The 144,179-nt window shown below is 35.7% G+C and overlaps 1 long non-coding RNA gene and 1 pseudogene across 1 annotated transcript; one reads left to right on the plus strand and one right to left on the minus strand.

The window, feature by feature from the left end:
* Positions 1–7,453: 7,453 nt before the first annotated feature.
* On the plus strand, positions 7,454–58,921 carry LOC120613478 (uncharacterized). The gene is made up of 3 exons (XR_005655715.1): positions 7,454–7,818; positions 42,690–42,794; positions 56,860–58,921. It is a non-coding gene; the product is annotated as an uncharacterized LOC120613478 (long non-coding RNA).
* Positions 58,922–143,957: 85,036 nt separating this feature from the next.
* Positions 143,958–144,179, minus strand: part of LOC120613205 (40S ribosomal protein S7-like) — a 13,418-nt pseudogene continuing 13,196 nt past the window's right edge.

A 144,179-nucleotide genomic window follows, 5' to 3' on the forward strand; every position in this document is an offset into this window, starting at 1 on the left:
TGAGGAAAGCTGAGAAGAGGGGAGTAGGAAGGGAGTGGTCGCAAACACGAAGACTCATTAGGGGTTCATTGCAAGTTACATACAACTTGACTACCGTCTGTCCTGGCGTGGTAGCAGTGGGAATAAAAACGAAGACATCGAATCAAGAGTGAAGGAAGGAGAGGAAGAATCTGTGACTTTTGCAGAGGACGTTTGCAAAAGAAGAGGACTTTTGCAAAGGGCCCTGGGTCACACCTGCCAAGCTGCTACAGCAGGATAAATGAGAGTCAGCATCCAGTCCAGGCCAAAAGGCATGCCTACCACCATGTTTGCACATAGATATTTTCTGTACGGAGTGAAAAACAAAGCATTCAGTAAAGTTAGAACTTGAGAGTCAAATTTCTAGGCTGGCATCAGAAATGAATTTATGATATTTCATAGCAAGCTGTAGCCAAGGTAACATATTAAAAGCACACTTAGAGATCTGGCAGAGTTAAGTTAGCTTAGAAAGCTAAAGTCAGGACCTGAGGAGCCAGGATGGGTAATAAAAGTCTGAGTACAGACTCAGAAATCAAAATAACAGGGCTGTAAAGGCATCTCATTAATTTGGTGTCAAGCATTTGGGTTCGTTTGTCAATGCTTACACTATCTGATAGTATTTCCTTCCCCTTCTGTGCCTAAGAAGGTGATCGGTCAAGGGAAGCCCATCAGCGTGTGTTTTATATGACGGCTTGCACTCCTCCCTCCAGAGTGTGAGTTTATGGTAATAAAGCCCCTCCACACATGTGCCTGCTCCAACCACTAGCTGCTTCCATGTTCTTTGCCCTATTGGCTCTATTATCATGTTATTGATAAATACAGGAAAAGGGGAGATAAAGATGACCTTTAATTGCATCATTTGTGGTAAATATTTGATGCAAAGACCTTTAGTCATGTAAGTTTTGGTCATGAGGTGTGTGTGGGGTAAGGAACAGAAAATACCTCACAAAGGCAGCAGAATGGGTCTGTAAAGTCTTCATCACCTGTGACCTTAAAAAAATCGAACTTTTGATTCAGTCAAAACGGGAAGGCATCTTAGCTTTTTCCTCTTGTCAGTACAAAGATTTCGGCAGCAAAGCGGTGGTATTAGACAGCGGAGGAAGGAGGCTAGACATCCGTGAATCAGCCATCCAGTTTAGGAGCCCTCAAATGCATGAGGAGTATGGACGTGTTCTGGAGAATATAAAACCCTACAAAAGGTAGTAGTTATCCTAGAGAACGGATGGGAGCGCAAGAGTCAGGAAGCACTGTACTTAAGTTCCTGTTCTGCTTCATGTCTTGCTTTGTTCCATGAGGCGCTGGTGACTCTCGGCGTGGCCAGGCCTCATCTTTAGTCATTCTCCCGGCTTGCTGCGCTGAAGTCACTCTATCCTGTCATAAGTTCAGTTTCTAGAGCGGGCCAGGCTCCTTCCCATCTAAAGGCATTCAGGGTTGTTTCTCGTGGCTGGAAACGGGCTCTCCCCTCCCTCACTAGCCACTTTTGTCTTTGCGTCGTGGTTTTCCCTCCTCCTTTCACGTTCACCTTTATGTTACTTCCTCAGAGATGCCATGTCCGGCCCCAAATATAGGCATCTGATACAGTTTTATAAAATGAATAAATGATTTGTTGTGGCTGAAAGAGGTAAGATATATGAACAGTATAACAGACTGTCTGACAAGTCGTAGGGCCTCCTGAATTGTTCGTCTCCTTACTCTGATATTCACGGTGATTCTGAAACGGTCTTTAACCACATGTGCAAAACTAGCTTTGGTTGTAATCCCAACAATATCCATAAATCATTGAAAAGTTTCTCTCTCTATATATAAATATATTATGTTTCAAAATGAGAAAGAGAGCAGTTTACTATCCTTTTTAATAGAGATTTTCTTTGTATTATCTTGTTTAGAGTTCTCTGAATTTCTTTTGTGGATTGTTATATTAATTTCAGAAAATCGTTGGCCTCGATTTTCTTTCTTCCTCTTATGGAACTCCAATTACCCATGTTTTAGACCATTTAATATTTTCTCAAAAACCATAGATGCTCTTTTCCTTTTAACTTTCTCTTTATTCTCATTCTGTTTCAGTTTGGGTCATTTTCACTAACCTATCATCAAGTTAATTTCTTTTCCCTCTGTCTTGTTCAGCTCATTTAAGAAATTCTTTATCTTTGCAATAGTGTTTTTCACTTGATGCATTTCCATTTGGCTCTTTTTTTTTTTAAAGGGTTTCTAAACCTCTGCTGAAATATTCCTCATCTGTTTACGCATTTTAATATAGTGTTTCCCAAACTTATCTGATCTTTTACTATTTTTTCACATAACACCTATTAACATCTGCAGAACTCTTTGAGAAATGTTAATCTGGGATAATGAATTGACATTCTCCTCTGGGATCATGATTTTTGTGTGTGTGTGTATCTGTGTCTGCGTGTACCGAAATATTCATGCTAGGCACTGATGACTCTGTGTGTGCATTTTTGCTTCAGTGAACAAGTGCATGTAGATACAAACATCTTTTTAAATCAGAGGCCATATATTCAGGTGTGCAAACATTTCTACCTATATGTATTTGTACACATTGGTGATTGGGAGCATATGTGTGTGTATGTGGCCATTTTTGCAACTATCACAGCATATTCATCAAAGATTCTAGGAACCAGTGTCAGATATCAGCTGATAGATTTCAAACTAAAGATGAGGCTTGAACACCCACCCCCTCTTCCTACACAATAGTAGATTTTTCTCTGAGAAAAAGGTCAATTCAGGATTCTCAGAAATACCTAATAGCTTGTTGGTAAATTCAAGGTTAAAAGATCCTATCTCTGAAGAATTGCCAGTTTCTAAAGAAATTTCTTATCACTGATGATTTTTAAGAGGAATTTAGGTATTTTCCATATAACTGATTATAGTTAGTACTTATTTATTATGTATTAATTCAGCAACAGATTTTTTTGGATACTTTATCAGTTATCTATTGCTGCATAACAAATTACCCCCAAAATGAGTGACTTAAAACAGCACATTATTATCTCAGAGTTTTTGTGGGTCAAAAATTTGGCCACAGCTTAACTGGGTCCTCTAAGTCAGCATCTCTTGAGGCTGCAGTAAGTTGTCAGCAGGGCTGTGGCCTTATCTGGATGCTCGGTGGAGGAGGATCCGCCTTATGTTCACTCACCTAGTTGCCAGCAGGGTTTAGTTTCTTGGGAGTTGTTGGATTGAGGGTCTCAGTTCCTTGCTGGCTATTTGGTAATGTCTCATCATTTTTGCTGTATTCTATTCATGAAATACAAGTTACTAAGTCCAACACTAACCACCCCCTGCACCGCATACACACAGCCGTGAACACCAGGAGGTGGAGAACTTTGGGGTCCATTAGTGTTCATCAGGAAAATAAACATCAAAACCAAAAATCAATTCTTTCTAAAGATATCACATTTATTTTTTCCCATTAACTACCACTACTCTGGCCTTGCTATTTGGCCCTTAATATATAAACTCTTTCAATGGTCCCCAATTAGTCTCCCCGACTTCAGTCTCATCTTTCTTATTGCAGCTAAACTAATTTTCCTAAAACATGTCTTTTTAAAATCTAAAGTGGCTGCTTATTCCTGAGTCTGTACTGTTTCTCAACTTAACATTCTCTTTGAAAAATGTAAAAGTCTTATATTTTTCTTTAATAATAATTGAAAATTTAAAATAAATACCATGGTAAAAAGAAATAAAAAGTATTACATGTTGTTCTGATTAGCCATGGAGTTGAAAGTCACCTGCTTAGAGGATCAAGGTCATGCTATGTAGCCTGCAAAGCCTTCACGGTTTCTGTTGTTCCTTCCTTTTTAATACAAGCCTTCCCTTCCAGTCCACTGGTTTTGCATTATTTTTAGAGTGTATTTTGTGCTTTTAAATCTATATTCCTTTATTGCAAAATATTTATGATTGCATATGGAAATGGAAAAAAGACACTTATAGTTAGTTCCATTTGATGAGGATGATCTTTCTCAGGTTCAAGGACACACGATGGGTAGAGAGAAGATGCTCTGAGGTGCAAACGATTTCAGGCCCATAGGAGAGATCTCCTTACTGTTTAAGTCATAGCAGGAGTAAAACATGGAGGAAAAAATTTAAAAACACTACAAGAAGGGCATGAATGCTAATGATATAGCAATAATATCCTTAGTAAATATTAAGATCAACTTTATTTGAATATTTCGCTATCAACACAAGGCAAATAATAATCAGTTAATTACTTATAAATTACTAATAAATTATTTCTTTAGAGAAGATTTAATCTCCGCTTTTAAAATTTCTGTAAATACCTCGCTCACCATTTCTTCTTATAAAAGTATCTTATGCACGTGTACTACAGACACATGTTTGTCTCTAAAATTTAATGTTAAATTCTAATGCCCAATGTGATGATATTAAGAAGTTAGGCCTTTGGAGGTGATTAGATCACGAGTGTGGAGCCCTCATGACCTAATCACTAATGGGATTTGTGTCCTTATAAAAGCATTCCCAGAGAGCTCCGTTGTCCCTTCTGCCATGTGAGGACACAGAAGACGGCCCTCTATGAACCAGAAAGTGAGCGGTCACTAGATGTTGAATTTGCTGGTGTTTTGACCTTGGATTTCCCAGACTTTAAGACTGTGAGAAATAAGTATCTGTTCTTTGTAAGTCACCTGGTTCATGGTGTTTCTTTATAGCAGCGTGAAGGGACTGAGACGGTGTGCAGCATCCATCATTCTAATGATCCTGCTCATGAGAAACACACATTGCATTTCGTTGAATAAAAATAAAAGAAGCCCTTGCTTCTTTGAGGGCGATGGATTACTTGAGTAGAAGGCTGGCACTGCCTTCTCTGTTTCATCCCGTGAATATCTTCCGTCCTTCGGGAGAGGTTTCCCTTGCAGGTTTAAAGATGAAGATCTTAATTGTCCAGATAGAACCATGCCAAGTGTTAACCAGACAAGATGATCTTACAGGTTCACACCCTTTTTCTGTTTCTATGAAAAACAACTAAGTGAATGTATTCCAACTTCTGTATCATGTGTACTTTTTCTTTCTGTTATTTTTAGAAATTAGTGCGAAAATTATTGACAAAAGATAAACTGATCAGACAAGTCACCTTTATTATACAAAGAAAGCGTGGTGAGAAATGAAAGGCAAATAAACTAGCAGTTTGGGCTTATTTGCCAGAAAAATAGTTCTCTATAAATTTCATAGTCTTGTGAGTGTGCTATTGCATATTGTACACTTGAAGACTATTTTTTTTATTATCCACAAAAGCTAGATATTTCCAGGAACTTAAGTGTAAGTTGAGTGCAATAACATAAATTTATTAGAAGATAAATAATTTTATATAACTCGAACATTTTATGATTTTAGTTGATGCCAAAAAATATGCAGAAGGATTTGCGTTCAGACATCTAAATGGATAGAGATTGCCGTATGCCTGTCTTTTACCACAGTGGTCTTAAGTTTCTCTGTATTGAAGTGAATGAAAAACATCTTCTCATGGCTATGAAGTCAGAAGTAGAAGAAATATTAATGGATTACACCCCCAAATAGGGCATTTACTTCATGAGTCTAATTAATTTATAAAGCACATAAAAGTTGCCTGTTTGGTACAAGGAAGATAAATATATGTGACAGGTAAGGAACAACTATTAATCTAGGGGGCACTCTACTAAAGCAGATTGTCTGGGAAGGGATGTCTAAAGAAAGGGACATTGACAGGCTGTGTTAGCTACTTCGCGATTTTTGCCTTGGGCAGCTTGTTACTTACCAGAGTTGTGCAAGTGAGTCATATATACTGTGGTCACTAGATGGCAGTATAACATCAATAAAAAACTAGGAAAACCCATTCTCTCCACTTCAAGGCAAGTTTAATGTATTTTTATGTTATGAAAGTTTAAAGAAAACTCTCTAGAGGGGGTAACTGTATACTAGGAGTAAAAGTAATAGACACCTAATTAAAAAATATAAGTGCAAAAGCAGATTATTCCTGAGTAAAAATTGTCTTAGTTCTCTCTTTTTTGTTCCTCAAATAATTCAGGTTTGTAATGTGATTTTTCTATTTGGAATAAGCTGAAATAACCTTGTAAAATCTCCTTTCTTATTCTCAGAAGAAGTTTTAGTACCTCTCAGATGCAAGCAAGCCTTTGAAGAAAGATGACACTGTTTTTGTCATGAGAAAGAGAGAAAGAAAGAAAGAAAGAAAGAAAGAAAGAAAGAAAGAAAGAAAGAAAGAAAGAAAGAAAGAAAGAAAGAAAGAAAAATAATAACAGCCCAAACAACTCTGCCCAGAAGTACTGAGGTATAACCATCTGTATACTTGCCTAGGTCCCTGTCACCTACTTGGTTCTCATCTAGGTTTTTTTCTGTCTCTTCCCAATGTACATAGAATTCCTCTATTGCCTCATCAGGGCACTTCTTGGAGCAGGCAATCTGTTTGTAATACTATCAGGAACGGAGCCCGCGTTAGAACCTAATGTTAGCTGCTCCTTTGTCTAGTTCATTCATTTAACAAATGTAAGTGAGCATATACTAAGTAGTGGGCATTCCGCTAGTTGCTGGGAGTGAAGACACAGTCTCAGTTTTCATGTTACTTATTACCCAGCAGAAGAGAGAGCAATTAGTAAACAATTTCACAATTAACAAAAGCGATCAATTATAATTATGAAAAAGCCTACAAAAAGATACAACACCATGTGATTATATAATGGATGGGCTGACTCCATTCATTCGATGCATACGTATTGACTGCCTACGCGATGCCAGGTACCATTCTAGGTTCTAAGGATTTGTGAGTGAACTAAACAGAAAAAGATTTCTGTCTATATGGAAACTTTTTTTGAGGGACACAGACAGCAAACAAAATGAGTTAATTTTATAGTACTTTGGAGGTTAAGTACTATGGAGAAATATAAAGCAGGGAAGGGAGAAAGCCACGTTGAGGAAGGATCTGTGATTTAAACAGTGCAATCCCAGCGGGCCTCACTGAGGGAGTGACATATGCCTGAAAGCTTGAAAGAAATGAAGGACAGAGCTTCAGGCAGAGAGTAGCAAGAACAAAAGCTCTGGAGCAGAAGTATATCTGGTGAGTTTTTTTTCAAGGAACTGCATGGAGGCGAACGCGGTGGGACAGGAATGAACAGAGGTTTAGGGTATTGTTCAGAGCGGTAATGAGCAGGGATCACGTCAGGCCCTGTAGGCCATTGAAACGTCAACTTGGATGAAGCCAGGGAGCCACAGAGGGTCCTGAGCGGAGAGGAGACATCACCTTATTTAGAAGAGGATCACTATAGCTGTTTAACTCAAGAATCTTTTAAGGGGTCCAAGAGGGAAGCCAGGAGACCGACCATCCAGGAGATAACAGGAGCTCGGACCTGGCTGGTAGCGGTAGAGGTACCGAGATGTGGCAGAATTCAGGCTGGATTTTGAAGGTAGAGGCAACAGGATTTCCTGGTGTCTCGGACGGGACTAATGAGATGGAGAGAGGAGTCGTGGACGACTGCCAGGCTCGGGCCTGACCAAGCGACAGGGAGAGGAGCCAATATTGATATGGGGAGGGCCGAGGGTGAGGTGGGTTTGGGGGCAAAGATCAGGAGTTCAGTTCAGTATATGTCAAGCTGAAGAGTCTGTTAGTCCTCCAAAGATAAATATTTTGTTTCACTTGGTGTGGGTCGGAGATATAAATTTGAGAATTGACATCATTTAGATGGTACTGAAAGCTACAAAGCTGGACGAGTGAGTGACTTAGTCAGGGGTTGTGCGAGGGGGATCGGGGAGTCTTCTCTGAAGATGTGATGTTCCCGCAGGGTGAGTAAGTTAGCTGCGTGGAGAGGAGGAAGAAACTCTCTCCTCTCTCCACTAATATATTGATCCACTGATAAAGTGAAAAATGGAGGAACGGTCTAATCATAGTTTCTGAAGGTGAGAAAGTAGCTTTTCTTAAATAGTTCTATGAGTTTTCAAATGCAATGTTAAAGTGGGTGGAAGCAGAGAATATTTCCAGAGAGTTCCTAAAGAATCTCATATAAAAATGAGGTTTGATCTCTGTCATTGAAAAATGACTTTGTGATATTTATGTGTTGGAGCAGCAAAAGTGTGAGGGCAGTTGTCACCAACTGGTGACAGCGTACATTGCTCCCTCACCGGGAACAAAGCATTCTGGGAACTTAGTGCGTGCTCATCACAGCAGGTAGGCAGGGAGGGAAGAGTTGCTGAAATCATGGGCTCTTGAGTCGCGCTGCTTGCGGTTGAGTCCCAGGCCTGTCACTTATAAGCCGTGTAACTTTAAGCAGGTTGTTTAAGCTTTTCTGTGCTTTAGTTTCTGCCTCAGTAAAACAAGCATAAAGCTAATTTTGCCACGAGGATCAAATGAGAATATGGTAAGTTACTCCAAGTGCTTGGAACATAGTGAGGCTTCAATAATAGTAGTAATTACACTTTTATTGCTGTGAATCACCACAGAATTAGTTTTTAAAGATGAAGAAGACAGAGGCATCAGATAAATTTCTGGCTGAGCAAAATAGACCATGTTGGATAATAAAATACCCATTTGCCATTTATCATGGCTTTCAAATAGTAAGACCGAAAATAACGGCAGATCTTTATTGAGCACTTTCTGCAAGTGAAGCACTGTATGTGTATTATCTTACTTTACCTTTACCATTCTGTATGGTAGGTAGCATTTACCCTAATTTATAGGTCAGGAAACTGAGGTTTGAAGTCATAACTAAGGGTACAAAGTTAATGAGTGGCAGATACAGGATCTGAAAGAAGTTCTGAAACTTTCAAGTTCTTCAAACCACCTTCTTATCTTCCTCCTACTACAGAGCATTTTTTATTTCAGTAGATCACATCTGAAGCATACTGCTCATAACTGAAAGCTTTAACAGTAATTCGGCAAAAGAAAATCATGTAAGAACATACCTGTTATTTCAAATGTTAATATAGATACTCTCTTTTTCCCTTCCTTCCTCCCTCCCCCTCTCCCACCCTTCCTTCCTTCCTTCCTTCGCTATTCCTTCCTTCCCCCTAACTTCCTTCCTTCCTTCCTTCCTTCAGCTATTCCTTCCCCATTATTCTTTCCTTCTATATCCTTCCCTCCTTCCTCCTTCCCTCCTTCTTTTCTTTTTCTCCCCTTCCTTCCTTCTTCCTTCCCCCTTCCTTCTTTCCTTCCCTTTTTATGCAGAAAACAAGGTAATTATGTTTTCATATTTGCTTCCATAAAAATCTGGGCCATTCTCTCATATCTACCTAGATTTCTAAACACAGCCAAACCTCTAAGACATGTGACCTTGGCCGACAACACACTGTTTGGCTGGAGCCATTGATTAGCTCAATGACGGCTGGAGAGGCTGAGCCAGATCCTTTCTCTGCTTGTTTCCACAGTCAGTCCAGCCATTTACACACCACGGTTGCATTGAACAACGACAATGGGACTCTTTTTAAAGGCTTTATGTTCCATAAATATTGGCTTGGGATCCAATCTATAGAGCCTCATTGGACTTTAGTGCTACTATTTTCTACACATGCCATTAGCACCCTTCTGAAACTAGCCTGAAGCCACATCTCTGACCCCTCCCAAGCATTGCTAGAAACTGGCTTAAAGTAGGCTCTGCTGATGTCATTACCACGTGGGAGTGCAATGTTGTCTGTACACTATTTTGCTGTTTTTCTCTCTTTTAGAAGCACTCCCAATGCTAAAGCTTACAGATCCTACAAAGGTACTTTTTTTTTTTTTTTTTTTGGTAGAGCATCTTGGTTCAATGTAAAGGCAAAATGTCACATTGCTTATTGCCTGTGAGATTATAAATTCTAGGTAAATACTTATTGGTTAACTCTGTGTGTTCTTCAGACATGTGTCCAGGAAACAGGTCTGGGGCAAAGGGGTACATCACTCTGCTCACATTTTTCTCCTAGAATTACATGTTTTGGGGTCCAAAAAGGCCTCATTTTGGAGTATATCCAAATCACTATGTGCATGTTTCTTTCTTGACCACAATTTCTCCAACATGAATCAAATTTAGAAGCTTCCTATAGTTCCAGATGGTCAGAATCTGACGCGTCTAATTACCATTTCCCACTGGAATTCATGCCAACTAGGGGCCAAGCTTCTGCCCAAATGACATCTACTTTCTCCCTGCTAAATTCCGATTCCCCCATCTTCCCTATTGCCAATTACTAAAATGAAACAAAAATGTTCAGTTTGTTTACAGAATTCTTGTCTTCAACTAGTTTGTAGCATTCAACAGAAGGAGTGGAAAAGATTCTACAAATTTAAATTGTTCAAAATGAAAGAATCTTTAAATAGAGAGAATGCAGGTCTTTAAGGTATCCATTATTTCTGAAGTTACTCTTCCTTCTCTACTTCTTTTTTCCTAGTCTGAATCAAAGGTGTTGCGAGCACAGATCTCATATAGTTAATACCGCCCTGCACATTTATGTGGCAAGTACTATGTTTGTCAAGCTCTCTTAGCTATTATGAGAAATATAAAAATGAATACAATTTATTTCTACCCTCTAGGAATGTATAGTTTTTTACAGAAACAGATATATTCAGAACATAATATAATACTACCAGTTTGTGTCACGAGGACTAAACAGTGCTTTCAAGGGAGGGATTAAGATTAGCGGTGGACAAAAGATTTCCTCTTTAATGTGAATGTGCTTTTCTTTTTATGTGGTTACAAATAATCCAAATCAATTACTTCATTAAATTAAAAAAAAACAAACCCATGACATAAGACAGAATGTTATGTGTTTTCATAGAATGTTATAGTATTTTAAACAAAATACTCAGGGGGAGTAAGGGTGGAAAAATTAACTCTGCCAGAGGGCGTCTGGGTGGTCTTAACAGAGGCAGCACCCTCGAGGCTGGGTTGGTAGGTGGAGATGGGAGGAAATGCTCTCCGGTGGAGAGCAAAGCGTTCACGGGAAGATTAAGGGTATTTTGGGCGGTAGTGGGTTTAAAGTTTGGCTGAAGAGCAGAGCAAGTGAAAGCAGGGGACCGAGAGGTTGACAGGTGGGTAGAACGTTGTCAGGAAAGCTCTTCAAAGTCAATAATAATGTAATGGACAGGTATGGTGCTGGGTGGATGCTGGATTTGTCAGGAAGAGGGGAAAGGATCACCTTGTATGTTATATAGGTGTCTACTTACTATGCAACACACTTGAAACTAATATATTGAATGTCAACTGTAATGGAAAAGAAAATCAAGCAAAGGAATTTAGATTTTTCTCTAGGTCAGCAGTTCCCTAAGTCGGAGCTGCAAAGTACTGGTCCCATGAGATGTGCTGAATGTGAGATCTATATATTTGAAGATTCATTATGGACATTAGAATACTTAATATTCTAATGAAAATTCCTACAGTAAAGATTCTTGCTTCACTAAATTTAACCTGGCATTTTCTAAGGGCTTCTGACCACGGAATCCTTTAAATAATAATAATATGGAAAGAAGTAGCTTTAATCTATGCAGAGCTGACACTTACACAGCCTATGTGCTAGGCATTGCTCTATGTGTTAACGTATTTTGCCCAGTTAATTCTTATCACTCTCGGTGAGGTAGGCACTGTTATTATTATCCTCATTTCACATATGTAAAAGCTGAGGCACAGGGAGGTTAAGAAACATGTCCGGGTTGCAAGCTGATAAGCAGTAATGCTAGGAGCCGACTCACGTTCTCTGACTGCAGGGTCCATGTTTGTGATCAGTGTAACAGACAACACCACCAGTGTTGGGGGGCAAGTGGGGAGCTCTTGAGGGTTTTTGAAAAGGAAAATGACAAGCTCATCATTAGCTTTAAAGAAGACAATGCTGATTACTTTATAAAACCTTAGAGGAAGAATAGGTTGAATCTACAAAGAAGTTGTTTTTCCTTACTTTACTGTGAAAAATTTCAAACACACGGAAACGTTGAAAGAACAGTACAATGCAAACTTGTATACTCAGCCCCTAGATTCAGCTGTTAACATTTTACTGTGTTGGTTTTATGTATTTTTTTCTCCTGAACCACTGAAGGTAAGTTTTAAGCATTATGACTTGTCACTGTCAAATATTTCATGTGACTCTTAAAAATAAAGACATTTTAGGAGGTTCTGTTAAAATAAAATTGCGAGGCAATGAGTATCTAAGCTAGGGCAGCAGCAATGTGAAGGAGGGGTGAAGAATTTCCATTTGAAAATTACGTTCAGAAGATATTTCACTTAAAGAGAGTTTCCTTATATCTTGATAAGGTTCTGGTACACTCTGCCTGATGTCAATCAGTGTGAACTCTGAGAAGGCAAGTTAATTATATTACAGGCTTAATTAAGCAAAGTAAAACTTGAATGATGATGTTAGTGTCAAAATATAATCTCATAATCTGTGTCAATATCTAATACAATTTATTGTATCAATTCATTGATTTCTTCTTCTTCTTCTTCTTCTTCTTCTTCTTCTTCTTCTTCTTCTTCTTCTTCTTCTTATTCTTCTTATTATTATTATGTTAAGGTATAAAATTGACATATTACATTAATTTCAGGTGTACAGCACAATGATTCAACACCTATATATATTGTGAAACAATTCATTATATGTCCAGCAATATCCGTCACCAGACAGTTACAGAATTTTTTTCTTGTGATAAGAATTTTTAAGATCTACTCTCTCAGCTAGTTTATATTATTTGTGCTTCTTTTTATTCACAAGAATGTCGTATAGTTTTAAATTATTGGGCAGGTACAATGTCCTAAACATTGTCGTGGGCATGTTCTACTTATTAGGAGTAGAAATAAAGGGAATTTGTTGTTAATTTTGTTCCTTCAAAAATTTGGGCCAGAATCAACCTTCTTTTGAATTTTGACATTGTTTGACATCCTAGTGGGATTCTATCTTTCGAGCTTTTAATTCAAACTAGATATCTCTTCAATGTAAGCACATGTATTGCCCATTACTCACTAAAATGAATTTGGGTTTCCTTGAAGAAATGGCTAATTTCAGGTCTGGGGCAGAAAAAGTCCAGGTTTAACCTGGAATATTTTATTGGCTAGAGAACAATGGAGACATGTCAAAAGACTCATGAGCTGATTAGAAAGGGATCCTATTAACCAAAATTGGGACAATCTGAGCTTCAAAAACAGAAACAATAATAATAAAGCATAGCCAATATAAAAATATTTGATTACATAATAATATTAGAAAGAAAGAAATAGGAAGAAAGAGAAAATAAAAGCATCTTTTTAAAGCAGAATGTCAGCTAATAAATGCAGAAAGAATGACAGAGTAAGAAAATTTCTGTTTTGTAGGCTTCCCAGGTTAGTAATTGATTTAAGTGAGGAACATCTCTGAGTGGCAAACCACAGGATACCAACCAGGCTGTTGAGGGGCAGAGTATTGACACGGGTTCTGAGTATCACACCAGACATTACTTGTTAATTATAATGGAACAAAACACACCTTTACAATGGAGACACCTGGCAATGACCACTGTACCAAACACTTTAGCCTGGCATTGCAGCAACAGCCTGGCCGGGCAGTGGGTGCCTCCCAACGTGACACAGTAGGAGGTACCCAGCTTTGCCTCCATGGGGCTCTTGCCGGAAATGTTTTGTGTAAATCTACTACTGAGGAAGCCATCAAACAAATTCAGGTGGAATATTTTATAGAACAATTGGCTTGGATTCATCAAAAGATTCAATGTCATGAAGATCAGAGGGAGACGATAGGAGATGACACAGACATGACATCCAAATGTAATGGGAGTTTGGTTAGATCTTGAACTTTAAAAAAGCTATAAAAGACATTTTATGGACAAGTAGGCAATTTGAGTATGGTCTAAATGTTGGAGGATGTCATTAAATTTATTTTTTAAAGGCTGAGTGATGGTATTGGAGAATGACCTTGTTTGTGGGAGATGTGTGATACAGTATTGAGGGGTGAAATGTCTTGTTTATAACCTACTTTTGGATGGCTTGGCAGGAAGAAGTATATGTAGGTACCTCCATAGAGAGATAAAGAAGGTGCAATGAGATTATTAGTAGTTGGTACATCAATGTTCATTATATCATTCTTTAAGTTTTGTGGGGACTTCAACTTTTTCAAAATAAAAAAGATACTAGCTATGGAAATCGTTGGGAGAAAATATTTTCCCCACCCACTTTTTATTCCTCTTGTCTTCCTACACTCAGTTATCATTCCAGAAAATGAAAGTTCTTTGACTTGTTTGTTTTGTCTCTTGTGTGGAGTTTACCTCTGAGGACTTAGACTCGCCCTATTTCTCAGCAGTGATGAGAATGTTGCAGAGACAACAAATTAGATTTTTAGGATACCCTTTTTTTCAAGACTCTTCTTTGATTAATATGTGAAGTGACAGCAAGAGACTTTGAGAAGACCTTGGTTCTTGTTTTTCTCTGCAGCTGCAAGTGTAGGTTCCAGAAGGCCAGTGAAGAAATGCGATGCAATACATGGCACGTTCCTTATGGTTCAGGGGAAGGCTTAAAGGTCCCTGGAAAGGGGAGGGGAGAAATACCTTGAGACTTTTCACATGCATGTCTGTTAGATCCATCACTTCGGAACATTTTATAGCATTTTGTCTGCCTCTTTTCGTTGACAGATTTTGGCAGCCTTCACAAGGTAGTCATGTGGTTTGAACTGCTTGCAAAGGATATTCTTGGGTGCTTCTACACAAGAAAAGATGGTAGAGAGGAATGAAAGGGGAATTTGTTTTCACAAATTTTATTTCTCCAAAGATAAGATAGAGATCAAGTCTCAACTTTGCTGTTGTCATGGAGCGTTTGAAAAACTGATTGGTAAATAACAAATTTCCTTAAACAATTGTTGGGTGAAGGAGGAGAAAATGTGTCACTATGGGAATTTTTGCAAAATGGAGTTTTTGTATTAAAGTGACAGATATAAATAATGGGTGACCTTAATTGAATACCTGCTATGTACTTCCTTTTAATCTAATAATCTGGCATTTCTTCACTATCTTTTCTTCAGAAACTCAAGAATACTTTAATGACTATCTTAACCTTTTTCATTGTATAAAGAGCGAATGTCTAATATGTTTTTACTGAGTTTAAGAAGTATTTGGGGGGATACAATTCTGATACGGGTTTTTGGCTTTCAGTTTTTCTTCTCCCTAAGAGCAACGACATAGCATACTGAAATTAATGATGGCTTAGAGGGAGCTGGGATATACAGATTGGATATGACTGTAATTGAGTGAATACGCATTGAGTAGTCACCGTGGACTGGGCACCATATCAGTACAGGTGAAAACGTAAGAGATGGCATTGCCTGGAGTCTATTTGGTGACTAACAGTGATGCAAGAACACATGTTTGGAAGAGCTTAGCTGTTTCCTGCTCTGATGGTGTTCACGGACTAACATTACTATTTCTTTCTGTAATATATTAAATCCATGAACGAAAGAGCTCTAACCAATCCCTTCTTGGACTATTCCAATTTTGTCTCACACAATTTATTGGGGGAAATGAATTCCATATGTTTAGTAAAGTTGTTCCAGAACTACCTTCTTTATGGCTCATTTTTAGTATTTTGGGATTTGGTGGTTTGTGTTTATGGTCAACAAATGCTTGCTCTTTCTGACTTTAATGTCTTCTTTAACACACACACACACACACACACACACACACACACACACACACACACACACCTCTTCAACTAGTCTGTCTTTCAAATGTAGAAATCTTGGCCTTCTTAGTCCATCATAATTTTCTCTTTACACATGTGTAAGACGGGTTGACAATCCTGAATATCATTAGCTTTCTATCCCAATCCTGTTTTCTGTGGAAAAGAATGTGTAAACTTTCATTAGGAACTAGGTGAGAGAAATCTTTCTTTCCCTTAAATAAAAATAAATAAATATTTTGAATATTTATGGATCGATCACCCAGCACTGCTATATCACTTATGGAGATTGGCTAGCGATGTTCTCATGAATAATCACCTGCGATTACAGAGTTGCAGCCATCCCAGGAGTTTGCTCTTCCTGTGGGATCCAACGCCATCGATCATTTTGGCTTCTTTACATCAGCCATGCTCAGAAAGTCTCAGTGGCACAGTATGCAAACTGCATTCTCATTAAATTTGTTCTCTTTCCTTTATCAATAACCCAAGGTCATTTAACTATGCTTAATCTTTTCTTCCTCAATAGTATACACTTTATAGGGATATAGTTTACTTTTTATTTTAGAAAAAGAAATTAGGCTTTATTTTGAGCATTCCATCACTGTTGGACTTAGGCAATTGGTGAGGCTTTCATTCTTCTTTGCCAACCATGTTTACATCTGTTTTCCCTTTCACTTCCTTCAAACCTTTATTTTAAGCCAACTATTCAACAAAAGAGTTGTATGTATAGATTTTAAAAAGTATCTATTTTCCCACTTAACATATGTTAATTTTTGAAGCTATTTTCTATTCTTCGCTATTATTTAACATAGTATTATTCCACTCAATAAATGTGCCACCATTTAATGCTATGTAGTTGGGCCATTCCTTTCCATCGCTCACTTACATAATAGCATTGAAATAAATATTCTTGTAGCTAAAACTTTCAACATATTCATGACAATTTCCTTAGGTCAAATTCTTGGGTTTGGAATTATTAGATCAAAAGTAAGAACACAATTAACACTTCTCATACACGTTGTCAAGCATTATGTGAGAATGCACATTTCTTCTCACCCCCTACAAAACTGGTTGTTAAAAAAGTCTCTGCTTGAATAAGATGTATTAAAATGAAATTTCATGATTGTTTGTAGTTCTCTGAATATCATCAGTTTGAGAATTTTCATAGATTTTTGGTTCTTATTGTTTTATCTTGAAAAATACTCAGCACAGTGATAAATCAGGGCCTGAAATATGATTTATAAGCTCGCTTGTTGGTGTCCAAAAATACCTTTCTCAGTAAGAGTGTTTTAAGGAAACAAGATGTTCTAATACATGCTAAGTGCACACTAATTTCTGTTTCCCTCCCAGAGTGAGATTGCTTGATTTCTTGAATTTAATATCAGTATAAACATCTATTTAAACCCATTCCTTCATTTCTTTGAATTTTATTTTTGCATCTGATGTCAAATAACTATATTTAAATATCAGTGAATGGTGACTATGATGGCTAATGAAAGTTAAGGTAGAAATTGATCATTTAGTGTTCATCGTAGACCACTGGATCACTGTACATATGGTAGGCCATGCAAAGACAGCTGACCTTTCTTGAGGTTCTAGGGGCATAAAGTGGATTCCTTCCAGCTTCTTATATGTAAGCCATGCAACTCGCTTAGAGAAACACTGGCCGACCTTTCTTTTCTCTTCTTTCCTTTTCCTCTCTTCTATATCATTTTATTTCTATCTCTTTCACTTCTACCCTTTCTCTTTTACTTTACCTATTTTTTCCTCTTTTACATTTCTTTCCTCTATGACGGTGTAATGTTTTTTGAAATATTGACTAATCTTCTCTTCATATTTTTTTCTTTTTGTTTTCTCTTCTCTATTCCCATTTATGCACGAGGTAATTCTGACTCGATTTAGTAGGGAAGAATATGATGTGAAGAGTCTCCTCCTGGCTTTGAGGTTCAAAGATAGGTGCTAAGGAGAAATCTTGCTTAAATGTGAGATAAAAGTAGATGAGTAAGAGGAAATCATATCAATCATAGCATGGAGTGTGCACACACACACACACACACACACACACACACACACACCTATTTGCAATAAAATGAAGAACCATATCCTATTATTTAGCTTAAAAAAAAAACTTCTAGTAATTTTAGAATGCCCCTCCTTCAACTGCAGCCAGAGGAATAATGTTATTTGACTCACTCCCATGTATCCCCTCATATCATAAGAAACATGTATCTGTGTATTCCCAAAGGTGGTACTTAGTTATGTCAATTTTTTTAACATACCTAACTTTATCCAGTAGACTGCATTCATATTCCTTGGGCTTGAAATCCTGCTTTACCTGCTCACTGGGTATCTGGGGCAGAATTTCTGTACAGGTCTTGTTGCACAAGGGCAAACATCGCTGTAGGATTTTAGGTTATATTCCTAAGAGAATCACGAGGTCATAAGATATGCGTGCGTTCAACTTTACTAGGTAAAGTAAAATCATTTTCTAATGTGATTATACCAATTTACCCTCCCACTAGAGTGTGTAAGCGTTGCTCCATATCCTTACCGATACTTGGTATTATCTTACCAATCCTGTGGGTGTGAAATGCTATCTCTATATGGTATTCATTTCATTGATTATAAGTGAGGTTGATTCATAGAAATTATTTACGTATTCTAGATATTCATCTTAATGTGGTCACTTAGGTTGCAATTGCCATTTCTAAATTTGTGGCTCGTGTTTCAAAAAATTTGTGATATCTTTTAATGAGCAGAAATTCTTCATATGATTGAGTTTATCAAGAATTCTCCTTTATGGTTAATTTTATGTGCCATCTTGACTGGGCCATGGGGTACACTAACTAAAACAGATTTTGGGTACCAAAAGTGCTTCTAGAGAAACAATTTTAAGAATGTTTTCTGAATTGGTTTTAGTAAAAGTTCAAGTTTTCCCAAATTGGTTTCTGGAATTGACTCTCTAATCTGATTAGATTTAAAGATGCTAATGGCTCCATGTCCAGCAGTAAGGAGGGTACTAACAACCCATGGCAGGGTCTGGCAATAGAGATGCAAAATATCACCATCAGATACTCCTGATTAACCACTTATAAAAAGTAAGAATCTGGGTGAATGTGTATATAATGCTTTGAAACATTTTTGTCAAACTAATGAACATAATGAGATCGACTGGTTGTTCCAGATGTCACTGGACAAAGCAGCTAAAGAAAAGAGTGAGCTCAAATATTGGAATTCCCAGCTCTCAAACGCCACATAAATGACTTGAAAGCTTTGATGTGTGCCCTGAGGAGACTCTTATTTCCTGTAGCCGTAGGGCTGGCACTGCTGAAAATCAAACCTAGAATCTCATGCTGCAGCTGGCTGAATTATAACACAAGATAGAGTCCTAGCTTTGTAGGGTGTTTACTGTTAAAAGTGGGGCAAATTCTCCAACGGGCTGTATGTGCTCTGAATCAACATGCAGTGTACGATGGTTTCTGCCACAGCCAGGATTCATAGGTTCTGGAATGGTAAAAATGGGAGTGGCCCCACTCATTATGACCCCTAGTGACTCAAACTAAGCAAAATTTTTGCTTCCTGTTCCCACGACCTTATGCTCTGTTGGGCTAGAGGAAGAGTATGTGACAGGAGATTCCTCAGGGTGTTACCTTGCCCTGTGATGAAAGTCAATGGAAAAGTACAATAACCAATCCAGGTAGGACTGCTAATGGCCTGGACCCTTCAAGAATGCAAGTTTGAGACAGTCTACCAGGTAAAGAACCATAACTAGCTGAGATGCTTGCTGAGGTCAAAGGAAACATGGATGGATAGTGGGAGAAGGTAGTTATAAATATCAGCTTCAAACATGTGTTTAGTTACAGACATGAAGGCTATAAGAGTAATTCCTCTTTATTCTATTCTGAATATGTTTGTGTGTGTATGTGTACATATATTAGATATTATTTTATATATAATACATTTATATATATGTATACAGTTGACCTATGTATACATATATATAATACATTTATACAAATGTATACAGTTGAGCAACATGGGTTTAAATAGAAAGGTACATAGTGAAATTTTTTCAATGAATACTGTAAATGTATTTTCTCTTCCTTATGATTTTCTTAACATTTTCTTTTCTCCAGCTTACTTTATTGTAAGAATACAGAATAATACATATGATATATAAAAGCTGTGTTAATTGACTGGACAAAGCAGCTAAAGAAAAGAGTTTTGCTATCAGTAAGGCTTATAGTCAAGAGTAGGCTCTTACATTAGTAGGTAACTTTTTGGAGAGTCAAAAGTTATATGTAAATTTTGACTGTGTGAGGAGTCAGTGCCTCTCACCTCCACATTTTTCTTCCCTCTTTTCTTTCCTTATCATGTAATATAAGATGTATTGACTCTATATCATAGTATGTAAGCATATTTGATTTTACATCATAATATTTAAGTTATAAGATATCAAGGAGAAGAGTAAACATCACTCAAGGACTTTATCTCTTTTTCTGGGAAAGGGGTTAGTGCATTTTTGGTTGTAGGTGGGATAGTTACAGTATGTTAAGTTGAATTATGAATACCTTGAAATTATGAAACCTTGCTATTGCCTTTACTTGGAGATTAACTATGGTTTAATGTGTATATGGCTGCCAAGTTGACAAGGGGTGGACTTGTAATGGTTAAGTCTATGTGTCAACTTAACTGGCAACAGCATGCTCAGACATTTGGCTAAGCATTATTCTGGGGGTATCTGTGGGGTGTTTCTAGATGATATAAACATTTGAATCAGTAGACTGAGTAAAGCAGATTGCCCTCCCTGATGTGAGTGGGACTCATCCAATTAGTTGAAAGCATAAATAGAGCAAAAACAGACTCTCCCACAGTACGAGGGGAACTCTTCCTGCCTGATTGTCTTGAGCTGGCACACTGGTTCTTTCCTGCTTATGATCTTGAACTGAAACATTGGCTCTTTCTGGGTCTCAAGCCTACTGACATTCAGACTGGAACTATACCATTAGTGCTCGGGGTTCTCACGTTTTTTAACTCAGACTGGAATTTACACCAGTGGCTCTTCTGGGCCTTCAGTTTGGTGATTGCATATCTTGGGACTTGTTCACCTCCTTAATTGGGTGAGACAATTCTTTACAATAAATCTCTTTCTCTTTCTATATGTACATATCCTGCTGATCTTGTTTCTCTGGAGAATATTGTATTCCATGAATTGTTTTTCTCTATAAATGTTTAAGATTTCCTTTTGTTTTTCAAAAGTTTGACTATTCGATATCTTAGTGTGTTATTCTTCACAATGACCCTGATTAAAGGTTTCTCATATTCATGGTTCTATTAATTTGTCTTTCACCAAATTGGGGAAAATTTCAACCATTTTTTTCCAAATATTTTTTCAGCTCCCTTGTTTCCCTTGTCTTTTTTGGGGACTCCAATTAGATGTAGTCTAGACCTTTTGATAATCTTCCACAGGTCCATGAGGCTTTGTTAAATTTTATATATAAAAAAAGTTTAAAAAAATGGAACTGAGGTAATACAAATAAAGTAATGGAAAAACATTGTCCCACCCTAGGTTTGGGGAAAACAAGGAAAGAAAAATAAATTTATCAGAAACCATAAGGGACCAAATGAAGCTGGCACCAAAACCTCTGAGTTTCTGGAATAAAGGGTGTGTTAGGCTCCGTATTGATGATTCAAACCATACAGTTGGGAATGACAGAACAATAGTCTTAATCCCCCTGGTAAAAACTGAATTAGAAATTAAAGCCAAGAGCAAATGTCTATTTTTAGTTAGGTCAAATAAATAGAATTGCTTTTGATACTGCTTGGGTGTCTCACAAGCTGAAGCAGAAGAGCCTGCTGATGCAGTAACTTTTCATCCCCGAACTAAAGCGCAGCTGCCCTGAACCCAGAGTGACCACGGTCCTTCCCAACCTTAAGGAAAAAGTGAGACACAGTACTGTTCTCATACCAGTGAACTAAACCCAGAGGAAAACTAAGCAGTGCTTGATGTTAGGTGTGGCTTAGAGTAGGACATTGCAAATTTCTGAAAATTAAAATAATTACTGTTTCTTTAATTTTACCTTTACCAAAAAAAATTTTTTTTCCCATGGGTTCTATAACTGTGCAGAGTGCTTGAAAATATCAATTCTTTCTGTTTCTTTCAAATAGAAGTGCTTTTTTTAGTTGTTCTAGTTTTGCATTGTTTTCTTCATAAGCTACTTTAATGTGTGTGTGTGTGTGTGTGTTATTATTAGTGTGTGTGTGTGTGTGTAGGTACAGCCTATAAAATTAAGTACAATAATATTGGAGATTTTCTTTACTATTTTAAGCTCACACAATATAGAGGTATACAGCTAAAATGTTAAACCTTCTTCCTACTCTCAACCTCTAGTACTTTTTAAGATATGTGGAGCTTAAAACTTAAATAAAGACAGAATTAAAAGAGAAAATCTATGCATAATTTTTACATCTTTAAATCTGGTTCTATGTCATTTACTTAGTTTGTGAAACAAAGGTAAAAACTTAAAAAATATTATTTATATTATTTTCAAATAAAGCATTAAATATTCAATGGATATCTGTATATATGTCTTATCTCATGCATCAATGTTATTTTCATGTGATTGTACAGCAGTCTTGGAATTAAATATAAACTGAGGCACCATAATTTACATGGTAAAAGCCATAGAATGAACTTAAACTTTATATTCAAGAAATAGTAAGGAGCCAAGTGTGACTAGATGGAAGGAATGAGGACAGTAGTAGGAGACAATATCAGAGAGGGGATGAGGGCTAAACTCATTAAGAATTTGTAAGTCATGATAAGATTTTGGCTTTCCTCTGGCTGAGATGGGAGGCCTTGAAGGATTTGGAGCAGAGGAGTGAAATGATCTTTATGAACTTTCTGGTAAGAATATACTTCATGGGTCAAAGGCAAGAAGCAGGGAGACCAGTTAGATATTACGATAATCTAGGTGAGAAGTGATGGGAGCTTGGATCATGATGGTACAGTACGTTGGTGAGAAGTGCTTAGATCCTGGCTTCTCCAACTTCTTTTCTCTCACCTCGTCAAAATGCACTTAATTTGTTCTTAATGTGAACATGGCACTCAGCTGGGCACCGTAGAATTAAATTCCCACTTTTGCCTTCATTGAACAGGTCTGCAATCTGAATAAATGACAAAACTTTAATGATACTAGTCTGAATCTAACATAACAATAGCTTTGGAGCCTTAAAATCAGTATTTGCAAATTTGACAGATCTTTTAAATTGCGGTTATTCTCCTGTCTTATTTTTTTTTCTGTCTACACATTGCTCTAGGAGCTCAAAGAATGAATGATCATTGTTTTACTTTCTCAAGAATGTTTTTTAGTTATTATCCAACCTTACACACGTAATTTCTTGGTTTCAAACTTTTTGCATAAAAATATCTCTCTCTTTTTAAAATTGTGGTAAAATATGCATAACATAAAACTTACTATCTTAACCATTTTAAGTGTACAGTTCAATAAGATAAAGTATATTCACAACGTTGTGCAACCAATCTCCAGAAAGTTTTCATCTTGCAAAATCGAGACTCTGCTCATTAAACAACTCTCCCCTTCCCTCTAGCCCTTGGCAACTATAATTTTTCTTTCTATTTCTATAAGTTTGACCACTCTAGACACCTCATATAAGTGAAATCATATAGTATTTATCTTTTTTGTGACTGGCTTATTTCACTTGGCATAATGTCCTCAAGATTCATTCATGTTGTAGCATGTGACAGGATTTTCTTTTTAATGTTGAATAACAATCTCTTTTTAAATGAAACTCGTTTTTAAATAATTCTATAAAATTGGCCCCTGATATTCAAAGAACAAGTGATCAGGTTGCATTCTAAGTTAGCTATGTGAGTTAAGATTTCCCACTGCTCTTGCTTTCCAGGATTCCATTGGTATTCAGATTTATAGAAAATAATATTAAGAAAACACCCTGGAAAGGCCTATCATTTTGATATATCAAGGGTGCAAATGAAAAGAACCTGTTTAAACTAAGACCTTAATAGACATTCGTTGCTTTTTGGCTGTTCAGCAAGCATCCCTCTTCTGAATAGTACTCTGATTTTCCTTTGGGAGAACCACCTTTCCCATTCTCAGCTATATGGTTTGTGTGACGCTAACTCACCATTCCAGGGTTCTTTTCTTAAAAAAATTAATTTTATTATTAGTTTCAAGTATATAGTACATTGGTTAGACACATATATTTTATAAAATGATTCCCCTAATTGCTCCTTCTCTCCTCTGGTTTTCCACCTGGCCAATATGTTAATGCTAATTACATTCCCTATGCCGAGCTCCTCATCCCCATGACTATCTATCAACTACTAATTTTTACTTCTTTAATCCTTTACCCCGTTCTTCCAGCCTCCAAACTCCCTTCCCTCTGTCTGTCACCAAATTGTCTTCTATATTTGTGAGTCTTTTTTTGATTAGTTTGTTCTTTTTGTTCTTCAGATTCTGCATATAAGTGAAATCATATCGTATTTATCTTTCTGACTTATTTCACTGAGCATAATAACCTCTAAGTCCACCCGTGTCATTGCAAATGGTAGGATTTCATTTTTTCTAATGGCTGAGTAATATTCCATTGTATATAAGAACCATAACTTCTTTATCCAATCATCTGTTGGTGGGCATTTAGGTTGCTTCCATATCTTGGCTATTGTAAATTGTGCTGCCATGAACACAGGGGTGCATAGATCTTTATGAATTATTGTTTTGGTTTTCTTTGGATAAATACCCAGAAGTGTAATTGCTGGGTCAAAAGGTAGATCCATTTTTAATTTTTTGAGAAACCTTCAGACTGTTTTCCATACTGTCCAGGGTTCTTACCACCTTTAGTCAATCAGCATTTTCCATGTTTTTTTACCACAGTATTTTATTTGTTCAGAGATAGGCCTAGAGCACAACCAGAGTTAAAGAGATGCAAGGAGATATTTGTTGAAAAGATCAACATTCTCTTGGATGGTCTTGTTTCAGAATGTGAGTTCCGGAATAGGAGGTCATTGTGCTGTTGCAGGAGCCAGTCTGGCTGTGGATGTAGAGAAAAGCCTTGCATAAAACTTACAATCATGCCCACATGGCAGGAAAAAGAGAGTAGGGAGACAGAGAAAACTTGTGTCCTCACTGACATGATCTGAACCATTGTGTCAGGACTCACTTAAAGACAATTACCTCAGGAGAACTTAGTCACCTGAGCCAATATATTTTCCTTATTACTTGAACATTGTGGCTCTAAAACTAGAGTTTATTCCTCGATTTCACAGAAAAGACAACTATGGGATGAAAGAGAATTATAATATTGATGTGAAAGAAGAAAAGTTTGGTTAATTATAGAAGATACAACACTGCTATTAAAACATTTGGAAGGAATATACAAAAAGCTGTGATGACATTTTACTCTAAAAGAAGACAATGCAGCACAAACTTGAGGAAAGCAAACTGTTACTTATTCTTTTTTTAAACAATAAGCTTTATGCTTCCAATATTTTGAGACAGCAGCAATTAAAAGGGGCTACTGATAAGCCATTATAATTCTTCTTTTCTTTGAGTTGCCAAACCTTACAGTGGCTCCTAACAGGGTTTGTTAAGTTTGTATCTTAAAAACTAATGGTCTGAATAGCTCACAGGATGACCCAATGTCAGAAATAATCATTGCTTAAATAAAAACAGGGTAAATAAGAAGCTATTTTCCTTTCCTTATAAATTATCCCAGTTTCCTGAAATAAAATATACAGACTCACATGTGGAACTTCCAGTTCAACATGGTGGACTGTATATGTACTTATTTACCTCTTCTCCCTTCTAAACTGATAGTACAGCAACAGAAACGATGTAGAAATTCACCAAGGGTGAAAATACCACACAACGTATGAGAGATGTCAACCAAATTTAAGAAATTGAAAAGCAGATGGAACAACACCAAAAACTGGATAAGATGGGGGTACACTGGGAAGTGACATACATGGTGGGGTACAACATATATTGTAAATTGGCACAACTGCTTTAAAAACAATTGGAATTGCCCTGTAAAACTGAGAGTTCGTATCCACACAACTCAGTAATTCTACTTCTATGTCTAATTCCTTGGAAAGATTTTTGCACATGTGCTCCAGAAGACAAGCTGAGAATGTCTATAGCAACAAAGACCAGATCAACTCAATTGCCCATCAACAGTAGAAAGAATAAATAAAATTTCGGGATATTTATACAAGGAAAATTATATAGCAGTAAAAAAATGAATAGTCTAATCTAAGAGCATAAACATAGGTAAACAGCAAAAAATTACTATCGAATGAAGAAAGCATATTAGAAAAGAATATTCAAAATATAATTCCATTTATATAGTGCTAAAAGTCAAGCACAATTAAAGAGTATATTATTTACCGATGCACTTGTATATAGTATGTATAGTAAATCTATAAGGAAAAGCAAGGTAATACTTAACACACAAAAATAAAAATGCTGGTCACCTTCGGAGTGTAAGAGGGAAATGGAGCTGGGGAGAAATTTTCTAAGGGAACTTCAAAAAGAGTTAGTAATGCTTGTTTATTAAACCGAGTGGCATTTAAAAAAATAGCAACTACATGTATGTTTTTCTGTATGTGAGCGTTCTCTCTCTCTCTCTCTCTCTCACACACACACACACGCAGAGAAATGAACAGAAAGACATGTGGTAATTGACATGGGGATGCCCACAAGGAACAGAATGATTTATCTATCAGGATCCCAGAAAAAGCTCTGGAATTTGAGGCAACAAATTTCCCCGGAACATGAGTTTGATGGGTAGAAATAAAAATAAGAAGATTGACTAAGAGTCTATAAGGAACATTTTGACCCTTAGATTCTTTCCCATACCTGGTACAGCCAGGAATCACCACTCCCAACAAAACTCTACTTGCCCCCATGACCTCTCTACATGCATATATTTTCCTGGCAGAGAGAGATTTATTCTCCAGAAAAAGTGAATAGACAAGTCCAGAATTAGAAATAGGGGACAGCATAGCTGAGAACAGGGTATTGGAAGGGCCTAAAATAAAAGAAAAAGAATTGGAGAAACAGTATACAGAGATTCCAGCTAACCTTGGTCAAGAGATTGGATAATTTCCCCTGGAGAATTATATTGGCCTAAGAGAAAATGCTGGGTGATACCGATATTTGTGAGCCCTCTGCTAAGAGTGGGATTTTAGCCCTATAATCCTTTAGTGACATCTACCTATGGACAAGCCAAAGAGCTTCACACTGTACGTTAGCATCTCATTGCTAAATGCAAATTCCGAAGACAGTCAGTGGTCTCAGGAATCTGAGTAAAAGGCTCTTATGAAAAGATAGGAATCAAAGCAATCAGAAAAACAAGACTTAAAGAAAAGAGAGAGAATGCAGGTAACAGAATGGAACGAAAACTGAAACAACACAGACAAGCCATTTTCAGAGCAACAAAAGAATATGACATGAGAACAGAACAATAAATATAAAGTTTGAAAGCAAAACTCGAGGAAATCTTCTGTAATATAGAGTACAACAGCAAAGAGTTGAGAAACAGCAGGGAAAAGATCAGAATATTAGAGAATCAGTCCATGAGGCTGAACATCTCAATGAGGGCAGTTCCAAAATGAAATAGGGGAGAAAACAGAAAGGAGGAAATTATCAAAGAAATAAGAAAATTTCCTAGAATGGAAGAACATGTTTTTTTTATTTTTGAAATGGCCCATAGAGGGCCATTTCAAAAACAAACGAAACAAAACAAAACAACCCCCCCACCCCCGCCTCCAAAAAATATTCCACCCAAAGTGACATCATTAAAACATTTTGGAATCCTGGGGAAAAAGGAGAACAGCCTAAAAGCTGTTGGAGAGAGAGAAAAAGAGACACATAGAGAAAGGTCAAATACGAAGTACCAGGAATCAGAATGAGTTTGGACCGCTCAAGAGCAATGCTGGATGCTTGCAGACTATGAAGACGTGTATTACATAGTAGAAAGTCAGTTGATAATATTTTCTAAAGAATAGAAAATATAATAAAATAGCATTAGAAACGGAATTAAGCAATGTAAACATAGAATGATTAAATGATTTGCAAGTGGTTGCCTGAGAATGGACTCAGACATAGGAAAAGAGGACAGCTCTGAGAACTGTCTTGTTTTGTACAACATCGTTCAAACTATAAATATATGTTACTGTGACAAATATTAAAAAAATAATGACATGAGAAATTTCTGCTCAAATTGATTCCTATCTACTTTATTAAATGTAAACTTTCGGACCCATCAAAAATGTTTTCTTCCCTACCTCCCTTATTTATTAAGCATCACATCATCCATCAGACCATCTATTAGAATGCTGTGAAATTATTACATAATAATTTGGATAAAGAGTTTAGTTTCTCCTCAAAAATTATGTTTTTCTCTTTTAGGATATTTTAGTGTAGTACTCAAGTGGGAATGCTGGAGTCAGACTGGCTGGGTTAGATGCTCACCTTGCACATATTACCTGTGACTTGGGCAAGTTACCTGATCTCTTGTATTGCTTCTTCATCTATGAAGTGAAGATGTAAATGGCACCTAACTCATTGGGTCGTTGTAGTACCCTGAATTAATGCATGCAGAGTTTTAGAACAGTTCCTGGCATGCAGTGCACTCTCTATAAATACTAATCTTGATTGTTATTACCAGTCTACTTTTTAACTCAAGCTAGTGATTTCTCTGTCTTCATGAATCGCAGGCATACATTTAAAGTAGGAACACTAATCTCGTGCGCGCACGCTCTCTCTCTCTCTCTCTCTCTCTCTCTCTCACTCACACACACACACACACACACACACACACACACACACAGAGTCCTGGGATGTATCTATTAGGAGCTCAATGTAGTTTTCTTGGCATAAGTGGGTAGGCATCAGGATACTGCCCAAACAGGGCTCCAGTGTGTGTGCATATGTGCATATGGCAGTTGATTTTAGCAGCGTATTCAAACTACATAAACATTAAAACGATTATGCATTTCATATCCTCTCCCCTAAAATATTTGGTCAATATATTTAGGGGACCCTTTAAGACCCTTTTTGAGACACCAAGAACTCACCAGCCTATAAACACAGTCTTTTAGGCCTCTAGGTGTTGCATGGGCTATTTCCTTACCCTGAAATTTTCAGCCTTATATTCTTCTTAATCTTCTGGGCTGGAGTTAGACGTCAGTTCCTTTAATTCTCATAGCAACCATTACTTGGCTTTGTTAGAACAATTAATTGCTCTCTTTTAATTGTCTTTTTACCTAGCTATATGTTCCCTCCAGACTTATCTAGTTAGGTATCATGTCCTGTTGAGTCATTTCGATACATTTGATAAACTTATCTAAATAATAAAGGACCCATCAGTCATCATGCAGTGGTTCACCTAATAGGTTCTATACTAATATCCTCAATTTAGGAAATTTTCATGTCTTATATATGCATTTTACATTTATGGATTGTGTTAATCTGATGAATACTCAGAATCTTCTCACTGTTTCTTTCTTTACTATTTCATTTTACATAGCACTGTGGAGACCTTGAATTTGTGTCATGTTAGCCATGTCAGTGTAAAAGGTATATTCTCTTAACTCAAATCTCTGAGAAGATAGAAAATCAACCAGCAATAATCACAAGTTGGGGACATGATTAGTAAAAAAAAAATTCTGGGTACAAACCTCAAGGTTTTCTACACGTCTGGAGGCAATCGTGCTGTCATCCAGTAAAACAACCTTGCAACTAATTTCCCCATTCCTACAGCTTGTTTAGGGCCAGAGGTTAAAAAAAAAAAAGAATCTCAATGGTTCTTGGTAAGTTGGCCATGAATGTACCTGCAGGACATTTGCAGCCTCTGAGTCATGTCTAAGGACCCAGAAAAGTCTGACCATGATGTCCAAACAGCGAGAATTAAACTCAGCAATCTACTAGCTCGGCTTTGTTAGGTGGCTGACTAACCCACTGTTTTTCCTAGAACAGTCTGGCATGCATGTTGTAACAGGCACTAATTAAAAGTATGATTAATCAAGTTTGGGTGGAAAATGCTCACGATATTCTGTTTGCAAAGTGAAATGACTCAAGGCTGACTTTTTAGGGTGAGTAAAATCAGTGACACTGCCCTAGTAATGTACTAACCCAGTGGTAGACTCACCCATAGCTAGATTAAGTTGTTAAGAATTTAAGCCTGGAGTCAGTGACAGCAGCATGATCTATGATTAGCTTCAAGATGACATGTTTCACAAACCCATGTTCCAAGACAGGGGAACATTATTCATGGGTGTTTGTAATAATGAAATTTTAAAAGTGCAGAAAAATTATCAACAGCTACTCAAGTTAATGAAATGTAAAACCGTCGCACATAAAAACTGGCTTTGGCAAGTATGCCCTGCTCACATATGATAAAGGCAGTGATAACTATGGTCAGTTTTTCTTGATTAGCAGTCACTAAAAGCAAAAACAATTATGAAACAAATCGTGAAAAATGCAATTATTTACTTTCCTTTGAACTTTCTGTTATAAACAAATATAATTTTTTAGATTATAAATTTTCAAAATGCATTTTTTAGATTATAAATTTTCAAAATGCATTTGAAAAATCATTATTGTTATTTATTATTTGAAGACAAAGGGAAAACCATTAAGATAACTGGTCTGACCCACTTAATTTTGTTCCCCAAAATATATCGTAAGCTTCTTTAAGTCAGCATAGCACCTTTCACTTTGTTTTGTGTCCCTCTACGCTACCTCATTCTGCTATCTTTTGTATTTTAAAGATATATGTGGCATAAAGTAAACACTTTATCCATTAGTTTACATAACGGCAGTTATTGTACACCCGCTATATGCAAACATCATGATAAGTGGAAGTGACTCACTGGTCAGCAAGATGTGGTAGGTGGAGGGGACATACATTCCAGGTAAAGAGGCAATGACGACAGCAAGTGTGAAGGTCCTAACAGAGCTAGGAAAGGAGTGCTGTGAGAATTATGGCTGGGGGTGGAAGAGATTGGGAAAGGCTCTATGAAGTGATATCTAACTTGTGGTCACAAGTTTAAAAGGACAATGAAAACGAAATCGATTTCAGGGAAACGGGACTGCCATGCAATGCTTAGGGGCTGGAGTGATCGTGTTTGGCGCTTGGAGAGCTTCATGATGAGTACAGTGTGACATGAGACCTGAGAGGTAATTTGCTAGATTTCACTGACAACAGAGAAGGTAACATTGACATGACATAAAGGAAATCATCACTTCATTTGACCACTGTTTCTTTTAAAATATCATAATTTGAATGTAAATGTGTATTTGAAGTGCTCAAAGATCTTTATTCATATTAGGTAGGGTGGATGGCGATGGTGAAATTAAGTTTTATCTCGATTGCTTATATTGTTTTTCTGCTTAAACCTCCTAATAAGTCAGGCGGGTAAATCTTAGTGTTCTGGAAAGGGTGCAGTATGGCTAAGACATGGGGCATGTCAACAGAAGAGATTAGACATGAGTTTTGGGCTGGAGAGTTAGGCAAGGGGCAGATAATGGAAGCTGTTACCCTGAGGAGTTTAGACTTTACCCAGGAAGGGTGTGACGCTGATTTTTTTTTGTTGCTGTTTTTTGTGTTAGAAAAATCACCTTAATAGCAGTTGGCAAATGGAAAGGAGGGAGAAAGATTTGTGTCAGGGTGAAAGTGTAGGAGATTGTTATATATGAGGAATGAGAAGAGTCCAAATTAAGGGTATGGAAGGTTAAATGAGGAGCAAAGGAAGACTATGGATATATAAGGGAGACAGAATTGAACACGTGAAGTGAGCAAAGGAACAGTGTCAGTGAACACTCAGGATTTTAGCTCAGGAGACAAAGTGTTACAAAGACATCAAGGTTGGGAGTAAGTTGAAGCATGGCCAGAGCAAAGATATGAATTCAGCTGTGGACAGTGTTTGAAGTGCTAGGGCAGATCTGTCCCAGAAGTGGACATGCAATTGTGTCATTAGAAGAGAGATGATATTTGAAGGAGAGGATCATATATGCAGGAGAAAGGATGGAATTTGGGTGCAAGTGAATGCTGCGGCCATAGGCAATCAATGTATAATACTCCTCTTTGCCTGCAGAGTTTGAAACCGATGGGGAGCTGGACACAGGAGCTGGACAGAGATGGAAACATTACCTTGATTACTGGTAAAGCTGATTGGAGAACATCGTTCTATTTCTGAGGCCAAAAGGATGCTGGTAGAATTTCACCCAAAAGTTAGTCAGCCAGCTGTTCCTATCCCCAGGTTTCCTCGCATCTGTGGATTCAACCAACCATGGTTTGAAAACAGTATTTTTGCATTGTCAACCATGGATTTCAAACTGCGAATTACTAACTGGATCGAAAATGGTTTTCAATTTGTGGTTTGTTGAATCCCTATATTCAAAAGACAGGCTCAGTTGACCCTTGAACAACAGTGGGTTAGGAGCACTGAACCCATTGCAGTCGAAAATCCGTGTATAACTTTTGATGCTGCAGTCAGCCCTTCACAGCTCCAGACTGAACCAACCAAAAACAGTATTTTCTATGGGGATGAGGGTAGGGAGTTGGGAGCTCAAGGTTGGGAATCTGCAGTTAGGAATGAAAAGTACTGTTTTTGATTTGTAGTTAGTTGAATCAGCAGATGAGAAACTGATGTGAAGTCCGACTGTATTGAAAATATCTGCTCCTAAGTGGACTGCACAATTCAAACCTGTGTTCAAGGGTCAACTGTATAAGTAAAAACTAAAATAAAACAGTTGTTTATCCTAAGATTTGAACATGGAAAATAAGCTAATGGGAGCCTTAAAGTAAACACCCTTAAGATCTTGAATCAATTTTCTATGTTTTAGGTTTGTTTTTTATTATTAGGACTAAGTACAGTGGTTTCTTCTGTGTAGATATAGGCTTTTATGCTCAATTTAATCTAGATGGTATTAAATAGACTGAACAAGTTTTAAAAAATCTAATTTAATTGCCTACAAAGATCAAATTAATTGTACAATCCTGATATTTCCATCACACTTTGTATAAGCAATGTGAGTTGAGACTTAGATATCAAGAGATCAGGATTTGAGTCTTGCCTTCGCCTTACAGAATTAAATAACATTTGTAACCCTAGTCCTTCCATAATGGAGTTAATATATACATTCTACATGGTACCCTGCTGTGATATTAGAAGGATGCTATGAATCATGAACATTTGAAAGAAGGTTGGAGGTTCTCTGAATCTCATCGTTAACTGTCATTACCAATTGCAGATGCCAGTAAAAACATCATTTCTTGGATCTTTCTGCAGTGAAAAATTGGGAAATCAGTCAGACGCCCTTATTACTTGTGTGAAATATCTGTTTTGAAGAACCCCGCCACTTAAATTACGGGGCTGCAGTACACGATCCAGACATCTTTACATTGAACTATGTGCTAGGGCAAACATGTTGAAATCTTTTGACTTATTGAAAACACAGCTCCACATTGTGCTCGGTGAGGTAATAGTTTCCTTCGCTGTGACGCAGTGCGCACTGCTCTTTAGGGTCCTGCACCTGGGCCATCTGTCTGCAGTTTCCTCTGCTAGTCTCACTTGGAAATCTCAAGATGGCATATATCTCCTTAACTTTTTCTTGACAGACAAGTTAAGAATACCACCGTGGGCTCTGGTCTCCCAGAACAAGTAGAAAACGGTCTTGCAGGCATTCGAAATTTACAGCATCCTGTGCCTCTGGATATCTTTGATACAAATAACTGTTCATTTTGAAATTTCCGCAAATTATTTTACCTGTCAGAGTTTAATTCACAGACAGTAGATGCTACTAACTGTATAGAAAACTAGCAATAATATAGGTTCAAGAATATGCTTGAAAAAATGTCAATGGCTGTGGTAATAAAATCAGAGTGAAAAACTTCTTACTCGTTGTATGTGGCCTCTATCACTGTGCTCCCAAGTAAACACAACAGAGCACCCAGCTTCTACTAGATGCTATTTGGTTTGCCGTTAATTATATAGTGTCTTAAGCATTCACTAGTCAATACAACCCAAATGCAACAGCCCTTGTGCCCAAGCCGTAGCGCTCAACCACATGTATGTTTACAAAAACAGGTTGTTTCTGAATATGAATGTCAAGTTTTAAATGACTTCATGTAAGAAAAATGCTAGTTATCATCACGATAATGATAGGCCCGGTCCTGGCTCCCGAACCTCAGAGAATATTCTCATGCACGTGTATATCTCTTACTTCCCACTCTTATAAAGTCTGCCACCACCACAGTCATTTAAGTTGGCCCAGAGGCAGCTTTCTGGAGAGCAAGGCCAAAGATCACAAAGTTTTGTCCCTATCCGAAGCTTGGCAATAAAATAAGCCATTGCTTTTTCCCATGGAGAAGAATGAGGAGGGGCTGGAGAGAAACTGGAAGAATTGCTCTAGGTGAAGTCCCTTTACATGGAAATATGAGCCTGAATCAGTATTCCCTCCAAAAACCGACCGTTAAGATCAGGGCGGAGGAAGAAAAGGCAGAGCAGTGATATGGCGATGACCTTATTTGCCTTTGGGTTCCTTCATTATCACCTTCCAGAATCCCAGAATAGGTGCCGCAGCTATATGTTCTCATTGTCATGTATGTATCTTCATAGTTTCTGGTCATTTAGAGGTATTTGTCTCACGCTTGTCCTCTCCTTTAGTTCGTGAACATCAGGAGGAGGCACCTCGGTATCCCCGGTCCCTAGCCCCGTGCCTGGCACCCTGTGCACATGGTGCTGAGAAGGTAACGGGGCTTTTCCTCCGTTCATCCTCCGTAACACTCTTGGAAATGATCCCTTACTGCAACTCACAATAATTGTATATTAAAATTTCATCTTTCTTTTTTCGCTTTGAGAATTTTTATGTTTATCCGAGCCAAACTGCTGACATATGCCAACGAGCAAGATCTCAAATGCTCTGGAGAATAAAAGTTTTGCAGGTTTTTTTTTTTTTTTTTTGCATTTGAAATTGAAGAGAGGACAGAGAAAGATTGGAGAAAGCAAGGCGGGGATTGGATTTCAGGATAGTTAACAAGATTCTGTGCTCTCTTGAGGGGGGTTAATACCCCCCTTTGACGGGTATTACTTCTAGCACAAAATTTCATCTTTCTACCTAACTAGATATGACCTTGGGTTGTCATTTAGCCTTTGTTTCTTAACCTGTAAGAACATTTTTGATAACTCCTGGCTTTCAAAACCTGATAGTCTAAACATCTAACATATCCTTCCATGTATCCTAATATTAGGCAATTGGAAGTTATTAGCCAGTGAGTTTAATAGGCCCAAACCACATTTTCCTTCACATTCCTTTAGGAGGAAAGAAATAAGCATCCTCTCTTAGTACTTACGCCCTTAGGAAACAAAAGAAGTGACAGTTTACTCCTTGGCTCAGCAGTTTATAATTATCAATAATGTTAATGATTATAGCAGGAACACTCTCCAAAGTCCTCTAGCAGAACATATTCTTCTAGAATTCTCTGTTGGCATCTCGGAGAATTATCCTCTCAAATCATAGAGCCTGGATCTTATTTTGCTGAATTCCTTCCTGGATAGTTATTATCTCTTCTCGCCTTCATCTTCATCTCCTTGTTCTCTTCTGCCTTCCCCTTCTCTTTTTGCCTCTCCTTCTCTTTTCCTATTATCATTAAATCTGAGGGCCCTTATTCCCTTCACTCATTGCAAAGTCACACGTTAGTTACTTCTTGGCACACCTCTGCATCACACTCGCGGGCCGCTTGCAGCCTTGTTAATGTTTCCATTTTTTCCTTTGTAAGCATGATTATCCCTTGTCCTTTACAGAGGGCTTCATTGCCTGCAGAAATCTCATCCCCGTAATTCTAGAAGACTTTTACTTCCCTGGGTATTTCTGCCCTGAATTTTGGCCAACTGCGTCTTACAAAGTCAGCAGGTTTCTTCCAAATATTATCATTAAGTGTTTCCTGTGTGAAACCCTGTCCTTTCCAATGCACTTGGAAGAAGGAAATAGAAAAAAACAACGTGGGTATTTGTATAGTATCTTTTCTTCTTACAGCCAACTGCCTGTGGATCCTTACACAATTCCAGCAAGAGTAAAGTAAACTGCCGATGGTGCTGGGCAAATAGAGGTTAAGACGTTAGAAGTCTGTCCTAATGTTCCATAAAGAGTGATCAGGCTTGCATGACCTCCACAAAGCTGTTTGAGTTTAATTCCCTGATGCCAGGGAACCTGAATACATTTCAAGAATCTGAGGCATTACTATGCCATCTGCAGTGAAGTACAAAGCTTGCAGACTACCACCTAGGTCTTTAGGTCGTTAGGCGGTTATTGGCAAGGAGCCAATGGTTCTGTAGAGTAGCTCAGGCCTGGGAAGAGTTGAAGTAGGGGTGGGGACTGACCACTGATGCTTACTTTTCAGGTCCTAAGTGTCTGAAATGGGAGGGTGGAGCAGTTCTGGAAGACAAAACAATACTTTGTAAGTGGGCATGATGGGTCGAGAAAGGACTAGAAAAAATTTGAAAAGGAACTTTGGATTCAAGCTGTTATTAGAAAGAAGAATTGTTGATGTAAAAGTAATGCTGTCTTGTTGAAACTTAAATAATTCTCAGAGGCCTCGAGAGAAAAAAATTGGGGGTTCATATTTCCATGAAAATATTATATAATTGTCTTTTGTTTTTTTATATTAGTCAAGAAGATATAGGATATGTTTATTAAGATATATTTATCAGGTAATTTTTTTTTGCCTTCTCTCTGAGATTCTATTTAAATTTAAAATAATTTTGAAAATTATTAACATGCTTGACTTTATTTCTATTCCGAGTGCATTATTTTTGCTCTAATTGTCTTCAGCTATCTATTCACCTAAGAGTAGATTTGGATTTATTATGGTAGAAATGTAAATAGAATGACTGCGAAATCATTAAGCTTTTGACATGCAAAATATCATTATGCAGTAAGACAATTTCCTTTCCAATGAGATCATTTTCTTGAGGGTTTCTAAAATGTATTTTCCCCTTTTAGAATAACAACCTCCAATCCTTGAAAAATTATTTCATAGAGTTCTCCAACTGTGTAGAGAAAATACCCCTAGGGGCTGGAAGGTTGGCTTTGATAAAAGAGCATAATAGAGGGGAAAGTACATTCCTTCTAGGCCTGAGTATGGTGAGATGAGGGAGAGGAGGTAATGAAGAATGCACAGCTTTTAGGGTCGCGTGTCCTGATTTTCCTACCCATGTGTAGCATGTTATGAGAAACTCCGAGGAAAAAGAGCTGCTGCAGTCATACCACATTAAGACTCTGGAAAAGAGGCTGCTTCTTGTGGGATATCCACCTACAAACTGGTTCTTGAGGACATGGTAGGTCTTGGAAGTAGCTGAGGCTATAAATGGGGTGTTGCTCTTTCTGGGTGAGGTAGCTCTAAGTTAGGGCTGCAGAGCAGACTGCCTAACCCTGGTCTCAGTGAGAGTCTCAGACAGCCTTTGAAGAGGCCTGATGAATCAGTGGGAGGGAGCTAAGGTGTGTCTCAATGCAAAAGCTCTTCAGGAGCGTTTCATGAACAAAAAGAGTCAATCTCACAATCTCCATGACCGAGCTCCTTAGAGACCACAGAAGCAAGAAGATACTGATGCCCAAACTTCAGCCCTTCCCCAACCATGAGGTCCTGTGAATACCCCTCCAGCTTACACATTCAGACACCGGCTACTTAAAAGTCTGTGTGTGTGTGTATGTGTGTGTGTGTGTGCATTTTCTGAAGAGACAATGGGCACTACCAAGGGTCTATTAAAATAATTAGTTGGACTAAGTTTAAATTATATTGAATCTCCCTCACATCTTCCCTCATTCTTTCCCTCCCTCTCTCTATGCTTCCCTTCCTTCCTTCCTTCCTTCCTTCCTTCCCTTCCTTCCTTCCCTTCCTTCCTTCCTTCCTTCCTTCCTTCCTTCCTTCCTTCCTTTTTTTGCTTCTTTCCTCCAATTAACCAGTGGTGAACTTGGGAGGAAGACCAGATTTATTTTTTGTGTCCATATTTCTCTCTTCTGGGCCAGCACTTCCATCTCTTTTCAGTCACAATTTTCTCTTTCTTAAGGTGTCCTAATGCCACATTTATGCCTTCTATGAAAACATCCGGTAGTAGGCAATAAAGTGATATTAATACTAATTTACTTCTTTCAGAAATATTTATGTTTAAAATAAGTCCAGGAAAGGTCCAATGCTTAAATCAAAGAAAGAGAGGCAGTAGTAAACTTTTAGGATACTTAGGTCAATTGAGCGAGAATTTCGGCAGTGATTTTTTCTTTCAGAGCTCAACACATATACATATGCTGAGTTGGGGCTTGAAGTACCTGTAAAACGACTGTTATCCATTCCAGACCACAGGAATCCCCATTATTTCTAAAGTTTTCTTTTCTATAAAATGCAAAGTATTTGTCTGGGCAGTTGTACTCAGGAGCTAGCTAGCCTTCCAGGGAACAAGTGCCAAGTGCGAAGCAGGGAAGGAAGGGATCTGATCAGAAGCGACAGAACTGGCCTGATCTTCATGGCGGGGGTTTGCAGTGCATCTCAGATGAGGCGTCAGCAACATTGTCTACTGCTGCCTCCCTGCTGAGAAGCAAAAACCAATGTTGGCAATCTGGGAGTGAGTGAATGGAGATGAGGGGGTTGAAATTTTGGGGGGACACAGCTTTAAATATCTTTAGTTATTTCTCAAATAAAGGCTGGAGAAATTTTTAATGGTGTGAATCACAGTTCATTTTCACAAAGTGCAAGTCTGCATCTGTTATTTGGCCTTGGATGAATGTGAAAAATGAATCTCAGCCTCAATTAATAGAATGACAATTATGAATGTAATAAGCAGAGTAGAAAGAGTAACGTAGGTTGATAAAGTAAATAAATATTTGTTGTACTGAAGGTGTAAACAGGTGTTCTGTCTAGAATGAAAGAAATTTCCAGATTATAGTCACAAGGAATTACATATTATGAAAAAAGAACAAATAGGTCATAGCATGCATTAAAGCAATTTTAGAAAAAATAACTTTTAAGCAATTAGCTTGTTGCAAAAGAAAATGCCTTTCATGGAAGTTAAGTATAACATAATTAACCCAGTTTAGGATAGTTGGACTGGAAGAGTGATTCTGTGTGAGCTTTGGGGTCAGAAAGTCCTGGATTTAAATTTTGGCTCAGCCTCTTACTGACTGAATGACTTTAGGCAAGTCACTTAAAATCTCTGTGAGACACTCTCATTTGCAAAAAAATATTGCTAACACTTATTACAAAGTATTGCTTAGACTCTCAGATTTTAATTTATACCATTGACTAGGGAATCATAAGAGACCAGGCTTAGATCTTTTACTCTACTTCGATTGCATTTGGGTTAGCAGAGCAGGTTCAGTATTGTCTGTTTCCTTATCACACACACAGAGCTATAAAGGAGTTGAAGATGTATCAGAGAAGTGAATTCAGAAATGGTTAAAGTTGATAAAGGCTATGGGGAAGATTAGAGCAGCAAAGACAAACAGAAGTATTGGTGGAGAAGAGAGGTTATAATTTTAAATAGTGGCATTTAAGAAAATTTGTGAAGGAAATAAAGGATTGAGTCATGTGAATATGCGGGGAAAGAGTGATGTGGAAAAAGGAATTGCAAGTGTAAAGGTTCTGGGGTGGAAGCACACCTGGGCATGTTCCAGGAACAATAAGGAGGAGACCCAGGTGTTGGCATGAAGAGAATAAGGTAGACTTTGGGTATAAGAAAGATATGAGATCAGAGTGGTAGAGGGGGCCAGATCATCTAAGGCCTTGTGGGCCATTCTAAGGATTTTGGCTTTTCCTATCACTGAAAGAGGATGTTGTTACAAGGTTTTGATGGAATCACTTCTTTTTTAACAGGGGCACTTTGGCTACTACATTGAGGTAAGATGTAAAGGAGCAAAGATAAGGGCAAGAAGACCTGTTATGAGGCTATTGCAATAATCTATACAAGAGATGACAGTAGTCCATAGAGAAACAGGAAGCCTAGTAGTTTGCACTCAGGTGGTAGCACCACCTGTGCTGACATATTGAACGCATGGTCAGAAAATGAAGGATTTTGGCTGAGGCCTCTGGAAGAATGGAGCTGATATGCACTGGGATGGGGAAGATATTAGGAGGAGAACGTTTGAGAGAGAAGGTTAAGAGCTCAGGTTTGAACATGTTAAGTTCTAAATGACTATTAGACGTCTAAGTGAAGTTATTGAGTAGGTGTTTGGGTGTGTGAATCTGAAGCTCAGGGGAGATGTCCAGGCTAGGGTTATAAATTTGAGAATTATCAGCATATAAATGATATTTAAAGCCATAAAGCTGGATGAGATCATCCAAAGACCAAGGGTAGAAAGAGAAGAGAAATGGTCTGAAGGCTCAACACAAGAGTAAATCAATGTTAATATATTGGGGAGAAGAGGCAGAACCAGTAAGAGACAGGAAAAAAAATGGCCAGTGAGATAAGAGGAAAAGCAGGTGAATGTGGTTTGCCAGACGTTAAGTGAATAACACGGTAATATGGGGGATGGAAGTCAACTAAAAGACATCTGGGAATTGAGCATTGGGCTTTAACAGCTTGGAGGTAATCTGTGAATTAGGTAAGAGCAGTTTTGTGGGAATGGTAGTTGTGAAATAATGGAAAAAATATGTGTTGGTCTCTGCCTCTGATTCTTGGCACAGAGCTCCTAAAGCCATCATATTTCCTAGGTGATAAGAACATTAGGAACATCCTTTGTTCTAATATTTGGGCTTTGACTCCAGTTCCTGACACAGAATTGATAAGTCCCTTGGAATTTCCTGGGTGATAGGAGTGTTTTTGTTCTAATGAGGTGACTCTGGGTGGGCTTCTGGATGGCCCCTAGTTTGGAGAGGTTCTGGGTTGGTGAAAACATTCAAATGTCAGGAGAGTGGCACACCCCAACTCCATGGGGACAGAAATTTCTGCACTTGGGACCCTTCCCAACCTCACCCTGTGTATCTCTTCATCTGGCTGTTCATCTATATTCTTTATCTTATCTTTTAATAGACTGGGAAACATAAGTAAGTGATTCCTTGAGTTGTGTGAGCTGTTCTAGCAAATGATTGAACCCAAGGAGGAGGTTATGAGAACCTCGATTTATAGCTGGCCATCAGATGTACAGGTGACAACCTGATCTTGCAATTAGCATCTGAAGTGGAGGGAGCACTCTTGTGAGACTGAGTCCTTAACCTGTGGGATCAGATGCTACCTCCAAGTGGGTAGTGTCAGAATTGAGTTAAATTGTAGGACACCCAGCTGGTATCAAGAGTATTGTTTGGTGGGAGAAAAACCCCACACATTTGGTGACCAGAAGTGCTGTGAATGTGGTAGCAGTGTGAGAGTAAAGGGGACACAGGAGTAGTGTTTTTCCTACTCAATATTTAAAAAGGATAATTAGACCACTGAAATGAAAAGAGGACTACTGAAGACAGCAAACTTTTTCAGATATTTTGTTGTAAAAGGAAGGAGAGAAATGGAGTAGTAACTAGGCGAGTATGTGAGATCAAGCAAAGTGTTTTTTTTTTTAAGATGGGAGAAATAATAGCATGCTTTACATGCTGTTGGAAAAGATCCAGAATAGAAGGAAGATTTGATGGTACTGGAAAGAAGTGGGAGGGTCATGAAACAATGTTTTCAAGCAGATGAGAGGAAATGGAATCTAATGCATAAATGGAGTGTTTTGGCTTTGCAAGGATAATGAGCAGTTTATCCAAAGTTATAAGAGAAGACAGAGCATATGGACTTAGATGCAGGTAGCTTGGTGGATATAATGGTGGAAGCTTATGAAAATTCCCTTCTGACTGCTTTTGTTTTCTCAGAGAAACAAGAAGCCTGGTTCTTACTTGAGAAGTTGAAGGAGCGGAAAAGGGAATGCGTCAGGTGACCAGTGGAACCATCATTTTGGACATTTGCTTTTCGCTGGCCCCATTCATTTGTGTGGATATAGGTGTGGTATATGGTTGAGGTGAATTTCACTGAGAGTAGAAGTTTGTAAAGTAAATATGAAATAGGAAGAAAGAAAGAAAAGGAATTTGAAAGTATATGCAATAGACTGATTATAATTATTGATCATAGATTTCAAACTTCAAAGAAGTGAATGAGTAGATGATGGAGGTGAAAGGTAGTAGAAAATGGTAGGATCTATTGATTGTAGATTATGGCGAATCAAAAATTTGCAGAGCTGGGAACTAGAAGGAGTTAGCAAGAGAGAGAGAGAGAGAGAGAGTGGTGGTTGGTGACTTAAATGCTTGCTATGGAGATTAGAATAAGGATTTTAGATTTTATTATTAATTGAAAAAAGAAGGAATGATAACACAAGATCTTTTTTCCTTCCTTCCTTCCTCCCTCCCTCCCTCTCTCTCTCTCTTTCTTTCTCTCTTTATTTCTTTCTTAAAAAAAACCTCACTCTAGCTTCTCTTTTGAGAATGGGCTATAGGCGGGGCCAAAGAACATGAACAACAGTAGGAGGTCATGAGAACTGGAGAGATTTGGGGCATATTTTAGAATGAAGCTAACAGAAATTGCTGATGAATTGGATGTGGGGTGAGCAAAAAGAGAGAATCAAATATTATTCCTAAATTTTTGGTTGAACCACTGGTGACAACTGGTGCTGTGATGCTGGGGTTAGAAAGGAGGATTTCCTCTAGGAGGGAGGCAAGAGCTCTCTTTTGAGGATATTCAGCCTGAGATGCTTATTAAGTGCCCAAGAAGAAATATCGAATAGTTCATGAGTATATGAATCTAGAGCTCAAGAGAGGGGTCGGGACTGCAGTGTGATGATGAACAGGAGAATGATGTTTAAACGAGTGGATCTGCATGAACTCATTCAGGGAGTGAGACTCGAAAGAGGAAAAGTGTACTTTTGTTCATCCATTAGCCCAAGGGCAAACATAGGAAAAAATGAATATCTTTAAACAAATAAAAAGCAAGGTTAGTAAACAATTAATTTGACTTTCAAGGAAGACAGATGATCTCTTTTTTAATTCCTCCAGGAAGAGAAGACAAAACCACCTTCCAGATGTTGGGCAGCTGGAATAAACTGTCTTTGTACCTCCACGAGCTTCACCAATCCTCTGTGCAACACCTCCGTTCACCAGGTCAGACCATTACCACAATCTCTAATGAACCTATTTCCCGCTCCCCCAATTTTTGGTAATAGAACAGTTACTAAATTGCTCCAACATGTTCTAATATTTAATGAGTCAATTGATATTTCTTTTCATATTGATGCATTTAATATTTTAATATTTAGGCCAATCATGTAGAACCATGAAGACAATGGTTAAAGTCTCAGGTCCTCAAAAGATTATAAATAATCCATAAATAGTACTGTTAGGATAGTAAAGAAATTTTGAATTTTTGGTTATGATCGAAGAATATCTCATGAATAAACTCTATTTCACATGAAAACTAAAAAACTTTTAGCTTGTCAAGAATTATTTACTGAGAAGTTTTTCATATAAATACATTGCTCTTTTGCCACATAGAAAATTTAAAACTTTAAATTTTTTAAATTTTCCTTTGCTAACCTACAAGTATACTAATCAAATATGTTTTCGTGGTTAGATAATGATTTTACCAGGATCTCTAAGTATTTTAGTGATGGATCAGCATTCGATCCCCCGTTTTGTGCACAACAAAGAGAGGGGTACTGAGAGAAAAGATAGATTTTGTAACATTCCAAAATGAATTAAAGGCAGAGTCAAGGAAAAAAAATCTCAGAACCCAAACAGCTATCGCTAAAATCTGAAAAATGTGTATTTACCGTAGTTATTTGCTTTGATATTGTTTTCTCTTTTTCTCTCTTCCGTTCTTCCCCTCTCCTCCCCTCCCATGCCTTCTTCTTCTCTCTTCTTCCTTTATCTTTTCCCTTTTTCCTTTTTTGCCAGAACTTTTTCTGATCAATGTTCGGATTCAGTAGTGGTTGTATCCTCTGTTCTTTCACAAGAGGTTCCCTTTAGCTTCACCATTTAACTATGCAGAGAATCCAACTCAACAGATACGCGCTGTGCACTTACTAAATATTAGGTATTATGCATGTTCTATCATGGTGAAAACATATAATAATATATGTCTTTTTTGGTACAGTAAGTTCTATAATAGAGGAAGAAAGGAGTTATAACACAGCTTCTTGAGTATGGACTTTGGAGTCAGTCTGCGTGGTCCTAGTGTATGATGTTGGGGAAGCTGCTCAACCTCTGTATACCTCAGTGTTATGGGATGAATTGTGTCCCCTCAAAATTTGTATGTTGAAGTCTTGACCCCCAATACCTCAGAATGTGTCTGTATTTGGCGATGGAGCCTTTAAAGAGGCAGTTATGGTAAAATGCAGTCAAATGGGTAGGTGCTAATCCAAAGTGACTGATGTCCTTGTAAGAAGAGAAAATTTGGACATGGATGTGTGCACACAGAGGGATGATCATGTGGAGACACCCGGAGAATACTGCCATCTGCAAGTCAAGGAGAGAGGGCTTGAAAGGAAGCAAGCCCATCCACACCTTAATCTTGGACTTATAGCCTCCATAGCTGTGAGAAAATGAATTTCTGTTTTTAAAACCACTGTCTGTGGTATGTAGCCTGTGATGAAACTCATGTCAAAATTTTTAACATACCATGCTGTTAGTATTCCTTAAAGATTAATTAGGATGCTTTTAGCTGAAAATTAAAAAAATAAATAAATTCAATAACAACATGTTAGAAAGTAGGTGTTTTGGAGTTTGGTTAATTTGACAATGTCATCAAGCACCCATGTGTTTTCTAGGTTTCCATTGTGCCATCCCCACTTAGTTGGCTCTCAAGGTCATAAGAGGTTCTCCTAGGCATTGCATCCTGACTGAACACTGTTGAACAATGGAAGAGGTTATATTATTTTCTGGTGTCATAATTTAGATATTTCATCCTCTCACTTCTTGTCTCTATTTCAAATTCAAGTCTCTCTAGGTAACAGTCCTTCCTATAATCAAATTCAAATATGGCTATGCAATTCTTCCCCTAAATGCATTTTTCTACTGGTATTCTCCCAAGAAACAATTCCCTCTGTGTGCATTGGAATCCATGCTCCTTGACACTGTCAGTGCTTTGCACAACACTCTATCTAGGTCCTTGTCTTAAGTGATGCCTAACTCTGGCTTCCCCAGGAAGCTCTCTTTAATAAAGGATTCTCCTGCCCCTATTTCTAATGTATCATGAGTCAGGAAGTGGGAGTAGCCAGTTTCTCAGTTGCCTAGTGTTGTTCCTAGGACATTACATTTGACTCTTGTCTAAACTACTCCTTTTTAAGACTGGAGTATTACAGCTAGATACACTTCTACTTTCCCTTCCGATAAACTGGACAATGACATACTTATCAGGAACATTAATTTCCACGTTGCATGCCTCCTTTCGATCCTTATTCTTGCCGTGGTCCTGGGGACTTATCATCATAAATGGTTGTTCTTAAAACTAACCTCAAAGCTTCTTTCTTTCATCCTCTCATCCTCTCTTTCTCTCTCCCTGCCTGTCTCCCTTCCTCTTTATCTGTTCCTCCCTTCATCTATCTCTCCCTCTCACTTCCCCCTTTCCTTTCCCTTTTCCTCCCTTGTCCCTCCCTTCTTTTCTCATTTTTTTTTCTTTCTTTTCAGCTTTATCGAGGTTCACTTGATGGGCAATAAAGTGATTATATATATAATGGTCCGATACGATAAGTGTATGAGTTATCTATTGCTTCAGAACAAATTGTCCCCAAAGCTTAGTGATTTAAAACAATAAACATTTCTTATCTCAAAGTTGTTGGCAATCGGAAATCTGGAAGCAGCTTAGCTGAGTGCTCTGGCTCATGGTTCCTCACGAGGCTGAAATTAAAGTGTCAGCCAGTTACTGTTGTCTCAGTGTACAGCAGAGGATGGTTCCACTTGAAACTCGAGCACAGGCCTGTTGACGGTTTCAGAGATCCACTTCCAAGTTCACTCATGTGAGCCGGTGGCTGAAGATGCCAGTCCTTTGTCATGTGAACCTCTCCATGGCAGTTTGCTTTCTTCAGAGCAAGGTTTGCGAGAGAGAGAGAGAGAAAGAGAGGAGGAGGAGGAGGAAGAAGAGGAGGAGGAAGGGAGGGAGGGAAGGAAAGAGAAAGACAGAGGGAGAAAGTGGGGGTAGAGAGAAAGAAAGAGAGAGGAAGGATAGTTCTCAGGCTGAAGCCATACTTGTTTTTTGGAAACTAATATTGGAAGTGGCAACATCGCTTCTATCATGTTTTATTCACTAAAAGTGAGTCACTAAATGCAACCTATATTTAAGCAGAGGGGATTCAACAAGAGCGTGAGTACCAGGAGGCAAGGATTATTAAGGGTCCTTCTTAGAGGCTGCCAGCCACAGTGAATTGTGACATGTGTACTCCATGAAACCATCACCACAATCAAAAGAACTGCCATTTGCATCACCTCCCTCAAACTTTTGTCCTGATCCTTTATAATTCATTCTTCTTTTCATCTCCTTTCCCTGGCGAGCACTGCTGTATTTTTTTGTTTTTCTGTCACCATAGATTAGTTTGGATTTTCTGGAATTTCATTTAAATGGAATTCTTCTTTTTTGAAGGGGTGAGGGGTAGGGTTGGCTTTTTATTCAGCATAATGATTTTGAGATTCATCTATGTTGCTTCAATAGTTTGTTCTTATTATTACTTATTTTATGGATATACCACATCTGTTTATCCATCTACCTGCTGATAAACACACTTTGAGTTGTTTCTAGTTTGTAACTATTATGAATAAAGTTGATATGAACATTCACATATAAGTGATAGTTAATTTTATATGTCAGCTTAGCTGGGCTATAGTGCCCCATTGTTTGGTCAAATGACAGTCTAGGTGTTGCTGTGAAGATAATTTTTTAGATGTGATTAACATGTAAATCAGTAGATTTTAAGTAAAGCAGATTACATTCCATACTGAGGCAGGCCTCATCCAATCAGCTGAAGGCCTTAGGAGCAAAGTCTGAAGTCTGTAGTACAAGAAGGAATTCTCCTCAGAACTGCAGCCTAGAAACTACCTGAGTTTCCAGCCCTTTGCCCTGTGGGAGTCAGAGTCAAGAAATAAACATCGACTGAACAAGAAATTCATCTTACCTAAATTTCCAGCCTGCCATACAGATTTCAGACTTGTCAGCTCCCACAGTTGTATGAGACAGTTCCTTAAAATAAATCTCTTCCTCTGTCTTTCTCTCTCTGCCCCTCTCTCGTTTTGGTACTGCGAGTGGTTCTTACGAAGCAGAATCATAAGGACGAGTTTTCTGAATTGGTTCTCAAGGTTCTAGAATTGCTTCTCTAATCTTATTAGATTTAAAGGCACTAATAAGTTTGCTTCTAAAGAGATGTGATTAACATTTAAATTCATCCACTGGCATGATATGATAATAGAGATATGCAAAAATATCACCATTGGATACTGCTAGTCAAATACTTATAGGAAGTAAGGTCTGGTGACACATATATTGGACACTTATCTTAGTCACCTAGAGCTGCCATTCCAAGATACCACCATAGGCTATGTATCTTAAACAAGAGGAATTCCTTTCTCAGAGTTCTGGGGATTGGAGACAAGATCAGACTGCCAGCAAGGCTGATGTCTGGTGAGAATTTTCTTCTCGGGTTGCAGATGGCTGTCTTCTTGCTGTGTCTTCACATGGTCTTTCCTTGGTACGTGTAGGTGGAGACAGAGAACATGCTCTCTGTTTCTTCATTATCGGAGCACTAATCCCATCAGATCAGGGCCCTGCCTTTGTGACCTCATCTAATCCTAATTATTTCCCAAAGGCCCCATCTCCAAACACCATCATATTAGGGGTTAGAGCTTCAACATATGAATTTTGAGAGATCACAAACATTCAGCCTATAATACTTTAAACATTTTTTTTTATCAAACTAATGAGTAAAATGAGACTGGATGGTTTTCCTAATTATGCTGGACAAAGTCTTAAGGGTCTTAAAAATGTTATTAGGAAGCTTGCCTTTTTATTATTTTCCCCCTCCCCCCTTTTTATTGACTCTTTATTTCTCTCGATTGAGTTCATTATCAGACAGGCTCTTCTCGTGCTGGCAAAGAGAATCCCTGCAGCCAAGGCTCACTCAGTTCTGGCATATGACATCTTTAAAAGAGAAAATGACTATTTGGTACACCTGAAACTAATATAAAATAATATTGAATGTCAACTGTAATTGAAAAATCAAAAAAGTAGGGGCGGGGGAGGAGAAAGGAGATAAGAAATTCAAACTTCTAGGTGTAAAACAAATAAGTTATGGGGATGCGTTGTACGGCACAGGAAACATAATCAATAATATTGTGATAGCATTGTACGGCATCGCGTGGTTGCCGAACTTATCACGGTGACCACGTTCTTAGGTAGGTAAATGTTGAAGATCTATGGTGTACTCCTAAAACTAATACAATATTGTATGTTAGTTATATTTTAATAAAAATCTTTAACAAAAGAAGAAACACAAAATTTAAAAAAATATTTAAAGCAAAATGATATCATGATAAGATTTTATAAAGCTGATTAAATAGACATTTTATTATTTTCTATTAAATTTATTTCAAAATAAATAATACCTATCCAAACAATTATAAAACATGTTCTTGCCAGACATGGACACTGGATTTGCCAATCACTGTGGATATTAGCTTGCTGTAATTAGCCAAGGTAAACTTGCTGGAATACCCATGTGAGATAAATATATATAAAACAATATAAAGAATATCGAGATGAGCATTATTATTTTGAAGACTTACATATCAAAATGATTTCCTGTAATTACTGTCTTTATTCTTTGATTGACGTTTTCTTAATCTTAATGGAGAGAATGAACAAAAATACCTTAGAAATCTAAACGGAGGGAGAGAGAGAGAGAGAGAGAGAGAGAGAGAGAGAGAGAGAGAGAGAAAGTGGCTCTTTCTTGATAATTGACAGACAATGTTCTGGGGATGATTTTGATTGGCCTAGACTGGGTCACATGCGTATCCTAGAGCAGAGAGCTAGGTCAATCTTATCAAGCCATATGGACTTGGGTGGGATCGAAATTCTGTAAAACCATTGTAAGAATTTAACAGAAAAAAGAGAAATTAGATCCACAGCACCTTCTATAACCCCTCCACTCTTTGTTTCCTCCTCCGCTCCACTTACGATTGGTACATGCCTTAGTTAAAGTCAGTATTGCATTAAAATTGTGTTAGTCCTATCTGATTCTCCTTGTGCTTATAAATTCTGCAAGGGCAACTGTTTATTTTCATCTTCCTATCTCCATTGCTTAGCATAGTTCTCAGTTCATAGCAATGCTTAACAAATATTCATATCTATTTAATTTTATTTAGTTAATTGCTCTCTTACTGTGGGCTTAATAGTTCCTGAATACTATGTTTTCTCCCTTCAAGTAAGTCATTCTCAGGTATCTTTTTTGAAAGATAAAGTCTTTTAAAAAATATATAATTATTTATCTCTTACCAAAGACTCTTTTTCCTTTTCCTTTCAAGTTTCTTGAAGTAGTAGTTAAGACTTCCTGCCTTGCTCTTTCTGCCACCCACTGATAAAATCCTAGCTTTTCTCCTCCTTGTCACCAGTTACCTTCTTGTAAAATCCATCAGCCACTTACCGGCCTTGGTCCTTCTTAACCGTACCATCGCACCTGACATTTATTGCCCTTTGGCTCTCATTGGTCTCTGCACATTTGTGATTCACCTCCTTAACCTTTGCTTATTAGCGAAATATTTTGTGTCTTTGTATAATGTACTGGGTACCATAAAGAGTAATGATCTTACCATCAGTAGCTTTGAATTAGTACTTCACTTCTCATTTCCAATAAAATTTATGCCTAGAATATTAGGACACTCTACTAACTGAATTCTGTATCTTCAGATGTCCTTGCCAGTCCATTCAAAACTGTTAAAAATTTAACAGGAGTTAAAGGAGTTAATTGCTCCTTTCCTCGGGAGCCTTCACTGAATCTCTATTGCCTACTAAACAGGATTCAAACTCTACTGGGGAGGGCGTGGCCTCCTTCGCTAGGCCATGCCCGCTTTGACAGTATTATCTCTTTTGCTTTCCTCACAATATCCGGGCTTCCAAGTGACCTTGAATGGCTCCTATATAAACATTTGATTTCTAAATATTGCACTTCTGATTATTCCGTTTATTATAAATGTAATATGCAGTAAGTGTTTTCTTCACATTTCTGCATTTTGAGGCACTTTCAACCAATTCCAACTCTAGTTCTTCCACGATACCTTCCTGGACTTCCCATTTAGAAGTGATTACTCTTGCTTCTAAATGTCAATTTAGCTTATGCTAATCTGTAACTTTAGGAACCTAGAGGACCTACATCTAGAATTTAGTTCTGTTCCCAAGTGGATGAGAGAAACTGCTCAGGATCTGCCAGATCACAGGTTTTCACTCAACAAATATGAGACAAGTGAATAAATAAATAACTGCTGTAAAATCAGCCCTGCAGGAGTATGAAATATTCACCCAAGCATGTGTCCATTGGCTGTTAGAATCCAGCGTAGAACTTTTCCATGTTGTTCTCAGTGTTGTGCCAGAAATAACATGCAGGCCGTCAGCTACCACTGATCAATTCTTGACTGACTTTAACAGACAAGATAAGGAATATCTGTGGTAGGGCAAAACGGGATAAGCAGATCGGCTCCATCTCTCTGAATGTTCGCAAATTCGGCTCCCACGGAAGGAAGGTTATCAAGCGAAGAAAACAATCTTGCCAGGTAACCATCCATTTGGGAGTGCTGGTTATTTAATCATCTGTCCTTTTATCTCTAATAATTAGCTTAGAGTGCAAACAAAATGAATCAAAGTAGTGTGGTTATGTGCTGGCATCACTTCCATCAGTAGGGTTCATTCAAGGACTTCTACCTTAGATGCTAAATTGACTAGAGATTTTAAATGAAAGCTTTAATTAAAAGGGATAATTTGGCAGTAATCAAATTGATGGAGACTTTTAAATAAAATATAACAATAAATCAGAAGCATATTATAGAGGTGTCAGTTTTAAGTCAATCCCTTCCCATTAGGGAATTTATAGTTCTCTAGCTCCCATTATTAATGGAATAAATCCTATTGGCCAAGCCAATATTTCAAAGTTGCTTTTGTGACCTTATCTATTGTTGTTGCCTTCTCTGTGTTTGAGGGTGCTTTTAGACTCCTTTTGAGGTTCATTCAATATTTATTCAATCTCAGTTCCTTTAGCAAGGCCTTGCTGTCTTTGCTGTGACTCCTCATACATTCACGATCCCTTTGTCCTGTACTTTTTATTTCTGCTTGACATTTTTTCTATGGAAGTCTCCCTTTCTCACTGTCCCTTCATGCTCTGTGTCCTGCAATACAATCCAATCTCTGCACAGTTCTTTTCCCCATGGGCAGCCCTCTCCAATCTTTATACTACATACTGTTGTCTTTTCATTTTCTCATCTGCTTTTCAGTTTTAAGCCCATGAATAACTGTCTTTCTGGGCTATTTGTGTATTACTAATACACTTAATTTTTGATGACAGTATTCATATTGAAACATACACACTTTACAAATCACTGTCATTCTTCAGTTTATTCCTAGCTCTCTTCTGGTGAAAGGATTTACTTCTTTTCCCTAAGGAAATCCTGATTTTTTTTTAGAAGCAAGATTAGTATTTGACAGAAGACTGCAGGGATCTTGTGTTCCCAGGAGACAAGCAAACAAGTAAATAAACAACACACATCAAACATTTTCTTAGGTGGCATATAAAATCTCTCCCTTTTCTTTGATTTATAACATTCCAAGGTTGCAACGAAACCATTATAAACATGTACAATAAAAAGATGTGGACCACCTACCTCTGGGGGCTACATGCTTTATTCATTCCCTTTAAACTCTTCACATGGCTTATACCATTCAATGCAATAATATTCAAGTGAGAATGTGACATTAAGTTGTAAGGTTGTAATATCTTAAGTTTATACCCAGTTTTGCTGTGCTTAACATAGGCAATGCTTATTCCTCGATTATGTCTTTACATGCACACAACTTCTTTTGTCTTCAACAAACCATCACCTGTGAAGTTTTATGTTTAAACCCATTAATTCAGAGTTAGTGTGAATCAGGTCAATGGATTTAAAACATGTGGAAAAAATACAGCCCCCTTTCATCAACAGCACAAACTGTTCAGATTCCTCCTAGTCAAACACCATAGGAAACTATTCTAAGGAATGGTGAATAAATGAATAAATGAGTAAATACTAATGTTCACGGAGTAAAGCTGCCAAAACATTTCATTTTAATCATGGGGTAATTTAGAACCTGTTATTTTTTCCTTTTTAAGAAAAATTGTCTATCAAATTCAAATATGCATTGGTTAATGTGAATAAAAGACCATCATGCATTTATATGAAACAAGACATCTTTTTACTAACCATCTCAATTTGGGACTTGAATCCAAATGCAACAAAAGAAAAAAAAATCCTATTAACACATTAGAGATCCTTTAAAGAAAAAAAAATCAGTATTTTACTTTTTTGACAGTTGAATAAAAGGATCCAGACATATTTCAAATGGGGGAAAAAAGGCTTTAATCCCTTTGTGGAATAGGAAGACAGACGTACTATACTGGGAAGACTGCACAGAAGACCAAGAGAGAAACCACGGAATATGTGGCCTCAGTCCCATCAGATCAGAACATAGCAGCAGTTTGTCTATTAATTTCTTTTCTCTCAGCGTGGGTCACCTCCCACAAGCTTTGCAATAATGGGGATTCTAAAACCAGCTTCTGAGCAGTGGTTTCCTTCAGATGTGCTAATTTATTAGAGATGATTTAGAAGGTATAGCTTAGAGGGAGTAATACATTACTTGAACCAGATCGCAAAACAGAATAACGAACCTCCCTTTAGTTAAATAAACAGGATGGCAGTAAATAGATAGGGATGTGACACTGAGAGAAGAGTCACTTTTTGTCGTATGTGGTATGCCACATTGCACTTGCTGTTCATGATACTAAACAAATACATTTTAATAAATATCCTTTTATATGCACATGAAATATAGTAGGCATTTGATTATTTTTTGACTGAAAATAACATTATAATATGTATTTAAAAAATGGTCTAATATCATCAGAAATAGTTTATCTAGCAGTACTTTTGACCTTTAGGGCCAGATGAATCTTTGTTGTGAGGGGCTGTGTCGTGTATTGTAAGGAGTTTAGCAGTATCCTTGTCCTCTAGACTCACTAGACGCCAGCAGCAACTTCCCCTGTTATGACAACCAAAAATGTCTTCGGATATTGCCAAATGTCCCTTGGATGGCATAGCTCCTCTCGTTGAGAACCACTGATGGAAAAGGATGCTACAATTAGCATGACTGAATTTTACCAACATAGCTTTCTGCTCTTTGTATTTTTAATGCTAATTTGTAGTTGGGTAGAAATGTTGGGTTTATTTTCATTTTAACTGTTAGTAAGTTAGTGTGCATAAATTAGTTTCATAGGGCTGCTGTAACAAAATGCTAAAATTGGGTGGCTTAAATAACAGGAATTTATTATTTAACAGTTCTGGAAGTTAGAAGGTTGAAATTAAGGTGTTGGCAGAGTTGGTTTCTTTCGAGGGCTCGGAGGGAGAATCTGCTCCAGGCCTCTCTCTCAGATTCTGGTGGCCTCAAGCGTCCCTTGGCTCATAGATGACATTATCTTCTCTTTTTGTATCCAAATTTCCCCTTTGTATAAGGATGCTAGTCATATTGGACTGGGGCCCACCTTAATGACCTCATTTTTAACTTGATGACTCTGTAAAGACCCTATCTCCTAATTAAGGTCTCATTCTAAGGTATTGGAGTTTAGGACTGCGATATATCTCTTTTGATGGGGGGACACATTTCAAGTCATAACAGTATGATTTCAACCATTGTATATTTAGTCCCAGAAATTAGTCTGACATTTAACCATAAACTGCTTTAACTTCTCTTTAGTTCAAGTGTCTGTCACATCTGCTTCCTGGGGGACAAAAATGATGTGCTGTATTTTGTGTGAGTCTTTACGGCACTCAGAAAAGTGCTTGGCAAGATTTTATTTTAGTGAAGAAAAAATGCTCCTTTCTACAGAAGGGGAGGTGATTTGTCACTTTAGCTCTAATTGATATAGATTCACATCAGTGAACTAATTGTCTAATCTCTTAAACCATCACTGAACTCCTTTTGAGTTTTTATTAATTTTTAGTTTCATTTTAATTTTTAATTGAAAATTTTAAGCACAAATATTTATAAAATGAATGAATAAAACACATTTAGATAGAATGAGATTGCGAATAATGAATAATCTCTTCAATTCTCTGGTCTTCTTCTCCAAAGGCAACAATTGATAATTTCTTGAATATCTTTCCAGAATATTCTTATGTATGGAAAATATGCTTATATTATTTTCTATGTCTTCTGACTTATCCTTTTTAAATTCTAAACATGAACCACAAATAACCCCATCTAATCTTCCCTCCACCTTCTGTAGGCACTAAAATAAAAAATCAAGAAATTGAATGTGGACAGTACATTCTCAAAGATTCAGAATCTCTGATTTGTATAGGTATGAAATAAAAGACATCTATTCAGGATTAGCATTGAACCAAACACTTTACAGGAGAAATCTGAAGGCATTTTTTTTTTTGATCTGCCATCACCCAAAGAGCCACAGACATTAAAGAATGCTAAGAACAGAGAAAGAGCAGTGAGACGGGCTGCAGAAATCCCCCTGAGGTCCAAACAGGCTTGAATGCTGCTAGAGATGGCTGAACACTGTTGCATTCCGGAAGAGCCAAGAACCAGGCCAGCAAGACAGGCTCTTAGAGCCAGCATCATCTCTGGCTCATGAGTCCCTGCAGACCTTGACTGGAATGAGGTGTTTGACAGGGACAGATCCCATGGTGCAGAAAGAGCCTCCAAAACCTAAGCTGAAGAGGAGCAAACTGCCAGAATTCTTAATTCTAACTGAATTGGCACAAACTGCATAAATTGGAAAATACCAAAGAGAAGAAACCTGTAGCGTTTGATTTAAGGTTCAAACATGAACATGATGCCTTTATTTTCAAAGATGAAGTGACTGCTCCAGTATCTACTGAATAGATATACTGAGTTATTTCTCGGTGGTACTTGGTGGATTTGTGCTGATTCAGCCTCTTGCTGTCATGTTCCTGTGCATGTAATAGTAGGCATAGACTGGCAGTTGGCAGAATGAGAATTTGGGTGGGTATCCTGGTGAAGGCTGATTACTGATTGACAGTATACGACTTCACAGTCTAGGGGGACAATGTTAGCTGGCTGCTGTAATTGACTTAGCTAGCACTATCAAAATCACTCATATTTTAGGTTCAAAACACACATACTGTGAAAAGAAAATGTCTTTTAATCTGGTAGGATTTGTGGAAAGGTTTCTTCAATAATTAAAAAAAATTAAACAGAAAAAATACTATATTTTACTTAATACGAAGTTAGCATTGCAATTGGGTCTAGTTCCCTGGCACATTTTTATTAATTTTTGTCTAAATGTGCAGTCATAGACTGAGTAGTTGTGAGCTTTGCTAGCCTGCACTTTTAAAATACTAATGAGGAAGACTATTATTATTTTGCTTTCTTTCGAACACCATAATTTCTCATGCTAAGCCTAAAATTTTACTAAAGTGATTATGATAAGCTATTGATAATTTATGCCTTTAACAGCCTTAAAAGTATTAGACTATTTGGAGGCTTATCTTCTGAATTTTCTCCCCGAAACTTAGCTAGATTTACCAGCATGAAGAATCCTCCATGCTCAAAAGCTTTAAAATGAAAATATTTAGTGCTCATTTATAAGTTATTGAATTTTCTATTTCTTGTAGACTTCCAAAATGGCGTTAGATTTGTGAACAACAATTTCTATAGGCCCCTCACAGACAATTAAACATCCTACTAGGCTTTCAGTGTTGGGAAAATGTCAATTGACAACAATAATTGCTGCATTTGTGATATGCCCAGTCCAATTGTCATCTGTGATAACTTTAAGAAAAATGAATGACTCATGTGTTTATCTGGAAGCAATTCCTGTCTGAACCATTTGGTAGGCAAAATTCTAAGATGGCCTCCAAATTCTAAGACATCCTCCCCTTCTCCCCCATACTGGACAGGTATATGCTTCCTGTATCAACTCTGCTTGATTATGGGTGGGACCTGTGAATATAATGGACCAGTCACTCCCATGATTATGTTACATTATATAAGACTTTGTCTTTGTAGACTGGAGGCAGAGATTCAAAGCAAGAGAAGTGCTGTTCTACTGACCTTGAAGAAGCAAACTGCCATATTATAGGGAGGGCCACATAACAGGAAACTATGGGTAGCCTCCAGGAGCTGAGAAGGGGCCTCAGGTAGCAGGCAGGGAGAAATATGGCATCTCAGACCTGTAACCACAAGGAGCCGAATTCTGCCAACAACCAAGGAGCCTAAAAGAAGATCCTAAATCTCAGATGAAATTACAACCCTGACTGACACTTTACACCTTTGTGAGATTGTAAACAGAGGACCCAGCAAATAAATATGTGCTAGAGTCCTGACTGTTGGAATCTGTGTTAATAAACGTCTTGTTTTAAGCTTCTAAGTTTGCGATTATTTGTTATGCAGTAATGGAAAGTCAATACAAGTATTCTTACCTAGGAATCTATATTCTATCATGGATCCTAAAAGTTGCTCAGGTTACATAGGGACTTTGCAGTACACTATCAGATAGAATATGTTATATTAAATCTTGTTTAAGAAAAATGTTATTGCATAATATACATCATTTTATCTAAAGAAATATGAAGTTAAATATTTAAAGCACAGCAGTATTAGCATGGCTCAGCATTTTGCAAAGCAAGACACTGACAGGCTCCGTTTATTTGAGAGTTCTCTATGTGAAATACTAGGTTTTATTTCTGACTTTGCTATAAGTTTTTTTATTTTTATTTTCTATTTATTTTTTATTTTTAAGCTTTGCAAATTTAATGACCATAAAAAATAGACCGTGACTTCTTCAAAGTTTGCACATTATTTTTAATGGGAAAGGGATAAGTGGAGATTAAGAGAGGAAGACTTCCTGTTGAGAATGAAATAATAGGAAAGATGTATCTGTCACGTAATTCTAAGATGATTATTCTCATTCACCAGGACCTGGGGACTGGCTGGATGCCTGAACTCTGGGGAAGGAGAATGTGTCCTTGAGTTTTTATCCTGCTCTGGCCTGAGCTCTTCGGGATGGGACTAAAGCTGTATAAACACCCGTGCTCAGATGGGGAGGGACCAGTGGAGAATCAGGCAAGTGTTTGTTAAATTCTTGATAAAATACATTACGAGGTATTATCCAACAGTTTCTGTTTTCAAAACATCAGTATTACTTTCATGACTGCAGTGAGTCACCACCACCGAGAGCATATTAATGTGTGCCTAGTCTACAATCTTAGGTAGTTTAACTATCTGTCAAGGCCCCAGCTTTCTTACCTGTGAAGTGTGGGATGATCATGCTTACTTATGTTGCTTCTAGAGATACTAGAGAAAGTAGTAAAGGAGTGAGTGAGTGAGTGAGTTGGTGGGAAAAGAGTGTTGATCTGATAGATGACCAACAGGAAGTTGAAGGAAGCACCTATGATACAAAAGTTCAACTTTGTATTTTGGCTGAGGAAGGCATAAAGAGCTGAATGAAGAGACACATTATTTGTAGGATATGGTGCAAACAGGAAAAATAGAGGTAGATGATCATAGCAGAGTAACTCGTGATGGTAAAGATGTGAGTCAACAAATTGCAGACAGGAAACCGGTTTCCTCCAGGTGACAATGTCTTCATCTGGTGGAAGATAGTGTTGGCAGAAGAGAAGAAGGCTCACTGGAAATTTAAGGAAGGAATCGCTGCAGTCGGTAAATATTTTGGTGACAGGGTCCTTATGTGGTTATTTGTAAGGAAGGAAAGGTGAAGAAGTCTGGGTCACAGCCTAATCATTAGAGAAGTGCTCACTGTTTCAGCAAAAATAAAAGTTATAATGATAAATGGAGATCTGCAAAGAGGACTAGCAATGTGGAAAAAAGGTGCTGTGAAAATTCAAGTTCGAGACTCCAGTGCTGGACCTGTTTTCCAAAGAGAAGATGGAGATAATCTAAGGAGAAAATTAAGAAGATAAATGAAAAGAATTTGGTCAGTGTGTTGAAGGTTGCTTAATTAAGATAGCCAGCTGACTTTCTGAAGAGCAAAGAAAGTGGGTGAAGCTTTCATGAGCGTTAAGAAAGCAGGGCACAGGGGAGTCCAGAGAGCACTTTCCCTGGAGATAGACTGTGTGGCTGACTCTCTACACTTTGCCTTCCTCTACTCCTGGCTGCTTGCCTTTTTGGGAAGCAGATGAGAATGAAAGCCAAATAACTTTGCTAGCGTTAGAAACTCATATAGAGATTTGTTGAAGAGGTTAAATTAATTGTCTAAAATGAGGTTTATGGATAGAATTTATCCATATTAGTATCATTCTCCATTGTCATCAATTATTGGGAATTAGCTGTACTTCTTTTAGTAAGAAAGATTATATGGAAAAACTGGAAACAGTTTAGGTATACAAACCAAATATAGGATAAATGCAATACCCAACTTTAGTCATTCTGTTGACATTTTATTGATGTTTGAACAGGAAATAAAGAAGATTTTCCAAATACAGAATTATTAAAAAGTAGGATAAAAAGTTAAGACACCCCGTGAAGAGTAAGATCATAGAAGTAATTTCAGGCCAGAGCCACTATTTAAGATACTTTGAAACCCAGGACTGATTAAAAAAAGAAGAGTAGAGAAAAGGAAAAAAGAATATATATTGCATGCATCAATTGATGTAAATGGTTATGGGCATATTCCAACTTCCTAAAATGCATTTTGTTTTTGAACAAACTTATTCATTTACTCTCTATTCTATTTCTCTCAGTGTGACCAATTCATTAGTCTTTTTCTGGCTTTACTTATTTCTTTCCCAAGATGTACCTCATGACCAAAATTCCACCATTATGTTACATTAAAGTTTCATGGCCTCCACCTTGCCCAGAGTCAGACCTGGGTCACTCACACAATATGCTTTCCTCTCTCTTTCTGCTCCGTAGAACCTAAGTAGAGAAAGTCCCTAATCTGTGAGATGTTAGTTGACCTAATTCCATACTTTTAAATGGAATCATGGATGCACATTATCTTCTTTTTAATTACTTTTAAAGTTCCCTAGCTCAGTTCTGAGAAAGGCTATTCCAAAAGTTTTCATGTCTCTAAAGTCCTCAGCCCCATCTCCTCAGCCCTAATCTCAGCAGAAGAATTTGTTCCTTAAAGGCGTTATTTATTCACTAAATGAAAGTTAGTTATAAGGTTACAAGAATAATTTCAAAGCTGTCAGAAACTTTGAAGATAATCTTGTCTACCTCCTCAATTTACAGATAAAGAAACTAAGGGTTAGAGGGTAATTCCCCAGATAAAATGAAACACTTTTATTGAGAAATATTATGGCTGCTCCTCCAGTACAGAATTTATAGTACACCATCTTGTACTGACTTAATAATACATTTTCTGTAACATTCCTTAAATTGGGGAAGTGACGATTGTCTGGATTTCTTTCTGTTTCCCAGTTCCACCTCCTAATGCCAAATTGTAATATTATCTCTACCACCTGTGAGTCTGAAGTCTTGTCTCCCAAATTTACTTCTCTGGTAGCTTGCTGTGAGATGATAAAATCGCATTTTAAAATCATGCTCTTGAAAATACTCGCCACTGCCTGACATACTATCATTCTTAAAGAACAAGATTTGAGAGTTGTTTTCAGATATCTGAATGTCAGCTGTTATACAGAAGAAGCTTTGCTCTTATTTGATTCCAAAAAGCAGGATTTGGGTCAATAGGTAAAAGTTATAGGGATGCCCATTTAAGCTTCATATTCAATCAATCAGCAACTATTTTTAGCACCTTCTATACAGCTGGCATTATTATAGGGGATGGGGATACAATGGTAATAAAATAGTGCCTGCTTTCTTGGAGCTTATATTCTGTGCTGTCTCAGATAATCAACTAATAAACAAATGAATCTATAGTATAATGTAAAGTAACAATAAGTATTATGAAGAAAAATAGACAGATAAGAGAATTGAGTGATGGGCAAGCGTCTCTGAGCAAAAGACATTAAAGCAGACACTAGAATGTACTTAAGGAGCAAGCCATGCAAAGGCCTGAAGGAATGTTGTTCTCTCGAGCATTGAGAAGAGCAGGTAAGGTCTTCATTTGGGAATACCAGAAGGTGGCTTCTTTGTGATCTAGTGGGCTCAGAGTCTGAATTACCTGCCAGGGAGTTTAAGAAGATATTCCTGCATTATTAGGAGGTCAAAACTAGTCAATCTCGAGATCTCTTTCCAGATTTACGATTTTGTATTTTATCTGGCAAAACCATATTGTTTAGAACTTAAAATAAGATAAATTTTGGGTGAGAAAAGATGCAAAAAATCTCTTTGGGGTAAGCAAACAGTAAAGCTATAGGTTGGAGACTATGCATGACCTTGCTCCATGTTGACATTCAAATTTGGGGACAAAATAGTGCTAAATATAAAAATAAGATGGGGGCGTGATGAATCAGAAGTTAAAGTAATTTGGGTCATTTACTTACGCACAGATGCATAACTACTCTCCAAATGATTCAGAAATCATAGGAAATGACTTATAAGAGCTGATACTAAACTTTGTACGGGAAGTACTTTTATAAGAAACAATCGTTTGTAACTCTGGCATGATGCATCACTTTAAATTAGAAAACCAGAAATGGTTGAAGGAATATTTATAGATTTCTTTGAGCTCTTCTGAAGAAAAGCATTGCCACAGATTTTTATTTCTATTAAAACTTTTACTTTTATTTTTAAAAGTCAGGCTGCACACAGAAAAATTAGAATCAATTTATTTACAGTCAGAACTTAAAAAAAGGACTGATCTATGTTTTTGTATTTGGAGCCTTCAAAAAAGGAAATATATTAAAACATTAAATTAAAAGATGTTGATATTTTCTAGCAAAAGTTCTAGAATGATGACGTGGTATTTTGTCTTTTAGAGTAGAAAATAAATTCCATGAGAGATAGGTAAAAGTGTGGGTATATTTCGGCATCAGAACTTGACAATGAAAATGGACTTACATGGTTAATATTTGTACTTCTTTTCCTGACTTTAGTCAAGCAGTTTTGCAAACTAGAAAGAGCTCTTTTTTTTTTTTAATGCATCTGTATCTCCTTTCTTCCTCTAAACTGAACACCTATTAAAATCAGTAAAAACTATATACAGAATTGGGAAGTACACATAGTAGGAGAATAAAGACCAATAGACATTGTTGCTACTTAAAAGAAGAGGAAAATTGAGTACCAAAAGGGTGAAATATTTGTGGAGAATCATGTTGTGAGTCAAAAGAAAGTGCCAGAAAGGAACACACCGAGTTTCTAGTCTCTGGGTCAACTCCAAGCTAATTCTCCTTCTTAACCGATGGTTATAGAGACCAGATGTGGTGCCGTTGTGGTATATGTGAAATTAGTCCCGCCTACTTCTTTTCTGAACACATATGTTTACTACACATGTATATTTAGCTAAAGAAGGACCATATTTTTCCAAGTTCTCACCCAACATATTTTTCTAGTAGGATAGGGGATGACTAGTAGAAGAACTTGGGAATAAGGGATGATAAATGAGAGGAGTTAGGCCAAAATGGAGGTGGGGGGATGTCATGCTTTTAGCACGCATGGTTGATAAAATTGTTCCTGCTTTGCTTTTGTGTTTTTGAATGAAGATATTGTCAGGGAGACCAATGAACCTGAATTGTATGAAATATAAAAGATTACAGAAGAGAAACAGCTGCTTAAAGCAAAGTTTGCTTTCAGGATTTGTCTTTCTTGGAGACTACAGGCCTTCAGTCTAATGAAGACTGAGAACTGTGAACAGTGAGTAAAAGAAAGCAATTAACAGAGCCACATGGGGCCAGGCATTATAGTTTAAGGAAGAATACTATACTTAAGGGATAGCGATTCACAAAAACGATACATATATCATTTCAATCTTAATTTTGTAGGCTTGTTTCTTATTTTCCTATAACTAGTTTGAGCATAGTAAACTTGTGAATACTTAGGAGAATCTAGGGGGAAAAACTCATACTGAGAACTCATCGCAAATTTGCCCTCAGTAATTGGCACTTACATATCCTGGACAAATTGAAACCATTGATAAGCTAAAGAATGTTTGTAATGTTTGTAAGGAACCTACAAACCTCCAAGCATTTGCACAGGCTTTTTCCTCTGTAAAAAATACTTGTGCACACAACCTCAATTGCCTAGCCCTTAGTTGCTTTTCAGCTGTTGCTCTAGATATTTTCTCTGGAAAATCTTCTATAACCTCCAGACCAGGTTAGGTGTCTTGTGCTTATACATATGAGGCTCTTATTGTACTTTACAAGTCTCGTTGCTTTCTTTGAAGACAGGAATGACTGTCACTTAACACCCAGTACAGTGCATCCTACACTGGAGGTCCTTCAGGTTTGCTGCAGCCCAGAGTCAAGGGGAGGAGTTGGGAAAGAACTGAAGCTATATGAAGGGGTCAGATTATAAAGGATCTTAAAAACACACCAGGGAGTTTGGTTATAGTCCAAATATCTAGTCAGGGTAAAGCAGAGCTCATTAACCTCTTAAAACATAGCAGTAACTTAATTGCTAATAAGTCGTAGAAGAAAAAAATAAAAATCAATTGATTAAAATATATATTTTATACTAGATATCAGGAACCCAAGGGGTACCATTTAATTCCACTGACTCTTCATCTTTTCAGGCATATATTTTGACAGTTTACGGGACAGGGACCAGCTGTCGTTACTACTGAAAAATGGACTCTCAGATGCTTGGGAAATGGAGACTGTGGAGCTGAGGTGTGCACTTATTCTGCATAACATCCCGTCATCTCATTTTGGTTCTATACTGCGTGTTCTTGGAACCCAAGGCAGGGAGTGCTATTTATCTTAAGGCTTCCCTTGCCCTTGCCCTTAGCCTTACCAACACGTTCATTTGGACTCACTAATCTGCACCCACAGGCTCACTGGTAAAACACCTACTTCCCTGGGGTGATGACAACTCTCCCTGACCTCATGCTGGAAGAAATGACAATTAAAAGTTGTCCTTTTTTGTTTTAGACTCTCGTATGAGAGTAACAATATGCTTATCTTCTGAAAACTTTGACATTTCTGTTGTAAAGAACAAAGACATTTCTGTACCTTCCAATAGTCTAAGCCATGTATAGCTCTTTTGTTTATATCATTCTAAAATGATTGGTAGACAGTGTCACTTTGGTTTTGATTTTCACAGGATTTGTAATCTAGTCTGATAGGTTTTGTAGGAAGCAAATTATGACCAGCTTTATAATTTCCTTAAAAGGATAGGATTCTCTCTCTTAACAGGTTCCTGCTACTGACCATTGAATTAGCCATAAATCTTACGTGCCCTTTAGATGACAGACTAAAACAACAATACAGTTGGTGGGAACAATAGCCCATAAAGGGTAAGTGATCCTGGAACCCTGCTGGCCTTGACATTCTGGCAGTGCAGGAGACCCTGAGGAAGCTCAGATGGAGCCAACCTCTACTGATCTTTAAGCAGGAAAAGAATGCAGGAATGGCAAAGTCTGAGTGAGTCATTTCATACACGACAGGAAATATTAGGGAGGAATAAATAAAGTTACTCTTGGGTACAACCTGTAAAGTGACAGTGGAGATCACTTCATCTATGGCAAGTGTAAGGTTGAATTTGCTCTTTACTCTTTGATGGTTTTCAAGAGAAGACAAAATACTACTTATGTAAATTTTTAAAAAAGCAATTTAATCATTACACGTGAAGGCTAAATTGAGATTAATAAATATAATATTTTTTTAAAAGTTAATATAAAGTCTGCAACTTTGACAAATTAACTTTAAACTTTAACTTTAAAATAACTTTAAAGTTAATTTTAACTTTGAAAAATATTTAAAAGGGAAAACATCTGAGGAAAAAGAGGTAGATAAAGATATCTGCTATACATTTTATTATTGAACTTTTTCCCAAATTAAGGACCTAGGAGAATTAACTTTTTAGCATCATTGTTATACAATCAATTTAGTAATGTGTTAAGTTGATATCCAATAAGTAAAGAGAATAAATTTGCCCATAGGTTAAACTTATACCAAGGAAGGACTTAAGCATCATTTCCATTGTATTAGTTTCTTGTGGCTGCTGTAACAAACTGGCACAAATGTAACAGGAATTTATTTTCTTGGTTTTGGAGTCCAAAAGTCTGAAATCAAGGTATTGGCAGAGCCACACTCCCTCTGAAAGTTCTGGGAAAGCATCCTTCCTTGCCTCTTCTAGTTCTTGGTAGCTCCTGGTGTTCCTTGGTTTATGGCAACATAACTCTAATGTCTGCCTCTGTCTTCACATGACCTTTGCTCTGCCTGTCAGTGTCCTTTTCTGACTCTTGAGAGGACACTCTCATTGGATTTCGGGCAATCCCTAATCTAGTATGGTTTTGTCTACATCCTTAACTTATTACATCTGTAAAAATCCCATTTCCAGATAAGGTCACACTTTGAGGTTCTAAATGGACAAGAATTTAGAGGGGAGGGGGACACAATTCAACCCACTACAATAATTATAAATTAAATCTGTGAACAGATAAATTAAAATCCTTTTTTAAAATTTTTAATTAATTATTTTTTTATGGTGATATTGATTAACGAAATCCAATAAGTCTTTTGGAGTGCTCCAGACTTTTGAGCCTGTAAATCACTGTTTAATATGTGTTTATCCCATAACAGTTGAGGGAGTCTCAGGATGAGGAAAAAAATAAATTTCGAAGTATAAATATTAAAAACATTAGAAACAAACATCCTCTAAAGTAACAGATGCCCCAAATTTCTTAAATTAGACCAGAATTTATTTCTAAAAAAATCACATATACATATTTTTCTTTCTATTGACTTTTTGCTGAATCTTCATGGGAAGTTTCAATTTTAATTTTAGGGAGAATTTGCAGCAGACGTTTGTAGCCTTTTCTTGTATTAAAGTAGATGTAATAAAAGGAATGACCCACTGCAAATTTTAGCTTCTTATATCTAGTTCTGACTGACCGAATGTTTTCAACACAATTGTCAAAGTAGTTACAACTATTTATACAGTCCTTATATGTTATATTTTATTCATTAATACAGTTTGAATAGCACACCAATATTTTCTTATGTTGATATTTGAAAAATGTTGTATAATTGTTATAAAAGTAATACACAGCATACAAAGCCATGAATATATTTTTCAAAGAGGAGTGTTGGTAATTTCAGTCCTGTAGTTTATTAGTGCATCTATATGTGTCATCTAGACCTTTATTAGATAAAGAATGTCTGACCTGAGTCTTTTCTTTCTCACCCATTTTATCTTTTTCACTTACCTGTTGCTCTCACTTTGTTTCATTAAACTAGTGTTGACCCACATGGATGATCTTTAGAAAATTGATCATTGTGCAATTAACAGAACAGAAGCATTTTTAAAAGTTCTATTTTGATGAAGTCTTATGTATTTTGGGGGGTGAAAAGGTATACAAGAATGGATCACTATCTATATTTTATTTCTCAGATTGTCAGAGTATTTCTTAGATGTCAGAATTGAATACATTAATTATTCCTAAATATTGAATTCCATAAGTCTGTATCTAAAATAAATCTTTGTATTTCTATAAAACTTCCAAACTGCTTTGGGACTATTCTTATATCTGTGAATAGAAGGAGATGGTAGGCTCTGTATCTTTATGTATCTTGGTGCCCCACACAGTGCTTAGCGTAAGCAGATCTTTATGACAAATGTATATCCTTTTATTACCTGATGAATGGATAATTTCAGGGCTACTGTTTAGAAATAGCATTTTAGACAATGCAAGCATACAGACATCAATGGGTAGTGATGACTTTAAATATTCTGAGAAAGGAAGCCTCTCAATCAGTTTCCTAAATTTAAGCAGTGAGGAGAAAGCCAACCATCTGATCAAAGTCCCATTTTAGGAATACAGTTATTAGAACCTAGATCTAGCTTGAGGACATTTCAGACTCCTAGAAAAAGCACCAATACTCTAGGGTGAGGCATTTCTGGCTATAGATGAACTTTCTCTTGACATTTTCTTTAGGGGGGAGATCACTTGAGAGACATGAGCACACTCCTGCTACTTATTCAGAACTTGAGCAAGACACATACCAATCCCCCAATCCCCGTATTTCTGCAGTGTGGCAGATCGTATCCACCCTGGGTACAGCCAAAATGTCTCATGCTCTGGGCTATGGAGAGAAAGCCATGGTGAGTCTTAGATGCTAAATATGTTCCTTAAAAATGGCACAATCTTTGCTTTTTAGGGCTTGAGGGTCTTGTCCATCAGGGCACGTTCAGAGGTTAGAGGTGTCAGTGTGTGTGTGACATGGTGGAGGCTATGATCCAAGCAACTTATCTCATGGCTATTACCAAAGAGGCTTTTTTTTTTTTTACTTTAAAGCCCTGGGTAGGGCTTTAACGGCTGCTATTGCCCTGATCCTTCTAGTTTATAGCTGCGATTTTTGGCCATATGTGAACATTCTAGGCTTCAGGTTCCTGCTCTGAAAGTCAAATTTTGTAGCATTAGGTTTCTTCCCGTGCTAACGAGATGGGTTCTGCATTTCTGAGATACTACATTTAGACTATTAAAGACGCTGTGTTGCCTCAAAGCAAGGGATAGCTAATGATAGACTTTCTTGTGTAATAGAAATAGACGTAGGCATTGTTCAAATTACATTGTGTAATAGATTTTCTTGCCTAATCTCTGACTCCAGAATCTAGATTCAATACTTCAGGGTCAATTCAGCATTGGAAAGGGATCTGTGTTGGTCACCTCTTTTGTACCACTTGGGATCCTTTGACCTCCTCTGTTTCTGGAATCTTTGGTACTAGTTTTGTTCCAGCTGCCATTGTGGCAACCAACTCTGCACGAACTTGTTGAACTCACAGAACTCAGTCAATATTGTCCTCTTGCTGCCCGATAAGGTTTAGCTCTTCCAAATCCATGGTTGTATGGGACTAGTTTTCGTCTATTCGAGCACACTATTCTTTCCTGTTTTATTATCAGTATATCAGAGGATCCTAAGTAGAAATGGCCACTGAACAAAGCTAAAGTCTCTAGGCATTATGATGTTAAGCCATGAAGAAACAGATTCTAACTTCACCATTTCTAACGGTATAGTCGCTTAGCTTTATTTAGTGACATGTCTCCTTAATCACAACATTTATTTTTATATAGTTAGAATAATGTAAGGATAAAGCAACTTGATTTTATTTTAAGTTTGTATATTGGATGTTAATACTATTATGTTATTAAAATAATATAATAATTTTATTTAAGATAGTTGTGTTTGTAATGGGGCTTCATACACATTTGAGGGAAGGTGTAATTGATGAAGACAAGGCTTAGCAGTGACCCTGCAAGCAGGTCAGTGAACACAGCAGTCACTGCCAGAATAGATAGCATCAGTGTATGGACAAAGGGCAAATGCAAATCTAGAGATAAAACTAGTGACAAGAAAGGATTTCTTTATGCAGAGATAAAGAAATCAGAAGAATATATTACATTGAAATAAACTTGCATATAACATTAAGACAATTAAAAATGTCTTACCTGTGATCTATACACTGTCACAGGACACAAACTATTACTGAACTCATGTAATGTAGTCTAACAAAAATACCTAAAGTCTTGGAAAGGATCAAGTTAGGCTGAGAGTAGATCTCTGCCCACTCATGCTTCAGCATAATTCAAGAAAAACTTATTGAGCTCCTAGCACATACAACATGCCAAGCTATGTTAAAAAAGGTGATGCAGATTAAAGAAATAATTTCATTCCTCAAAGAATTTACGCTTTGAACATAAGACAAGCGCAAAAATATTTCAAACACTAAGTAGAGTATGAAAAGTGCAAAAGAGGGGTGAATAACTTCCAAATAAGATTAAATCACTTCGGGTTAGTGATCAAAAAAGACTTTGTGATAGATGACACACACACACACAAATAATAATGTCCGATAAATATATAAAGAAAAGTAATTTCACTAATAATTGAAGAAATATGAAATTAAAACAACTGTGGCAGGAAGAAGTGATCCTAAATTCATTCCTCTTTATGTCCAGTTTATGTCTCTTCCTAACTCCTTCCTAACTCTTCTCCTTTAAGGGAGTAAAAGTAGCTTAATTTATTGGTCAAATCCAAAGACACTAGGCTATATGGACCAGAGGGGAGGACAACTATACATTAAAATATCGTGCATCCTGTCAACTCATATAAAATTCTGCTCACTAAGGCCTACTTGACCACCCATCCAAGATTAGAGCCTACGTTACTCTCTATTCCCTCACTCTGCCTACTTTCTCCATAATCCTAACAGCATAGGAAAATAAGGAAAACTTAACATGTTGCTGAGAGGTCAAGAGGGATGAACAATGAGAAAAGGTAATTAGATTTGGAGTTTGGGATTTATCCATGAATTCAGTAAGTTGGTGGCAAACAAGTTGTTAACTGTTAACACTTGAATGAATGCGAATCGAGGTTAAGATCAAGTTTATGCACGAACATTTCAGTTAGTGAATATTTTCAAGGAGAAGAATAGTTTGCTCTGAGGTTATCTGACAAAGTTTAAAAAGAAGTGATTTTAGTTTTGTTTATATTGGGTTTAAGGTTTCAGGATGACATAGAGTTATGGGGACAGTAGTTTTTGATAAAGAGGAACACTGAAGTTATTGCTGAAATATGGTGAGTAAGTGTAATGTCTATGAGTAAGATACTGCAGATATTTTATCATATATGAAATCATTATATTTAGTAAAATTTATTTTAAAGCTTTGAAATATTGTGAAAAGACCTTTTAATTTAAATATTGTGAAAAGAACTTTTAATTTAATATATAAAGACCTAGTATTTCTGGCTCCTCTTTGATCAAATAAATTATATCTATAGCTGTATCTTTATCTGAATATATCTATGTTTATAGTTACATTTATATCTATCTATCTATCTATCTATCTATCTATCTATCTATCTATCATCTATCTATTTTTGATTTGCCTTGCATTAAAGCTATACATTAACTTAAGATAATTGATATTTTATTAGATAAAGCTTTCATATCTAGAAATAATATTTATTTTTCCAAATAAAAATGAGTAATTCTTTAATATTTTAGGTAATATTAATCATGTTTGACTTGTGTTTATTTTTATCTGGATGCTTTATTAAATTCTTAAAATAATTTAAATAATTTATTTTAGTTGAGTTTTAAAATTTTATAATAATAGAAAATGGTTGTTTTTCTCCTCATATTTCCAATGTTTTTATTTATTTTCTTTACTTTATAACCAGACTTTCATTTTTTTATTTATTGTAGAACTAGAATTTTAAAAACAATATTAATAAATTTGCATTTATGTATTTATTTAAAGGAAATGCCTTTAAAACTTGCTTTTAAAATGCCTTTAAAAGATTTGAGTATTTAAAATAGGTATTCTTTATCGTGTTAATGAATACTGGGAATGATGTATTGGAATTTATTAGATAACTCTTTTGGCATAATTCACTAATTTTAGGAAACCTCTCCTAGCCAAGTAAAGCCCAGGGGACTACATGAAAGAAAAACACTGAGTGACCTAGCCCTGTGTCTGTAGATCTCGCTCCTATCAGTCTGCCCACCCTTACTTTGTTTCCATTCTGTCCATCTCATAAATAATAATTCCTATTCTCTGGTTCCTCTTGGTACCAAGTCCCTTTAGCACAATCTGTGGTTGTCCATTCTCTCAGCTCTAATCAACTGCCTTTATTCACAAACTCTGCAAGTGTTTCTTCTTGCTTCCCTACTTTCAGAAATCAGCATGTCAGCAACCTCTTTTTTAATGGCCCTAAGGAACCCTCTCATGAGTTTACTGCTCTCCAGGGCTTCTTGATGGAGCATGATCGAGTCTCATAGTTTCAGCATCAACTAAATTTATTATATTTTTTCTTATTTAGTTAAAAGGCTATTTAAAATGATTTTTACGTGGAAAATTATTGCTTTTCTGAGGTAGCCATACTTTGTTATAGTGAGTTATTTTATGTGTATAACTAAATTCTATATATTAGTACATTGTTTTTAAAATAGATTTTTCACATTGATGTTCATAAATGAGATAGACTACTTTCATATTAAACAGATTGGAGTGGGAAAGACCACATTTGTTAAATAAAGTAAGTAATTTCAGATTTTTTTCTAGGCTTTTAAATATGAATTACAAGGAAATCATCAATTTGAAAGCTTGAAAGATTTCTCTAAAGGGCTTGTCAGGTATAACTGACCTCCTTCCCCAACTGTGGTTGAGAGTAGTTCTTGGATGACTTTTCCAATTTGTTACTGAAATAGTTCTCTGTAAGTTTTTCCAGCTTAATTCTGTCACTTTCACATTAAAGCTCACTAAAAACTTATCATTCTCATTTTGATTTTCAAATTTATTACATTTATGTACATATTTTTAAAAATTTAAACCATAACATTTTTTTCTATAAGTCTGGCTAATTTTGTCTATTAAATAATAAAATAATCTAGATGTAAAAATTTTATTTTCTAGTAAAATGTTTACCTGTAGATCTCGTATTTATATTTAGTATTTTTACCTCTTTCTAGATGTTCTGGATATTTTTTAATTCAATTACTTTATTAGGAAATATTTCTGAGCATTTATAATTGTTATACTTTTAATTTATAAATTAATATATTGTAGCCAATATATTAATAGTATAGATACATATATTTATATATTTAGTTAGATTTTTTGTGGCTTAGGAAATAGTCATATCATGAATATTGATGTACACTTGACATTTAATATGCCAACTTATTTTAAGTAATTTTAATAATTCTAGTTCTCCATTATGGGCAAATCTTTTGCTAAAATTGTATTTCTATAAGTTCTCCTTGTATTTTAACAGATTTTGATTACTGTAGTTTCTATTCTGTTTACCAGATATTATTTTCACGTATTTATTATTTTCTTCATTATTTACTATACCTTCTACAATTATATAAGGATTCTATATTTTATAACATTATTGATAATTGTCTTATCATGTCTGCTTTCCTATTACTCAAGACTAATTTAGCCTTTCATTAACTCTTACTTGTGGTTTTTATTTGTCTTGTCTGTCATCAGAATAATGTTGGATTTTTTTTGTCACTCTGATATCCTTGGTCTTAAAGTGTTAGAATTTAGAAATTTGTAGTTATAATCATCATGCTTGGTTTAATGTGTGACATTCTAAAAATAAGGGAGTCTAAGTGTACAAAAGAAATAGTATTTGTAATCTAAAAAAGCCAGAAAGCTACATAGTGAAAGAGTCCTCCAAACGTGAGACATGGAAATTGTCAGTGGAAAATAAGTTCCTATTGATGTCTAGTAAAAAAAGGAAGTTTTCTTCTGACAGGATTATATAATGTAACAGAAATGTACAGTATAACAAAGCATATTATATATAATAAAATAAAATACAAAGTATATTATTTTATAAGTATATAAAGTATACATTTAAAAAGTATAAAATAATAAAATAATATTTCTACAAACACTATACATTTAATTCTTCTTTGATGGGAATTGTTTAAAAATGGTATGAATCTCTTTTAGAAAATTCAAGAGAATCACCTCATTTTATGAGCTCAGTGTAACCTTGATTCCAAAACTAAAGATGTTACAAGAAAAGAAAAACTAAAAATCACTCTTTCATGATCATCATAAATGCAAACATCTTTAGCAAAATATTAGCAAATCAAATTCAACAATATAAAATATAATAATATAGCATGACCAGTGGGTTTATCTTGAGAAGGCAGGACTAGTTAAAAATTAAAAAATTGATTAATACAATTTATATTAACAAATTGAAGAAGAAAAATTATATAATCATTTCAAAAGAATGCAGAACAGCATTTGACAAAATTTCTTGTGCATTCATGAAAAAATCATGAAGACATTTTCTTAACCTGATAAAGAACCTTATTATAGGGAGAGGAAATTCGGACACACCAGGAGACACCAGGAATATGCACACACAGAGAAAATGCAGCGAGAGGGCACAGTGAGAAGGTGACCATCTGCAAGCTAAGCAAAGAGGCCTCAGAAGAAATCAAACCTGCCAACACCTGATCTTGGACTTCTACCCTTTAGAGCTGTGAGAAATAAATTTCTGTTGCTTACCTATCTAGCCTGTGGTACGTTTTAGATGGTGCCTTAGCAACAGCTAACATATTTAATGGTAAAAGACTAAATTTCCTAGTAAGATTGGAAATAAACCAAGCATGTCCTCTTTTACCACAGCTATTCAAAATCATAGTGAAAGTTCTATGATATAATATAAGAAAAATAAATAAGTAGTATATGTATTGGACAGGAAGAATCGACACTGTCCCATTTACATATTATGTAATCCCAAGGAATATATATAAAAAAACTCCTATAACTAACAAGTGAGTTTAGCAAGGTCAAAGGATACATGGTCAATATACAAAAATAAATTATATTTCTATATATTAGCAATGAACAATTGAAAATTGAAATAAAAATAGTACCATTTACAACACCAAAATACTTTGGTATTAATCTATGAAAATATGTACAGAGTATATATGCTGAAAATCCAATAGACTTGTGAAAAGTATCAAAGACCTAAATAAATAGAAAGAAACTATGTTCATGGACTGAAGATGCAATATTGTTAACATGCCAGTTTTCTTTAAGTGATGTATTTAATGCACTCCCAATCAAAACCTAAAACAATTTTTTTTTTTTTGTAGATAGTGACAAAGTGATTCTGAAATTTATACAGAAAGAGAAAAGCACTAGAATAGCCAGAATAGCTTTAAATGTGAAGAAAAATTCTGGGTAAACTCACCCAGTTTTGAGACTTATTATAATGTTACAGAAATCAAACTGTGGTATTGGTGAAAGGATAGACACGTAGATCAATCTAGAATAGAGAGTCCAGAAACAGATGCATTCTGATATGATCAAATGGTTTTTTAGCAAAGGTACAAAGACAATTCAATAGAAAAAAGATAGTATTTTTAACAAATAATGCTGAAATAATTAGACATCCATAGGCAAAAAAAAAAAAAAAAAAAAAGAAAGAAAGAAAAGAAAAGCAAAAACAAAAACAAAACCTTTTGACTCATATCTTAACACTTTATACAAAAAATAATCCAAATGGATCACAGACTTAAATATGAAATCTAAAATTATAAAACGTCTAGGACAAAATATGAGGAAAAAATCTTTCCAACCTTGGATTATGTAAAGAGTTCTTAGAATTAACTCTTTGGTGTCTTTGTGATGACAAAATCACAATTTAAAAAAATTGATGAACTGAACTTCATCAAAATTAAAAATTTCTTCCAAAAGTCACTTTTAGGAAAACAAAAAGAAAAACCACAAACAGGGAGAAAATATTTCAAATCACACATCTGATAAAGACGTATATCTGAACACTTTCAAAAGTGATATCAGATAAAAATTAGGAAATAGAATGGTAGAGGTAATCTTTTGTTATTGAAACAGATGAACAGTAACTTGCCTATATTCAATCAATATGAATAATAAATTATCCCTAGAGGTTTCTGAAACTGACTCTCACTGTTTTCTGTTATTATTTATTTCTGAAAATTCCTTGGTTTCTACTGAACAAATGTATGATTTTACTGCTTGAAACTTAAATCATTTTACTTTTTATTTAAGTTCACTATTTCTTATGACATGCTTGGTTTCAGTGTTCTTATTACTCAATGATCTTATTCATTCTGATGTGGATTTTATCCCATTCGTTTTAATATCTTTGAGAATTTCTATTATTGGCAAAGTGGATACAGTCTTGTTTTGTTTTGTATTTTTTAACCCATCCTGCCATTCTGTGTCTTTTGATTTGAGGATTCAGTCAATTCACATATAGAGTAATTATTGATGGTAAGGGCATAATAATGCCATCTTATTAATTGCTTTCTGGCTGTTTTGTAGTCTTTTTGTTCCTTTTTCTCTTATTGCCAAAGTCTCTTAAGTGGACTCTCGAGGTGAGTCCCAGTGCTGTTTTTGTTTGTGGTTAACTCTTTAATTATTGATCTCCATGAGGGTAGGTATAGACCCGGGTCTCCTACATTGCCGTTTTGGTAATGTTCAGCTATCTCCCCCTTCATGGTATACTTAATGTATCAAGTCTTTTTTCATCTAGAAATGCTTCTTATTTTCATATTGTTTTTTATTGCTGAAAAATATTTTCATAGATCCATGATTAGTTTTGTTCAATGATATATATTTGAATAATATTTGTTAATCTTTTGAATAACAAATATTTTCAATTTAAATTATTTTACATGAATTTAGTGGAAGACAACTTTTGTAACTGCTATTCATTCAACCATCACTGTTAAAGCTGCAAAATCATGAGTATTGAATATTATTAATTTTTCGTATTAAAGTTATAATAATGAATATTATTTATAATTTTGAGCCAGAAGATAATGAAAATTTCAAGGTTTGTTGACTCGTTGGCACTTACTAAGTGGCCATAAGCTGGAAGGCTTTGAGAAGTGGTGCTTCTGCTTGTCATTTGTCTGTTTTTCCCTTGCTCTGAATATGCATGTTATTAAAACCATCTACCTCCTTCCCTAAACAATTCATCCACTCTGACGGGAGTTTCATCTGTTATAAACCAAAAACAAGTTAACTAAATTTATTTTAATAATGTTTAAAATGTAAGTATTGGGCTCTGAGTAAGACCTTGAAGGAAGGCCTATTCTAAGAGTGATGTATGTAACTTTATCAAATGGACATTGTGACATTTAGTGCTTTTGTTCAAGAAATTTATTTTCTTATGTACCTTTTCTTTGCTATACCTTAGATGAATGAGAGTTCCAGATAAAAATAGCATTACTATAATATTTTTCAAATGTGTCCTCTCTGGCCTCTATGTGACTCCTCGATTTCACTACACGAAAAGACAAATATTTTTTGACAGAGAAACTGAATCTTCCTTCTCACCTCTTAAAAGTTGAAAGAGTAATGAATATTGCATTGAATGCTAATTCATCCTGACAGTCTTACTCAAATATTGGAGATGAGCATTTCCCAAGGAGCAAGGTTCTGTGCCCCATGAAATATGCTGAGACTTCTGGAAGTTCATGTGATGTATCAAAATGACTTGGCCAAGTCTTTACAAGGACTATTTGCTGTCCTTTAAATAAAAAAGCAAAAGTCCCACACTCAAAGTTGAAGAAAGTTATGTAAAGCTCAAGAGAAACTGATAATGAATCACCAGCTGGTTTTACATGGAAAAAAAAAAGGGTGAAGAAACGCAAGGTCACTTAGAAAAGATTCCAGTGCCAACGCAAAGACTATCCCATACGGTTTCTCCTAAGGGAGTGACTTCCTGTGGAGGCATTTTCCCTCTGGGCTATGATTAATATATGAAAAGAGACCAGCTGAATAAGATGACAGTTGTTCTAGTAACTTAGTTAATGAGGTCCTTAAGAATCAATGATGTACTTTGTCTAAGATAAAATGAAAAGAAAAATATAAATGAAGATGTTAATAAAGGAAAAATGATGGCTGGTTATGGATATTATATATCCTGTTGGTTTAACTGATTTTACCTAGCATCATTAATATAAAATTTTTGAAGGAATGAAAGATAGGTAAAGGAAAAAGGGGTGATGAGATCACTAGCTATGCTAAGAGGTTGACGATGGTGGGAAAACAGTAAGACACAAATGAAGGTGAGAGCATAGCCTATTCAGGCAAGTCAAAAGACCCACTTATAGGAACCAAGAAAGATGAAAACATTTGAACTGTAAGTATCAAATGTATTAGTAACAAATCAATTTAATATAATACTTAAAAATATGAATTTTGGAGTTAGACAAAATTGGATTTGAATCAAACTCTACAACTTACCTGTTTTGTAATGTTAGGGGCGTTGAGAAGATTAAATAGAGTCTTTTTTTTATTGTACCAATCAAGATTTTTTAAAAAATTGTATACAGAAAATTCCACCATATAAGTGCTTTAAACATTCAGCAAAATTTTATATAACAAGAATATTGGAAATAGGATCATTCCAAGGTTGATTAATTCAGTGGCTTAACACAGTCATCGAATGCTCTGTGTTTTTCCAACTTTCTGCTCTGCCATTCTCATCCTTTTGGCTTATTTCCATAAACTGACTGAAATCACAATCCCAAGAGGCTACTGTAGATTTAAGAGTGTATGAAGGTGAAACATGTCTAGAAAAAGGAGTGGTTTTCACTAAGCTTTTATTGCCCTTGAGGGCAATCTTTCCCAGAATCCCCACAGCAGATCCCCTCTATCTCATTGGCCAGGACTGTGTCAAATGTCAGTTCTTGGCAAGGTGAATGAGATTGCCTCAATGAGCTGTGACCAGCCATGATTTTACCCCTGTGTTTAGAGCAGAGCCCAGCACCATATGCACATGGTGATGGTGGACCCGTATTCAAATAGGTCCTGTTTCAGTGGAAAAAAGTGGCTGTAAGTTGGCAACAAAGACTTTCTGTCACAGTATGTAATAATCTGCTAAAGTGCCTGACATAATCAGCATAAAATAATTACTAGATACTAATGAAACTTTAGAAAACATATGTTTAATGAATGTTTGGTATATTATTTACAAATATTCAAATACACTGTAGAGGATAATAGAAACAAAAAATTAAGGAAGATAAATGAAACTCACTATTAATAAGTAAGGAAGTAGTTTCTGAGGCATGGTACACATAGATTAAACCAAAGGAATTAATAAAGAGAACATACATGTACTGTACATAGGTACAAGAAAAAAGAAGGGCCCAATAAAGTCACCGAATATTTATAACTTACAGTTTATATCACCTTGAGCACCCATTCTGGTCTCATATCCTTTACTGAAACATATCAAAGTGTTTGTGCACGTGTGTGTGTTTGTGTGTGTGTGTGTGTGTGTGTGTGTGTATTGTGTGTTTATTGAGTACAATTGACATTATATCAGCTTTAGGTATACCACATAATTATTTGATATTCATACATATAGTGAAATGATTACCACAGAAAGTCTAGTTACCATGAAGTCCTACGTGTTTTAACCTACCCCATCTCTTTCTCCTTGCTTCTCACTATGTGTTTTAAATTGATTTAATAAGGTGTGATTTGAGCATCTTAATTTGGTCAGTGAATCTTTCTAGAACAGTTTGCCTAGCAGTAATAAACTCAGAGTTTACAATAACATTGTGTTATATTCTGTGGAGACAGCAGGTTCATACAGAGAACAAAGAAGTAAAAGGGACTGTAGAAATTACCTACTTCGCCTCTAGTATTTCATACCTGAGGACTATGTAGCAGAGGAGAGATTTTAAAATTTTTGCCTATCCGTGTTGAAGCTTAAATCATATGATAATAATTCTAACTAATACTTCATTTTTCACTGATATGAGTAAACTGTAAGTACAGAAAAGGAGACAATTTTAATAAAGTGGAAGTGATAAGAGTTTTGGGGTTTATAATTTACATAATGATGATTCTGTTCTTTGTTTTATTTCATTGAGTTGGAAAAAAAATAGAGGATTTAAAAAAAATCTGAAAACTATTCATGGCTGTGAAGCTAGGTAAGAAAACCTGCAAGAAAAATCATAAGAATTAAGGTTTAGAGATAATATGTAGATATTTAAGTAACTATAATAGCAAGATGGGCATGATGAATGAAGTACGTCAACTGGATTAATTTATGTGAAACACTAGTAGTTTAGGTGAGAAAAAAGCATATTCTTCAGATCTTTGCCGATTGGAAACATGTGCTGTGGCAGAATTAGAAGAGAATGAACATGATTCAGTTGTTTTTGTGGGTTCAGATGCCCAGATGAGCAAAAACTTGGGTCTACAATGTTATAGGAGAGGTGAGATTCAGTCATTTGGGCCTCGCTGTTTTGTCATGCTTACCATGTGAAATCACTTCCCCTTTTTACAATTTTTTGTTTTGTTTTGCTCTGCTTTGTTTACATGTTCAGTCAGCGATGCTGTGCATTATTGCTTCATTTGGCACTAACAGCTACCGTCAACTGAAAGCTGAATATGACGCTGCCCTTTTGTGAGTGGGTTTCGACTGCCCTTATTTTGTGAATAGAAAGAGAGTATTGACTTCTAATACAACTTAGGAAGTCCTTAGTAAGGGTTTTATCGTCTCATTAAAACTCGAGTAATTAGGGAAATCGGTCAGCCATCATCTCATTTTTGTGTGTGTGCTCTCTCACTATGCCAATTTGTCCATTCACTCATGCATTTGACATGTTCACAGGAATTTCTGCCTAAAGCAGTAGAAAGTTGAAGCATGGACTCTTATTAGACTGATAAAATTAGACAGGACAAACCACTTAGAAAAATTCATTAGGAAACAACACTGAGTAAGAAAAATAGCGGGTAGTTATTCTATAGTCATTCTGCTTTTCAAAAGAAGGCTTTTAAGAAAACTTAGCTGACTTGTTTAGGTGTTAAAGCATTTGTTTTCAAATAAATTATTTTTTCTGCTAAGTTAATTTAGTCATATATTAATGTAAATATGGACATCTTTTTAAAGCAAAGGATAATACTCAAGTTGCACTATAATCTTTCTAGCACTGTTACAGTGGTAATCAAACTCATACTTACACACTTGTAAGTGATCTACAGTTCTCAAAGCAATCTCAAAGAGCCCAAACAGCTAATAAGAACTTTAACAAATTAAAATTATGGTGTATCCAGCTAAAATTGTTCCTAAAGAATTTTTTTAAGGAAAAAATGTTTCTTATATAATTGTAATTAAAAATGAGTATACACCTCTAAATATAGCATGATACTAATTATGTGTATGAATATATATAGCAATTACTGTCTTATCCTAGTTCTTATATATATATATAAATATATATATATATTTATTCGGTTAATACATCTATTATAGTCTAGAAGAATATACACCAAAATGTTAAAGAATAATTCTTAGTGCAGATTTATTGTACTTTTATACTTTTCTAAATTTTTTACTTTCTACAATCGATGAATATTTATTTTATAAGAGAGTGTTATTTAGAACTAACTCTTATCTAGCTAATTTAATGGTCGAAAACAGTAAGAGAGTCTTTAGACATCTCTCACCAAGTCAGGAGAGTGGGCGCCTGAGAGGGACTGCTACTGATTTAGGCAATAAGACATGTGAATGAGACATATTCACACTCCTCACGCATGGAGTATCAGAGAGTGGACACTATAAAATCTCACTGCAAAAGTAAAGAAAATGGGTGTTGTCATTAAGATGGTGCCAGAGGTCATTTCCACTTTTAGTCTCCCTCACAAGAAGCCAGGTAGCAACTATCCATATACATGACACCATTGTGAAAATCCCAGAACCTGAATGTAAGGCTGATACACCCTCCTGGAGCACAGACTGATGGTAACCTTATTAAGAGGGTAAGAGGGGCAATTTCATTCATAATGTGCTCACACCAGTTAAGAACTGTGTACCTGCACTACACTTTTTTTTGATATACTAAAAAGTTACTTCTATTAAGCTGTGATTTGATATTATAAGCCTATGTTGGCCTATGCTACGATTTATGACAATAAATGGTCCTGTGAAATTCATCATTTCATGGATCCAAAGAAGTAGTTGGAAGGATGTTAATGATTTTTATTTATACAGTGCACACTCTTTTGAGGTCTCATTAGAGAAATTTCTCTAATATTTCAGTGTCATAAAAAATCTGGTCTCGCCTCAGTAACTGATTGTTTTTATAGATACCATGAATCCTGCAGTTTCTCCTGGTTCTCTCTCTCTTGGCTTTGGTGTCTTGGAATCTTACCATCTTTCCACCAACTGTGCAGCTCCCTTTTGGACACTGTTTTGCATATGTTTTGCCATGCATTTCCACATGCTGATCATCTGGGCTTTTCTGACTTCAGTATTCTCATTTTGTCCCAATTTCTACATTTACTTCCCCCACCCATATGCACACAAATCCTTTCAAGGCAAGGAGTACCTGCATATGCACACAAATATGTGTCCATGTAGACATTTTGGATTTGATTCTCACAATTTTGTGAGAGAAATGTGGTTGGTATTGTTCCTGATTTGCTGATGAAGAAACTGAGCGTTGGTTGATTTAACCACAGTCACCTGGCTGGTAAAAATAGCCAGGGTGACACTAGATTCCAGATCGTCTAACTTCAATTCCACATTCTTAAAACTACCACACTGACTTTTTCTGTATCTACTTTTGAAGAAACCATCCAATGATGCCCCTTAACTCTAAAATGATTGACAGGCTTCTCTGATGTGAAATGGACTCTACTGGCTCAAAAATGTTAATTCAGCTTGTAAATTGCCAAAAATTATAGGAATGAGAAATTCTAACATTTTTGTGGTTCACATTATATTTGTGTATATTCAGCATTAGAAAAATCCTAAATTTAAAAATTTATTTTATAGTTATATAAATGATGGCATAAAAATTGAAAAAATATTTCTTGAAGACTTTAATTCTCTAGTAGCATAGTTACTGTTACTAAAAGTAAATTACTTTCATGATGTCGATATTTCCAATATCAATTTATCTCTTCCTCTCTGGCTGATTGAAATAGAGAGTCTAAGACATGTTTCATGACTAAAAAATGTAAAGTGGGAAATTCATAGCTTTCTTTTATTTAGGATAAACATTTAGTTAAGGTAGATAAATCATTTCTTTTCCAATTAGTTTTTTTCTGTGACATGAGGTAGCATACCTGCTAAAAAGACTATTTTTTCCTAATCTATAACCTATTAAGCACATAAATAATTTGTTGTAAATAATATTAAAACTCTTCCCTATTGAATGAAGAAGTATAAATTAGCAGCTACAGAACAGTCATAGGGATGTAGGGTCCAGCATAGGAAATATAGTCAATATTATTGTAATGGCTGTATATGTTGCTGAGTGGGTACTAGAGTAATCGGGGGGATCACTTTATAAATTATACAAATGTCTAACCATTGTACTATATACCTGAAACTAATATGAAATAAAATAAAATAAAATAAAATAAAATAAAATAAAATAAAATAAAATAAAATAAAATAAAATAAAATAAATTTAAAAAACCAGAAAAACCTCTTCTCTGTTGGTAGCAACAAATGGAAAAAAGAGAAGAGCGAAGCATTGAAATTGAATTAGCAAAGAGAAGGAAAGTGAGCTCACTGCAGAAAACCATGTGGTAGGCTTTTCTACCACCACGTTGGCAGATGGTCTGATAGCTTTCTTAAAATAGTAATACATCATGGTTTTCCCTAGAACTCCTAGGCAACGTTCATTGAGCAAATAGTTTATTTGGTTTTTGGTGGAGTTTGAGCCATCTCAAACTTTCACAAGGAATTCATAATTTCTTTTACACAGTGCCCCCGATGCCTTCTATTGAATTTGGATACCCACTGACAAGTTTGTGTCTGAGGAATCAGCAAAATATATCAAAGTCTGATGGTATTGGGTTAAATTGTAGAAACCTTTCCATGAAGTTTGGAGACTAATCACCAGAAGGTCAGTCGGGGCTGCCCAGCAGATAACATTTTCCGTATTTGCATTGCTTTGGCGTTGTCACTTTGAACATTGGCATAGGGACCTGTTCTTTGTGGTTACAGTTTTTTTTAGTTGCTTATTTCTCAACGTAAGTAATAATCCTCTTTTGCTGACAGCTTTTTAGTTACTGTAGAAATGATCGGGTTGTCAAAAACACAGCTTTAAGATTTCAGGTTGGGGTGGGGGAGGATCAGAGGGTGTTCAAAAAAGAAAAAGCTCATGTTTCCACCCAAACACACCCACCTAAATGCTTACAGAAGGCTCAGGGAAACAGAAGCAGAATTATTTTCTCTGTTCTATTTTTCAAAGTTTCTTATGTGGAATCAGATGCTTTTAATACATGTTTCAAAAGAGTATTCCAGTTAACCTCTAAAAATAAACAAACCACAATTCTGCTCCCCATTTTTTTCTCAATTTAATCATTTGTTCCAATTTTCCTACCTTTGAAATCAGATGATTCAGCTCTCCTTTCTGTTTTAAAAGTTTGGCTTGATTCAAATTTCAGAAGCTAATGCTTGATTCTTCAATCTCCCTTATTTTTATATCTTAATAGCCTACATATGTTTTCTATCGATTAATTTTTTTTTTTTCTGATTTGAATCTCTTCTCTTTAAATTTCCACTGGACCTCTTCTCTCTTTTGTCTCTTTTCTTTTTTTGTATAAATCTCACTCTTCATTCTTGCTCTGAGGAAGGGAACCTTCTCTCCCATGAGTTCACACTCCCTTTTTAACATTTACCACCTGTGTTCCATTTTATACTTTTAAGTCAGTAATAAGATCTTATTTAAAGCATGACTGAGATAGCTTTTCAAAGCATTTCTCCACCTAAGCTGGCTTTTAACTGACTCTATTCTAGTGATATCTCCAGTTCTTCCAATACTAATCTGCCTCTTGAGTTGCTTTCTTACTCTGTCTGATTTTTATGGTTTCCCAGTGTAGGAATGACAGGAGAACAGGCTTTGGGTCTACATCTAAATGGGTTTAAGTCTCAGCTCTGCGATAGCTGTATGATCTTGTGCAAATTACTTTGCATCTGAATTTTCTTCCGCCCAAAATGGAGGTATTGATAACTATATCATGAAAGTTTGGGAATAATTAAGAGAGAGAACATAGAGTATAGAATTGGAATCAGACTAAGTGTTCAATATTATATAATTTTTTCAATCTTCAGAAAAATATGGCATTGTTTTGATGATAAAAAGATTGCTAGAAAACCAGAATGATGTGTAATAAATTGCTAGTTTCCAAGATAAATGCCTTAGGTAGCAGGCTTTCTTCCTTTGTCTTTTTTCTCCTATCATGCACATATCCAATCATTTTTAAATTAAAATTATGAAATAGTCCAACATAAAAGTATAACAATTAATAAAACAAATATATGCATATGATCATCCACACTTAGTGTGAACAAATCTTAATATTTTGCTGTAATTACATAAATCAGATCTTCATTTTAAAGAAATAAAATAGCTTAGATTGGTTAGAACCCTCTGTTTTTCTTTCATGATGTCATTCATCTCCTTTTCCTGAGATACAGACATGCTGAATTTGCTCTTGATTGTTCTTATTTATATTTTTACTACACATTTATATATTCATATAAAATGTTGTTCTGCATAATTTAAATGACATGTACATAATATACTATATATATTCTGCAATTTGATTTTGTTCAACATTTTTTGTTGGATTTATCACATGTCTGGCATCACGTTGCTCTGTTCTGTTTATTTCTATTGCTTTTCTATTCAGACTATGCTATTGTATGAATGTGCCACAGTAATAGCACAATTGTAAAACTAAGTGGAGTAGGTGATTCTGATCTTATCTGAGGATAAAATCTGACTCAACTCCCATCCATGATGGACACAGCCCAGTTGCTTGTTCTAGAGCTACTTTGGGACCTTAGAGGAATTTGGGTCTCTTCTTTTCTAGAGAGGCAAATTATTTCAAGTAGTAACAACAGCCTAGGAAAGTCACAAAGTATCCTCTGATGTCTGGACCTAGGACTTCTCTTAATAAGGGATAATTTGATCTATCAATAACTCTGGAGTTCAGGATGATGCTTATACCTCTTTAAGGACTTTCTCCTTAAGAGTTGCTAGGAGAGTAAAATAAGATAACACATGCTAAATAACCTGTATCTAGCTGTTTAGAAAAATGATTAATAAATGGCTCTCGTGGATTTTTAATTAAAGAATTTTAAGATGAATCTACCATAGTTCACTACCTATGAAAATGTATAGATGTGATTCTCTACATCAATTTTTTGTTTTCTCTCCTAATTTGTGATAGCTTAAGAGCGAATAATGTTACCATTTTATGTTGTTTAACAGGTCGCACAACCCTTTACCTATCTTTATTGGGCAAGTAGTAGTTAGTGAAATTAAATGTTCATTGAAATTGAATTGTACCCACACAGTAACTCTAGGACGTAAGAGTCATTCATTATCTCCAATTTAATGAGTATTATATTCAAAATAGGCAATATTAGTTATAAATGCAAAAAAAATTCATGTTAGTCTTTTAATTAGATCTCAACAAAGTTATTACAACAGTTGACCAACTTGGAAAAATTATGAAACCACTTTCAGTAAAAGGGTCTCTTCTGTTTAGAAGTTAGAACCGAATTTAGAGAGAGCCTGGAGTATGATTAATTGCTATTATGTTAAAAGGCATAGCTAGCATGTTGCCCCAAACGTGTTTTTTTTGTTTTTTGTTTTTTTGTGTTTCTTTTTTTGTACAGATTTGGGCTACACACACATAACTTTCTTATGGAATTAGTGGGGAATGCTTTGAAGATTTTCATCTCTTGAATGTAAATATTATTTAATAAAAATTTAGGTTTTTTATTTAGATATAATTGACATATAACATTACACTGGTTTCAGATACACAGCATGATTATTCAGTATTTGTACATATTGTGAAATGATCACCACAATAAGTCATCTAGTGAACATCCATAACAACACATAATGACAATTTTTTTCCTGTGGTAAAAACTTTTAAGATCTACTCTCTCAACAACTTTCCAATAAATAATACAGTATTATAAGCTGTAGTCTCTATGCTGTTTATATTTATATATATTTAATTTTATATATTTAGTTAATAGTTAAATATATTTACATATATTTAAAATGTTATTCAATAGAGATTTTTGATGAATACTCTTTGGATAAGCATAGGGTTTTACCCTAGTTCTTTTTTTGTAAATCAGCCCTTTTTAAAATTAGAAATTAGATTGTAAATATTATTTTTTTAGAGGGAGGAGAAATTTCTTGGAAAATGTCAAAGTGAGGCTTAAATATGTATTGTTTAGTTATTTATTTTAAGAATAGTTTAACTATGAAGAATCTGCCAGAGTTTTTCATTATTCTTGTTATAAGTGGTGATCAGAAAAATATTTGGTAATTAAAATTATGGCAACAATAAAAGTAACACAATTAAAATGGCTGCCATTTGTTAATTTAACTCAATTATTGACTTTTTAAATGTATGGGCGATAACTGCTGAGTATGGCTATAGAAGGCAATGATTTTTGTTTCTGGTGATAAACAATTTACGCAACAATAAAAAGTAATGTGTTTAGGACTCTTACTGGTCCCTGGTCCCGGGAAAGGAATTGCATTTTATGTAAATGCTATTCTTGGCAAATTATCACATCATGTAGAATTGAGCTTTATAAATAAAATGCTCTGGATATTTATTTGTTGGAAGACAGAGAAAAAGGAAAGAAGGAAAAAAGGGATGAACACATTATCGTCTTAAGTTCCAAATTGGATAATAATAATAATAATAATAATAATAATAAAAATAATAATAAAATATAACAATTTAAAAACATATGCTTAATGCTTACTATATGCCAGATACTGTGCTAGGTGTCTAAATGCCCTACATATACAGGACTGCAATTTCTTGTCTATGATTCTGAAATTCAAAAAACTTTTTAAAGTTTTTTGAATTTTAGAATTCAAACTATTTTAAGCTCAATTAGCAGCAAGACCAGATGTGACATGAACTCATTTGGTGGCAAGAACTGTCCTAAGTGAACAGTTTGTAATTTATAATTTTTATCCCATTTAAGATAAATACTATAGTTTCTGCAGAAATATTGTGTTCGATTGCAGTGTTACATAACACGTGGTATATGTACTCTGTTATCACTCTAGAAGAAAGCTAATTACTCTAAATTCTGAGATACATCTCTACGACAATTTGTGGTCATGTACTAACTCATTTAGTCTTCACTTACTTTACTTTAGTATTCACTATTATCTGTTTTACAGAGAAAGACATTGAAGCAGAGAGGTTAACAAAGGAATATTTACCAATATTGGCTGTTTTAAAGTCTGCAATTCTCTGGTTAGAAAATTCTTTGAAAACATATATATTTTTAAGTGTCATCAGTCTTTATGATACTTTTTAGATTTACCAGAGGAAAAAGAGATTACCATGAATACTTACAAAGTTAAAATTTCTGGGATATAGAAATCTGTTTCTTTTGGGTGGTTCCTGCTGGCAAAGTGTAATAGTCCTCTGCCATGTGGAGTGCCATGATATAGTAATAGGGAAATGACAGGGAAGAGACAGACAGCTCACACTGGGATCATTTCACGGACGTCTGGCTTTATTTTTGCTGGTACATCTTCCAGACCCCACCATCAGTCACTTTATGTAATATATGTTACACATATCTTGCTATACTGTGAGAAGTTTCAGAAAAATTGCTTTTGACAACTAATTAGCATTTCCTAAATGCATAATAAAATATTAGCATTTACTCATTGCATGGTGCAATATTAATCTCATTTAGTTTAAGGCTATACTACACATCTAATCATTATTATGGGCTTTTAAATATACGTATTTACTGAAATTGAATTTCAGTTGCAATCTAACCACCTTTTTATATCAATTTCAAACCTCTTTCTACATGTAATAAATACCATATTTAACTGTTTTATCGAGTTTCTTTCAGATTATATGTATTAGTAAACATTAATTCTGCATAAATTCTCATGATTGTTGATCTTTGCGCGCTGATATGTTTCCCAGATGGTGATTGCGTACTCACAACTGCACTGAAAGAAAAACTATCAATACTAACTTATGCTGTTCTGTGGTCTTTGTCAAAGCTGTTGCCTTTGGCACTTCTGCTAATTGTGAATGCAATAGGATCCTGTCTTTGCCTTCAGAGGATATCAGTGCCAAAGTTAATGCAGAACATCTTACCCATTGTTGGAGCCAAGGGCAGTTTTAAATCCTATCTCTGTATGGGAAGAAGTGAATTGCCGACTTGAAGGTCAACACTGTTTTTAATGCATGTGGGTGCTGTTGTGATAAGCCTCCCAGGAATGAGTGGAGGAAGGATAATGTAGTTTAATTCAGAGTGCTGTAGAATGTTGCAATTTGCCTTGGTTGTCTTTGATATTTAACATGTTTTGATGGAATCACTTTAGATCTAAAACTACATGATCTGAGAAAATCTTTTGGTTTACTACAATTGTTTGTCCACCCTTTGAGCATAGACTCCTACTTCCTCCCTGCTTGCCTACGTTCATTCTATTATTTTCACATTGTTACAAGTTCACATTCACATACCTGTAAGGAATATGAATCTCTCTCTCTCTTTCTCCTGTCTCTCTCTCTCAGTCTCTCTCTTGTGCATGCATGCACACAAGCATGTATAAACACACACACACATACACACACACACACACACACGCACACACACTCTTTTAGATTTTCTTTGTAGGGACACAAGATTCTTCTCTAGTTAAATGATATTATTTGATGTTTCTACTTATATTCTGTGGAGAACCATTATTATTTAAAAATAGTCTGTTAAAATTTTTTTCAAGAGTCTAACTTGATGAGAAACATAAGGCTAGAGGAAACCATTATTTCTGGATGCTAGTCAGGGTTGAAATCTTACATGTGTTAATACATATGATGAAACCACATGTGAATGACAAGCCACTTGTGTGGTGAATTTTATTAATTTAGAAATTTCTTGATCACAAGCTAGTGATTACAAGCACTCAGTTGACTGTGTCATTTCTTGGCTCTCTAGGATTCTCTATTAAGACATTGGACAAGTGTATAGGTCTTCATCTCAAATAATTATCTCCTAAAATAACCTACACACAATTTCTATGGCATCTGTGCCTGTGATCTTAATGCACATATAATCCTAAATGGAAAATAGGACTAGATGTGACTTATACTAATAATTTAGAGCAGTGGATTTTCAGTCTTTCCAAGTGGAATCTTCTTTAAAATGAAATTTTGCACAACTCAAATATATAGACTAGACAAAAGCAGAGTTGGTCTGCTTCAAATCAGAGCATGGCCAATCATCCTATTTTCTTAAAAAATATTCTCTTTCCTTCTTCACCAAAGAAACCTAAGCCTTAGGAGAACAACTTTTAGGAAGAATAGATTAAAACATGTTATTGATAAATTTGGACAGATAATTCATCTGATTTTAAGGAAAAATTTCTATTTATTAAATGTATAAATCATCCTACTTTTAGCAGCTTACATAATTTAGATTTTGGCATAGAGCAGGAGTGGCAAACTACAACATGTGGGCTATATATGGCCCACCACCTGATTATGTAGATAAAGTTGTATTGGAACATATACATTTATTTGTGTATTGTCTGTGGATGCTCTCATGTTACATCGCAGAGTTTGGAAAAGACTAAATGGCCCACAGAACCTAAAATATTTAAATAAAAAGTTTGCCAGGAAATTGTCCCTTGGGAGCCACGTGCTTAGCACTCTACGAGTAAACAGTATATATTAACCTACAACTTATGAATTACAAATAAGTATTCAAAGATGCTCAAATAATGATATGGTTTAAATCCAGTTTTTCACTATTTGCACTTTAGAATGCATTGGCATTTAAAGTTGACAATACACTTTATTTTTATTTTATTCTTTTTTTGTTCTGATGAAACTTCACCTTCACATTTCCAGTTTACACCTCAAAAAATATGAAAATTTCCTACTGACATTCTCAATTTAAAAAGAGCTTTGCAGATTTGCAATGTATTGATATGATATGAAAGTTTCTCTGTAATGAGGAAGGAAATTCTCTCTTCCCCAACCCAGTCTTTGAATAACTCCCGATCAATGTGTATATGCGGTGTCCTTGCTTTTATCTAATACGAAGAAAGCCAGTGTGCTGATGGCTTCTGAAAAGCTTTCCAAGTTGGCCCAAGATAAAATAAACTCTCCTTAAAGTAAAATAAATGGTATCCCACAATGCCATTGATAGCATACATGCCATCAACAATGTCTTCCCATTGTTAATAATACATCATAGCAGAGAGAAAGAGGTTAATAGAAGAATTCGTTTTACCACTGAGAAAGATCTGAAAGAGATTTTACTCCATCTTTTTCACTTTTAAAGGAAGGATCCCCTTAGACACTATTCTTTAAGAAGTGTCAGTAACACAGAGTCTAAGATCAGGTGAAATTATTTGCTGTCCTTCTTCAAAGAAAACTGCTTATTTAGTTGACTTAGCAAAATATTTCAAATTGTCTAAGGGCTTAAACAAATGTTTGATTTTTTTTTGGATCAATGATAATTTCCATTCTGTGAGCTTCAGCATAGAGAAGCTGTCAAGTCACAAAATATTGTGAAAATTTGGATTCATTGTTTTTTTAATATTGTATGATCTAGGAGAAGTGATATTAGACAATAAAAAATTAGAAGGGGAGAAAATAAAAAAAATAACGATGTAGAAATAAACAAGTTACCCAATGGTTAGTATTATTGGAGGAAATTCAAACATTATGTTGTTGGACAGTCAGTTTTGCTTGTTGGATAAACAACTCTATGTAGTACTTTCTGCTAAGGTGCTAAGGTGATGGTTACGTGTCTGACACACTCAATGAGTATAGCCACAGCGATGTGATTGATTCCAGGCTATTTGGAAATTTACCTTTATCCACTTAAGAAAATATATCTAGAAAGTAGGAGTGATATTATTACGATATTAACCTGAATACATTCTAGTACATCATGCTTTGCGTTAACAGAACTTTTTCAGTTGCAACTGACAGAAATCCAACCTCAAATTAGACTTTATTGTCCCCAAGTCAAGGAAAAGTACAAGGGTAAAATTGGACATTCTCTTTCCATCAGCTCTTTCTTCCTGTGTCAATTTACTTTCAAGCATATTTTTCTCCCTGGTGGCAAAAATGGTTCTGGAAGCACCAGGCTTATAAAAGTCCTTAGCACCGATGGTCCTGGAATGAAAAGAACTACTTCTTCTCTCCCTAGCATTTATTTCAGTCCTGCAAATGGCTCTTATTGACCCTGTTTGGCTAATTGTCCATACCTGCACTAATTAGTGTGTCTAGGCATTTGGAGTACTCTGAACAGCTCAAGTTGTACATTCACCTCTGTAGAAGAGGAGGACAAATTCTTTTACGGACAGTGGACCTAAGAAAAGCAGGAGGTAGTTTATAAGAAAAGAAGGATTTTGTTCTAGAGGAATGAGGAGGGAAATAGAAAAGACAGATTATTTCTGTCTGGCAAATAGAAAGCACAGATTATTTCTTCAACTTCTGTACTCAAACTACTGTTAGAAATAAAATATTTGTGGCACTCCTAGTGTTGTGACTATGACACATCAATTTGTCTTGATGCTTCTGCTGAGAATAGTTTTTTTTAGTGAGGTTTAAAACAGTGAAAAATAGTTCTTGCCCATAAGAGTCATTGACTAATTCTTAGAATAAGTCTCTAGGTCATACACATGCTTCTCTAGTGAATTAGAAATGTCAAGAAGGAAAAAAGAATTTAGGTCATACATGGAATCAAATATCTCCTGTGTTTTAGATGGCAGTGTTTAAATTGCAGGATGTCATATGTGTAATCTTAGTAAATATTGACTATTTATGAAGGCTGAAGAAATCACTGAATTTGACCTCATTACTTTTTCTTTTCTCTGCACTTTCTAAAATACTAAAAAGTTAGAGTATGATGTAATTGTTGATATTGTTGGAAGATATTTTTCTAGAGATGTTACATGTTGGAAGTTTATATGTAAATATCATATTATTGAATTCTTTGCTTCTTGAGAATGTATACCAGAATTAGCCTACGATACTCCCCCAAAACATCCCAAGATCTATCACACTTTATACCTATTTTGAAGTGTGTATAATATACATTATATAATTTATATCATATATCATTTAGATACCTGAAAATTATAAACTTAAAAGATCTGTGCTTTTATAAGAAAAAAAGGTGATAAAATTATTTTCAGTTTGCTTAAATCAAGGGCTTCTCTAGAATGAGTCTTTCAGAACACATGGGAACTTTTCAAACTTTGTATTGGGGATAAGGGAGAGAGTTGGCATAGAGATAGAAAAGATAAAATATCTACTCTAAAACTTTAACGCCTGTTATGTCTTTAAAATTTTTTAACTGCCTAGGTCTGACCTGTATAACACAAGTGCTTTGAGAAGATTGATACTAAATAAATATTAACTCAGCCTATAATTTGGCCTTTCTTTGAGATTTATATCATTTAATAAATTCCTGGATATTAAAAAATTTTTCATCAGTCAAAAGTTAGTATGAAAATATATTGTCAACCTTAAGAATAAAACATTTTTTGTGAATTTAAATCAATTGAAAATAGAATACCTTGTATCTACTTACTCATGGTTTGCCTAGAATTTCTTCTCTTAAACTACGGTCTTGGAAACCCAAACTCTGACATAATTATAAAATTATAGAATTAATTTAGAATAGCCTTGAAGAGTAATTTAATCTACTCCACTTCAGGCAAGACTATACTCAAATCATTTCATACAGGCGAAAATCTACTGTTTTTAAATTCTATCACCTCTGTAGTGGATAAATTGATGGCCCTCAAAAGGATATGTCCGTGTCTTAATCCCCAGAATCTGTAAATGTAACCGCATTTGGAAACAGGATCTTTGCAATTTTAATCAAAATAGGAAGAGGTCATCCTGCATTGGCATGGACCCAAATGCAATGATTGGTGTCCTTATAAGAAAAAGGCATTTTGGACTCACATAGAAGAAAATGCCATGTGAAGACCGAGACACATGAGAGAATGGCATGTGAAGATAGAGGCAGGAATTGAAACAAAGTATCACCAAGCCAAGGAACACCAAGAATTGCTGGCAACTACCCAAAGCTAGGCATGAAGTGTGGAATGAACTCTTCTTCGGAGCTTTGGAGAAGGCACTGCCCTGAAACACTTTGACTTTAAAGGTGAGAGAATAAATCTTGGTTATCTTAAACCACTCATTTTGTGGCAATTTGTTAGAGCAGCCACAGGAAACTAATACAACCTTCCAATTATGTATTTAGGAAAATGTTTCCTATTTCACAGTTTTGCCTAAGATTAGCTCTGGATTATTGTCAATTTTACACATGTCCCAACACACAAAGACAAAAAGGACAGTCAGCTTAATGTTCTGTAAATGAACTAGTTGACTTTTCTTTATTAGTGTAATGCCTTTCCTTTTTGTTCAAAGAACAAAGAAAGGGAAATAAGAAAAGAGAAACTTATTTTTAGCTCTCTTCTTTATTTTCCAACAAAGTTTTTTTTTTTTTCTAAGATTGCTTTCCATTTTCTTAAAGCTAAGCTGATTCTTTCTTGTTCTCAAAACTAATCATGGCTTTTTGCTCCAGATTTCTCTAAAAAATACTTACCCAAAAATATTATTCAAAGTCCCAAAGATTTTCAAATTATAGCATAAATAACAATCGCTGGTATATTATTATACAATGTAGATGTTTGAGCCTTCCCTCCAAGAGTGTTTATTAGCTGAGTCTATATGAGGCTCAGAAACTGGCATTTATTATTATTATTATTATTATTATTATTAATTTTTTTATCACCCCCTCCCCATAAGTCTAATGCTAGGAATCCATGGGCCACATTTTGAGAGACATGCTCTAGTCCATCCATCCTGGCTCGTCTGATGGCAGCCAGCTCTAGTGAAAAACCAAAGTATCCATGCTTTATGTCTCAGTTTATAATTCAGATTCTGTTTTCCCTCCAACTAATCTCTGTGAGAGTCAATCTAATTTTTTTCTATGATTCTGAGAACAAATGCTTATTTCTAAAGCTTTAAGTTTCCTTGGCACATCTGTTTCCTTGACAGTTTTATTAATTTTCCCTTTTAGGGAGTGGAGTGGCTAGTGGGTACAGGATCCCTCTCTCTATCCCTGGCTCTCCCCACGATCTGTACCATTCCTCTCTCACCATCCATCTCTCGTCTCCACCTCCTCTTTCGCACCTCCCGGTTCTGGAGCATATGATCTCATTCTTCCAAGTAACCTAGATTAGGATTTAGCATGTGAAAATCACAAATAATTAACCAAATAAATATAAAGCATCCTTCTTCTTATTAGCTCAAAGCACAGAAATCAGAAAGTAAGCTATAGTATCTAGCATTTTATTTGTTTTTATTCTCAGTGTTCTAGGAAGTATGTGGATACCTCTGGCAAAGAGCAGAATCAGAGATTCATTAGTACTCACAGTTTCTTGATTCTTAATGGGAATCCTGAACTCCATTTTGATTTCCAATTTTCAAATGAAGATAAATTTTTTATTTAGATGCACTGGGATATATTGTTTCAGCTGGCTAACATCTGGATGCTTTCTCAGCACATGCTGAAGCAGGCGTTTGTAGCATTGGGTAGCTTGTTCCAGGAACACAAAGTGCTCGTTATTTACCATTGTTATTTTCTCTGACTCTGGAGAAAATTCAGTGCTACAAAAGTGCCAACTTAAAGGAAAAAATGAATTAAAGCTGATAGAGTTCAAAATGTTGATATTCTGATTGTTATCTCCTGGGTTCGTCCAAAAATGGTTCTTTCTTTTTCAAAAGAGCATAAAAGAAAGACCAAGTTAGATTCATTTTACTTTTTATATAGATTACAGCCAGTTATTCATAATTCTAAAATTTTCACTTTAGAGGAACCTCTTGAAATCATAGAATGCATCACTTGATCTTGAAGAGACCTTGGAGGTTATGGAATTAGGTCTCCCATGCAGTCAGAAATATCCTCTGCTAAATCTTTGGCAAAGATTTAGGCTCTGTCTGCTTAACGGGCTCTATTCATCTGGTGCTCTTGCTGGGTGAAAACCAGCCCTTCCATTGATTTAACTTGAAAGTAGGTCATTAAACACCATTAATAAGACAGAAAATATATACATTCATTCATTCATTCATTCATTCATTCATTTCCTCACCTGGTTCCAAAAGAGATTTAATACACTTTATGGTGGACGTAATATAGGGTGGTGAGCTTTGAAGTCAGACAGATCTGATTACTGACTCACAACTTGTTCGATAACATTAAGCTAGTTATATTTCTAAACCTAATTTTCTTGATCTGTTAATGAGAATTTAATAACAGTACCTACTTCACTGAATTGTTGTAAGGACTGAATGTGTATTGGGAAGTTAGTAAATAATTGATGTTAATCACTATCATGAGTTACTAGTTTTTAATCATTTATTCTAGCAGGAAGAAAAATGTCAGACATTAACAATATACAGGGATAATAGCAAGATTTAGTTGCTTATTTGGGGAGGTTCTATTAAATTTTCTTTCGTTCATGAAAGTGAAATCTGAAAGGCTAGTCCACCTTTTCTAAGGAAGAGATTTAAGAGAGTGAGAATGAATGAGGGTTGTAGCTGATACGACCATGATAAGCCAGAGGTTATTGGAGGGAAACCTGCAGCAGCGATTTGATGCAAGAAAAGAAAACAACTCAAAAGAAGCGAAGTAACTCCTCCCTCCTCCCATGCATTAATTTTTTGGATTTTGTAAAAATATTCAGCAGATACTCACATTTGTGCTACAATCAGAGAAAAGAAATGATCTCAGAATTTTGGAAAACACAAGAATATTAAACTTTATTTTTTAAGATGAAGTACATAATAACAAAATGAGACATTATTTATGTATTCAGTCAACAAATATTTATTGAGCTCCTATTATGTTGCAATTTCTGGAGATAATTCAGAAAAGAAAGATTTAAACAGAAAGAAAATCATTTTTTCAAAGTTTGCATTCTAGTGAGTGGGGTGCTGAAAGAGTAAATATGTAAATACATTAGAGTTGGGCAGTAAGTACAATGTCAGGGGATGGACAGTGACAGAGAATGAGACAGAGGCCTGTTTGGTAAGGTGGGCAGAAACCTGAAAATTGTAAGAGGAAGCTATGAGAAGATTAAGGGATAGTGCATTTCAGGCAGGGGGAAGAATAAGTACACGGTCCTGAGGTAGAATTGTGCCGATGAGGCTATAGTGGAGCAAGATACTGGGAGTATGGAGGAAAAGAGTTCAAGAGGCAGCCTAGGGCAGCTGAGAAAGAAAAATAAGGATACGTACAAAAATTGAAATCAGGAATTGTGCTCTGTAATATTCAAGTAAATGAGTGAACTAAAACTATGCAGCTTCTCTAGGGAACTCTTGTGCAGTAGTTTCTAGATGTTAGAAGATGAGAGTCAGCATGGGGATGTCATCAGTGGGAGTGAAGAAAAGTAAAGGATCTGAAACTATTCAGGAAAAAAAATGGAGAGCTTGTTAAATTGGACTTAGAGGATGAAAGTGAGAGCTGAACCAAAGACTATCCTAAAGACTTGAGCTTTGCTGATCGAGAGAACTCTGTCACGGTACCACTGATTGATAGAGAAGAGATCTAGAGAACAACCAGAAGGTAATAGCATCAGGAGTGAGTATGCTTGAAGTGAGCTTGTGGCAACATATTCCAGTGGAAAGTTCCAGTTAAAAGTTCGGCTATTTATTCAAAAAGTCTGGCAATGAGAGAAAGAGCATAGTACTGAAAGGAGGCAGTATGATTAAGCAAATACACTTCTCAGGTTGGGATGGAGTCAATGGAGGATCATAAAAGGAGATAGAAAAAAGTGCCATTGCAGATGAATAAATGCAGGGCAATGTCTTTTGGAAGTTGAAGAATAAAATCCAGGTTTCTGTGCTGTGAATGGGTGGATTATAGGATTTTAAATAAGGTTAATTTTGCTAATAGGATCTGGGTTTTCTAGATGTGTTCATCCTTTTGAATAGTTGATGAATATTAATCCCCAAACACAAACTCCTTTGAGTTTAATTTCAAGAACTCAGGAAGGTAGAAATAAAGTTTATTGATGATCAGCTATATTCTCACAAACACAAGTCAGAGGTCAAATAATTTTATAAAACCAAACCCAAAGAGGGTTTGGTGAGAGGCCTGGGGTGATATAGAGAAGATAAAGGGGATTGTAGGTTACATGATGCTCTGTGAGTTTCTGAGATCCAACTTCATTTATTTTTTTTACTCAATATGTTAATCATCTATTATGTGATGTTTACTGTGCTTGCCCAAAGGACAGTGGGAAGAAGCAGACAAACATGGCTTTGCTGCCATAAAGCTTCAGTCTAAAGTAGAAATCAAGGAACCCTAATACACTGCTGGTGGGACTGCACATTGGTACAGCCACTATGAAAAACAGTATAGAGGTTCCTCAAAAAACTAAGACTTGATCTACTATATGATCCAGCAATCTCTCTACTGGGTATTTATCCCAAAGACTTGAAAACCCATATCCGAAAAGATATTTGCACATCGATGTTCATAGCAGCACTATTCACAGTGGCCAGGACATGGAAGTAACCGAAGTGTCCTATGATAGATGATTGGCTAAAGAAACTGTGGTACATATATACAATGGAATATTACTCAGCCTTATGAAGAGATGAAATACTGCCATTTGCGACAACATGGATGGACCTTGAAATAATCATACTAAGCGAAATAAGCCAGACAGAAAAGGTTGAAAATCACATGATATCACTTATATGTGAGATATAAACCTAAAAGCAACAAATGAACAGGACAAACAGAGACTCAGGGACATGGACAATGGACTAGTGGTTACCAGAGGGTAGTGGGTGGGGGAGGAAGAAAGAGGTAGACAGGGTAAAGGGAGTCAAATATAGGGGGGTTGGGATTGGATGAAGTGGGTAAAGGGGATCAAATATATGGTAGCTGAAGGAAACTGGACTTTGGGTGGAAATCACACAATGGAATATTTAGACGTCAAATTATAATGTACACCTGAAAATTATATAATTGTATTAACCAATAAACTTAAAAAAAAATTGGTGACAGATAAAGAAAGAAAAAAAAAAAAGGAAAAAAAATCTTATTTCCATAATACAAATGTACTTTTATTTTCATGTGTTTCTAGATGATATCAACCAAAGAATAGAGTTATTATCTGATATAGTACATAATTTGAGCAATTTCATCAAAAGCAGTACTGGTAATATTTTTACACAACAATAAAATAGTTAACATAGATAAGAAAATAATAAAGTAGAGATCAGCTATTAAACAGTTACATAATTAATACTAAACGTATTAGCACTGAGATGAATGTGATGAAGTAGAACATAAAAGGAGTGACCATTATGTTCAGTTTCATAACCTTTTCTATACGATTGTGAGAGTGATCTCTTAAAGTAGGGTATCAGCCTAATTAGTGTTTTAAAATTAACATAACTGTATTATTTATCATTCAAACCAGTTCCCTGGTGTTAGTTATGCTGGGATAACAGGCACAAAACAGAACCAATGATAACTGTCTTTGAAAGGGCAGTGGGGACAGAATTCTAAGTAGATAGTGTTGAGAAGGACAATGACAAATTTGTCTGGCAAGTAAACAGTCTTTTTCCTGTGACAAATCAAGGAGTAAAGAAAATAATTGTTTAGAGAAGTCTAATGGGATGTAATTAAGACTAATAGCATGAATCTAAATAAAGGAAAAATTGAGCTAAGTACCAGTAAAAAATTTCTAACATCCAAGACTGATTATAAAAGATATTCCCAGGGGAAGGTATTTTAGCCAATGTGAGCTGAAATATTGAAAATTAAAATGGAGAACAGGTATGATATATATATTGTAAGAAATATGCTTTCCCCATGAAAAGATAACTGAACTAAGAGATCTTTTCTACCTCTAATTCTTAATGTCCTTGAAAAGTTCCAAAGTGTATCTTTTTCTTTCTTTCTTTCTTTTTTTTTTTTAAAGGCAAGGAGTCACTGTGGTCACTAGTCTCATTTGAAGCATAGAAATCCTGACATCAAACATTGGCACAGCTCAGATCATGTTCTTGTTTTAATCTGTTCACTTTGTTTCTGCCTGAAAAAAGCAGAGTCTATGGCTAAAGGCCCAAGAGTTCTTGCTTAAAAGACTAACTTACAAAAGACATAATTTAAATGAATGTCTTCACTGGGCGCCATAGAAAGAACAATATGAGATATCCTATCTCTAAGTGTATACTTTAACGAGCAAGAAAAACTTGTTTTGTCTGGAATAGGAATGAGGGCAAGGCAGAATTCTAGCTTCTATAAATATAATCCTTTAAATTTGGAAAGAATCAAAATTCATTTACCTTAAAATATTTGGATACTTGTCTCAGTTACTCTGTTAGCATAAACTTGGCCTCCTCTGTGCTTGCAAGAATTGGCAAATGAATTAAGTGATGCTGGGTACTCAGTGTTAGGTGTTCTGTCCACCTGGGGGAGGAGGAGACAGACAGCAGAGAAAGCTGGAGCCAGAGGCACTGACCTAAAATAGAGCATCTGATTCTTAAAGATCCCCTGGTCTTCGTTGTCAGAGACATCAGCTGGATTTCAGTTCAGATAATTACATTCTGCTTGTCTGATGCCCCTAGCAGTTTCAAGTGGGGTCTTCATTTCCCATCAGAAATTGCTCTGCATGTGATGCTGTGCTTAATTAAACAACTGCCATGTGGTGGTCCACAGGTGGTGTTTGCTTCAGTGGTCAGTGAAGTGATCTCTCTACAGGTCCAGGTCAGCCGTATTGCTCAGGCTTGAATTCTTTCCAGGGAGTTTCTAATCCAAGATCCTTGGTAAAAACAAACAAATAAAATAAAACTATTTTTAAGAAGAAAGATGAGTTTAGAAATGAAAGAAGACATGGTGGGTTTCATTGGGTTTTATGTATTTGTTTTAGTAGGCTGAATTTCAAGATAGCTGCTTGGTATGTATTCCAGTGAATCCATTTAGTTTGGACTTTCTATGCTTGCTCCTTTTTACAAGAATCTTGGGATCAATTAGTCTTGGTAGAAAATGTGAATGATGGGAAGGTCTCAAGCAATTCGCTGACCTTTACTCCAAGGACTTGGGAGAACTCGGATGATTAAATGGTCAGAGAATCTTGACACGTTTATTTTATATTTACTGAAAATGTTCTCAGTTGAACTATTTTATTATATGGAAATAAGGTTTAGAATCCAAATGTAAACCACCAAAGGCAAGTATTGTACTGAACTAAAGGCCAATATCTCACCTCAGAACATTTATTGTTCTTTTAATTGGATTCGATTATGATTTTTTTCTATGCATATATCATAATTCTATCTTAGAAAATTTCTAACTTTTTAAAATATAAACATCACTTTAATATTTTTTATCTAATATAAATAGAATGAGCTTTTTTCTTTTTTTATTATAATTTTTTAATTTGTTATTTTATTACGGCGACATTGATTAATGAAATCCAGTGTTTCAAGTGTACAATTTGCCAGTAAGGCAGTGTGTTCACTGCCCATAGTTAGATTTCTTTCTGTCACCACATACTTGACCCCTTGTACTCCATCTACCGCCTTCCTCCCCTCTCCTCTCTGGTAATCACTAGTTTATTGTCCATGTAGTTTTTTTCCTTGAGATATATTCTGATTAACACAATAAATTGCTCAACAATATGTTAAAATGCTAACGTTTTATAAATTAACGTTGTGGAGAGCATGTTGTGATTGTCAAAGAAGGAGAACATTAAGATTTTAAAATTATACCTATATTTAAAAATATCATAAGGGATCTACATTTGGAAAAGAGGGAAAAAATCTGGTAAAATTTAGAGCTTATTTCTATACTGGTCCATATAGATACACTACCCTTTAATGATTTTAATAGTAATATTATAGAACATATTGAAATAAAATGTCTTTCATCATTGGTAATTTGTAGGGTCTTCTTTTGTGTGCCAAGAACAATGTTGACGACAGTAATTCTTATAATTTCATATTATGATTACAAAGCACTATCATTATTGAATTGGTAAGTAAATGAGTCAGTTTTTTACAGGAGAAATGGTGCCTTGTTTTGGTTTGTGGGGACTGCCAAAGGAAGTACAAAGAGTAGATAGTCTTTGTTCTGGGATTTTCTTTCTTTTTTCTTTTTTTCAATTAAAAATTAAAAAAAAATTTTTTTTTAAAGAGAAGAATAAAGTGAGTATTCACTTATGTGCTAAGCTAAGAATATACTCAAATACGAAGTTTTAGAGAAAAGAGTACAAGTTCATCTGTTTTGTGCATTGAAGGAATAACTCAGAAAATATTAGCAGAAACATAGTCTCATAAGCTTTCCTTCATCCTCACCACTGACCTTCATTTTTACACTTTCCAGACAACTTCAGAAGAAAAGCTAAGGTCGAAATTTCCAATTTGTTGTTGAGATGGTAAAGCTTTTTTTGAGAAAAATTGAAGTTCTGCTATCTGAAAAAGGATCCTACCAGCAACATGTTAGTCTCTCGCAAAAAATTCTCACTTTGACACTTGTGAATTATTCAGTATCCCAGTTATCTGAAATAATTTTTTTGTCACAGGGTGATGTATTTTCTATAATAATATCTTTCACATTTCTAGACTCTAATCCTCTAACTTTTATTTATACGTTTATACATTTATCTCCTTTCTGTTCCAGAAAACCTTTAGTCTGGTTATTATGGCCACAGAAAATAAACAAGATAGAAATGACATACAAATTACAGAAATAAAGAAAATGGGCTCAAAGGAAAATGAGACTAGGAACAAAATGAGGATGTAAGGAAGGTGTTATTGGGTAAATGCTTTAAGATTATTTTCATTGCTTTAAGAGGGCTATGAATTGGGCTGTAAAATTTTTAATAGGCAATATAAGAATAAGAATAATCATTTGCTCGGGAGAAGCTCAATTATTCTTGGTACTGAGATCAACAGTGATTTTTCCCATGAGTCTTTATAAAGAAGAAATGACAATTTAATCCTTGTAGAACTCTTACCTATTATGAGGAGAATGAAGTACAGTTATGGGCTGTCTAGTTAGATCTAGAGTTGAATTCAGGCTGTGTATTTTAATGGCTGGCTATGAGACCTCAGCAAACTTACTTAACTTATTTAAGTCCCACAGATAGCATTTGTAAAGTGCATCCACCTCATAGATTGAGGCAAGGATTAAATGAGACAGTGCACACAAAACACTCAGCACAGCAACTGGCATGTGGTAAGTGCTCAATAAATGTTAGCTCTTCCTAACCTGTGGTTACTTGGAGAATGCAAAGGCACTTCAAGTGTTAGCTCAGATAACTATGGTTAAAGGTAAATTGATGTATGAATAAGTTACGTGAAGTACTGTTGAATGTATGTGTTTAAACACACACACAGGCATATAATTTTGATTTTTATCTGTTCTTTGGCTCTTTTCTATATAGTAACTTTAGTCTAAGCATCTGGCATATGTTGACGAAAGTTTAACATTTATGTTTTACCAACTCCCAGGTTGGTTATGAGAACAAAAATTCATAAAATAGCAGTGTCTGTCAAGTGCTGAGAATGGACTTGAGGAGTTCCCAAAGTCAGCAAAGATGTGGATTAGAAGATAATTCAGACCAGCTAAGTAGACATTAAATGAATCCTTTTATTGTTTTTTTTCCCCCCTTTCTACAAATCATTTCCTCATTTTAAATAAAGAAGGAAATAGAAGGCTGAGAACTTTGGCTGGAAATGGCTTTTTCAAAGCGTTTCTCACAAGTGAGAAAAGGAACTGGGGGTTGCCAGCTTCTGTAGGAAGAGCTATATATCCACTACCACACAGAGATGAAAGAGCCACATTTTCCTAAGTATTATTCTGTGATTGGAGTTATGAAGAATGATGAATTTGAAAGGTCAGCAGTCGATGCTTGTTTTTTAGTGTAGTTCTGGCTGGGAAATGGTATATTCAGAGAATGGAACTCTAACAAGTGAATTGTAAGTCTTCCAGAGATATAACATCAATCAGAGGAAAAAAAAAAACAAAAAACTTGGGGAAAGAAATGGTGGCTCCATTACATTTACTAAGTAATCAATTTGGCATACGTTGTTTTATTGCACTCCACTCTATCGTGCTTCACAGAAATTGCATTTTTTGCAAATTGAAGGTAAGACCCTCCACCAGCAGAAAGATTACAACTTTCCGAAGGCTCAGATGGTAGATAGCATTTTTTAGGAATGAAGTATTTTTTAATTAGGGTACATATAATTTTTTTAGGCATAATGCTGTTGCACACTCAATAGACTAGAGTGTAAACATAACTTTTATATACTGGCAAACCAAAGAATTCATGCAACTCGCTTTATTGTAATATTTGCTTTGTTGTGGTGGTCTGCGATTTCTCTGAGGTATGCCAAAATCTGCTAATCCATTTGGTAATCTCTTAGGTAGATTTCATTTTAACTTCTGAAACAGTTAACATGAGTAACTTTCTTTATTTTCTTTCTTTTCTCAGAGCATGAAGTAATATAACGATTTCATATATTTCTCTTCCCTTTACTTTGCTCATGTTAGAAGTTTTACTAGATATACTGCTACATGTTATTTACCTTAGGTGTATCCCTTATACATTCTACCTGCAGTTTTAATAGCTTTTTGTTCTAAAAAGATCCTACCCCTTTGTCCTTTCTCTTATCTAGGAACATGATACAGTGAAAAGCCCAGTCCTGAGTTAGAAGGACTTAGATTCTTGTTCCAGCTGTGCTACCAAGAGTAATATATCATTCAAGTAATTGATCAGTAATTGTTTCATATTTCCTTGTCTAGACAAATTTAGTGATTATGCTTTTTAAACTTAAAAAAGAACTCATTTCTTTAATTAAAAACACTTCTTAAAGTAAGATATTCCCTTAGAAACACAATGTGGAAATTAGATGAAAGCTGAATCTTTTTATTGAAATGAGACTTCTTTCTGTCCTGCCAGCCACTTCTTCCTCTTGCCTTTAGGTGTATTCCTTGACGTCTCTGCGACAAACCCCTAAGGCAGTGTTTCTCAAAGAACAGTCCGTGGGATACTGCTGGCCCCTGATAGTCTACAGGTAGTTCATAGGGATTTAGGTGATTTAGGACAAGAAAATAAGATGTTTGCTCACATACATTTCATAAATTTAAAATATATCAATCACGATGACTTTTTTTTTTTACAGAAATTGCCTTTATGGTCTACAAAATTATTATATTTTCAAGGTTTTGATATGTGCTATTAGCTCTATATTAGTCAATTTGACTAAATATGTTTATATCATTTATCTATTTTTTAAAATTAATAATCTTATTTTTGTTATTATTGTGACCGTAGTGCTATATGTGCTATATTTCCCTAATTCACAAAATGGATCAATAATTCAAATATCTTTCATTAAAAAATTAAATCGATAAATAATAGTAGAAATGCCACTATTCAAAATAGTTTTACAATCCTTAAAAATGAGTAAAACTCCATTGTCATTATAGAATGTGAATCTTTTGCTGCTGGGACAAGTGAAATTACGAGGCAGTCATTAATATGCAGATTAGAATCAGTTTTGACTATAAATGTAGTATACGTATGAAGAAGTATTTGATAATCTTTCTTGTTTGTCATGAAAATCTCTTTGTGATGGTTAGATTTATGTATCAACTTGATAGAGCCATGCAGTGCCCAAATATTTGGTCAAACATTATTCTGGATGTGTCTATGAGGATTTTTTTTTTATATTAACATTTAAATTGATAGACTAAGTAAAGCAGATTGCTTTCCCAAAAGTGGTGGGCCTCATCTAATCAGTTGAAGGCCCAACTAGACCGTAAAGGGTGACCCTCCTTCAGGTAAGAGAGCATTTCCCCTGCTTGACTGCCTTAGAACTGAGATGTTGCCTTTTTTCCCTGCTTTTGGACTCAAATTGAAACATTGGCTCTTCATGGATGTAGAGTCTGCTGGTCTTTGGACCAGAACTATATTATTGGCTCTCTTGGATTTCCTGCTCGCTGACTTATCCTGCAGGTCCTGAGACTAGTGCCAGACTTTATAATTAATTGTGTTAGAGGCAATTCCTTATAATCCCTGCCTTTCTCATATATATATGTATATATATATGTAAATATATATAAATTTTTTTTTCTATGAAGAACCTTGATTGATACAGTTTTTGGTGAGTGGTTCTAGAGGAGCAGAATTTTAAGGGTGAGTTTTCTCAATTGTTTCTGGGGTTTCTGGAATTGGCTCTCTAATCTGATTAGATCTGAAGATGCTAATGACCATATTCAAGTAGGAAAGAGAGGACTGACAGTCCATGGCAGGATCTGGCAATAAAAATATGCAAAATATTATCATTTGATACCAATAACCAAACACTTATAAGAAGCAGAGATCTGAGTAACTGGTATTGATACTTATGAACATTGTTTTTCAAACTAATGACTATAATGAGATTGGCTTGTTGCTCCTGTGTCTCTGGACTAAATGGTGAAAGAAAAAGGTAAGTTCGGTGATTCAAATTCCCAACTCAAGTCCTATTTAAGTGAGCTGACCATTCCTCTGTGAGCCCTGAAGGGGACCCTGATCTCCTGTAGTTGCAGGGCTGAGATTGTTGAATCAAACTCAGAATCTCACCCCACAACTGCCTGGATTCTGTGCTAGTTGAGCTCCCAGGCTTGCAGGGTGTCTTGCAGGTTAAAATGAGGGCAGTAATAGACAAAGAATGGGATCCTAAAAGTTGGAATGGGATGTGCTGGAAGATCCTGATGGAGCTGGGGACACTGAACCCCTGAGGAATGATGAGTCTTTGCCAGTGGAAGGGTGCTCCTCACTCCCACTGGGAGCTGCCTCTCCCCGTAGTGAAAGGGGCCTCCTCACCATGGCTGAGGTGATTAACCCTGCATCGCCTGAGGAAAATGTAAATGCCTCACACAGTTGCCTTGCAAGATGATGATAATTCTCTCAGGACCTGCCCTCACCAGCCCTCTTTGCTTTTAGACCCGTAACTAAAGTCTCTGCAGGCCCCAAACGGTGTGAGAATCACTTGAGTTTTCTAATTTATACAGACAGAAATCTGGGGAACATGTATGAGAATGGATGTTGAGGATGTGGGATAATGGTGGAAGGAACATAAAGTTGAATCAGGCTAAATTTATTGGCATGGGCTCACTAAGACATTCCACATTTAATGTTGCAGCTTGGGGAGTTAGAAAGGGCTCAATTTGTTTGGTTGGTTGGCTAAAACACTGACCAAAAGATGGACCACAGTGAGTGAGTGAGTTAAAAATGTTGTACCTGTCTTTGTTTAGTGTGTATATATATATATATGTATGTATGTGTATATATATATATATATGTATGTATATATATGTATGTATATATGTATGTATATATGTATGTATATATGTATGTGTATATATACATACATATATATATATATATATATATATATATATAGAGAGAGAGAGAGAGAGAGAGAGAGACAGAGAGAGAGAGACAGAGAGAGAGAGGGAGAGAAATTCAAATGCTAAGAGAGATTAGAATGTTAGAGTGAATTTGTCATGTAAGACATACTTGCCCGCCTTGGGAGGGTCCAGAGGCACACCTTTCATCATGATTGTAAGCAATAAGTTCATGAAGGGACCCTCTGTATATTATAAGAACTCTGTGATTGCTCTTCTCTGTGGGATGGACCTTACAGTGGCAACTGGCAATGCTGAATTGGTAAACCCAAATGCAATGAAAGTAATTGGATCCCTGGAGGTAGCGCTTCAACAGGTAGAGAAATCCTCTTAAAATAAATTCAAACTGTGCTCAAAATTTTCTAGTGGCTCCCATGGTTTCCTCCCAACTTTTCTTCAGATTTTTACTCAAATGTGTCTCCTCAATGAAGTTTTCCTTGTTATCCTATCTAAGATTGCAAAACCCACCACTCTCAAACTCTTATGCCTGCCCTGTTTTGTTTTTCTCCCAATCATTGATCAATATCTAACAGGCGATACGTTCTAATCTGTCTTATTGAAAGTCTGTCTCTCTTACCACAATGTGAGTTCCAGGAAGACAGGGTTTTTGTATCTCCAGCACCAAAATGAGGCCTAGCCCATTGAAGATGCCACATAAATCTTTATTAAATTAGTAAATTAATAAGCCCTTCAAATTGTAAAGAAATTTTGTATGTTATATTTCACTTTGATGTACTAAACTCTGTGGCATTTGATCTCGAAGCCATGTCACTGTTGCCTTAATTCTTTCAGTCAGTGGGTGACATGGACTATACTTATGAATATCCTTCACATCATTTTGTACAGATTCTACACAGAGAAATCTTCTCCAGACAAGGAAATAAAATATGTTTCATACATCTTTCAATGGAATATCGTTGAATTCATATTTGGTTTAACTATTTGATGTCTTTGAATTCCACCCATATGAAAGTAGAATAATTAATATAAAATATAAGAAATTAAGCTAACTTGCTTATACCTAATAGTATTCTGTGTTAAACAAAGGTTAAGTACAGCTTATCAAGCTAAAAGAAAGGAGCAGAAGGCTGGAGTAAAAAGTGCGGTTTTCATATGTGGTTAACCTATTTCTCATTTACATTTCAACAGCTGCATGTGTCATTACAATCATCTACACAAGGTCAAAGCCAAGAATAATGTTATTCTCAGATAACAAAGTTTTCTCTACTTGGGAAGTAATAGAAAAACATCACAAAGATGCCACCTAAGTCTTTGAGCATAACATATTAAAAACCCAAGAACCTACACTTTCTATATTATGTTACAAGTATCTAAATTATACAATAGCAACAAATGAAGAAATATTAGTTTTCGAAATAAATCAAGTGGTAAATTGAGTTTTTCAGGGCTTTTTTTTTTTAGTATATTTTAATCTAGCCTCTCAGTTTCTTCTGTTTTGATTACTTATTGCATGAAATAAAATACAGATAGTTTATTTTTTAATTAATTCTTTTAGACAAGAGTATTCGATAGCAGAAGTTTGAGTCATTACAGATCCAGAGAATAATAACTATTAGTGAGGTATTTTCCTGTTGAATTTCAAGGTAGACCTGTGAACAATGAGAGTAGCACCTGGAGGAGGTTCTTTGGATATTTCCCAAGATACTTCTCAGGGTGGTTATTACTTGAGTTGATTTGTAATGATCCAGATCTTGACCCTCAGCTTTTCAGACTCTGCAGCCCAGTTTCTCAACTCTCTGCAAGTGGTTTTGCCTCTCAGGAAGAGACTTACACTACAAACTCAAAACCCTGATGTATAAACAGAATGGTCAATTTATTAACCTACGGTGATATTTTAGCTCCTTATAGGAAAGCGACATGCAAAGCCAAGCTCTACCCGGGAGTTTGCTTAGTGTGTAATTGTGGAGTTTAGGGTCATGATTTGAATGTTGTTTTAAGATAAAAACTGAGGGAAACTAATGTACCTGATATCCATTGATCAACAGGTTGAGACCTTAGGGATAATGTACCATTCTACCTGCATATGCTTCAGGAAGTACTCATAACTTTTGTCTTAGAAACTGTTTTTTTGTTTGTTCGTTTGTTTGTTTTGGCTGCATGACTAATATATATTTTTTTCTCTAGATGTGTTATACATCTTTTTAAATGACCTTTGTACTATTTCTGCTTTGAATCATTATGGACTGACCTTACCATTTATTTTTTTGTAGGACAATATTGTTTCCTTTATTTTCAGGTTCTTGCAGGCAGATATAAAAACAATAATATATATGTATATTTATATGTATATATATATTAAAGATAAGCTGAGAGAGTTATCTTCCAATTAATTACCTTGTGGATCTTGTTTATTATTGACCTAGTAACCTGAAAAGGTTTAGAGATTTTGTTTTCTAGATAGAGTTTGAAGAAAACAAATTATTTTGCTTGTGGTTCCTGAATGATCGCCTATCCTGGATCAGAGATGACTCCACTGCTGTTTTAGGCTATAGTTTTATCTGAAGGTGGGCTGAGAAAAGATGTAGCTGTATACCTTTAAGATAAGCATGCTAAATTAACTCCAGAATAGCTACATGTACCCACTTGCTCTCTTTTGATTTATTAAATGCTAACTGGACCCAACACCCAACAGTAATTACTTTATGTTGTAGCCTAGATGTCAGCTGCCTGGATTTCCTCAAGTCTCAGCCTGCAGAGGACACATGATCCCTTGATATTTAAATAAAAATGGCTTAAGTTCTAATATGTCCCACACAAAATTGCTGGCAATTTCTCCTAGTCACCTTTTCCTTTAAATTTCTTTCTCCTTGAAGTTTTTATTTTTCTTGGACCTTTTAACTACCAACTGTGGCCTCCTTTCTTCTCCATGTCTTTGGAATATAGCCACTTTTTACTTCCTCAAAGACTACTCACATAATATAGTAAGTGGTACACTGTGGATGATTTATAGATCATTCGACAGGTTGGGGGAGCTACATTTAAGGACAGTGATTTCTTTAGTTGTTTAAGTTGTACAGCATAGCCCAACATAAAAAAAAAAAATCTTAACAGTAAATACTACACATTCTTTTTTTCTAAAATTCCATCAGCTATCCTTTTTTGGGGGGGAGGCACTCCTCAAAGACTGTCTCTCTCTTTGGAGCTGAGGCCCTGCCCTTGCTCTCTGGATGGTTTGGCTTCTGCTCCACCATCTCACATCTACAGACCTCCACTCTCCTCATTATTCCTGCTCTCAATCCCCTCTTCCTTGGACTAATGTTGAAAACCCAAATTTATTTTTGCGTAGTAAAATTTAATTAATTTTTTTTTTCAGCCTTCGACCACTCTAACTGTGGAGGGCTGTCTTTTCACAACTAAAGTCAGCAATCATGTTGATTTGCTTATAAAAGATAGTTCTCTTTCTGAGAAATTCTGCTATCACGCTTTATACTTTGTGCCCATTGTGTGTTCATTGGCAAAGCAAAGGCATGACTGCAGGTATGCTAAACCCCAAATGTAGGATGTTTAACCAGTCTGTGGTGGACCCAGATATGTCTTGATTCTTAGGCTCTTGCTTATCTGGGAATCCTAAAACTGAACCAATATATTCTCCCCAGTCTTCTGGATAAACATGCAAAAAAATTCAAACTTTTTTTCTTTGTTATAGAGAATAATTGAATAGCATATTCTTCTTTAAAGTGTTACTCAAAATGTACTTACTTATTTCCATGTTGTGGAAATTATATAGGGTTTTTGATATGTTTGTAGGAATAGTAAAAATCAAAAAACAGCTTAAAATATCTGTTCGGTATTCTTTAGTGCCTCTAATAGTCATCTTATTATTCTCTGGTTATTTTTTGAACCTATTTTCTGCCAAGAAATAACATAATTTGAGTAATAAAAAAAGTCTTAAGTATATAATGATCACCATAATTAGATAATGAAGCCAAATATCCTCTTTGCATCCAAGGAATCTAAAAACACTTTCTGGGATAGAGAAAAAGGAGAAATATTTCTTTCCTGGTTTTCTAGGGTTTGGTAAACTGGAAAAAAAAAAAGGAAAAGAAGAAAAGAAAATGCTGTTCCCTAAGGCTGGATGGTACTAGCTAGTAAAACATGTCTTTCATCACTGAAACTTGCTGGGGAGTTTCACAGAATTCAGCAGGGGGTTGCTGGTTACCCAGTGGAGTTTAGATACCCTCTCTTCTCAAATTGCTGGATGGTGGCTTGCAAGCCTAAGGGAGGTAAGGGGTTAGAATACCATAATATGATTGGGGAAATAGACACCATGAAATCAGTTAATGAAAAGTACGTTGAGATAGGCGAGCTTGCCCTTTATATAAAGAAACAATATGATTCCTAGGAAAGGATCTGGGGAGAAATTGTCTTTTATTTTGGGCAAATAGTCTCATATTCAAGGGAAATCTCCCTGCAGGCATTCACAAGTTTGCCTCAGGGACATATTTAGACACCAAGGGGGTTGGAACAGGAAAAGTAATTTCAACATTGGCAACCAAAGGGAGTCATTTTTTGTTGTTGAGATTTGTCTATAATTAGAAGAGATTGAAGGGCCGCTATAATGAGTCGAATTATAAAACATTTGGAGAAATATTTGCAAAATACTCTATAGAAATCTTTTCCTTCGCTGCTCATAATTTATTTTACCTACTTTTGTAGCTTAGGGTGAATTGTTGAGAGTCAAAGAACAGAAATAAAGCATTTTCCAATCTCGTTGCTATGTCAATATATAATGCTTTAGAGTATAAATTCTCATCCATTTCCGAATATCTGTATAGCAAGCCAAATTCTGTAAAGGTATTGTGAGAATGAAAAAAAAACACGATACTTGAAAAGTAAGAAGAGAGGCCTTCTTGGTATCTATTTCTCTGTTTTCCTTTTTCTCTTGATCAGCTCAAGTCCTTTTTCTCTATTTCTATTTAAAAGTGAGTTATTAGTGAGACAAGAAAGTGCAGACTGGGGCATACGCTATATTCAGACATAAAATAGTCTAAGAAGGAAAGTGAAAGTTTAATCCTCCCTAGGAATAAAGATTTGCCAAGGCTGTTGAACTGTGGAATGTTAAGCGTCCCCAGATGAATTCCGAGCATTCAGGAACAGTGACTGTATGACTTCAGCTCCTCATTGAGAGAATGATTCTGTTCTGCATTTTGAGATGCTCCATGCTATGAAATTAAATTAATTTGGGAGGTTAGTCACGGTTAGTCACGATGCTTAGGGGAAACACAAACTGTTAAAAGCAGCTTTGCTCTGTTTTATTATCATTTGAACCGTTTTCTAAATACATAAAAGTCCTAAGGCCTTAAAACTAAAACAAGGACTGAGTGACTCTTATTATTGAAGACATGACTTAGGTTGCATATCTCAGGTGTCTACGAGTCCTTTACATTTCATAAAGTTAAGAGTTTATGGCGATTAACTGGGCATATTCTATTCAGCCTTTACAGTTGTGAAAAACTGAATTCATAGACTTAGCACTGGAGAGAGTACAGGCTTGGGAGAGAAAGGCTCATTTACTTAGCTGTCCTGCACTAAACACTACTTTATATATTCATTGGTAAATAATTGTTGTTGCCCTAACCCTTTTATTGTTGTCTGTAATTAATTTACTCATATACCTCTATATATTCATTCTCCTCTCTGTATCGATAAATGTATCCATTGATTTGAAATATCTGTAACAACTTATTCCATATATCTCTATATATCTATGTACGTAGACACATACACATATATACATATACATAGATACACATATAAACATAAATATATGCATACATGCATATACATATATATACGTATGTATGTGAGGGTATTTGTTTACCTCACTCTTTAACATTTAACATATTTCACAATCATAAAAAGACTATTGTATACCAATGAAAAAAATTACATGATTCATCTACTAAAGTTATTTTTAATAGTGTGAGACAGATAAGTTGTTCGATTAATTCAAAGTATGATCAATTGATTCATACCTTGAATGGATACGGAGCAGAGTATAATGGGCTTCCTTCTCTCTCTTTGAGCTATTATTTAAAACTTCCTGACAAATTTATTTGAAAGCAATCATTGAATAATTTCCTCCTATACTTAAGCATTACTGGAGGTAAGAGATCTCACTTTGAAAGACAGCTAGAGTACTGGACAATTGTTCTTCATAAGGTGAAACAATTTACTTTTAAGTGGCTTCATCTAGCATTGTGATGACCCTGCAGAAAAAGAGACTAATCCCTACTTATTCATAGAGTTTTAATAGTGTGAACTTTCACCATTGGCCTTAATATTTCAACACTCAGTTACTAGTCAGGATTTTTTTTAAAAACATGGTACTAAAATGTTACTTGATTTTTCCTTACCTTCCATTCAGAAAGAGAATGAAATGTATAGAGATGTCAGACATCTCTATTTGAATGCTTCAGAATTATGAGCTACAGACCATGAAGTTCATAAGAAATATGCTGCATGGTTGTATAAATGAAATATGTATCTATATGAATAGATAGTGGGAAAAACTTCTTAGAGGATCACGGGAGAAAGGGCACTTATAAAGAGGAGAGTTTTTCTGACATCTATAAAGGATTTAAATAATGATCGATACTAAGAGACATTTGATCTTCACATTTTTTGGAGAGTAAAGGAAATGCAGGAATTAATGGGCAGGAACACAGCACTCAGAATCTGTGTTGCCATTAATACCATGTGTAGATATCTATATTGTTTGATATCATAACTGAGTAATGTTGAAATGGAGGTTCAAAGCATAATTCATTCTGGCAAACACGGTTACTTCAAAATGATTTTTGCTTTTCTTTTCTCACAGTAAGCGCGTGTAGCACTCAGACAATGAGTTTCTTTTTGTTTTAATCTAAACGTATCATCTTTCAACAACTCAGGATAGACAGGTCTTTGTAGAGAATAAAAATAGGCTAGTAACTGTCGCAGTCTTCTCACCATGATTCCAAGGAAAGGCTGAGTTATGGCTTCAGTTCTGCTGTTGGGTGGAGGCCTCAGCCCACTGGAAATCTCTGCGGGAGGGGAGGCTGGGGCCCACCGCACTGAGGAGGTCCAAGGCTCGCTTTGCTTTTGACCAAATCCAAGTTGTTAAGTCCTTATTATATTAACCCGAGCTGGACTAAGAAACTAAGTATAAATTTTAAATGGTGTCTCTATGATTTAAGACTGTATAAATAATCAGACTTTCTTTACAATATCAATAGAAAATGGGTTATATTGGAAAGCCGAATTGATCAGTAGATCAATTGTTATTTTTAGGTAATTGTGATTTTAAGACTTGGTTTAGGCAGGACCTGTTTCAGTTTACTGTGCTGTCCTGGCATAATTATTAATAGCGCTCCCCTTGAGTCTCAAAAGTATGTAAGTTTAGATAATAAATGCTGCGGTCATCCTATTTTCAAGTATATAGGCACCTTTCGATTTTTAGGTGGGTGCAGTACCTTAAAATGGTGCTACACAGAAAATATGTTAGAATTTAAGAAGGTGTAGAAATATGTTTTTTGAAACTTCTCCCACCAAATGAAAAACATCTCTAGCCCCCCAGAAAAGCTCACCCAGAAAATTCCATGGTTCTAAGAACTAATTCATAACACAAATAACATACCAAAGAAGCTCCTGTGCTCTTATACTTTCTTCTTGATAAATTAGTTCAATGGGAATGTTTTAATAAATTCTTTCTGTACAAGAGCAGTATAGTTGAATTCTTCTTTTCTCTACATTTTCCACCTATATATGAGTAGGAGAACTTCCTGGAAGAAGTGATTTTCAATGTGAAATGAGAGGTTCTTTTCAACTTAATGAAAATATAGAAGTAGTTGAAATATAAGAAGGACAAGGATGAGTAGTAAGAGTGAGACTCAGTCCTCTCATAAGAGAGCTGACCCGAGGGTGGGATCATTTTTGTTTCAAACCCCAAACTGCTTTTTTCATTTCATCTTCATGCAAATTTGGGAGTATAGTTTCCAAATTTCACTGTTAGTTTTTACTTTAAAAGTTAATATGGCAATTATGAACCAGTAGATAGTATATTATATATAAGTACCTTCAAATAAGAGTAGATTTTCAGTTACAGTGGAAGTATATCTATATGTAGTTATTTTCAACTTCTTAATTACATAGACAAAAATCAAATTAAACTATTTACAAAAAGGAATACTTTTAAGTGGTCCTATAGTGGCATCTTTGGTACCCATCTTGCTGTCCTCCCATCTCTGGGAACAACGCTACTGTCTTTCACATGGCAAGAGGGAGACCTAAAGCGTATGGTAGAATGATGTTTTCCATTTTGTCACAGTCGTTGGCCAACTTGAGGGCTTCCTTGGGATTTTTCAGACTGTAATTGTAAAAGAATCAGTGTTTTCCAGGTGGAGAAATGTGTAAGATATAAAATTGTGAGCCGTCACTGTCAGATGAAAGCAATCGTCCACAATGATAGAGAGTGAAGCTGGAATAGAGAGAGGAATAGAATAAAGCGAAGGGGGGGAAAGCTACCAGAATTTTATCCCTGGTTCCAGGTTTTCCTGAAAATAATTGTTTCCTTGCTGCTTTTTTGTTCTTCAGCTCTTTCTTGATCTCAGTGATCTGATAAAGTCCCTTCTTTTCCCTAAACTAGTTGAGTTACAGTCTTGATTAATAAAGCACCCATGTGATCTTAGCTGCAGTTTTGCTCTATTTAAAAAATACCCACTATAAGACAAGTTAGTAGCAGAGACTTTTTTCCATATTGGGGTCCAGTAGCTACACAACAGACAAGTCTGTGTTCTAGTAAAGAGAAAGAGGAGATGGTAAGAGAGAAGGAAGGAAAACCCACAAATACTCATTATCTACCAGGACAAAAGCAAAAGCTGCTTGCAGTTGGGTGCTAAGAAGTTCTCTTAAAAACAAATGGAGGTGTAAGTTTGTTATGAAAAGTAGAGGAAATGTAAAGAAGTAGAGAGGATTTTTTCATATATGTTTTGAATGAACCAAAACATTCATCAAATATTTTAAATAGTAATTAAAAGGCAAGGCTACATTTTAGATGTGTGACAGAATTGGGACCCAATTAGGTTTTAACTAGTGCAAAAATGTTTCAGCCAGGATGAACTACATTAGGCTAGAGTAATATACAATTAAAATATCTCAGAGACTAAATATAATGAATTACTAGTATTTGAGTCTAGGATAGCAGTCTGCCATGAGAAGGCTCAGTGCAGCACGTGTGTATGAACATACGCTGGGGAAGGAAGGGCTAGAGAGTCTTGGTTTGGCAATTAAGTGCCAAAAGCGAAGATGCAACATCACTTCCACTCCTGTATCATTGGTCAAATAAGGCACATGGCCCTCCCTGTCAAGCTTTGAAAAGTCTATGTGTAGTGTGGTCCTTCCATGCCCCTGAAAAAGATAAGCTGGAAATATCATTGGGTGGCGATACTATCTACCACAGTATGAACAGGAACCTGGAACCCTGGGTCAGAATCCCCATTTTCTCACTTGGTAGCTCAGTCCACTGGGCTCCCACTTGGAAACTTTTGCTTTGAAGTGAGGTGGGTTATCTTATCACCTCCACTTGACGTGGTTCTCTAAGCCCAGTTTCTCTACCTGTAGAAAGGATATCATAATACCTTCCAGATTATTGTTGTTATAAGGATTAAATGCAACCAATTGCATATAAAAAGAGCTTTGAAAACTTAGAAGCCCTATTCAAATACAAAATACATATCAGTTGTGATTTTAGTTTTTTACCCCACAATTTTTTATGAAACTATTTTCATAATTGATTATTTATATGGTGATATTTTTAAATGTGAAAACATCCTGTTACAAGAGGACATTAAGAAGTACTAAATGACCTTAAATCATATTTAAAACCACAAACTTTCTTCATTACTTAAGACACTTTACATCAAAATATATTTTTACTTATTCAATAGATTAGAATTGTTACCTTCTTTGTAAACTCAGGTTTTAAACAAGTCTCACTTCCATTAATTAAAAAGCATGAAGTATGTCATTAAGAGCTTATGTGCCTTGGATTTCCTCTTCTAAATGCACATAATTCTTCTTTAACCTCAATTTCTCAATAAAAGGGAAAGTTAGTTCATTCTTTTAGAAAGATAATTTATTGGTTTCCTGAAGAAACTTAAGGATACATTCTTCATCTCCATAAATGTCAGAAGTACAGAACTATTGTTTATTTAAAATATATTTTAATTTTAGACTGATCTTTCAGAGTTTGTTTTAATTAGGATAGAGATAGAAATGAGGCAAACTATGAGGTCGCCTTTGAATTCCCAGTAGAACATTTTTGCTTAAATTCAGGTGGTTATATTTTGCTATGAATCATTAAGAAAATTTCCACTGATCTGTGACATAATATTTTAGTCCCATGGTGCTGTACAACTGTAATTTATAACATTGAGGTTAAAAGACTATTTTCAATAGAGCATTAAATTTACACACACACACACACACACACACACACATATTTAATTAAAAATAAGCAGACACATTTATAACAAGCACTTAGTACATACAAGAGAAATTTTGTAGGTAAAGTGGCTTTCCTGTGGATGATTTAGATATGTCCAGAAAATTAGGTAATGTGAGTAATGGACTCAGAATATATTTCTTTTCTACCCCAGAGTATTTCTCTGTTTCTCTGTTTCTACCCCAGAGTATTTCTCTGTTTCTATCATTTCTAGTTTAAAAAAAATCACTTCTGACACTTAACTCAAAGGTGTTTCTTATCGCTCCCTTTCTTCTCCTTACTAGTTCATATTACCCAGCTTACTCGTTTTGCTATTTCTTTAGATGCCTTTCCTACCCGCTGCCCTGACTCCTGATCTCTATTCTGCCCCCTCCCTCCTTCTTGGGTACTGATATGTTTATTTTTCTTTCTCAAATGTTTTTCACAGGTAAATAGATTTTTTGAAAATTCAGATTTTACTTTTAATATTTAGAAATGTATTACATAATGGATCCAGTGTCATTTTAGTTACTTTTCTGGGCCTCCACCATCTTCTTAATGGTATTTACATCTAATTTGAATATAATTTATGGCATTTTATTGTTCACATAACTGAAAATCACAGTGGCAAAGCACAAAGTTTTCATGATATTGATCCTCCCTTAGTGTTGTCCAACAGAACTCTCTGCCATGAATGGCATGTCCTACATCTGCTCTGTCCAATACGGTAGCCATCGGCTACAGATGGCTACTGAGCACTTGAAATTTAGATAGTGCAACTAAGAACTGAATTTTAAACTTAATTTAACTTTCCTTAATTTGGACAGTGGACAGTGCAGCTGGATGACTAGCAAAGACTTACGTTTCCTAGTTAACTACACCTCTGTCGAGAACACTGTTATCAAACACTGCCCCGTATGGATGGAGCCCATATTCTATGTTTATCCATCTTTCCATGAAGAGACCTCCAGAACAACCTGGAGAAATGTCTTAAAATATTTTTGAATAGGTCAACCAGTGATTTGCCAAATTTAGAAAATGTCCTCTCCTCCATTTAGCCATCCTGCCCTTTCTCATATTTCTCTCCTCTTGCCTTTGCTGCAGTGGTCCCTTCCCTTTTCACAGTTTCCACAGCAGTTATGTCTCATGCATAGTTCTTGTCAGAATCTACCCTGCATTACTATTATTTACCTGTTTTACCTCCTCTTCTAGACACTTTGAGTGCAGGACTCAGAAGACTGGCTGATGCAAACTCCCAGAGCCCTTAGCATAGTCACTTATACAATCAGCATTGTTCAGCAGCTGGATGTATGGCATCTCTGTCTTCCTGCAGAGGCTAATTATCTGAAGGTGACCGTCAGTTGGAGGTCTCCCAGAGTCTCCACCGTGTGTCCAGAGCTCGGATAAGATGAGTGACCTCAGTCTGAAAAGGTTACCTTTGATTTCTGTTCACAAGTGGCTCGGGTGAACTCTGACTTCACACTCATTTGACACGGCCTTCCTCTGTAACCAGTTTGAATATTTCCTCTGCTTTGTTCTATTTCCTCCGTTTGCCATTTTTGCCTCTAAAACTCACAGCCCTGTGATGAGCCCTTGGCTTCCAAAGCAAACTACTTTGGTGGGAGGGGTATCGTCTTCAAATTTATATTTTTACAAAATGTTACAGCAAACTAGTGATGACCACGAGGACCCATTAAAAGAAACCCCATTACATTCTTTTTATTATTAAATCTTCAGTGAATTCCTTTTCAAGCTAATTCTTCAGGGTCTAAAAGCAATAATAGTAGTTATGACTCTGTAAAACTGTAATGTGATTAGAAAACGGTGAATGTAAATGTTGCCGACCAGAACAAACAGGCGAACGTACATCGTTCAATGGCTTCTCTCGCTGATTCCTGCAGTGCGCTGGGATCACAAATGCAGTGATATTTCCATGCCGGTTTCAGAACTGTCTCTGTTGAACATCTGTGTGCTCAGAATTATCCGTGCTCTATCCCTTTGACCTGTTTCATTTGAACTGTTCTTGATGTGAATTTTTTTAGTCACTAAATCTAAATTCAGGGTGTGAATCACAGCTGGGCGATGATAGGTAATTGGACAGGGAATTTACCAGGGGCATGAGAGCATCAGAGAGCCCATTTTCTCAAAGGAAATATATATATATATATTTCAATAAAAAAAAAAGGAAAGTCATATTAGGAGGGGAAATTTTTATTTTTTATTTTCCTGGAGACAGTAAGTAGATTTTAAAAGAAATTCTGTTTCCAAAATGGGCCAAATGTTTTAACAAAGTGCTTAAGATTATGCAGCCAAATAGTAAATTTTAGTATTTTCTCAACATTTAAGTTAATGGGCCTTTTAAAAGCAGATGTTCTGAGAGTCAGATATGTGAAATATATCTGTCCTCCACCATGGCTACTTTGCCATGATGGAAATCACAGCACTCAGTAGCTACAACTCTTTTATGTACAGTGACTCAATATGATTTTAGAAAATGAAATTGGGAAACTGACATTTTCCAACACCACAACACTCACTGTCTTTTGGAACTATTACTGTTTGGTTTATAAGTATAATAAGCAATCTCTTTTGATTATGGGAAGTAGAGAAGATGATTTTTTTTTTTTGTTCCAATTACAGAAACGAGTTTCTTCTTCCATTCATATCATCAAAGTGTTGGAGTTTAAAGAACAAAGCTAAAGTAAAATGTGTATTTGTTCCACAAAGAGCACACTCCAAGCATGGAGTGACATGAACAGTAATTAGAGTTGTGCTAATGGGGTTTTAACACACAGTGGACAGAAAGTATTCTCTTAGATTCATTCAACAACTCACTCAGCCTTGGCCCTGGTCCTGGTATAACAATGTTGAATCAAGCAAAATAAACAGTATTTTGGTGAATGGAAGAAATCAAAGTGCTTCACACATGCTTCAGTTTTACCCTGTAAATATTTGTGTAACCATTTCCAATTAAAATTTCTGGTAAAGATTATTCAAAACATTTTTGGCACTATTAGTTACATATTTATGATACACATATAATGTCAGTCAGAACTCAAACTACTCTATATAAAACCATCTTACTCAACTTTATAATGTTGCCAAGTGGAAAAAAAGGTAAATTGCCTTAAAAATAGAGAATTTCAAATGGAAATATTTCTCTGAAATTTGCTGTGTCTTTCCTGGACTAGCTAATTCCTTCCCGGTCCTTACACCTCCATTTTCATTAGTTTGTTATTAGGAGAATTACTTAGCATATGGTTTAAGAGCAGATAGTTTGGTAAATAATTGACTCAAGGGTTTTATTTGGCCCCAAGCTTAAAATGAGTCAATACTGTCACACAGATGTTGAAAAAAACAAATCTTACATAGCATTAACAGAAGTATCATCTCCAGATGTTTTCACAATACTCTGGAAATACTAAAAGGACCTTGATGAAATTAAGTTTTCACAGGAGGGATAGCCATGGGGTGGGGGATTTATAAGTCTTATTAGATGAAGAATGAATGATGGAACAGGGCATGCAGAACTCAGAAAAATACAAATTTAAGTGTTTATAATTATCTTCCTAAAATCTATAGACTTTACTGATATCAATATCTATATCTATGCCTATTCTATATCTACGTCATCCATCTATATCTATATCTTATTAATGGGAGAGAAGTCTTACTCTATGCGACTCCAACAGGTAAAATGAGACCAGTGATTGGAAGACAGATGTTTCAGCTCCATATAGTTGGGCCTCTCTACCCATCAGAGGTAATAAATGGAAAGAGGTTCTTTAAATAGAAATTAACTGCTGTCAATGATAGTGGCCAAGTGCATACTGAGAAAGTGTCTGTCGGTGACTTCATAGAAAGTATTTATATGTTGGGAGGCAGGTCACACTCGATGACCTCTACTCTTCCAATTCTAAGATTCTATTAGGTTCATTAATAATCTTATATTTATTATTTACTTCAGACAAATTGATTTCATTCATTTTATTAAGCTAAGAAAAAAATCTAGACATACATCTTTTGATCAGAGACAGTGACTGTTTAGCAAAACATTTCAGAATAACTGGAAATATTTCTAAGTATAATTCTGGAATAAAGAAGGTGAAAACCAACCATATTTTTGTCTTTAAGTGTTTTTAGTTCAAATTATACCACTGAGAATTGACTTTATATAACTATATTTTTATATCTGAGCAATTTTGTTTTTGTACCAGGACCATGAACAACTCTAGATTTGGAGTCTGGGCTAAGAAGTTACAAATGAGAGAGCCAGATGTGGGTAGGGCACAGATCTTGACTAAGTGGTCACATTAGGATCTGAGAAATATACAGGGGTCGGGGAGGCAAGTAGAGGCTGAGTATAACTATCAGAGAATAGGTACAAAGAGATAACCCCAGAGTCTCCAAATGATGAAGCAATCTTTTGCCTCCATGAGGAAAATTCCTTGTTGGGACCAACAAGTGGAAGCAGGAAGTGTAAGAGCCAGACCGCAGCCACCTTGGCAGCTACAATCCAACCACTGATCCAGCTGAGCTGGCTGTTGGGTATGACAAGTGGTTTAATACCAGGAATTTATAGGACTGCCTTTCTACTTAAACTTTTCACAATAACAAAGTCCTGCTGAGAACAGTCTTCCATAAGCATCTGAGTATCGTCTTCCTACTGTTTTCTATGACAGTCTTTCCCCTCAAATCCCCCACATCGCTATTGACTACACACCTTGAACACAAACACCGCAGATAACTGGGGTGCCAGGATGCCAAAGGAGGCAACTATACTCTTGACCTGTACTGCACTTTTGTTGGGCCTTGTGTAACTTTTGCCCTTACATTTTATCAATATGTCGAAACAGACAGAAAACAAGAATCATGGAATCAAAGTAAAAGGAACTTAAGATCTCATTTGTCCCTCACTAATTAATTTCATTCATTCTCGATTTAGAATTGATTGGTACTTTGTGCATAGTTCGCATTTCCATTGGGTAGGTTCAGAGACTCTTTCTCACTTTTCCCTTTTCAACCCATCCTGTATGCCACTATCAGAGTTAATGTTTTAGAGCCCACATATAACTATGCTGTTTCTTTTCTAAAAATCATCTGTTTAGGATCAAGTTTGTCTTCTTTGTAAAGCAATCAAACAGAATTTTTCTACCACCCATCTTGTGCTTCATGTACTCTAGATTTTACATAAATGCAACATGTAGGTTAATGCCTCTGTGTTTGTTTCTTTTTCTTTTTTCTTTTTTGTTCATATTCTCCTATTCTTGGAATACCTTTTCCCTCTGGCCTTCTTCCCTGTATCTTTCTCTTCCACCTTTCTGCTAGATGACACATAACTTACCCTTCCAAACTGAACAAAAATCTGCCTTTTCTGGAAAGCTATAACTGACTTTTTAAAAATATTAATCATTACCTCTTTCATGTTCCTATGTCTGTACCTCTGTTGGTGAGCATGGTCATAATGTAGTATAATTTTGTTTTGTGTGAATCTTTCTTCCTTCTGTCAGCTCCTTAAAGATGGAGACAGTGACATTTATTTCTGCAGTTCCAGGGTCTGGCACATAATAGATATAAACTAAGTAACTTTTGAATATTTATTGAATCATATCTATTTACTAGTACCATTTCTTGGGTCCCTTTCAGCTTTAAAATTCTGTGGTTCTTGTTGGTTGTATCAGGATATAAATATTATGATACAGTTCAGATGAAATTGGCACCACTGTACAACATCTTATAAATGGCAAATTAAATTGCCTTTTGGCTTGCTAAATAGGAAAGGCCAAGCCCAGAAACTACATGATTCTAGGTCAATTTAATATTTACTGGCTCTCCAAAGTCTATCTATATGGCTTTTGGTGGCTGAAAGGAATTACCGGTCTTATCCTTCTTTGTAGGATTCAGCTATGGTTTTTGTGGAGACATCTTAATAGAAACAGCCAGGGGGCATATAAGGAGAGTGAGTGCACATGTATTTTGTGATTTCTTCTTTCATACGAGTTATGGCAAAACCGAGGAAAAGCATGGGAGGTATATGAGATTATTTGTCTCCTCCAGCAAAATGCATTCCCTATCAGTGGATGTAGTGTCATAATTATGTGAAATTAACTTGGCTAATGTTCATTAACATCTGTCTAATGTTTTATTATTTCATATGATTATTATTTAAAAAAAACATTCTTAACACTAGAATAACTCTGGAAAACAGCCTGATATGAATGTCACTATTAAAGTAAATATCAGAAAAAGATGATCTCGCCACAGTCATGTGTAGCCAGGGAAAATAGGATTCTTTCTGATAGTCTGCATATATACATTAAGTCTCACACACAGGCATTTACTCTTTCCTCTGTCCACGTTCCCTCAAAACAATGGCAAGCTCATAACTGACATCAAGTGTTTCCTCTTGGGTTTTGCCTAAGCTCCAGCTTATTATTTCTGGCACTTTCTCATCAGTGCCTAGTGGTTGCAGCCGCAGAATTTGGCCAACAGTGGCTTTGGCCAATGGGTGTAACTGGAATTAAGGCACATATGGGAGGGTTCATCTGTTTATCATAGCAGCAACCAGCGGTGGGTCTGTTAGCATTTCCTTTCAAAAATGTCTTGCTGAGAGTTTTGAAGTTTGATCTTTTCAATTTTCCACTGGCTTAAAATTCATCATCGAATAGGTTAGGCTTTTTAAAAATTAAAATCTAGACTATTCAAAACTTTTAGAAATACGGTTTGGTGAATAATGCTTCACTGGTTTCAGGGGGAAAAAAAGAAATAAGATTTACTTAGACGTCATATTTCTTTTTTGCATGATTCAAATTTTTAAGTTTTTAACCATTTTGTCATTGTGTCACTTGGAGAGAATGAATAGTGATCAAAGTTCAATTTTCTTAAAAATTTTACCAAAGCCACTCTGCACTATGTTGGATAAAGATTTTAATACATAATTCTTGATTATAATCTTGACTACATAAGCCTACATTGACAACGGATTCATTTCTTATTGCCTAAGGACCAGGACTTTTAGAAGGCCTACCATTCTCATTGATCTGAAAAAAGATTTATATCGAGATTTCCCATTAAATATTATAGGAATTTGGCAGAGGCACTGAAGTTCACCAGCATGGCTTTAGTTCTAGAAAGAGAATATAAGATCTAAAAATAAGCAGTCTAGATCCCAAACATCTACCAAAGAGTTCCTGGGTTTCTTTGAAGATTTCCGAAATCCTCCTCTTTCTACTAACCTAGATCTTACATTTCCTTGAGGCTTTTGATAAATACAGCCTACCTGTGCATCTCACTTTATGAAATGAAAAAAATTCCTAAAAATAGTTAATTTAAATAGAAAAAGTGAGAACTATGATTTATTGAGCAGTCACATTCAAGACACGGCACTAGACATTTTGTTTTCTTCATTTCGTCCTCACAGCGGCCCTGCAAGATGCGGGTATTATTCGCATTTAGCAAATAAGTAATGTGAGAGGCTCAGAAACTACAGAAATGATTCAAGGCTGTAGGGGCAATAAAATGAGGGCTTAAAATCATGATCTCAGAGTATGCGATAGTCAGTCCTGTGCTTTATCTTTTCTAGCATGAGGCCATCACACATTGAATTACTTCAAACATACCAGAGAAACTGACCACTTTAAGAAATCCTACCCATTCTTTTGAATAATTACCAAAACTTTTTTATATTAAAACATTGCTTATTTACTTTAATTATTTAAAATATTGTACACTATGTATTCTGAGAGATGATCTATCTCTCATATTCCTCATGTATTGCCAAAAGGGTTTCTTAACAGGGGAACACGGGTGGGCTTCATAGAATCAATGACACACTCTGCAGTTGAAGGTACATTTTATGTGTATTTGTAAAAACACATGTTTAATGAGGTCACATGTCCAGTATTTCATTATATTCTTTAGGGAAAAAAGTTTAAGTATTATTGCTCCAAATAGCTGGAAAATTTACTGCTTAAATATAAAGAGAGATATTTCAAAATATTTCCCCTGCTTCAGAGAATTTACAGCAACATTTTCCTATTCCTTTTCCTATTAAATGGAGATTTGGGAAAAGAGAAAAGAAAAACTAGTAAAAAACATTTAGCACATTTAATTTTTAAGATTACAATAGATAATGGGGTCACCCAATTTAACCTAGAAATCATGGAAATTAGGCTTTATCTCTGTGACCAATAAAGTTAAACTTGTGTATAATTGTTTGTTCATCTGAGAATTAGCTCCATAATTTATATGGAGTCAGACCTGGGTTAGCTGCTAACACTTAGCTATAAAAGTGCTGTGTGCAACACTCAAGAAGTCAAAGGAGAAATGAGGCAACTTGATGCCTCTGAAGAGAGGAACTGGATGGTAAATGGCTCAGGCAAGTGTGTAGCTTCTTTCAAGTCGTTTTGGTCTCCATGACTGGATACAGTAGGCTACAGAGCAGCAGTCCTCAAAGTGGGGTTCATTTGCTACTGGACATACACGATGACTATCTCAGGGGCATGAGAACATCCACAGTCTTTATGGAAATCAATTTCAAATCTTCAGTTTCCATACTTGATTAGTACTAATGTGGATCAGTCTGAGAATTCACCTCATCAATATGTTCACTTTTCTTGCCTCCATTTTCAAACTCACCCTTTCCATTTTACCAAAAAGGAAGAGAGGACATCATTCTCACCCATTTGTATTCCTACCATGATGCATTGCCCCAGAATGGGAAAACCTCCAGAAGGAAATGAGCACTATTGCAGCTGCTAATTGGAAAGGGAATGACCAATTATTATGGGCAAACCCTTTGAAATTTAATAGTTTTCCAAGTATTTGCTTTCAATACAACTGAAAGAGCACTTAATCAAATTACTCCATTACCTTGAAGAATTTATTTTTGATAACTAGATCACCATGTGATATTTAGCCTGTGACTGAGAAGGGATTTAGAGAATCAAGGAACACTACTGAATTCTTTTTATTCCTACTTGTTTTGTAACATTTTTTTTTTTTTTACACAGTGTTTCTATTAAATAAAGAAAAAGTAATAAAGCTTAGGCTGGAGTCTGTATCATTCTAACAATAGATAATATTTATCCTTGAACACATAAACTAAATTTAACAGTCCCATCCATTTTATTAAAACATGCATTTCCAAAAAAATATTTTTATAGTTAGTAATTATTTACACATTATTTATCTGTTATTTTAATCAATTGTCTATTACTAATAATAGTACCAATAACTCAACCAGAAAAAAAATCATTTAAAACTCACAACCTTATGATCATAGAACATTTTTAAATCTCTATTTTCAATTTCTGTACATATTCTATTACAGAGTACTATGACAGGATGAACAAAAATAGACTTTCAAGCTTAAAACATATTACATTTGAATAAAAGTCTCTAATGCACGTGGCAAGGAAATATGAGTTCAAGAAGAAAAAGATAATGTAAAATTTTGATATATTAAAGAAGGAATTGTCCTGTGTTGTTCAAGTGAGTAATGGTTGGTGGGTATCAAATATTCTTGGTATTAGATTCAATTGGATGCATTTAAAAGAGGGATGAAATGGTAGTGTATAAAATGTTTATATTTATAATACACTATTTCTTATATCCTCTACAACCAGCAGGGTGGTTGATAAATTTGTAACAAGTACCTTAGGAGAACATCCCCTGATTTGTAGCATTTCCTGACTTCCATAGTGTAAATATTTCTCCTTTAGCTGATTTAAAGCTACCAGTAGTTTAACAACTCGATGGCAAAATTCCTGAAAACTGAACAATTGGCCCTCACAAAGCTGTACAAGCCAGCTCCAGCACACTGCTTATAATATATAATATTGACTGTCAAAATAAAAACATGTGAAGGCTGTATCATTTTTCAAGTTTCTTCATTTAGAAGCCCTTGCCAAAACTTTTATAATAAACTTATTTGAACTATAGGTGAATCTTCAGTCTTATGTGCACCCTAAACCCCAGCCTTAAGCATTTACAGTGATCTTGTCTTTTCCTTCTATGTTGATTCTTCACATTAGCTATACCTGAAAATTACCTATGGAACTTCGAAAAAAAAAATAGATTATAGGATCCCATCTCATTCCTACAAAATCAGAATCCCTAGTGATGGGGGGCATCCGTCCTCATTTTAGCAAGCACCACAGATGAGCTGGAGGCAGCCAGCTGAGTAGGGAAGTACTGCTTGACAGGATTGAAGTAAGGGAAATAGAAATGGAGATAGAAGTCTTCTCTCACCCTTTTAATGTAAAACATCTAGAAAACCTCAACCAGGCTGTCTGCGTGTTTTTTTACTAGAGAATTTGGGGAAATTTTTGAGTCTATTTCCTTCTGTATTGAATGAATAACTAATTCCTGGGTTACGTTTTGAAGCAAGAGAAACAAGACAAACTGTTTTCTGGGATGACTATTAGAAAAGAATGGTGGTGCCTGAGATCTTGACCTGAAGCCAGGGAATGTCCCTGGGAAGCATCCTTTCCCCTGAAAATCCTGTTTCTGCCCCTTACCCCAGAATCCTCATCCTGCCCTTCGTCAACCTATGTGACGTGCCCACAGCACACTACCAATAACATTGGGAATGCACAAATACAGAGAACAAAGCATTATTTCAAATCCAAACTGATATAAAACAACAGCAGCAAGTGTTCTTCCACAGATGTGTATTTGTGAGTTCCACACTTAGCTCTCTCTGGGACCTATATTTGATCATTTATTAATTAGCAAGAGCAGAGCTGTTCTACAGTGAAGTCAGTTCTGAAGATGGCTAACTGTAAGGTCCTCAGGTTTCCTTTTCCAGGGGTTCTGTGCACCATTTAAAGGTCTAATCCTGGGCTGTCTTGGGCTTTACTGAGTCTCAGAGCACCATTTGTGGTGTTCACCCATCCTTTGGGAACTTCACTGTGTGTTCTCAGTATTGTCTGTGTCTACGGATGATAATGACTCCATCGCATTTACTATTATTAGAAGAGATAATGTATCACGCTTCAAAGAAGAACGCTGCCCTCTCCCACTCTCACTTTCTTCACTTTTTTCTGGTCCCTGCAGTAGATTTTTCAATAGGTAGTCCTATTAATTAATCCAAATATAGGACCAAACATGGTCTAAATCCTCTCTGAGAGGGTGAGAATTACTCCTCTACTACTGCTCGGCATAGCAGATAGCCTCTGAGAACTGGGACCTGACAATTGCATGGGGCTTTCCATTTGAATTTCCTTTGTCACTCCCTGGAGACTCTTGGAATATAAAGTGCTTCCTCATAATCATTATAGGAGGATATATTCTCATTCAGGGCATATTAAAGCATTTGTGTGAGCAATTACTATTAGACATTTCCTGCTGAGACATTCCCAGGTGCTAGAGAAGTTGACTTGTTTGCTATGGGAAAACACATTACTCACTTTAATAAGTTCAGTGTCTTTTGTCTTAATAGCTAAATTTCTCATGAAATGTTATAAACAAACGTAAAAGTACAGAGAATAATATAACAAACATCCATGTGTTTACAGATACAGTAAAATATTATAGATGTGATAAAACATTACGGATTTAATTGAAGGTTCTGTATAGCTCTTCCTGGTCCCATTCACCTCTCATCTTCTTCATCCTCTTCAGAAGAGGCTATTCTATGATGGTTTGTTTCTTTCTTCTACATGATTTTATATTTTCAGTATATGCATATATTTTCATAAATAATATGAATGATGAATTTTTTAAAACTTTATATTTGTGGAATAATATTGTATGTATCAATCTGCATTTTTCATGGCTTTAAAACATTTAAACAGCATTATGAACAGCATAGAGTTTTATGTAGTTCAAGTTTACTTATTTTTTTCATATAGGTATACATGTACTTCGATGTATTTATTTATTTTAGATTTTTTTTCTAGTTTTTCATTTTTCGAGAAATTATAAAATGAGCATTTTTTTTACATGTCTCCTTATGTATGTGGGTGTAAATTCTTCTAGGTTTCATACCTAGAAATGAAATTACTTGGTCAAAGCTCATTTTTATCAAGTCAACTTCACTATGTCACAAAGATCTTCCAATTTGTTATCTTTTAACTAAAAGCCTTAATGTTCATTTGGCACATTTTGTTTTTTACTCAATCTAAAATTAATTTTCCGTGTTGTGTGAGGCAGGGATCATTATTTTGTTTAACACTGAAAATCATTTGTCTTAGAAAAATTTATTGACTAATTTATATTTTCCTCATTGATTGTATCCCACTTTAGTATACTGACTTCTCACATTTCTGGGTTCTCTATTCTGTTCCAATGGCTTTCCACCTCTGTGTCAATACCACACGCTCTTTTTCACTCTAGGCATATATTCAGTCCCGATAGCTGACAGCAACTTCTCCAAAAGTATCTTGTTGTTCTTGGTCCTTTCCTCTATATGAATTTTATCATTATCTTTTGAAGTTTTGCACGTATTTTTACTAGGATTTTTATTGGGATCATAATGAATTGTAGAATAATTTTAAGAAAATCAATACCTTCGGATAGTGGGATTTCTTGTCTATGTAAGACTATAACCGTGTTCTTCAACATTATTGACTTTATTATATTTTGCACAGTAGATTTTTAGATTTATTCCAGTGTACCTGAAGGTTATTATTGTCATTGATTTTCCCTCATCATCAGAATTTATTTTACTGTTTAGCATTTGATGAGCTCTTTCAGTCTGAGTCTTGTGACTTTACTTTAGAGAAATTTTAATTATTCTTTATTTTATTGTCTTGATTCTATCTTTCTGAAATGTTTTTAAACAGATGTTTAAATTCTTCATGTCCCTTAGTTCAAGTTGTCTGTCTTTTTGCTTTATATTTTAGAAGACTTTCTTGAATTTATTTTCCAGATTATTAGTCTAAGCTTCAGGCATGTTTATTCTAGAATTTGGTTCATGTATAAGATTTATAGAATTCAGTAATCATACATTTAATTTCCAAGAACTTGTTCTCCTTCTGTGACTGTCATTTTTTTATTAGCAGATTTTTTTCTTTAATAGATTAAATATTCTTTTGTATCCCTGAGAGTAGTATTAAGAATATTTTAAAATTCTCTCTATTCTCTATATTATTTCTTTTTTCTTCAGGGTCAGGTATTCTCTTTGTCGATCTCTGTCTTTCTCTTTGATTTTTCTCAAATATCTGTTGTTCCTTATTATTTATATATTTGCATGAAGGACTAGGCCAATTGGGATAGGTAGCAAGTATGAATTTTCTCAGCTACTCTGAATGTATAACTGGAGCCAACACTACCTCATTTAAATTTCCAAAATAAAAATGTCCATGCCATACAGCACAACATGTACTTCCCTTTTGGGCCTAGATGCTTTGCCTTTTTTTTTTCCCCCCTTCTGTGATTGGTATCGAGACCCAGAGTTGCATACTGGCTAAGCACACAGACTTCTGCAGCTCTTTCGGCTTGTATTGTAACTATACCATACATTAGCTATGTGACCTTGGGCAAGTCACTTGACGTCTCTGTTTTGCTTTGAAGTAGGGATCGCCCATACAAGAGTAACATTTCTATATTAGATTATCATTTGAGATATTCGACATGTGATATGTATATCTACATAATGGATACAATAGAAATATCATATAATATTTCAGAGGAACTGATAAGATGGAACACGGTCCATGTTCCATAACTGAAAATGTAGACCTTGTGCAGAGAGTACAGGGATCAAGAGGCCAGAGGCTGTGGTTCCGACAGCTGTTCAAACACAGATTTGTTCAGTCACTTTGAGTAAATTACTTAACCTTGTCTATAGAATGTTATTTCCTGTCCCCTGCCCACCTCTGAGTTGCACTGTGAGGATTTATAAGGAAAGCGCTTGAGGTTTTTTGGCATTTATATATATATTGAGCTCTATCAGTGTATAACCTTCTGCCAAGGTTATACACTGATACAGCTATAATTGCTCAATTATCCTCTGGGAACACATTCTCTAAGCTAGTGTTTTTGAGAGATCCATGGTCCACGTACATTAGAATAACTTGGGTCTCATTGTTAAAAAAGATTCCTGAGGCTCAGCCCAAACCTGCTGAGTTCGAATTATTATAGATGGGCCTGATAATCATCATTTTTTTAGTCCTTTCTTGGGTCTTACCCGGGCCAAGGTTGGAAGACCACTGCTTTAGGCCAGGGAGCTCCCCATGCCCGCCAGCAAAAGGGCTGATCAATGTTCCTGTCAGGTTACATTTATTTTTATGTCACAGGACGACCACAGTTTAAAATAGGAAACTGATGTTTAAATCAGCATAACTGGGATGCTCACAAATCACAGTGACCAAACTTTTGGGAGAAAAATTGGCTTGGTTTGTAGCAAACGTTTATGGATGATAATATCTAAGTGTGGGAGATTGTCCTACATTTCTTTCATCTTTATTTTGGAGTTTCCACGTGAATACAGTTTTCAAAGCAAAATTTGGTAGTTTGAAGAGTCATTCAATGCACCGTCTTTTCCTCTTGATTCCGCTCTGCAGGGGGCACTGGGTAAGAAGGAACTCGAATCTCCAGGTCCTTTTATCTCTCACTGTAGACAAATGATAGTGAAGAGGAAAACTGCTCTGGCCAAACAAAACTTGTATAAGAAGTCCAGCCTTAGAAACCTCTTCGGGACGTGCCAAGGGTTCTAATGAGACTTTTCGGCTTAAGAAGCCTGGATGCTGGAACTACGTAGACACACAAAGGAAATCCTGTTAATTGTCGCCCGTCAGTCATTTGACTCAGAGCTCTTTATTGTGAGAGAGCTGCTTTGCCCTCTGCTTTCACTGCTGCCTACAGTGCCTAGAGTCAGCTTGGGGACCTTGTGCCTTCCGGATGATGAGAAGCACCAGAGCATGCTATAATGTCCCTCTCTTCCTCTTCTCTGCCCTAGCTCCCTCACTGATGTGTGAGAACACTCGAACCACTTGACCCACATTGTGAAGGTCTTTCAGTCTTAACATTAAAGGAAAAGTAGTAAATCCACTGTCCATATGCCTTGATGAATGTTTTCTCTGTCATATACTTCGGGTTCTAAAGGAATTGATTCCATTATAGCAAATGACTGAAAAATATCTGTTTTTTTTACTAAATGAGATGTTTTTTTGAAAGGATTGCATTCAATTTATTGTTTTAATGCTTTTGAAAACTCCCGGCATTTGCATTCCATTAACTATTATACTTAAATTTTCTTTCACTGGGATTAATACAGTCTTGACAGACAATACCTTAGTATCTTCTTGCTTCTTTAGTTTCCTGTCAAAATCTTTACGAATATGCTAATGAAGTAATGGATATTTTAAAAATCACTGATTTATTCTGAACCAAAGCCAAACAATTCCATATAGTATCATCATTAATAGCAAACAATAATCTAACATATTGAGCCATGGAACACTGCAGGTCTCACTCCTTTAAGGTCTCTACTAGGGATAGATGAGGAAAATACCTAAGCATGCTGAAAATGTTTCAGTGAGTGATTATTTTTATAGACAAAAGTTCAATGCATTTTTTAGTCATCTGGGTACTTCTGTGTTTGATCTTTTTCTGAGAACACACCATTGCAAATCTAAATAATTAAATATTCATTAAGTATGAACTTTAACTCTGTTTAATAGTTAGGATTAATATTATCTAATCAGAGGCTTGATTTCAGCATTTTCCAGGAATTATTCAGAAGTAGTAACGAAGAAAGCAGGTACTTTTATTTACAGTAGAGCAGGGAATTGAAGAGACCTAGTGATTCAGAAAGGGTCGGTTATTGCAGTGCTGAATTCTAGCTTGTAATAATTAGCAAAATCCAACATCTGAATGAATCAATCACATCTTTGTTTTCATCTTGCAGTAAAGGCAACAAGACCTTAATAAATCTGTATGTATAAATGAGGTAATTACTTGGGTTTATTTTTCTCAGCCCTTACTCTCCTTTCCAACCTTGCAATAAGGGTTTTGGGTTTTTCCACTGTTCATGTATAACTTCTATCAGATAATGGGAAACTGGGAGAGAAAAAGACAAATTCAATCAAATTGTCAGGGTGCTTGCTAAATGAGTTTTCATTCAACCATTTTTGTGACAAATTGTGTTATATGTTTGACAAAAATACTGTTAGTATTTCAATTCTGCAATTATATAAATTGTGAGTTCCTTCAATGTATAAACCAAATTATACTCTCTACTCTCTCCATACAGACTTTCTTTCTACCAGGCACACAAAAATTATTTCATAAAGACTTTTGAAGTTAAATGAGCTTTTTCCACTCCTTGCTTTGTGACTCAAGTGTACAATTGAAAATTGGGTACCGGAGCAGAGAGCGGCTATAGCCCACGAGGAACAAGAATTTGAAAGTGAGTTTTCCTCTCAAAACAATGTTCATGATCTGAGTTCCTGGGGATTAAGGGACCATTGCTTTTGAATGCTTCAATACACTAAGGAGAGAAAGTAGAAGATTAGTAATAAGAATCTATAGACTCCAGGTTGGGGACCAGAAACAGCAAGCTTGAGAGATAATGTATCCATAATGGATGTGTTTTTTTTTTTTTCCTAACAAAATATTTTGATAATAGGGAAACTTCACATAAAAAAATCTCGCGTTTTGATTTCTCTTAAATTTTAGTATATTGAGCAACCTTTGGCAGTAATCCTTTGAGCCGATGAAAGGCTGCTCTCTTGTTGCAACCTCAGTTCTCTGGCCTAATATGTACCAGTTACCTGTATTGTTTTACTTTGAGACTTTAGATATTTGGGTTTGTAACCCCTCCCACCATTAGAGAGACCTAAATCTTAAAATTAATCAGAACAAGTTAGATATTTTTTGGCATTTTAAAACAAAGAGCTTGCAGTGAATTAAATTTGTACTTACTTGGGAGCCCCACCAGGAGCTCCATGCCTCTCTTGAGTTCCACTAGTACAGCCATTCCCAACAGTAACTGGAAGATCACTTAGGAGAACATAGTAAATGTGCCTCCTGACAGTGAGTCTCGACGTGTGTGAAAGACCTGGGGGTTCATCTCCTAATCATTAATAACCGCAAAGGTCTGGTTCATGCTGTCAACTGATATCATCAGGGACATTGGTAAAGCATGACGAGGTGCTGGATGATACTTCTTTCTGTCATCCTGACCAACAACCAAGACTTTGTCTGCCTTTATATCCCATACTGGGGTAATTCTTCAAAATGGCAAAAATTATTTATATACTTATTTTAATTGTGGATTTAACATTCTAACATTGTGAGTGATCATAAATATCCATAGACTATAGTAATTTATAGTTGTGTTGAGTCTCGTCTTTGGAGACTGATAGAACATTATTCACTTCACTAGTTAGTGAGCTTGAGAGGCCACACATACCCACATCTCCATGTGGCATTGTTGTCCCATTTTTATTTTTATGCATGTATTTTATGGTGGTGTACAGTATATATTGTATAACACTATAGTTGTCTCAGAATAGGAAAATGTCATGGGTTGACTCATAGTAACTAAGCAATTTAACTAGGCCCTCAGTTTACCTCAAGTACAGATTTTAAATATTTTTTCCAGATTTGAGAACTATTTCTAGTAATAAATCATATGGCATGTTGTCAGAAACATTTCTCTAGGCTCTATCTGTTTTTAATTTTGGATGTTGTTAGTATATTTATTTCACTCCTTCACAGATCTGCTTCTCTAAGATCTATGAAGTTAGTAATATTTTTATGCAGAGTCACAATAGCCCTATGTCATTCATCCCAGTAATGTGCATGAGCTGAGAAGTTGGCTTGTCTTATAAATGCTAAGAAAAAATGCATCATGCCAAACTTCTTAACAGTGGCCTCTTCTCAGGAAATAAATCATTCTATGTTTTCTTTACGATTCATTGCCAAAGTTTAAATATTTATAACTTCAGATGAAGCAGGAATTGTGGTTTTGAAGTCCCAAAGCATAAGCTAAAGTCTTAAGCTCTATAATTAATAATAAACTACACGGTTGTACAGATACAACAGGTGTGTGGAAGATCTGTGCTACCTATTTGACAAGGAGAAGTGAAAATGAAATGTTTAACATGCAGACCTATTTTTCCTTTAGCAAACGGGTCTATTTTACCAATTTAATCACACTATGTAGAGATATAGGTGGCAATGATTTGAGGGAAAAAAAAAATAAAGAGTCAGGCCAAGAAAAGCAGAGGAGACCAAACGCAAGTGTCAGAACAGAAGTAGTTCAATAGCCTGGTAAAAAATCAAGTCCAGAAAGTCACTGTCTAAGAGAGCTGAGCGAGACCACAAGTCCAAGGTCCCTGTGGAATAGTTTTCCACCATGGCATCCACGGGAATAGACAGAGTAAGGGCAAGCAACTCAATAAAAGAACATGTGTACAGCACGGAAGTTGGGACAAAGGGCTTGGAACAATTAGTTTTCCCAAATCGACTGCCTGTTCTCACTCTCTCTGGTTAGTGTCAATTCCAATATCATTTGACAACAGAAATACAGGTGAAGCTAACTGAAAACAACTGGAGGATAGTGCGAGCAAGGGTCAGGGAAAAGCCACTGTTCTCTACGGCACTTTCCTAATAATTCCAAGAAGGAAGCACAGTGTCATTCTTGAGTTCTCCCTTTCAGCCAGGTTTATTTCCAATGTAGGAGGTAACTTGTTTCTGCACTTTATGGCCAATAGCCAAGAACCATTCTTTTACTTTAAAGAAACATCCATGAGGATGCAGAATGGGAATCAAAGAGCAAATGGAGAGTGGAAAAGATTGTGGAGCCAGAGATCACTCTTCTCCCCTTCTTGCCCAGTCTCAAAGTCCCATCCTGCTTCCTCCCTGATCCCAGACACCAAAGGACTGCCAGCCTCATGTTAAGGCAAGCCTTTGGGAAGAACGAGTTCCCATCTCTTTCATGAAACTCTGGTTCTAAACCAATCATCTCTCCTGCTCTCCTCATTCCCTTTAAATGTTTAGTTTTCTTTGCTAGCTCCCTCAAACACCATTCAAACTTGAAATTGTCATTCTTAGATCAGCGTTGATCCCTCAGAAGAATAGTATTAAGAATGATTTTGGCCTCCTCCATTAATTCATCCAGATCTGTCATCTGATATTGCCCCGAGAGACTAGTAGAAGTTAGATGTGCTGATTTTTGACACTGTGTCTGGTCCAAAGCCAGAGTGAATTCCAAAGATTTAAAGCAAATGTCTCTACTATTCAGGAAGATATCACTGTTTACTTAGGGACTCTTGATACAGTCTGATAAGTATTGTACTAACCACCACTATCTCTTCAGTAAACAGCTGTTGATTAGTTAACTCCCTCTGGGCTATAATGAGCTAAATGTAGATCAGTGCTGTCCAATAGATATGTAGTATGAGGCATAAATGTAAGCCACACGTGTAATTTTAAATGTTCTACCAGCTCCATTTTTAAAAGTAAAAAAAAGATAAAATTAATTTTAATAGTATTTTCATTTAATCTAATATATCTAAAATATTATCATTATAACATACAATCAAAAATTATTAATGAAATAAAATTATTAATGAAATACCTTACATTTTTTTTGTACTAAATTTTTGAAATTCATTCTGTGTTTCATATGTACAGCACATATCTCTTTGGACCACTATGTTCCAATTGCTTAATAATCACTTGTGGCTGCTGACTACTGTGGTGGACTGCATAGCTCTAGGCTGAAATAGAGGTCCTGGGGGTGAGACTTTCTCTTCTTCAGATCTGCTGAAATTCCTTGGAGCCGCACAGTTCCCTGAAACAAAATTATTTTCTAAATCCTGTACAATTTTTCTTTACCACTTAAAATATGCACTAAAGATATTTCTGGACACTTTTCCATTGACCGTAATTCTGATCGATTCTAATTTCTTGTTTTTTACTAAGTGGGTGAAAATCTTTGCATCTCTACCCTATTCAACCCTTCATCCCTCAACTCCCATCCCTACACAGAGGTGAATTTTCAACAAATTTAAAGGGCCTCATATTTTTACAATGGTGCCAAGATTTGCTCCAGACAACTCATCAGGTTTACCTCAACCTACAGACGTGGGAAAATATAAACTGTTTTTTCTGTTTTGCTGAATCTTTCTAGTACAGTGTTGGGTTCAGTCTGTTTTTTGGCTCGAACATCAGCTATGCCATTAATTGGGTGGTGGATAATCTGTATCTATTGTCACCTAGGGAAAAAAATGTTTGCTGAGATTACACAACATGTGGACCGATTTCCCATGAAGATATCTACCTCCATCCTAAGGCTGCTCAGGTTTAATTAATTATTTGTCTTGGCTTCACATCCCTATCTTTATTTGTGTTATAATCCCCTCCATTAACATATAAACTAACCTGTTAGTTTACTTCAGTTTTATTTTATTCTTCGCAGATCTTAACTTTAGGATAAATTGATAATTCTCTACACAGTTTTAATGTAAATGAGTATTTAGTATTACCAAATTCTTACTAATGACTACTATTGGTTAATTTGCAGAGTTTTGGAAGAAATTTTGCTCCCTCCACCCCCATCCCGAGATATTTTTCTGGACCTCACTGTGATTGGTGCCTTAGCTCTGAACATTCAGGTCTCAGTGGTCTGGTAGACTTTCTGGTAACTGTAGAATAAAGTAATCCCAACAGGAGCAAACAGAAAGCTGTTGTGTGTGCAAACACCCTAACTTTCTAGCAAACATCATATAAAATAAGAACAAAACAGAGGGGATGAGTGACACCTGAGCTAATATGCTTGTCTTTAAAGAGGAAATGTTTCATGGCTGAAAAAGGTGAAGGGCAATAAGAGGTACAAATTTCCATTTAGAAAATAAACAAACCACAGGATGTAATGTACAACACAAAGAGCAGAGTCAATAATATGGTAACAACTTTGCATGGTGACAGGTAGGTATTAGACTTATCATGATGATCACATCATAAGGTATATACATGTTGAATAACTATATTATACACCTGAAACAAATATAATATTGTATCCCAACTACACTTTAATAAAAAAATTTTGCACTTCTGGGTATTTATCCAAAGAAAATCCAAACGATAATTCGTAAAGGTCTATGCGCTCCAATATTCATGGCACAATTTACAATAGCCAAGATACATAAGCAACCTAAATGCCCATCAACAGACGATTAGATAAAGAAGTTATGGTTCATATATACAATGGAATATTACTCAGCCACTAAAAAAAATGAAATCCTACCATTCGCAATGACATGGGTGGACCTAGAGTTTATTATGCTGAGTGAAATAAGTCCGACAGAGAAAGATAAATACCATATGATTTCACTTATATGTAGAATCTAAGGAACAAAAAGAACAAACTAATCAAAAACAGACTTACAAATATAGAGGACAATCTGGTGACGGACAGAGAGGAGGGTGTTTGGGGGGCTGGGAGAATGGGGTGAAGAGTTAAAGAAGTACAAATTAGCTGTTGATAGATGGTCACGGGGATGGGGAGCATGGCATAGGGAATGTAGTTAGCATTAATATATTGGCTAGGTGGAGAGCCAGAGGAGAGAAGGAGTAGTTAGGGGGGTCATTTTATAAACTATATAAATATCTAACCAATGTACTATATACTTGAAACTGATAAAATGAAATTTTAAAAAATTATTATTTTTTTTTTTTTTAAAAGAGAGAAATACACTCTTTATGACTCCAACTGAACAGAGAAGACTTATACAGTCCTCAGGGAGTGTTGCAGGTTTTTAAATCTGGCCACAAGAAAGCAGCCTACAGAGCACTTGAACAAAGGTGAATGTGTTCAAGAATGCCCTTCAGTGGGACAGAGACAGCAGTAATGGAATCTAAGAAGGACAATAGGTCACACTTTCTAACACTTAGCAGATTCATCTGGAATGAATGCAGGAAGACTTGAAAATCAATTTTTCCAGTTTTATGTAGGAGAGTTAAACTGGCTTTGTTTTAGATTGAGAAGGTAGATGTTTGATCAGTTCTTTTTCATTCCAAAATGCAGAGTAATAGCAACACACAGTATGGGCAGAAGAAAGTCAGTAAGAAATTTATCCGTTAAATTTTATGTAAGATTTCCCCCATTAATGCAACTCCTTCTGCAGAGGATTTGCCCTATTAGTCTTTTCTTTTTGGTCTAGCATAATGCCTGACACCAACTTTGTTTTTAATAAATTTTCTTGATTAATACCCAAATTTAAAAATTTTAATCATGTGTACCATGTGAAGAATGTTGAAAGACACACATTCAGTTAATATAGGGCAGAGAATGTACTGGTTCAGCTCATTTGTTAATAATCAAACAATTGTTAAATTATTGTAATACTTTCAAAGAAGCTGGGAAGTGATTGCCCTGCCCCTACTGCTCCAGCCTCCCTCCCCCCCCCCCCCGCCCGACTACACGCAACCTCCCAGATCTGTTCACTAAAGAATCAAGGCCCTTTGTAGCCAAGGTCTTCACTGGCTGTCACTTCTGACTGGGCAGGTTCTGGCCAGCAGTGCCTGGACCAAAATATTTTGAATATAACCCTCAAGTGCATATAGAACAAAATTCTTTGGAAAACTTATTCTCAGTGAAAAACACTCCTGAAAGGACTTTTAAGGGTTTTTCTTCATTGTTGTTGTTTTCATAAAAGTCTCAAGAGTACACTATGAAAGAAACTAGCCGAAAATAGAAACACTTTTGTGAAAATAAATTCCATTCGGATTTAGTATGTGCTTTTTAAAATCTCATTTATCTTTCTTACAATTTGTTTTGTTGTGTTGTTAAAAGGTTTTCTGCATGAATCTGGTATTGCAGTAATAGTATGTTTTAAATAGTATGGGAAAAACAAATGATCAGAGTTCATCAGGGGTGGAGAATATTTACAAATCCTTAATTAAATTTGCAGTGGTTGGTCACATGGAGACAAAAACATGAAAGACTACCTAAGGAAAATATTTGAGACACTTAGAGAAAAATTCAAGCTGTTAATCATGGACACTTCAGATGCATTTTGTACATGTAACTTTTTATACTACATTGTGTTATAATTTACCTTGCAATTCAAATCTTACTTTCCATTTTGTGTTTGAGGAGAAAAACAGATAAATTATGAACAAGATTAATAAGCCAACAAAAGAAGAAAGATATTTAAAGAATTCTTGTAATGTGATTATGTGTACTTAAGCTATCTCTGAAGTTTTGATATAACTAAGGGAATAATTGTTTTAAAATTTTATTTTATACTATTGGTGAGAACCAATTTTATTGCTGAGTATTCCTTTTATAGAATGAAACTTCATTATATGACAGAAGATCGAATTTTATTAGGCAACTAAAAATGTAAAAAAAGCCCCAACATAAGGTAATTTTTAGAGAATTGGGTGATAGAGGGCTTGTGAAGGTTTCATTAGCAACTATCAGTTGAACTCAATAAATAATTTTGGTTAAGCATGGGAGAAAACTAGTCTGTTTTATCAGTCAAAATGCTTTCAATAACAGTGTTAAGGTACAAACAAATATATCCATACAAAATTACTTTGTCTTGGGATAAGTCCAAACTTAGTACTACCAGTCTCATGAATTTCAATCCTTCAAAATTAGTTTATAAGAAGACAAAAAATAAATAAAGGAATAGAGTTCCCATTAAAAGCATGGGACTGTGTGGGGTCCTTACCCCGAGAATTAAAGAAGCAGGTGTTGGGAAAATCAGACTTTTTTTGTTTGTGGGCCTGGTTTGCTCAGATTCAGAATGTGCTTTAAGTGTTTTCTCCATTTGTTACACTTTTTCAAAATCTTGTTCTTTCCCTTTCTCTTCAAAATCTTTCTTAGAGTCTCCTCTAAAACTTTTTTCTATTAATAATCAGTGTTAGTGATACAATAGATTCTTTTTTAAAAATTTAAAAATTTTTTTAAATTAAAAATTATTGGGGTGACATCGATTAATAAAATCAAATAGATTTCAATTGTATCATTCAACAGTAAGTCATATATATATTTCATTGTGTGTTCGCCATCCAGAGTTAGGTTTCCTTTCGTCACCAAATATTTGTCACCTTTTACCCCGCTCTGCTTCTCCCCTCCTCCCCTTCCCTCTAATAACCACTAATCCACTGTCTGTGTCCATGAGTCTCTGCATAGATTCTTAAAGATACAACATAAAATCTGTTAAATGTGCTAAATAAATTCCAGTATTAAAACAGTGTAACTATATTTTATTTTTACTCCCTGTTTTTCACCTTATGAAGAGAGCATCATCTGAGAAAGATACTCGGAAGTAACGAACTTACAGAACAAGCTTCCATGTGTAAGATGAGGGTATATGCTAGTCAATCTATTCTCTTTATTTCAGAACCACTGTGTAATGGACTATAAAATAATTTAAAATTAGCCTTTAAGAATCATAGTAGAATGAGGGACTTTAATTAATTGGAATTAGAAGTGATTTTAGAAATCACCTAGTATGTGCTTTTCATTTCATAAATGAGGAAACTGAGGCCTGGAGAGGATCAATGACTTTTACAAGATCACGCAGCTAGTTAATTACAAAACGAAAATGGCTACTGAGGATTCCTGTTTTCCCATTCCAGCCCTGTGCATGTCACATCATGCTACCTCTCTTATATCAGCAAAAATAAAAGTATCATTGTAGAATAACATGTGGTTTTAAAAGCCACTACCCAGTCTGTACATACATTCTTAAATAAGACTATGTCTTAGAACACAGCCATTAAATAATGCATAGTTTTTTCAGTTAACTCAATTTTTTCTCTAGGTGGTCTCTATGTCCTCACAAAAACATAAATATTTTTGATGAAAACCTTAAGCTTTAAGGAAAAGCACTTGATGGTTAATATTAGAGAAATTTAAAAAGGAAAGCAAACTTTTGTCAATAACTAAGGCACAATATTTTAGTAAACTCTTGGAAGAACAGACTACGCAGTCCCAGCCACACTCAGACTTGTCAGAGTATGTACGCAGCGGTTTCTTTGCACCCACAAGGGCAGTAGAAGGTTGATTCTTTTTCTCCTAGTGCAACACATCGATAGAGTGGTGTAAATATTGGATTGGACGTAAGAGACCATCTTAAAGTAGATCATGTGTGACCTTGTGCGTTACTCCCACCATCAGATGGACACCTCCTTCCTCTCTTCCAGCCTCCAGGGCAGACCCCTCTAAAATCCCATATGTTATTGCTTTGCAAAAATCAAATCTTATATAGTCGTCCTTGAATTTGACCGTAATATATACTTTGTTTTCCAGATGGAGAAAGTCTTTGTCATAAAAATCAATAACTTTAAAAAATATATATGTTAGTTAACAGCAACTTGGAAATGATTCAAAGGAAAAATAAAGCTATTTTCACCCTTAGTAAATCCAAGTGAATCATAAAACTTTCAGTGGTGTTTGGATCAAAATATAGACTGCTTTCTCTTCAGTTAATTGAAGTCACATAGGAATGTAAGATAATCTTACTACATGAAAGTTCTTAAAATCTTTTATATTTTTGTTATGTATTGCCTTGAGTTTAAATTTCTATATAGAACTAAAATGTCAAGGTATATTTTTTAATCTAATTACACATTCAGAAAAACATTTCTCTCCAAATACCAAGAGCGAAGTGTGTTAATTTTAGATATCCCAAGTTTGAAATATTGTAAGGCATTTTATTTTTCTATTTAACTCTCATGCAAAGGTAACTTATATTTAAATTAAAAATATTCCTATATTTCAGGCCACAATTTTGGCTTCTTAAAATACAAAAACACTTTTTGAAAACTAATAGAAAAATTTCTGAGAAATAATTTCAGTGGAAGTTAAAATATACTAAAATATACATTTAGGTATAGAAAAGGAGATTTCACTGACTGGGTTAAATTGAGAACTGCCTTTAAAATACATACTTTAGTACGTAAAATATATTTCAGGAGGTTATTAAGTTTCAGTACATGTTTACAATAACATTGCTTTACAAGTGAAATAATTAATTGTATAATTATTGAAGCTGAGTAAAACACTAAAACAGTAAAAAAAACTATAATGAATTAACATATGTAGGTGGTGGCTGATTTATGTCTTTTCCGTTTTTTTTAGCTATTTCAGGTGACTTGCAGTTTAATAATTTAGTTTAAAAGCAATGATTACACTCTTTTTCTATGTATCCAATTTCTTTCTGACCATGCCTCTTCCATGTGTTCTCTTAGATATGAGCTAAAAGACAAATGAATGGAGAAACTATGAGTCTCCACCTAGCAAAAGGGAAAATGCTCTTAGAAAACATTTGCTTTGGGTAAAACGATTTAATTGCAAAGCTCATGGTGATATTGTCAGGATTTATTTCAAGAGAAGAGCAAGAAGCAAAGAGGCAAAGAAGCAAAGAGGGCCGTGGCAACTCTGACATCCTCTTTCCTTATGGAATTTTCTCATCAGCAGTGAAGGGGCCAGGAAAAATCTGTCTTCTTTTGCTTTCCTTTGTATTAATTTCCTCTTGTGAAATAGGAAGTCTAAACAAAGGAATCTGGCTTTTGAAATCATCTCTCTCTCTCTCTTTTTTTCTCTCTCTCCATCATCACCACTATCTGTCTATCTGTCTATATGACTATAACTATACACATAATATATACACATGCACATCCCAGTTTTAGGTGTAATTAGATGTATTCTTTGAACAGTAAAATCTACTGTAGAAAGATTATAGAAGCTGCCAATTTTCCTGAGATTTCTAAGCCCATTTCAATCAACAGAATGATTGAACATTATTGTTATGAATGCGCAGGCTCGGGATCAGTGATTCACCTGTGTACCTCCAAGACCAAAAAATGAAAAGGCTTCCAACTTCAGGCTTATGTTGGGCCAAGGCTAATTGAGAAAGTAACATGAAATAGATGGCGATTTATGGATAAATGGTAGATTATATTTTTAAAAATTACAGAAGAAATCAGCTGTTGTACCATCTGTTTAGATACTCATCTTACTATCATTAAAACTTTGAAGGACTAATGTTTATTATGTGGCTCATCAACGTATCTATTTGCAATAGTATTTGAGATAGTAAATCTTTAGAATTGAAGGCTTTGTCATACCCACTAGGACAGGCAGGCAGGAGCACAAAGTGGTGCCATGGCCTTTAGTAGGTTCACAGGAGTGTCACTGTTATTCTTCTCTTTCTCTTTCACTATACCAGTTGCCTCTCAGATCCAAATATGAACCAATTAAATGTTGGTCAGAGATGAACAGAAGGAAGAAAGGGACATCTGATACCATTTTGAATAAAATTAAAAAAGTGGACTGCATGACAAGCACATTCAAAACATATGGCTTAATAGACTGAAGTCAGATGTGGAGGTGAGGGTCTCTCTCAACATGCACATCGAGGCCCACTACAGGCAGCTGAAGCTTGTCTGAAAGGGTTAAAATATACCCAGACACACAGGCCATTTCTTTTGTTCTTATAGGTAAATGGTCTGAAAGTCCTTGGACTTCTATTTTGTTGTTCTTGTTGTTGTTATAATGGAAGGTTATTTATGAAAACCCAAGTGCAGTTTCAGTAGTTGCTAACATTTGGTATGCATAAACTAAAATTAGTATGACCCTAAAGTTTGCCGAAGACTTTAATTCCATAATCTTAATAAAATTACAGTGGTTTATCAGTGTTATAAAGCTCCTCTTGTACAGTAGAGCTAGTAAATGGTCAAAGTCAAGGCTTGAAATCATTTCTCACAGGGGCAGAGTGCTCTTCATAGTTCATTCAGCTGAATGATAAGTGGATCACGGAATTAGGGTTTCAAGTAACTTCATATTCTGGAACAAGACATCAAATCCAAGAAGAGGAAATTTATTTAAGGGCAAAAATTGCATAGGTTTAGACGTCGTTTTGAAATACCAGTTGCAAAATATAGAATTAGGTAGTCACTGCTTTACATATATGCTCATGTGAAACAACACTGAGCTTTAGAAGGACGTTGGTGAACTTGAGTTTGTGCATGGAAGGGTGACTGGTCTGGGAAACGTGTACGTTAAAAAAAACTGGAATTATGCAACTAAATGGAGATAGGATTTAGAGTACATGAAATTGTCGCATGGAAGAGGAATTCTTTATTCTGTAGAGTCCTGTGGTTCCATTTGCAGAAACATAGAGAAGAGATATGTTAGACAGTAATGAAAGAAGACTCATCTGCATCTGTTTCCTGCTCTGAAAGAGGATAACAATATCGATCCTTGTGCCAAGAACAATGAAAAGACATTTCATTAGCATCTAAAATCTTTGGAGCATGAGGTGGGTGATGCGATATACTTCCCAGTTTCCCCTGTTGAATGAAGGACTTCTTTTCCTAGCTGCAGGAGTGCTGCTGGTGTAGAAGCGGTACCTCTAGGATCAGACACTTGCAGGGCTGAGGGGCACAAGGATACGGCAGAAGCACGTAGTCCAGAACCCTGGGAGCCCCCTGTCATCTACTATTTTTTTTTTTAATTGTGAATGATATTTTATTTAGCCATTTTTGCTTACAATTGAAACTAGGAATTCTAAATTAACAGCTTTGTCTGTGAGCTGCTTATAGACAACAGAAAAAGTTTCAGCCTAGTGTTCTATGTTGTTCTGCTGTGCTTTATCCAAATGAACCTTTATGAGCTGGCTGGCATCCAGCTTCACGCAGATTCTCTTGTCCATGATCTCACTTGCAAAAACCAAGTCCTCCAAGATTGCATCATG

The sequence above is a fragment of the Pteropus medius genome, unplaced genomic scaffold (assembly GCF_902729225.1).
Source record: "Pteropus medius unplaced genomic scaffold, Ma_sr-lr_union100, whole genome shotgun sequence".
NCBI lineage: Eukaryota > Metazoa > Chordata > Mammalia > Chiroptera > Pteropodidae > Pteropus > Pteropus medius.